The following is a 144,179-nucleotide window of genomic DNA, read 5'->3' on the forward strand; positions in this document are numbered from 1 at the left end:
CTGGTGAACTTTCACCCTTCACCCGCGCTCTTCAAGCCAAAGTACAGATTAAAAAAAATCAATAACCCCAATCGATGGGAAAATATTTTTAGTCTCTAACTGAACGATATGTTTTGACAAGGCCAAAGAGGAGCACAAAAGAATGGCAAAAGATAAAAGACAGAAAATTAGGAATTTGCTTTATTGGGGGAGGTGAAATCACCAATCACTTTCTTTTTGCCGTGCTGACATTCGTCTAAATTATCTCACAGCAAGGAAATAAAGTGTAAGGAGATGAATTTATAAAATGGCATGATTCACCGCCGAGCACCTTAAAACCTATTATTGCTACAATTTTCCGTTGCCATTTCCAAGAAAGCAATCTAGAGAAATGTCCGTGTGCAGAACAGACTTGGAGGAAGGAGCATTTCCCCAAAGTGGATGAGCGAACAATGGAACAGAGCCTTCCCCCACCACCCCAACCCGGAGATCTCATCCAATACTAAACACATAGGAAAGTGTTTAAAATCCTCCCAGTTTGGCTCCATTGTCTCTCAAAATAACCATTGTTTTTTCATAAACCAATATCCTGGAGGTCCTTTCATAACTGAGCAAATTAAACACATAATATCACCTTGTCTTCTGGCCCCTTAAGCAGTAATTTAGTTTTGTACATAGACTTGAGCCTGCTATATTTCCAAAAATTATTTCACATTTTTTCTGTACTGAATAAAGGTGACAAAGCACCATGAGACCCTGAATAAAATAAACGGAAATTATCCAGCACTTGTTCGTTTTTTCATCCAAGAAAATCTTGAACGTAGAAAATTATCTTACCAGTCGGTTAACATTTTTAATTGTTTACAGCAGTAACAATTGGTGAACAGTAGATTTATAAGATTCAAAAATCTACATAAATCCAATAGACTGAGAGCTGGAATAGTAGCACCTATTTACTTATTAATGCATTTCTTTCCCTTTTATTACCCCCAGTATCAATGCCCTGTCTGCTATTTGATAAGCCTTTGGCATGAATTTAATAACTATCGCTTTTGCTACAATTCCTTATTTGTCCCTCTACCATAAGTTTAAATACACATTTCTTTTCTTTTTTTTTTTTAATTGTTTTCATTGGGCAATACTGGGGAACAGTGTGTTTCTCCAAGGCCTATCAGTTCGAAGTCATTGTCCTTCATTCTAGTTGTGGAGGGCGCAGCTCAGCTCCAAGTCCAGTTGCCATTTTCAATCTTAGTTGCAGGGGGCGCAGCCCACCATCGCATGCGGGAATTGAACCGGCAACCTTGTTGTTGAGAGCTCATGCTCTAACCAACTGAGCCATCCAGCCACCCCGTAAATACACATTTCTTATATAAATATATACCCCGGCTGATGGCTACATCTATATAAGAGTCGATTCAACCCACAACAATCCATCAATTTAGTAAAAAAAGGTTGCCAAACCAACAATGTATTTTGGCAGTCAAAGCATCCATTCAATAGCTATTTGACTAGGCAATTTTTTACACTGTTAGTAAGTTACTTTGTTGTTGAAATCGACATAGACTCTATACTGGCAATCATTCTGGCAGGATGAAAAGATGTGGAGAGTCCAATTCCCTGGCACCTTTCCATAAGATCCGGTGGCCAGTTCTGAGTACTTAGGTTCTCTTCATGTAAGTGGTAAAAAAAACTTCGCACTGTTGCTACCCTCACGTCACAGACTCCCCCGTACACTTTGGTCTATTCACACTTTTCTAATGTGAATGATGTACTTCTCGGTCTCTAGTAATAAAAACCATATAATATTTGCCTCTCTTTTCTGAGCATTTACTATATGCCACGCTTCCTGAGATTAGCAGCTTTTACAAACCTGATGGCATTTATCCTCACAACAAACTACAGCATAGGTAATATTATCCCCACATTCCAGAAGAGAAAAAAGTCTTAGAAAGATAATTGCTCAGGGCCATAACAGCTACACAGTAGAGCCAAGGTATAAACCCATTTCTGTCTGACTCCGATGTCTATACCACCAGCTCACTCAGTTGGTGGTACCACCACCTGGATGCAAAGGAGCTGATCAGCTTCACTGTTAGCAGTAGTTGGAATGACCAGAAAATTACACTTGATCACGTCTTTCGTTCTTCAGTTCACAAATCATTCTGTCATATTCAAATGGGCATGAAAGGCACTTTTAATTTATTAAGTCCTGAGTTGTAATACATTTATTAAGTATCTTTAATTCTGGGACATTTATATAGATACAGCCCGTTAATAAATGCCCAATAAGTCCCCGCGTTAAGGAATACTGCACAGTGAAAGATCAATACATGATAAGCCTGTTATAAATATCTTATAAGTACATCCTGTGTGTATTTCATAAGTAGATGGTATGTAAAAACCAAGAGTGTAATCATATATGCTACCCATGAAGACTCATTTCCTTCGAAACTTCAAAGACACTTTTGCAATATCAAATTGCCATATTTCATACATTTCCCCAGTGGCTATCAATAAAATGCCAAGCTTCAGGTTGCCCATTTGTTTACTAAGTTTTTTCACAAAACGCCCAGAGGATTTAGGACAATGTGCTCCCTCTTTTTAAAATTCCCTGGAAGTAGTTACCATGATGGTGGATTGTTGAAGCACTAGCAACTGAAATGAGTAGGTAATTATGATGTTGAAAGCTTTCAGCATGCCCAGAGAAGCGTGATGACTACCTGAATTAGCTCACAAAAAACATGTCAAATTGCTGCCAAAATATCTGTCACAAAAATCCATTATTTGCAGTTGGGAAGTTACCAACGGTGTGAAAAACCAGAATGACCCTTTATAACTCTAACTAGATAATCTGTGACTCATCGTTTGCAATTAAAACTGGGTGTATGCATGAGTCCCAAAATGTTTTCAGAAAGGGGCTACATTCAGTGGTCTCCACAATGTTCAAAATATTCTATGTCAAAGGGGACTAAGCTTTTGTCAGCAAGACTGACTTAGCTAGCTCTTTTACTCTTTTCCATAAACCTCAAAGCTTGCTCCAGATTAATAAAATAACATTAATAGTAATAAAGCTGCTAGCATCGATGAAGCCCACTGTGTACAAGGCACTTTGCTAAGGGCTTTACATTTATTAACTCATTTAATTCTCACCAAAAAGCCTATCAGTTAGCTATCGTGTTTCCCCAAAAATAAGACCTAGCCAGACAATCAGCTCTAATGCATCTTTTGGAACAAAAATTAATATAAGACCCGGTCTTATTGTAATATAATATAAGACCAGGTCTTTAATATAATATAATATAATATAATATAATATAATATAATATAATATAATATAATACCGGGTCCTATATTAATTTTTGCTCCAAAAGACGCATTAGAGCTGATTATCCAGCTAGATCTTATTTTCAGGGAAACACGGTACTATTATTCAGCCCATTTTAAAGATGAAGACTGAGATTAAGTAATTTGTCAGGAAGCCGATCCTGTTTGGCCCCCGCCCCAGGTTGAGCTATTCACAAGCGCCACCCCAGGCTGCCTCTCTACCTCGGATATACTTTTATCACTGCACACATTTGATGTTGTGAGCTCTTATAACAATGAACTCCTTGTGGTCAGAGACCATGCTTTTATATTCCTTTGTGTCCTAGATAAACAAAGTGGGCATTCGAACCTATGTGTGTTGATTGAGTAATTCCCCAACAGCATGAAGCTAGAAGGGATGGAGCCAGAGTTCATTTACTTACACATCACCAACCACATACCAGGCACTGGAGCAGGTCACCTTGGAGGCATGAGGATCAAGACAGACACCGCTCCTATTCTTGTGAAGCTTACAAATTAGACTCAGTCCCAAGTCTGACTTCAAAATGCTCTTACCCACTACACCAAGCCATCCACAGATGTGTGCTGATGGTTCACTTTGTTGGGAAAGGCAGCCTCGTGCATGCAGCCTTTCTTGGGCCTGGAGCACTTTCTTACCAAGACATAAGGAGCCCTCACAGCCTGTGCTGGACTTAGCACCTTGAGTGGGAATATCTTTCTCTGTTCAGGCTTGAAGTGTGCTCCTTTGTTCTGCTTAAGGGTGCGTCTCATATGGCGCCTGCAGGGAGGGGAGGGGGTCCTTCTGCTGCAACACAAGAGGGGTGCATGCAGGCCAATGGCCCTGTATCAGCTACCAGGAAGGATCCTCTGGCCGTGGGGGACCGAGGCCCACTACTGAAGCTGATCTTGGTCTGTCTCTTCTCTATGTGAGTGAAGTGTTTTTCCATCCATTGCTTAACTGTGTTGTGTTTTCCTTGGCAAATCCGACACCAAGATGCAGTGAACAGAAGTATTCAGACTTCTCCTCCTGGTGATAGGCAATAGATGCCACTTGTTCAACACACTTCATTCAGATACTTTACCTATATTATTCCTCTCAACCCTCAAAACAGCCCAATGAGTGGCAGAACCAGGATCTAACTCCGCAGATAAATCGTACCAACCTCTTCAGTGGCAGTTAAGGCTCCCTTTCGTCATGGGCACCCGCCCAATGCCCTGGCACCTTTCTGTGCTTTCCCATCCATTGCCACCACCACCAAGAATTTATTATCTGAAGCCCAAAAAACTCCTTCCTGGCTTCTCTTACACATACTGGCTTCTCTCTTTTGTTCCTGAGGTCTTTAAGGGTCAGCTCAAGTTTCCTAAAACACCAGCTTCCTCATGTGATGGCCCCAACTCAGAAATCCCCATTGGCTCCCCTCATTGTCTACCCAATAAATTCTCATTCCAGAGCTTGGCATTCATAATCCTCTACCACGTGGGCCCAGCTCACCTCTCTAGCCATGTCTCTCCTGCTCCTGGGCATGAGCTGTCTCCTTGGGCACACTGCCCCTTACCTGCCCTCCTCACACACACCGTGCTCAGTAGGTACAGAAGCCAAGAAGTGCCTCTGCTCACCGGGGCCTCCTGTCTGGAGTGTTCCCTCCTCATCTCCAGAGGAAAACCCAAGTCCTTTTGTCCTTGAGGCTCTCCTCCACTTCTCCAGTCCATGTCCATCTTGCCTCCCTTTTACAAGTCAGTTCCATACAGGTGACATTCACTCAATCAACACACATAGGTTCGAATGCCCACTTTGTTTATCTAGGACACAAAGGAATATAAAAGCATGGTCTCTGACCACAAGGAGTTCATTGTTATAAGAGCTCACAACATCAAATGTGTGCAGTGATAAAAGTATATCCGAGGTAGAGAGGCAGCCTGGGGTGGCGCTTGTGAATAGCTCAACCTGGGGCGGGGGCCAAACAGGATCGGCTTCCTGACAAATCAATAGGAGTACTCAAAGCAGTCATGTAGGCAGAAGAATCAGCCCAGAGTCAAGGACGGACTTGTATAAATAATTTTCATTTCCTTCTCTGTCCTGCTCAGTTCATATGGTTGTTTTGAAAAAGAGTTCATCAAAAACTCTACGGCAAACCTAGTTTTGCATAAGTTTTGCCTCTCCAGGTAAATCCTAAATTCTTGAGAAACACAGACTGATACAGAAAGTTGATGTTCCAAGTCCGTTTTTCTTAAACCTTCCAGTGCTTCTCACAGGACTGGAATACAATCTAGATTTCTGTCCATAGCCTGAGGGCCTTCATACCTGTGTGGCCACTGCTGTGGTCTCATGGTCACCAGGGTGTGGTCTCACGGTCTCCGTAGATACCCCAAACATGGCAACAAAGCAGAGCCACCTGATATCAAGGCTTGCCCACTGAGGGTCTCAGTGGCAGTGAGACTGGGCTGGACATAAAAGACCCTGGACCTGTTTTCCACACACCATATAGCCTTGTGGGTAACTTAGAGCAGGTAGAAGTCCAAGTAATGATTAAGTCTGAAGTTCCCAGCAGCTTATCAAGATGGAGGTTCTAAGTCTGATTTCATTTGAGTCCAGGAAAATTAAGAAGTGGGTATCTCCTCTCACACCTGAAAGTATGAACTGAGACTCTGCTTTGACCTGCTACAAAGGCCTCCATTGATCAGTGTGGCCTGAGCCAGGAATGCCTCCAGCTTTTCTTTAATCTTTGCAAGGGAGAAACTGGCTGGGATAAGGTTCTTCAACTTGCTTTTTTTCTTATGGAAAAGGAGAGTTCATAGATACACATAGGGTACCACAAGCCTAGAATTCAGAAAACCTGAGTTTGAATCCTGGAGTTATGTGGCCTTCGGCAACTCACTAAATCTCTCTGAGACCCAAATCGATAAAATACTATCCCCTCACAGGGCTGTGGAGAAGATGAAAGTCATGTGTATAAAAATGCTATGTGAAATGAAAAGTCCTAATATTAACACTTTCTTCCTATGAAGGGGAGATAAGAATCAAAAGTAATTTCAACTTTATTTTCTAGCTCTGGCTAGAAAACCAGTTCAGATGAGTCATCAAGGTTTCTGTTTATCAGTATATATGCTCATTATCATGCAGAAGATGGAAGGTCCTTTTCCTCATCTCTGCAGTTCTTACAGTAATGAATGCAACATGATGCAAAGCAACGAAGGCAAACCAGCTCCAAACTACATCCCCCATGCTCCCACACCCATTACTTCTTTATATGTATTATGTGAGGTAGGCCAACGTCTAGGACATACAAATCCCAAAGCGTCAGTGGACTAATAGTGTAGAAGCTAATTTCTTGATCATGTAATCATCCAATGCAGGCCCACGTGGGAGGAAGGTTGAGTGGATGGGTTCTGTGCTCCACGCAGTCATTTGGGGACTCGGGCTGCCAGTGGCTCTGCCATCTTCACATGAGCTTCCAACATACTCAGCATTGAAATGCAGTTGGCAGACAGCAAGAGATAGAGACTGACCAAAACACATACTTGATTCTTAAACATCTCAATCTGGAGAAAGAAAATAAAGCTGGAGACCTTACACTTCCTGATTTAAAATATATTATAAAGCTACAATAGCCAAAATAAATGGTGTTGGGAAAACTGGATAGCCACATACAAAAGTATGAAGTTGGTCCCTTACTTTACATAAGATACAAAAAATAACTCAAAATGGGTTAAAGACCAAAATATAAGACCTAAAACTATAAAACTCCTATACGAAAACAGGAAAAAAATCTTTATGACACTAGATTTGACAATTAGTTCTTGGCTATGATACTAAAAGCACAGGCAATAAAACCAAGAACAAACAGGACTACATCAAACTTACAAACTTCTCTGCAGAGAGGAAACCATCAACAGAAATAAAACGCAACCTACAGAGCAGGACAAAATATTTGCAAACCACGTATCTGATAAAGGGTTAATAGCAAGAATATATCAAGAACTCCTACAACTGAACAACAACAGCAAAAATAATACTTGAATAAACATTTCTCCAAGAAGATATACAAAGCGCCAACAAGCATATGAAAAGATGCACAACATCATTAATCCTCAGGAAAATGTAAATTAAAACCACAATGAGACATCCCCTCACACATATTTAGGATGGCCACTATCAAAAAATACATAAGTAAATAAAACAAAACAAAAAACAGAAAATAACAAGTGTTGGCAAGAATGCAGAGAAATTGGAAACCTCGTGCACTGTTAACAGGAATGTTAAATGATGTGGCTGCTATGGAAAACAGTATGGAGGTTCTTCAGAAGATTAAAAACAGAATTACAATAAAATCTAGCAATCCCACTTCTTGCATATACTGAAGAGAACGGAGGACAGGATCTCCAGGAGATATCTGCACACCCATGTATGTTCCAGCACTATTCACAATACCCAAGAGGTGGAAGTAATCCAAACTGACAGATGAACGGATAAAGAAAATGTGGTATCTACATACAATGGAACATTATTCAGCCTTTAAAAAAGGAGGAAATCCTGTCATATGCCACAATACAGATGAATTTTGAGGTCATTATGCTAAGTGAAATAAACCAGTCACAAAAAGATATTCTTAGATGAGGTACCTAAAATAGTCAAACTCTTAGAAACAGAAAATAGAATGGTGGTTGCCAGGGGCTGGGGTTTTGTGTTTGTTTTTGTTTTTTGAGGGGTAGGCAATTTTTGTTTTCCAATCTTTTGAAGGGAGTATTGCAGGGATCTGAAGGCAGAAAATAATCAGATAATGGGGAGAGGAAAACTGAAGATGAAAAAGGGGTGGGAAGCCTTAGATGGACCTCCCAGGAAGGAGGGGAGAAGGGGGTCCAGAGTAAGACAGAAGAAAGGGAAGACGCCCCCCACCCCCATCTCTGAGATTGAAAGAAAGATGAGAAGGTGAGATGTTCTGAAAGAGAGAGAAGTGGGAACTGTGTGCTCACACACCTTCAGATAATCTCTAGGTTTGCTGTAAAGGAGTTACGGAGGTTGCCCACCTTACAAGGAGGGAGCAAGAATTGAGCAGAAAAGGATATATCTGAAACACCAGTATGGAAAGGGTCTCAGAGAAACAGAAGATAAATAATGGATCAGGCAGCTAGATTTGGCTGTGGATGAGACTCACAGAACTCATTAACTCTTTCTGCTAATGGCGGGTGCCCCAGGTCCCTTAGCAAGGAGAGACCAAGGCTGGGAAATACTTGACAAGCCAGTAGAAAGTCATGATGGTAGGTTCAGGACACAGAGTGGACTGTTGAAGCTGAGATGTTGAAGCAGAAGGAGACAAGGCTCAGATGAGGTGGGAGAGGCTGCCAGATAGGAAGTCAGGTCTGCTTTCAAACTCCAACCATAACCATAACCTTTGGTGATTCGGCATGCCATGTCTCATGCACAAGTCCTTGAGCAGGACTACTGGGGGAAATAGGTCTTTGAGGAAATGGTAAAGCCACCCACGAGGACCGCTACTGGACGTACTGAGGAGAACAGTAATCTCGTCAGAAATGGAGATGCTTCCAGGAGCTTCAAGAAGAACCAGTATGCGTACATGACAATGGGACCCCAGAAGGATGAAAAATGCAGGGGCAAGGTACATGTTTAGGCAAAGCTAATGTAAAGTGAAAAGTAAAAGAAGGCACTGGAGTGATTTCCTAGCAGAGAGCTAAGGAAGGGTCAAGCTAGAGAGCTGGGCGTGCAGAGGGACAAAAGGCTCAGGACAAGAGAAAACCCATACATTTCACCCACTGTTCAAGAGTGGTCTTGGGAGGGACAGATTCATTAGATCTCAGATCTAGTGATAGCTAAGGTTACCCTAGATGTTCTGTTAAACTCAACTGGTGTTGATATTATCATTATTAATAACAAAAGTTACCATCTCTTGAGGGTTTTCTGTTTGCCATCATCATATTAAATTCTTACAAAAATCCATTTTCTGAGTAAGGAAATTGAGAATTAGGGAAAGCAAAATGAACTTTTACAAGGTCACAGAGATCATAACTAAAAAGTCAGAATTTGAGCCCAAGTCTCTGTAAAGCCAGAGCCTGAACTCTGAAGCAGTAGCCTTTTCTGGGCTGATTGCAAGAAGGAAGCACGAGAGGGCAAGAGGCAAGGGCATCCCAAATAATTACGTGATAATTCAGGAGCCTCCTGGCTGGGACAACTACAACACTCAGGTTACCCAGATTCAGACCTAAAAGCAGTTTCTGAATCAGCTACAACTAAAAATAGAAATCAATCAAAAAGCCTGTGCTTGGTAGAATAACTCTAGCAACATACCTAGCATCAAAGACAGGCCAGATTCAAAGGAGGCAATGTTTAAAGGGCTTCCCAGACGTACCAGCAGTCCTCACCAAGCCAGTCAGGACACGCTTCAAGGTGACTCTATTTATCACCCATCTCAAGAGATCCTGGTGTAGGCCTCCTAATAGCATCATATCCTAGGGATCGTAGGTTCCCAGGTCACCACCTTTAATATTGGTTGTGACTGGGAATTATTTGGAGTGTGTGACACCTTGTATCATCTGGGACTGGAGGAAAGCAGAAGGAACAGATACGTGTTCAAATGGCATTTTGCCAGCAGCTCCAACCATGTTTCCCCGAAAATAAGACCTGGCCAGATCATCAGCTCTAATGCATCATTTGGAGCAAAAACTAATATAAGACTCGGTCTTATTTTACTACATATACAATATAATACAATATAAGACCAGGTCTTATATTAGTATTTTACTATGAATATAATATAATATATAACAATATAATATAATACCAGGTCTTATATTAATTTTTGCTCCAAAAGACGCATTAGAGCTGATGGTCCGGCTAGGTCTTATTTTCGGGGAAACACGGTATGTGTACTCCCCATCTGTGTGCTCCCAGCTTTCTGCTCCTCTGACCAAAGTACAGTAGAGGTCCCAATCCAGAGATCTCTTTTTAGGATCAGGATTTTAGGTACAGAAGCAAGCTGACATTTAATGCCAGCGAACAGATGAAGAATACTGCATGGCACCATCTGAATTTGAGCCAGTGTGTCTCCACCTATATTGGTAAGAAGGTTAGTAGAGCTAGAAAACCATAATGGGATGAAACAAGGCAACAGGCTCTGACATCTTTATGTAAATCTTTAAATGGATCAGCTCTGTATTTACTGTACATGGATCAAATACCTACAATTATTTAAATTTTTAAATACAATTCTTTTTTCTAAATTCAGTTAAATAGCTTCATGAGGGCAGAATTCTAGTCTGATTCATCTTTCCCTCCCTCAACTTCCAAGCTCAATGCCTGGCACACAGGTACTGATAAATGACATTAGATTTGACAATTAGACATTAGACAATTTAACATTAGAAATGACATTAGATTTGACAGATTTGACAATAATAGGTTTTTTAGCGTTTCTAAATTCAGCCTATTGCCTACTTTTTCTTTTTCTTTTCAACCAGAAATTGAAGTGTGGTAATCAAACCTCACGTCTGAATCACACACAATCTAATCTACCTCTAGTCTACCACAGTCTTTCTCCATGGCCCCATGAGTTGTTTGGACCAAGACTCAAGCCGTCACGGTTAGGGCCATAGTAAGGAACCACGGTAAGTAGCACTACCTGTTTTCCATATGACTGGCTCCACTGAGGTTGTATAGCAACAACCAGCAACGCTGTATTCTTTTGGAAAAATCTGAATCACTCCTGAGATTTAGCCTTCAGGTAAATTGATTTCTTTAAGAAATCATACTTCTGAGAGCATTTGAGATCTTGCTCCCCAGCAGATGGCATCAGGTTAGGCGCAAATAAATTTTTATAAAAATTCAAAAAAAAAAAAAAAAGAAAGAAAGAAATCATACTACTTCAGAGCCAAAAGCATTCATATCAATTATCTGGCCCCACCCCCTTATTTGACAGACGGGGAAGCATAGACCCAGGAAGATAGGCGTCTAGCCTGGGGTCACACATCCGGTTGATGACATGACCAGGATGAGAGGTCCAGCCCATCTCCCCACTTTTCTCCCCTTGAATTCCTTCTCCTCAGCTCTCAGCTTAAATCCACTGCTGATCTCCACCCCATTGAAATTCGCTCCTCTTCCTACTTACCCTCATAGAACTTAATACCTTTGTGCATTTGTTTGTAGGACTCCGTGTTGAATGACTGCTCTCCACCAAGACTATCCAACATCGGTAGCTTGCCCGGCACAGGATAGTCCATAAACGTTTATAGAATAACTGAGAATGAATTAACGAGGGAATGAATCTTCTCCAATGCATTTCCCATCATACCATACGGCCTTCATTTAATCATATGCCTAATATATCTTTTTACTTTTTCTCACTATTCCTAAAGCTTGCCTTTTCTGTCTACTCAGAAACATTGATAAGAAAAACTCACAGATAAAAAGAAACAACAAAAAAAAGTCTTTTCAAAAAAATAAATTAGAGCCTCTAGACATATTAGAAATATAAGCCTTATAAATCATTTTCAGGGACCCCTCACTCCTCAAGGGTTAGAAGTGCACTTTCTTGATCTTTTTTGCCCACTGTCTAGCATGTAGTAGGAATGGCAAGTAGTAGGAACTAAAAAAGCATTTGCTGAATAAAAGAATGCAGAAATAAATAAGATACACACAATGTACACATGGCCAGATGTTGGTAAATTGTCTGAATGATAAGCTGAAATATTACCCAGAATTTTTTTTCTTACGTTTTTCTCCAGGATGAGCCATTGTGTCTTCGGGACAGAGCCACATTCTGAGAACTAAGCCACAGGTTGATGGCAACTATGTGAACCCAAACTGAGTACTTGGTCCTCATTACCAGAGGTGAGGAGCCCTCTGTCCTCAAAATTGAGAATAAGTTGGGGTCACAGAGAGGACAGAGCATACACCATCCCCTGCCTGCCACCGAAGCGGGGACTCTGGAGCAAGGCTGTCCCCTACTCTGAGTGGGAATCTAGTCATGCTACAGCCTGATGGCCCAGCCACAGCTGAAGAAAAGCCACCGACTGCTCCAACAGAGTCCCCACACTGCCACGAGGGCAGCAGTGGCCGTCCCCACACAGCCAGCATGGACTGACCTAAATGCCCTTCAAACAGAAAGCGCTCTTCTGAATTTCAGAGAGACTGACTGCAGCCATCCCTGTGGTAACCTTAGGTTAAGTCCACGAAAGCAAGGGTTAACATACAGTGCTGTGCAGAGAAAGCACTGCCTGTGTTATGTTAAACCCCCTTCATATAAAAGGAAAAATCCAACTGTTGTATAGAAAATCCCTACCCTTTCCGATCGATGCTTCCTACCACTAGGGCATCTAGTAATTTCTGATTCAGTCTCCTGTAGCCTTTACTTCAATGACAGGGCACAGCAGGCCAGGGGCAGACAGCAGCCAGGCTCCGCATGGCAAACCATCAGCCCCGCCAAGAGGTGTGAGTGCTGGGGGGTGATGCACAAAGCATTGGGGATGTCACCATGGGTCACACAGGGACTGTTTTCAGCCTTGCCCCACTGCTCAATCATAGACTCAGAGTTCAAAGGGCTGTTAGGCTGTTGGTCACTGACCTCATCTCAAGGTGATAGTCACCTCTGGCCTTTCGGCAGACAGCAAGCCTCTGTCCATCCATCTTGGAGCATCTTGACACTGGATTCTCTACCCATTTTACAGCCAGTGACCATTCCCTATTGATTTATTGATCTGTGTCTGCCTGTGGAGGGAGCTCAGAACAGACTTTGTGTGTACTCACAGGCTCCCGCATGGATTTTTTTCCCCTGCTTTTCTTTCCTCTTTTTATCAAGGCACATTAGCAGTACGGGATGCAGCAGGAATTAGAGCATGCAGGAGCCCAATTTACCAGTTGTGAATGTGCCCGGCTCCCGTTGGTTGGTTGACTTCGCTTGTCTTTTCTTTCCTTTTCTGTCCTTTCTTCATTTTGTCCCAAACTCTCTGAAATACTTGTCCCTCATTCCTGTTTTGTCCTGTGAGTATCTTCTTTTCTTTACCTTTGAGATAGTTCTTGAATCCAACATGGAACACGCAGGAAGAAGGATATTAAGAAAACTAACATGCTCTTTTCCCCTGTTGTCTGTTTGCTGTCACATCCCATTACAGGTAACACCTTATTTCCAAAAACAAAGGACTTCCTCCTCACCATGGCTTCTAAATAAACAATATTCGATTGCTTTGAATCATTTATAATTCAATTTGGAATCATTCTGATTGTACTGGTTTCTCTTCTAGAAAAACAATTTCTTTCAGCACACTCATCCTTCCTGGAATTTCATGAATGAGCACTCAGAAGCTATGAAATCGGTGTGGTCCTTAAGCTTTTTAATCAGCGGAGCAAGGATAAGAAAGTGCCTGTGAAGCAAATCCCTTGCTTCAAGGAAAAGACAGAAAGTGCAAAATCCTTATAAACACCACACATCCACCAGGTAAAGGTGCAACAATAGAAATCATTGGAACAACAGCTAGTGTCTTATAAGCAGGCCACGCGGCTATGCTTAGCAGTAATTACTTCTAAGCCATCTCAGACAGCATCTACAAATCACACTTCCGGATTCCACATTCTTTCCTGCCTTTGGAGTTTTCAGTGAAGGGAATCATTTATCTCCTGATAGTAATTAGATGAAAAGATGACTGTGGTGTCTTATGAGTAAAATATTGCATTGATCTGGACACTGGATACCCAGGTCACATTTTATTCACAAATATATTTTCTTAAAAAATAATTTGTTAGAGAAAGACTCTTGTCACTGGCTTTGACAGTGCTGCAATGTTCTGAGGTGGTCACATGGCAATGGACTGTGGTGGCCTCTAGGTGCTGAAAGTGGTCTCTGACTGACAGCTAAAAAGAAACTAGAAACCACAGTCTTATGGTCCCAAGGAGATAAATTCTGCCAAGAACCTGAGGGAGTGTGGAAATGGATCTTTCCCCATTCAAGCCTCTGATGAAACCATACCCCCGGCAAGGAGACTGCAGCCTGGAGAGACACTAAGCCAAGGACCCACCTAAGCCGTGCTCAGACTCTTAACCTATAGAAGCTGTGAGATAAGAAGGGTGTTATAAGCTGCTGAGTTTGTAGTAATTTGCTATGCATGATAGAAAACTAACACAACCAATAAATCCATCTAACTGTGCTATAAAAAAATAATAATAATTTGTTTTGCTTGAAAATGTTCTTATAAGAGCAAAATTTCTCAAATAGGGTAAAGCTGCTTCAAATGCCTGTTATCTAGTGTCAGTATTTAAAAAAATCTCTGAAAGTGTATGCAGTGGGTTCCCAGCAGCCCCATTTTAATCTTCCTCCCCACAAAAAACATTTCTCATTCCACTTGAAACTATCAGTCCAAGAGACTTAACCAATATAAGCAAGTTTGGTATGCTTCCATCTGCTTATTTAATCATGTAAGTGTGTCGCAGATTTTTTAGTGTTTTTTAATTACCTGCATTTAATCTTTTTTAAATTTAATTGAACTCAAGTTTCCAGTGATAAACAGTTAAAGTAAGGAAAGACAATTAAAAACAAAATAAAATAAAAAATTTAAACAGGTTACCATTTTTCCCTATCAATTAGCAAAAAAATTAATGATACTTCATAAGACTGGTGAAATAGGGTGAAATAAATATATTGTAAGCAGTGTAAGTTGGTAAACCATTTTTAAAATAGTTGAACAGCATATATCAATAGTCTAGAATGAATATATCTTTCTGATCTAATCTAAAGAAATAATTTTAAATAATGAAAAAAAATATTTATACTTAAAGAGATTCATAGCAGTGGTCCATGAAAATGGCCACAAAAAAAGGGGAAACAATCTAAATTTCAAAAAATATAAAATGATTAAGTTGTGGTATAGTCATTCAATGTAATAAGCCATTATAAAGCATGGGTGGCTATGAAGAATATGGAACACGGAAAAATTCCTCCACTATAATATTAAATGGAAGGGACTACCAAATATTATCAACAACATTATTATGACTAGATGGAGAGAAACGGGCACAGAGAAAATATACTGGAAAGAACGTTTCTAAAGGCCAGTAATAATGGCAGGTAGGAATTATGAGATTAAAACCATATTTTCCCTTACCCGAATGTTCTTTTAACTTGCATATATAATGTTTCCAGGAAAAAATAAACATTAAAAACAGGAAAATGGAATAAAAGCTTACCTTTGAAATCATTTGGGATGGCTTTCAACATGTAATGAAATTTTTACATTTTGATTTTCCTAACTGAGGAGTCACCTATGGAACAGAGGTAGGGAACTGGGCTATTTGCTTTGGTAAAAACAGTTTTGAAAGTAGCTGGACTGTTTTCCCATAAGTGGTAGAAAGCTTCTTCGCAGTGGACAGCCAGCAAACCAACAATAAGACAAGAATGACTAGATAGCTTGAAATTGTGTGGTACAGTAGGAAAAAAGGCTTTGGTTCAAATGCCTTTTTGAACCAGCATTTGGGTTCTAGACCCAATACAACTATTAACCAATTGGAAAAGTAAAGATCACTAAACTTCATACTTTAGTATTTTTTTCATTCAAACACATAAAATCACTTTTAATCTATAAAACTAAAAAGTAATGATGGACTATTGGATAAACAGGCAAAATACCTGACATCACTTAGTTCCAGTTGTCACTTCTTCTTCTAGAATAATAATTATTTGATTTTTTTTTCACCTTTCTTCTGGTTGGACTAGCCTTTTTATAAAGTAGGCCTTCAGTTTTGTCATCTAGAACACTGTCAGTGTAGATGTCACTCACCCCTGTGGCAGGATGATTGTCCCTATTTCCACTGTACACATCCGGGCTGATGGTGAGCCAGCCTCCTTTGGAGGGGACTGCTGACCAATGGCACAGGTCCCCAGGGGGGTGTGGCAGGAGGCCAGGCTGATCCAGTCCATTGACCTGCATATATCTGGGAACTGGTCTGAAAGAACAAACAAAAGTGAACGGTAAGTCCAGATGTCCCAGAAAGAGAACAAAGGTTGAAGTTAGGTATACCTTTAACAAGATTAAGTTAACAGTTGGACAGAATTTTGTACCTGGATTTTCTGATGATGGAAAGTCACTGTCACCAGATCCAAGCATCACATGGACCACACTGTCCACAAAAAATGGTCAGAAGTCTAACTAACCAATCTCTTTGCCAAAGACAAACACCAATGCTTTTCCATGAGCTACTCTAACAGTCCAGAGGGGCAAGTCACTTGTAACAACTGCACAGGCAGGTCTTGAACTGATTTCTTTATTGAACGAGAATCCATCAAGCTCCACAATGTGCTAAGCAACGAAGATGCAAAAAAGAGTAGGTACCATCCTGGTACCTCCACAACCAGAATGAAACAACTACTTGACTTGGAGCGGATGGGTCCTGGAAAAATACACTTAAATAAATAAAAGTTTGACAAAAAAAAAAAGAATTAGAGTAGATGAATCAAAGCATGCCAGTCTCTTGTGAAAGAAGCACATTTGCATGGTCCCCAGTACAGTGTGCTTTGAGAGTCCCGGATGGGAGTGCTAAGGAGAAGCAAAATCCCTGGGACCCTCAGTTCAGAAGGGAGAGTGCCTGTAATTCCTACGAGTACTTGCCCAGTTCCTCTGGCTGCAGTGTTCCAGCAGTATCCATCCCTGTCCTGAGGTCCAGAGAACCTGGAATTGGTAAAAGGAAGCTCCAGGGATGAGCCCTCGAGGTGACCCTTCCAGCTGCAAATTTGGTGCTTATTTTTCTAATCAAGTAGTCCAGAGTTGACACACCAGGAAACTATTTTCACAGAAGGCACACAGCTCTCAGCCATTTCCATTCTGCTCAGACCAACCCCCTATCCTGCTGCCTCAATCTTTCTGCCCTGAGTAAAACCTATGGAAAAACATAAACAGAAAAGTAGGAGCCCACATCTTGCCTAAAAGATCCCATCTTGCCTAAGGCTACTCAACCAACTTCCAAACTCTTTGTGACATAGGCCAAAGTATATCTATCTACTCACATACATCCATGCATTCATGCATGATTCAATCCTAGAGTATATGAGTTGCATACTAAGAAATCACTTGCCTATACTGTATATTTGTCATTCTAAGTACCACCTGTATTAGGTATAACTACTGTTTGTACCGCAGAGGAAATACAATTGGGTGGGTACTTCTCTCCCATCTCTGTATTGTGAGTATGAACTTGCAGACAAAGCAAACACAAATGTAAACACTAATGTTATCTTAAAATGATTTCACTAATGTTGGTATTTCTCATTGATTAGACCTGCTTTTGACTTATTCATGACTCAGTATTGCTTGTTAAAGAAAATAAAACGGACTCCTAACCATTCAACACCCCTAAGTTGTGATACTTGCAGCTTTCAGTATGTGCTGATTAGACAAGCTGACCATGACACAAAGTCATTCACTCTTGCTGCTTTTCTGCCAACCGGTTCCTGCACACACACCCATACCTCTGCCCTCTCTGTCCTGCCACTTGCTGATGCTTTTGCAAGGAGTGAAAGTGTCTGTGAGCTCTGAAAATTGGATCACAGGGACAGCTCCACGCTGGCCCCAGTCATGCTGACGGCAAGACCGATCAATCAATACCCTGTGTGACACTTTCAGAATTCACTGGAAATGATGCTCTTTTCAAATGACACCGACCTTTTATTGAGGGCAGCTCCAGTAGGGGGAAAAAACACCACACCAATATGTTTTTCTTCGATATATTTGGTTCCAGTAAATTTTGTTGGTTAGAACCAATGATTCTGTATTTGCCACCTTCCCCCTCCCATTGCAGAGCCTTTGAACAAGGAGATACATTTAGACAACATTGCAAGCTGACGTTTTCCTGAGCCAGAGAAGACGGCCATGCTTCTTTCAATGCAATGGGTCTCTGAAAATTCTAGGTTCGTGGTGGACTGCCAGCGCACCAGGCTCGCAGAGCAAACCAATAGAAATTTCCTTCCAGGATGAAATCTTACAGTTGCCAGGCTGCTGTTCTAAATACTTGGAGGGGGTAGACCCTTGGCTTTCCCATATGATGCTGGCAGGGGGACACAGACGCAATAGTCGCTTTCTTTGCAGTAAGTGTGCAGCTCCCTAGGCCAGCCTAGCGGGTTAGCAGAGCTGCTTCACCAAACCAGATGGGAAACTCTGGTTTCACCGCTAAGCTCTAATGAGGTGACAGATAGTGTTGCCAGCACATCTTAACATCAGACAGTCTACCCACGCCTCAGGAGTCGAGGTTTCAAAGAGTCTTGAGGGACTGAGGAACCAGAGAAGTGACTCTCCTTGTTTCCTCTTGGAGGAAACAAGAGGAAAGGGTGAGAGAAGAGAGCAGAATGAATTAGGATCCCAGCTGCCACAATTTGAATAAAACCCCACATACTAGCAGTTTAGAGAAGAGATTCTCAACTTGGAATGCATCAGGACTACATGGAGGGCTTGTTCAAACACAGGTTGTTGTCCCTCCCCCGTCCTTCCCCCCAAAGTGTTTGACTCAGTAGGTCTGGAGTGGGGACCCAGACCTTGCTTTTCTAACACGTTTCCATGTGATGCTAATGCCACTACCCTTGGGACCATATTTTGAGGGCTACCGGTTTACGGTACCTTTAAATTACCTACAAACTAAATAAACCTAGCTGTGTAAATACCTAGCACTAGAATTTTTTTTTTTTTTTAGTGTGCTTATCAGGGTAGATGTGATAAAGCATCTCTTTAATAGACCCAATTTCCCAAAATGTTGTGTGTAGGGGCGGGGGGGTTGTTTTTCATTTTTCTTTTTTTGTTTTTTTCTGCCTAGCAATATGAAAGAACAAAGGTAGACTGTGAATTTTGTTGTCTGACAATGACAATGCTGCAAACAAAACAGGCATGTGACAACGTCCTTGGCAGTTGAAGCTCCCTGAAAGTTCAGGGAGCAGTCACTGGGGCTTTGGGTATCCACGTCAAGTGAGTTAACCAGATGCTGGTCACTCACGGGGCTTCGGGCTGTCACAATGAGTGGGCAATCAATGGGCCAGCCCATTCAGCTGTTGAAACACAGAATCGAATGGCCAACCATTGCAGGATATGGTTCTCGGGGAATCCGAGTGAGCTACCTTTGAATGGACAAGTTCTCAAATATGAAGCTATGTGATTGGTTTCTCAGCAATTTTCTCCCTCCGCCAATCAAGTTCACTATCAAGAACTGCCAAAAGTTCCTAAAATAAAAGAATTAAGATAAATAATCCCTACCTTTGTAACAGGAATTCAAGAAGATTTTATGAGAAACCATTATCTTCTTTTTTTTTTTTTTTAGGACAGCAAATGGAAACGAATCTATGAGCACACGAATATGAGACAGTGTCCCTCTCCAGCCACGAGCATCACTTTGAATCCCAGTACCTGCGGATTTGCTTCTGTGCTGCTTTGCAGCAACTAAGAGAATTTCGATTTCAGTTACAGTGTATGAGATTTATGAGTTCCTCTGACTGGGGATAATTAGAAAAAAATAAAGTGGTGTAAGGAATAAGAAAAGGAGCCAAAAAAGTCAGCAGAACATAGGCAGGAGTTTTTGCATTCCCCCCACCCCTCAAACCACACTCTGCATTTCTGAATAAGAATGAGTAGGTCATGAGGTGAGAAGCAACAACTCTAAGCCATTCGTTGGAAAAGACACTAAATATTTGAATAGTGAAACGACACAATAGGGAAGATAAACCAGACACAGGATGGAGGTGAGCAAGGAGCAGCAGAGCTTACGGGGCGCTGCATGTGACCATGACAAACTTCCAGAAGTAATGACCGCTGCTTCTCTCCTACATCCCAAAGGTCATTCTAGTTCTTTTGAACAACTCTAACCAGGAACCACACAGAGAGAGTTCTAGAAAAATACAATTCCTACTTAACCAAACTGGTGTAGCCTAATCCCAAAACACAGTTGTAATAAGGAAAACTGGAAAGAGTACTTTAACGCCATGAAATTTGTCATCTGTTCTGAAGAAACTGAGCACTCACTAAAAGTTTTAATAGCAGATTGTATATCCAATTTATCTTTACAAAGAATAACTTGAGTGGCTGTATGCCATATATCACAGATGGGGAATAGAAAGGAGATTCTTTCACATCTCCCTAAGTTTATTCAAGTTATTTCTTCTACCTGAATTGCAATTCTTCTTACCCATGCAGTGAAAAATTCTCCCTCCTCACAGATTCCACTCAAACATCACCTCCTCTGGGAAGCATTCCCTGACTTCCCGCCCAGAATTTTTCATTTCCCGCTCTGGGTTCCCATAACATCTTGTAAGTTCTTTTATTGAAGCTCTTTTCATATTACACTATTCTTTTTTGCTTTCATGTTTCTTTTTCTGCAGTTAACCATACGATTCTTGAGAAGAGGAACCATGTTTTATTAATTATTTTATACCCAAGATCTGATTCATAGTAAATGCTCCATAAATATGGAGTGAAAAAAATGAATGAATGATAAATGAATGAATGAAACTCAGTTAGGACATTAATGCAATAGGCCAAGCTAAAGAGCCAGAAGGCTTGGATTAAAAGAGTAGCAATGGGGAGTGAGAGAAGGGCGAATATCCAAATAACATTTTTGAAGCAGAATGGCTAAAATTTGGTAGCAACTGGTGGAAGATGTAGAAAAGAAGGCAGACTGACAAATGCTATAAACAAAATAAACAAAGGATAAGGTTGTAGAGGGGATCATGGTTAAGTTTTATCAAAGACATGGAATTGTTATAACATTAAGAAAATTGTATGTCCATATAATAAAATATGCTCAAAGTACATCCAACAAATGGGCCAATTTAACTAAGAGAGATTAACAGTTATATATATAATTTTCCACAGGAAAACTTAATTTCTAAATTTCCACCTCTTTTTTTCATTTTGTTTCACATAGCAATTACTACAGGCAACTTTAATGGAATCAAAAGAACTATAAAACACATAATAACTTTTAATGCAATTTTAGCGTGAAGCATGTGGCATTGTTGGTTTATTACAGATTTCCAAAATGGCCCCCCACTGAGCAAAGCAAAGCAGGAAGATCCTATTTTTTTTTTCCAATTTATTTATTTTTAGTAGGCTGAATCTTCTTTCACACAGGCTTGGGATTGAATTCCAGCTCTACTCCATTTTAGCTGAGTGATATCAAACAAGTCTTATAACCTAAGGCTATTTTTATATCTGTAAAAGTCTCTGTCCCATGGAGTGATTCTTGTTTGTTTTTCCTATATTTTTATTTTATTTTAAAAAGTTTGAGACTTAAGTAACACACATACATAGTACAAAATTCAAAAAGTGTATAAAAGAGTGCCCCTTGAAAAGAAATTTTTCTTCCTTCCCTGTCTTTAAGCCATACAGTTATCTCACCAAAGGAAATCACTATTATTAGTTTTAGAAATATACTATGCATTTTTCCTACACACAAATGTTGCATACTCTATATACCGTCTGAACCCAGTTTTTTCCATTACCTAACTTGGAAGAACTTTCTAGATAAGTGTATACTGCACTGCATCATTCTCTTTTTTTTAACAAATGTTTTGTACTTTATTGTATGAATTTTTCTGGCTTCTATTAAAGGGCATTTCAGTTGATTCTAATCCTTTTGATATTACAAACAATGTTGCAAAGAATATCCTAGTACAAATCTATATACATGGGTTTTTTCTTTCATTTATTTGCATCTTCTTTTTAACTTTTATCAGTTATTGTAGTTTTTATCAGTTATTGTAGCTTTATCAGTTTTGTAGTTTTCAGCACAATGTCTTAAACATCATTTCTGAGATTTGTTTCTAGATAATTGATATTTTATGTCATTATAAATGACATGTTTATTTATTTTCTAGCTGTTTATTACAGATATATAGACAATTGATTTTTCAATATTTACCTGATATCCAGTAGCCTTGCTAAAGTTATTATTAATTATAATGTTATTTATTAATTATAACTATGTAGATCTGGATTTTTTACATACAATCATCTCATCTTTTAATTAACACCTTTATTTCTCCCTTTCCAATCTGTATACCTTTTTTTCCTGACTTTTTGCACTGGATAGTATTTCCAGGACAATACTGAAGAGAAATAGTGGTATTTGGGATTTTTATATTATTTCTAATCTCAAAGGGAGAGCTTCTAAACATAGTTTTTTTATAGCTATCTTTGATAATATTAAGGAAGTCTTCCTCTATTTCCAATTTGCTTAAAGTTTTAATAAACCAATATTGAATTTTATCAGATGTAATTTCTGAGTCTATTGAAATGACCACATTTTTATCACTTATTCTAAGTGTACTACATTGATTTCAAATGCTAACCCAACCTTTCACTTCTTTTTATATATTTCTAGGCTTGGTTTGCTAATATTTTAATTAGTTTTTTTTAATTCTATATATGATTGAAATATGCCTTATGCTCAACTTTAAAAATGTGTCAGGAGACTATTCTCTCTTTTTTGTCCCTAAATGTTTGATATAATTTATTGACTGGCCATCTCATCTGGAATTTTCTATGTGGGAAAAATTTTAATTATGGACTCAATTTCCTCAATATTAAGACTATCCGGATTTTCTCTTTCTTGTGTCTTTTTTAATGAATTATATTTCTTTAAGAATGTGTCCATTTCATCTAAATTTTAAAGTGCATTGTTATAATGTTATTCATAATAGCTTCTTATCATTTTAATGTCTATGGGATCTGAGATAATCATTTTTTTATTCTCCACATTGATTCTCTCTATCTATCTATCTCTCCCACCTCCACCCCCTCTCTGCCTCACCAGTGACTTCTCAGTTTTATTAGCTTCTTCTAAAACCAAATTTGGCTATCCTGATCCTCTCCATTGTATGTTTGTGTTTTGTTTTCCTCCTCATCACTTTCTACTCTGATTTTCATTACGTCATTCATTCTTCTTTCTTTGATTTAATTTGCTATTTTCCAACGTTTTAAGATGGATGCTTAGCTCATTAATTTCAGTCTCCCATGTTTCCTAACATGCACTTAAGGCTACCAATTTCCCAATAAGCAAAACTTTGGCTGTATCATACAAGGTTTGATATGTAAAATTTTCAAAGTAATTCAGTTCAAGGTAATTTTAAATTTCCATCATGATTTCTTCTTTAACCCATAGGTTATTATTTAGAAGTATATGTCTTAACTTTCCAAATATTTGGGAATTTTCTAGTTTTTTGTTATTGATTTCTAGTTGTAATATTTTTAATTTCATTGAATGAGTTGGTTCCAAACCAGAAAGTTATTGTACTTCCTGGTTCACTGTCCAAATAGTTCATGGCTGGAGCCAAGTCACAGGTGAAATTCAACTTTTGAGTCATATTTCAAAGCTGTCTCTGAAGCCAGCCTATCTCCCTAGCTTGGAGTTACCCAATAAATGATGACCCCCATTTTGTGCAGGGTTCTCTTGTTCAAAGCAGAAACTATTTCTCCTACTCTAACAAATGATTTCCTGGAACGAGGTCAAAATCCCCAACAGGTAGGTGCTAGAATTGAGTCCTACTACAGGTCCCTAGTACAGAGCTTCTCTGTGTCACAACTCCACAGGCAACCACCATATCTTCATCTGTGGAGATGGTGCCCCCTGGAGTTGTGCAGGCACTGTATGCAACCATGCATAGCAGCCCTGCTCCTTTATCATGCTGACCCTCAGCCAGAGGAACCATGGTCCTCAGCAAGAATGCCAGCTGTGCTAGGCCAGAAACCATCTATATTCACCTTTGCATTGGCTGTGACATTTAGCTCAATGCCTAGCACATGTGTTCATAAAGTCTATTGATGGATGAAGTAAAGAATGAATATGTGAACAGAGAGACAGATGATATAAGAAACTAGGCAATTTTATTTTCTCCTACAAAGTTTGGGGTAGAAGTTCGGTGGAACTTAAAGACCAATATAATTTTTAAAATACAGGTGGAATAAATATAAATTTAAATCACGTTTCAAGTAAGCCAACATAGAAAGCCAACATCTACAAAAAGGAGAAATAACAGGACCATCATTACCTGAAATCATGGGGCTTAAATCTATAAAAGCAAACATAACATATAAGGTGAAACTATTAAAAACTAAACTTTGGTTGAAAAGACAATTGGATTCAAATAAATTTAAAATGGTAACATTTGGGACTACAACCCTGATTACACAAACAATTGTTCAGGCAATTCAGTGGTACATATCAGACAGCCTTGGTGGTGTTTAAATTTAATTTTTCCCTAACCTCTTTGGACATGTTCTTTCACAGTGTGGGGTTTGAACGGATTTTTTTTTAATTAAACAAAAAGAAAAACTTACAGGTAGAGGTGAATTCAAACTCAAGAAAATTGAGTTTGATAACTTTGGGTAAGCATCCTCACTTCCCTGAGCTTTTATCTTATCCTTGAAATATGAGGTAATTTAGTCAATATTTCCTCCAGTATGTTCTGTAGAACCTCAGTCCAATAAAATGTTAACATGACAAAAAAGGGTTTGATGGTCCAATAAGTTTTTAAAAATGCTGGTAAATTAAGTTCATTTACTGCAACATTTCTCAGAGTTTTTAATACACTGAACCTTCAAAAATGGTGTATACTATGCAGTATTTCTTAAGCTTGTTAGACCACACACCCTTTTTGTGCTAAAGCATCCCATAAGGTTACTGTATTGTGAAACTAGGTTTACTTTAGTTTAGTTTCATTGTATTCTACTACTAAGTTTCCATGATTCTAAGTAGAGTCTCATAAAAAGGAAACGCAACAATAGCTATCGATTCCCACCTAGAAGATGAAACAGGTAATTTCAAGTTTATCCATACTGGAAATTTCTTTCTCAGCTCTACCAACTGAGTGGCCACAGTTGTTGACAAACTAGAAAATGACAAATATGTCTACAAATGAATTAAACTGCTCAAATCAAGGAAATGAGAATTCTTAGCATGTCAGAACCTCAGAAATTTTCAGAAAAAAATGAGGGAGCTTTTTGAGAACATCTGAGGAGTTTTTGAGTAGGTTTTCAATGTTAATATTCTTTCCACAGTTTCTCAAAGTGTGTATGAGTACACATACATGCATGAGTATATGCACATTCATGGGTGTGTTTTAAGAGATATTAATAGGGTTAAAAAGTGATTCCCAAATACATTTGAGAAACACTGGGATTAAACACAGCTAAACAAGTTTCTCTGTTGTTCTAAAGTGCATTGTCACTCTACAAGAGGCAGATATAATATGTAGCATTTATGTGACCATTGGACTCTATATAATATGTTGTAGGATTAGTGTTCCATAGAACACACATTGGGAAATGGTATCCTAATCCATAGAATTTAGGGTTTCTGTTAAGTGTAAGACCTGAGAATGGAAGGGGAAAATGTTTCTGAATCTTAGGTTAAACAAATTAAAGATCCTAGAATAATGGCTCACATAAACCAACGTAGAAATATTTAAAAGCAGATGTAAATTGCCATATATTACTGAAGGGAATATTCCATAAAGGGTAATTTATGCTACATCTGTATATGTACTTGTAGTAAATCATGTTTACATATGGTTCTTCATTTCAGTATTGTTTGAAATAGCTAAAGATTAAAAACAACCTGACTATCTATAGCATACTTGTTAAACTATAGTATACACTTAAATGGATTCTATGGAGCTGATAAGATCAGCTAAAATACAGGTTAAGTCAGTAAAAATGAACCCCTCAAAGACGGAACATGTCTTGCTAATTTCTTTTAACTCAAGGATCTGGCACAGGCCCTGAAACATTATAGGTGTTCCGTAAGTGTGTGATGAATAAAAGAGTAAATAAAATGATTAAATGGATGACTGCTCTAAAACCAGAGTCCTCCATATCAAAGACTTAATTTCCAAATTTTCTTTTCTTGGGACTCACTCAAGTAATTGATCATTCAAAAGTTTACTAAGGACCTATTATATATCATACATTATCCTGGATATACAAAGATAAATCAGATAAACAGAGCCTACCTTTTGAGAACTAAAGTCTCTTGTAAAAGAAGACAATAGAAAATAAACCACGGTGGGAATTTGATAAAAGAAGTCATTACTTGATCTGTTAAATAATTACCAAATTTCTACATTTGGTGAAAATTAGGGAAGTCTCTAAAGAAGCACTACCTCCTTGAACTACTTTTGTGTACTTCTTAGTGACTAACGACGGCCCCCACTATTCTGCACAGGAAGCAGTGCCCAATTATCAGCATGCCACCCAAGGACCTAGTAGGGGAAAAGGAAACCGAGCTTCCAGTCGTATCCTGTCGTGGTGTGGTTGCTTTTATATTAGCCAGGAGCTAATATATTAAAGGAGCAGCTTGCTTTCCTCATCTCCTGATCTTTGTCCATTTAGTCCTCCCTCTTCCCATCACCCGCTCCATAGAAACAGACAACTAAACTGTTCTGTGCCTATTGTGTCAGGGTAAATTTTGTAAGTTTTCCTAGCTCTAAACTCCAAAAACCTAAACTTTTAGAGAACTGGACAGGATACTTTGCATGAGAAAAAAAAAATGTTGGAGAGAAGTAGGATCTAAGGAGTGTGGGGGCTTCGGAGAGAGACCATACAGGATTTCCCCAAAGGGAGAGAAAGGGTAAAATTTAATGTTGGCTCTTCCTGGAAGCCAGAGCCCTAGCAGAGCTCAGGAAGCAGAGAGGGGAGGAAGCACAGTGAGTCCACGCAGCCAGCGCCCTAGGAGCCTTAAAGAAATCTCCGTGGTCCGGGACAGCAGGACGGGGGTAGAATAGTGACTGCACAAGAGGAGCAGAGAGGCTTGAAGGAGCCATGAAAGCAAAGCTGGAAATCTCACAGGCACCACGTGGGGAACATCACAGGACCAGAGGGAAAACGAGATATCTGATAGACAAACATGTTGACTCCTGCTATGCCTGGGTACCACTTAACCATGCCCCCAAAAATCTTAAACTGCCTTACAAGAAGGGTCTTGGGGGGGGGGGCTATGTTTTGCCAACCCAGCAAAATGGAGGCTCAAAATGCAAATTAAATGGAGTTATAGGAGGGAATAATTGAAGAAAGCTACGTTTTCTGCCCACCTGAGCTGTGGATTGTCGTAGAAGCTGGGTACGGCTACCTCCACATGCCTTAGGGTTCCTGTGACGGCTGTGCCTCACCGTCACCCGAGACTTAAAATCTCTGGTTTCAAACCAGTCACAGAGTCCATCTGTGAATGGTCCCAAACATCACCTGGACCTCAATACGGTGGCCTTGCTAAAGTTGATCTGCTTCCACGGGGCGGAAGGGAGGGGTCTTCTCCTTCAGAACAACTGAAATACAATGAGTAGAGCCCAAAGCCACTCACGCTCCATGAATGTGGTCATTTAGAGCTATATCATCCGTCACCTTTGGGTGGTAATTAGAAAAGGGAAGTGAATAACAATAGTACATAACACTACTTTACCAAGATTTAAACAAGTTGTACTATTGTTGAACATCTATTGATGAGTCCAAATGTGCCACAGGCTATTGAGCACAAGGAGGGTTTTGATGGGAGGCTTTTCATTATTAATTTGATGCGGTGCGGTTTATAGACATCACGGCATACATTTGTTACATGAGACCTTGCCTCCCACAGCCATCAAATCTAATTAGCATCCTGTGGGGTGACACCCAATGTGGGGGAAGATGTCTCAGGGGTCTGTGTCTGGGACTTGCAAGTCCATGAAAGGAAAAGAGCCAACTCCTGTTGACTTTGCAAGTCTCTTTCCCAAGTAGGAAATACTCTAGGGACACAAAAGAAACGGAACCTGTGATCCTTAGTAAAAAGAATCTCTGAGCGGGGAATCAAAAAGGCTGGGTTTTAGTTAAGCTCTGCTAGTAACTAGTTCTGCGCCCTTAAGTGTAGGCCTAATGTCACTCACTGTAGCTCTCTGGGCTGGAGTTTCTTGGTCTATAAAATGATAATCTCTTAAGGTGACTTTCAGGCCCAGTGTTCTATGATTTTTCTATCTTAGGCTATCTCCTCCACTCTTAGTTTAATATCATTATGCTGGCACTGCCTACTTTTATCTCCATCTTCAACCTCTCTCCTGAACTCCAGACTTATATATTCAACTGCCCCCTTGACAAATCCACTTGGATGACATCGCAAACTTGCCATATACAAAAACCAAACTCTTGACTTCTCCTTAAAGCCTGCTTCACCTCACCCCACCCTAACCCTACCCCAGTCTTCTCATCACAGTAAATGGCAACTGCATTCTGGAGCTTTCCTTTGAATCCTCTTCCCCTCACACTCCAAATCCAATCCTTTAGCAAATTGTGTTAGTTCTGCCTTTGAAATATGTCCATATCTGATGCCTTCCACCGCAATATCCCAGCCCAAGTGCCCATCTTTTCCAGCCTAACTCGTGCCACCTCCTCCACAAGTGCCCATCCGTGGGTTATTCTCCACACACCAGCAAGAATGGTCACTCTGCTACTCTTCCCCCAGATACCGTTATAGTTTACTCCTCTCTTCCTTCATGTCGCCATTCAAATTCACCTTATCAAAGAGGGCTTTCCTAACCATCCCACTAAAAATAGTATTTGTATTCATTTTTTTATGCTGTGTAACAAATCACCAGAAACTTAGTAGCTTAAAAGAGCATGCATTTATTTTCTCATAGTTTCTATGGGTCAGGAGTGCAGGCACAGCTTACTCTCTCAAGGATGCAATCAAGGTTGGTTAGGGTACATTCTCACCAGAAGGCTTAACTGGGGAAGAACCCTTTCCAAACTCATTCATGTTTTTGGTAGAACTCATTTCCTTGTGGCTCTGTGACTAAGATCCCTATTTTGTTACTATTGAAAGCTGGAGGGTGCTCTCAGCTCTGAGAGATTGCCTGCAGGTCTTTGCCATGTGGTCCTGTCCATAGGCAGTTTACAACATAGCTGCTTTCTTCTTCAGGGCCAGAAGGAGAATTTCTCTCTAACTCAGGTAGGGCCCAGTTCCTCTTTTAAGGGCTTTTACCTAATTAAGTCAGGGGCACCCATGAAACTCTTCCATCTGATTAATTTAGAATCAACTGATTTGGGACCTTAGTTACATCTTCAGAAATCTCTCCACCTTTGCCATATAACATAATCTAATTATAGAAAGTGGTATTCTATCATGTTCATGGGTCCCATTAACACTTAAGTTGGGAGTGTGGACGAGGGGTAATTATACACAGAATGTAACCAGAGCTAGGAATCTTGGGAAACATCTTATAATTCTGCCTATCACAGCATGCATTCCACCATAACCTTACCCCATCTCTTTTCATATCCTTTGCACCCAACATGTGATTTGTTTGGTTTTTATTCTATTTCCCCTGAGTAAAATGAATGATTCCTGAGAGCAGGGACTTTATGTTTATCCCCTTCTCATCCAGGAAGTCCAATGGTTTATTATTCCTCTAACAGACTCTGATCACATGCAAGTCAGCTCTGGTGAATATGTATTGAGCCCTTACTCTTTACCAGCCAGTTGAACACACTGCAGTTAATCGTCGCAATGGTCCTCCCTAAATCACACAATCCCTTCTGAGCCTGGCTGGTGGGATTTCAGGCATGCTTTTGGGAGTCCTATATTCCTGTGGCAGTACTAAGTATTCATCTATTCTCTCCTTCTCTTCTGTTTAGTGATAAAACTCTTCAGTCTTAGCTGGGTGCATGGCCGCCTGATTTCAGACCCCGTAACCCAGTTTCTCTTGAAGGTAAGTGTGGCCATAAACTAGGTTCAAGCCAATGGAGTGTGAGCAGTGATGAGCACTTCCTCTCCACAAAGACAAGATCGCTTGCCCGGGACTTCTCTTTTTCTCTTTTATTAGTGCTGGAGCGTAGACACAGAAGTGAGTAGCTTCAGCACTCCAGGACAGGGGTTTTAACCTGGGGTTGATAGCTCTTCAAAGGGCCCATGGATAGAATTCACGGGATCCAGAAATTTGGATGGAAAGTTACATCTTTAGTTTCAATAACCTCTATTTGAAATTCAGCATTTATGAATGTAGGCAATAAACCACAATAGTAGTCACAGTATCTGTGACCTTGTCACCATCAGAAACCACAGGTATCTTCATGTCACACTACATTTATTCAGATATTACAAAATAGCAGTTTGTTCTCATCATATTTTGAAACTAAAGTACTTATTGGACACACCACAGGATCTTGTTAATAATTAATAAAGAAGCATATGCATTAGTATAGCACAAATTTGTCTTTTCAATATTGTGATAATTATATTTTATTATAATTTACTTCCTTTACAATCCTCACGTGTATTTTTTATGCATTTTTTTTTTGAGACAGAGTCCACACACATGACCAGATTGTCCAAAAGTGCCATGGCATAAGATTTTAAAGTCCTGTTCTAGGAGATGGTGATGTACCAAGATGAAAGGAACAGGGAATCCTCCATGTCCTTGTGGTACCGAGCTGCTTACGACATCTGGGCAGCTCACTTACTTCCAGACTGTTGCAAAAGAGAGGGGAGAAAAAAAAAATCTTCCAACTTGTTTGAGCCTCCTATTTTGAGGTCTATATGTTACAGCAGCTGAGCCTACACCTTAGCTAACATTTCCTCTCCAAAGTCAAGCCAGAATCCTGGGGTTCCCTATGCTGTACAAAGTGCTTAGGAAAGGATTCTCCAGTCTTTAGACCTCCCTGTTACAACTGATGAGCTCACTCTCCAAGCCCTGCACTGTTCCTAGAAGAGAGCAACAGCGGGTGCTGCGACCTGTAATGCCTGCTGGTCCTACGGCAACAGCTCTTAAAGTTTGGCCCATCCATTGCCCCAGCCTTACCCATCAGAGGTCCCAGTAACTCCACTGAAAGGGAGCAAAGTGGTTTTCCTGACTCAGCGGCACTCACCAAACCCCACAGTCTTCCTTGCTTCAAAAGGAATTCTCTTAAAAAGCCTCCCTTCTCTTTAGCTTGGCCCACTTCTACCTCCCAAATTCACCTCTATCTTCCCTCTCCTCTAGAATGGTCCAAAGCTTAACATTTTTGCAAACAAAATCCTGATTGGGTGTTGCCTGGAAACTTCTCTTTTGGCCACATCCACTCCCCTTCACAAAATTCCCACAGACAAAGAACACAAAAGTGAGGTTGCCATCTCAAAATGGGGGAAAGAAAAATTCCTTTAGCAGGGAGGAAGAGGCTATTTTCTCAGTACGTTATATGACAGCTACCGCAACAATCCAAATAGAGGTCTTAAGAACTGATTTTGAGAGGTGATGAGAGTGGAAAGTGAAAGAAAGGTGAAGATTGCAGAGAATTTATCGAGGTAGAACAAAAACAAACAGCAACTGGTTCAATACGGAAGGATCACGGAAAAAGAGAAACCAAAGTTGGCTGCAACATTGAAGTTTAAATGAGCAAAAGAAGGATAAATGAAAGAGAAACATAGAAAGGAAAATCATTTTGGAGGGGGAAAAAAAGGCAGCTTTTAGGTAAGTTGAGTTTGAAAATTCCCCAGAAGTGTGGGATGAGAAGCCTGAGATCAGTATCTCGATGAAGATGCTGAAAGCAGGCAAGAGAATGAAGGAGCTCAACTGAGGATGAGAATTAAGACAGGAAAAAGCAGAAGGCCGCCTCTGATTCTTGACGAATGCTCACATTTAGTGAACAGAAGAAACCATCAAAGGAGATAGAGAAGAAACAACTAGAAAAGGGGGAATACGGTTAGGACAGTGCACTGTCACAGACAGCTGGGGCTTCCAGCAAAATGTACAGAGAAACTACGGATAAGAACTGAGCAAGGGCCAGTGGCTTTTTTAATGAAAAGATGGTTGATTAGTAGACAGCTTACTAACAATAGGAATCCTTATAAATAAAACACCCTGCGATACAGGTATTACCAGTGACAGAGGCTGTCAAAATTGTTTTCGAGGCTGTACTGGAGCACAGTTTTCCCTTAACCGCTTTTTTGAAATTTCTGGAAAACTCACGACACAATATATGTCTACTTGCCATTTACAATCATAAAATGTCCCTGGTTTGAAACATATCTACATTCCAGAAGGCATAATCCCCGACTTGGGATTATGAAATGTATTCCATTGGCTCAATATCATGGAGAATACTTTTCATTTCACTTATCATAAAACTACAGGTATTGTATACAACAGCTCTGAATATATTAAACATTTTCCCCTAAGCTGTTCAAATGAAGATGTTTCCCTCCATTTTCATCCTGCGTTGAAGGAATATGTAAGTCCTATTTAGGGCACTAGCTAGTGCTTGCCTAAACCCTGCAAATGTTCCCCCACGATAGAATCAATAGATGGAATACAGAATTCATCTCACAGATGAATGACACCTAATGGACCTAGATTTTAATTCTGAGACATGAGCCCAAACTGAAAAGCTTAAAAAGAAAGAAAGGAAGGAAGGAAGGAAGGAAGGAAGGAAGGAAGGAAGGAAGGAAGGAAGGAAGGAAGGAAGGAAGACAGGAAGAAGGAAGGAAAGAAAGAAAGAAAGGAAGGAAGGAAGGAAGGAAGGAAGGAAGGAAGGAAGGAAGGAAGGAAGGAAGGAAGAAGAAAAGGAAAGAAAGAATAAGCTCTTCAAATCAGAAATAAACAGAAGTACACATATTCAGACAAAGGAAAAATTATGCAATTAACAGTGCCCTCATAACCTCTCTAGCGGGCATGAATAAAACATTAACAGGAATTACACAGATTAAATATTGAGGTACTGGATGTTGCCATTCACCACAAAGAATGAAAGCTTTTACACTGATCAGTTATTTCCTTATTAAAAGATTTGTGAAAGTCAGAAAGAACCGTAATCAAAGAGAAATTAAAGAGGCCGCTTTGCCCTACCATTAGGCCTGAAAGAAAAAGAAAATCACAATTTTACATTAGGCTCAACTTGCCCAACATCTGATAATTTAAAGCATTCTCCTGGGTGCATGAATTTTTCAATTTCCCTCCAGATATCTGGCAGCATTTGGATGCAGGGTTGTGTTTGGTCTCCATGTTCTGTTTTCATTAAAATCAATTGTGTTGTAGCTGGCTATGGGGTCAGACCCTCCCTGAGCAGTTTCCAATCTGATACAAGTTTCAGGAAGCTGAAATGAGGGGTTCTTAGGGATGTCCTTTATCACAGGGCCCACTTTCTCCCATTCCCAGTCTCAATTCTCCTCCACGCTCTCAGTCACTGATCTCCGTTGCTGAGATTGGAATTACCGGGCACACACTTCCTCGCCAACCCTTGCTGTCCACCTGTCTTTGCACACATCCTTCCCTCCAGTCTCGTGACAAAATGAGCCTCGCTTTCCCCCATGGCAAATCCTCCTACCACTCAGCTTCTACTTTTTCTTTGCCTGTTCCTAAGAGATGGTGGTCATGGAATCATCAATCCTTTCAAGCATCTCCACTGGCTCCTTATCCTCTACTGAAAACATCAATTGGCTTGTCTCATCTTGATTTGGGGGAAGGAAAGATCCATCTCAATTTGCAGGGAGGCCTCATTTATCAATGCGTATTTCCATAAATCTCCCTTTCTTCCCTGTCAACTTTTTCTAATAAGTAATCGACAGTGGAAGTAACAGAATACGCAGCAATTAACAGAAAATAAAAACAAAAACTCTCGCTCGCAAAATCAAGAAAAATATTGAATATAAGGAAAAATTTAACAGGAAAATGTGCCTATGGGGAGAACATCATAATACAACATAATTTTTTAATAAATATACATGTTTTGACGGAAAAACTAATTATTCAACAAGTCCCAAAAAATAATGGAATGTAAATTGGAGAAGTTGTCCCAGAGTACATTTTATTTAGGCCAATCAAGAACCTTAAAAAATTGACCATATCTTTTTGACTCAGTAATACCATTTCTAGGAATTTAATGACAGGACAGATAAAAATGTATGCACATTTTATATGTTCGTGTGTATGTTCATTTCAGTTTTATTTACGAAGGTGAAAAAAACTGGACACACCTGAAAATTTCAATAAAAGATGAATGATTAAGAAAATTTATGGCACAGCTAAGCAATAAAATGTTTGCTGCTATTAAAACTCAGGTTGACTAAATATAGGGAATTGCTTATTTTATACTATTAAGAAAAACACCGATATGAACCAGTATAAATTCAATGACATGAAACACTGTACAAGATATTAGAGGAATGTATAGCCAACATTTAAATAGGAATGGCCTCTGGGTGCTAGATTCATGATAATGAATTGTTTCTGTTCCTTTATACTTTCATACACTTTCCAGGTTGTCTAAAATTAGCATGTGTTATTTTCAAAATATAAAGTTAAGAAATCAGAAGAAAAACTAAAAGGAGGGAGTAAGAAGCTCCTTAAACAGTAGAACTTTGCGTTAGCCACCTGGTTTTGGTATCAAGCAAATCTAGTTTCCAGTCCTAGTTCTGCTCTTTCTAGTTCTGCGACTTTGAGTAAAACACTTCACCCTCCGGATCTCAGTTGCCTCTAGGTAAAGTGAGAACAGTACTAACCCGCACGGTTATTGAAATAATTAAATTACATCGTTCCCACCCTGGCTATGCATAGTAAATCCTCACATCAGGCTGTGAGTACTACTAATCACCTAATTCCCCTGCTGCAGGCACAGTCTCTTCCCTGCAAGATTTGTTCCCCTTTCCCCCTTGCCAAACTGCCACCATTTCCTCTTCCTGGAAAAATTCTCATCAAGGGCAGAAGAACCGTTTCCATATTACCTTTACAGAGGGAAAAAGACAGATGTACTTCCCATGCTAACAGGAGGTAGGCTTCTGAGAGTTGAGCAGCAGGTAGCAGAGGACTAAGACGGACCAGCAAAGAGGCCTGAACTGTGAGCGTCACCACCATTTCACACGGCTGCGTGGACCTGACCCTTCAAGGGAGAATGTACACGCAGAATCTATAGTCGGCCTGGACAGGGATTCAGATTGACAGTGGCTGAAACAGCCATGGGCCCACACTCTCATTTTCCAAAGGGAGAAAGTGGTTCTCCTTCATATGACTTCCCATACCCCTTCCATCCTTTGAGTGTTTATTCACACACCTCCTCCTGCTAGGAGGCACTCCCCATGTCCTCATTCTCTCTACCTGATGCCATCATCCTCTAGGGACCAGCTCCAGAAGCTCCTTCCCCAGGAGATCCTTCCCTGTCACCCACTTCACTGAAGTCCCACTTGCTTCCCCTCCTGCTGTGGAGGCTGTGGCCCCACCCTCAGGCCCTGGCTCATTCGCTGTTCTTGCCTGCTAATGCGCTGGTCCTTACAGCCTTGTTTCATCTCCCTGCTGGATCACAAGAAGTGGTCTTCACTGTCCTGTTACAACTGTGTGACCCACAAAACAGGTGTTCAAAAGACTCTGCATGATAATTTGCTGTTTGGACTAGGATTAATAAAACCTGTTCTGTGGGTAAATTCCCTTTTCTTCAATTTCCCAGTTGCAAGAGAATGCAGAAGTAAGCCACTCCTCCTCCATTTTTCATTCCAACAAAGAATCAGGACACTGGTGCTGGTAGAATGCTTCTTCTTTTTGTCACCTACAGCCCTGCAGTGGCTGCCTTGAATCGTAGCCGACTGTATGGATTTTTAGTTTTGAATCTGCAGAACGTAGTCTCATCTCTCAGAAACTAGATATTGATCCCTGTCTCACTGGGTCTACACAAACCGGATTGCCTGAATTCAGGGATTGTTTTTTAAAGAATAAATTCAGTAAATTAAATGGAGTGGGGGTTTTTTTCCATACACTATGCCAAATAGCCAGTTTGACTGCCTTGCTTTTTACCAGCTTCTGTGGTGACACAGAAATCTACAATGCAGAATAGTAGTGGAGAAGCCATTTTTCACACATCAAAAAAAATGAGCCAGAGGTATGATTTTGCCCACTTCACCACAGCTGTAATTGTATCCCAAGTAAGCCCCAGAATCAGGGGATACATATCCCAAGGGATAAGGTAAAGAGGACAAAGACCAATCCAGTGCCGGTCACAGATCAGAAACAAAACATCACAGGTGTTGCCTCCATGGTGAGACAGTTGGAGAGTCTGCAAGTATTTACTGAGCACTTCATGATGTGCCAGATGCAAGAACAAGACAGATGTGGTACCTGTCCTCAAAGGCTTGCAGTCTAGTGGAAAGATGATCTTTAAACTAGTCACTATGGCTATGATGGTGGGAGCCTAGGGGAAGTAAAAAGTCCTGGAGACACCCAGCCAGGCCTAGCCTAGCCTGGGGAGTACTGCTTAAGGACTTATCATTTAAACAGCTAGGTTAATTGGGGCCAGAAGGTAGGTGGAGTTTCAAAGGTAGAAAGATCATTCCAGACAGAAAAAGCAGCATGCACCTGCATCCCGGAATAAATGAGAGCATGGCCTCTTTGAGAAATTGAGAAATATCCTCAATTTCAATGGCCAAATGGTACAAAAACAAGGGGGAGTCCATGAGAGTAGAGACTGGCAAGGTAATTAACTCAGAGCCTAGAAAGCCAGGTAGAGATTCTGAACTTCTTCTGACATGTAGTGAGAAGGCATTTATGAGCTTTAAATTTGGTTGCTTTGGCTGCAATAAAGGGAACGATTTGAAAAGGGAAGGGTTGAATAAGGAAAATGACTTCGGAGGTTGAGGGTGTAGCCCAAACAAGAGATGGTGGTGGCCTGGGTAGCAAAGTGGGAGTTAGCATGGAGAAGAGAGGACAGATGTGAGAAAGCTCCAAAACTGAGTGAATCCTCCGAATCATACTGCTGTCTCCTTTTATTGTGTCAACCTCCCAACTCTTCCCTGCAACCTCCTACATCCCACCATCCACTCCTATCCTGAGAATGTGTAAGTGGGGAGATCAGGTGCCCTACCCTTGGGCATGAAGCAGTTTTGAAAACGTATCTGTCACATTTCTATTATCGATTAGAAAGAGGACCTCTGCTATTAAATGTGCATACCACTACTTCCACCTCAAATTAACCACTGGAGAGACACTCGATTTTTTTAAAGGAGAGAGGCCAGTCCCAGCACAGCCACTAGCAACACAGAAGTGAGCCTGCAAATTGAGGCCTCCATGTCCTCCCAGTCCAGGGTCCTGTCCACTTGACCATCAAAGAGAAGATGGCGGTCAGTGTCGGCTGTTTTGGGGAGGTGGGAGATGGCCCTTCCCTTCTGCTTCCATGAGGCTTCAACCACTTCAGGATGAAAATGGATGCGGATCACAGATTCTTAAGAGGATTTTTAAAAGAAAACAAGTAGTATGTTCCCTCCTCTATTGTGTATTTTCCCTAGAAACATGCTATGAAAGGTTTTTATTATCCAAGGTAGCTTTTTAGATGTTGCTCGTGCCCTAAGTGTATTTGCATTAAGACGCAGCTTATGTCTTGCGTCTCACAGAACCTTGCCCTCTCTCTATTAGTACATTCACAACCCCTCACACTCACAACAGAACAAGAGAAGTCAAAGTAGATGAAAGGGACCAGATCCATTTGCTCCTAACCAGGCCCCTTAAGAGCCTCTTAGAGGATCCCGGGTTACAAATATGTTCATCTTTTCCATTCACGAATACCTTTTTGAAGGCAAAGATGGGTCTATAAAATGGGACAAGAATAAAGTCTGTTTTTCCCTTCTAGAATCCTTTCTTCAAAACGTTTTTATCTGCTAGCCATGAGACTGGCTTTAAATGTACATCATTTGTTCCCAAATGTGTTTTAAACATATACCTGTTTCTCGGGGATTATGGGTTTCTGTGGCCACCAACCTGCTGAAAGGCGTGAACAGGGAAAGAACTTGATGCTCTTGTTTTGAGGGACAGAGAGAGAAACCAGGGCTTTGTGATCCCATCTCTACCAGCAGAATTGCATGTATTTTAACAAAAACTTTGTATTGACTTCAAAACCTTTGTAGGGACAACTGCTGGTTTCCATGCCAACAACATCTATGGCATCTAGCTTCCTTCCCTGCCTTCCACGCCCCCCCCGCACACTCCTGACACAAGAGAGAGGAAGGCCACGTGCGTCACTTATGCATCAGTTGCAGCCATAGAAATTCAAGAAACACCCCAACTTATCCCATACCTTGAGAGTTTAAGATGTTATGCAGCTGACACAATGCTGTGGCCAAAGCATGAGGGCATGTAAAAATACAGATCTGCTATAACCTTGGCTCTGAGCCTTGAATGTCGCTGGATTTGTTTCTCACATCGGACTGCAATTCAGAGAGTTCTGATGCCTGGACGCAAACTACATGAGGAGTGTTTAATTTCCCCTGATTTTTTTTTCCTTTCTTTTTCTCAAAGGCCTGATTTTCATTTTTAGAATGGAGCAATGATGAAAACTACATTAAACATGAAGATGAGACTTCTAATCTGAACTAGCCTCCCAGTCACCTTAATGGAAATACTTACTGTATGAATGAGAGGATTCCTCATCAAAAACATCTTTATGAGAAACATAGAGTCTGGGAAAATGATTCTCTCTGAGAGATTTGACTTTTGTCCTGGTCGTACAGGAAGTGTTGCTCGGTGGTTAAGCCATAGACACTCTTGAGTCAGGCCAATCTGGGTTCCATCCCTGCTCTGTCATTTATGACTGTGAGGCCTTTGCAAGTTGCTTAACATTTCAGTTCCAGGTTTGCTTTTTTTCTGTAAACTGGGAATAATAACTACTTTACAGGATTTCTAGGCTTAAGATGATGTGCAAAAGAGTTGAGCATTGTACCTGACAGATGTATTATCCATATTCATATTATCTACACAGGGTGCCAAAAAAATATATGCACATTTTAAGAAAGGAAAAAACTATTAAAATTGTAGTAATATATACCGATAACAAAAGATGAATACAAGCCACGTTTGACTTCTGCAATGACAAGAGGTGCTCAGAGTGGTTACCATCAGTGTCCAGACACTTCTGATTATGGCGAACTACTGGTTAAGCAATGCTGACCAAAGTGTCCACTTGTATACAAAATGGCACTCCCGGTATTATTGTATGTATTAGACTTCAGTACAAGAAATCATCTTTATACTCCTTTAGGCTAGTAGGATGAAATGCCAGGTTATAACTATCATATTCATAATCCAGTTGTAAAGGACCTAAATTTTTATTATTATTTAGTAAGTGAATGAATTTTTTTTAATTCAATCCAAAAATATTATTTTAATTAAATTTTCAGGATAGTTCCTCAAAATCTTATTTTATTTAAATTACCCAAATAATGGCTTCGGTTATCCACATTCCATTGCAAGAAACTTTAGATGTGTCAATGGCATCTTAAACTGTTGCTTTAAGTTATTATTTTTTTTAATTGGTCTATTTGGACAATTTTGGCAGAGCCATACCGAGACTCCTACTAGTCCTGAGGATATTTTGGCTATCCAGTCCCTGAAGTCCCTTTAGACTTCCTTTGTAAATTTAAAAACGTTTTAACGCCATGAAAGTAAAATAAGAATACGATTCAACAATTTCTTTAATTAAAACATAAACTTATTGAAAGAAAATCCCACTGTCCGTCCCAAACACTATGAACTGTCATGTGCTAAACTCAATTACTGCAGAGGTTTCACTAGCCTAAATCTGAACGCAAACTAGACAGCATTAACCATGACACGTTTCCTCTGGGTGGAGTGGAGACCAAACAGCCAGACAGTCAAACCAGATTTATTATTAGATCTCCACCTTTGTTTAGCAGTACCCACCACCAAACCAGCTGTTAGTTTTTTGTTTGTTTGTTTGTTTGTTTATAATGATCTGGGCTTTAACTGACTTGCTCTGACCACTGAAACTGTCTTTCAATGCCTGCTGGATGCCCTGTGCTTGCCAAATTTCAGCTGACAGACAGCACACAAGCTTTACCTTAACTCTGCCTTTTTGTTGCTCTGGAACATCCTCAAGTCCCTTCTGCCCTGTGTCTGGAGTACGTGGGTGCGCTGTCCTTGCTGAGTTACCACTTCTTTCTCTATCAGTCAAAACGAGGAAACTGAAAGAGTTTAATGAAGAGACGATTTATGAAAGTGTGGACAATTTAAGGGAAATCATCAGGGATTGGTAAAGCCCCCAAGGGATAGACCATTAATAGGCCAAAGCCTGACGGAGCAAGGAGAGAGGCCATTTCCAGAACAGATGTTGGAGCTGTAGCTTTGGAATGCCTCCCTGATAGGAGATATGAACTTCAATGAACTGAAGTTCATATGGGAAAAAGGACTGTCAACCCATGGCCCCAAAAGAGGGAGCACAGTACTACTAACACCCCAACCTTTCTCTTTTCCCTCTGAGTCTCTCCTCTCCTGCTAGTGTCTTCATTGGCCAAATCCAACCAGAAGCCATAGAGCAAAAGAACCAGGCGGATACAGCCCATGGAGGTCAGCTTTATAAAGCCCAAGGTGAAGAAAGATAAAAGTTGATCTGGAAGGGCAAACAGAAACTATCCATCACAAACCTTTTAGGATCTCTCTGGCTGTCCACCTTTCCATGAGAACATCAATTGCAAGTAAGTTCGTTTTTCAGAATACAAACCAATTTTGCAATCATTCTTAAGGCAGATGTAATAGGGCACAGTCGCCTTGCCTCCACATTTGTGAGGATGACCTTCTGTAATTTAGTGCTTGAAACAAGGTACAGTATCTCCTTCATGCCTCACCCAATTATTCAAATAGGAGAGATGAAATTCAAGCAGGTGGAAGGGGCAGAGGCAGTGATGAAGCTGAGGAAACGTCCAGGTAGGATGTATGTAATCTGCCAAGTCTCCAGGAAACCTGGGTGAATCTAGGAGTAGAGGACATCTGGGACAGGGATAGGTCACAAGGCCAGGGCTCCAGGACAAAGACCTGGGTAGGTGAGCTGGCTCAGTGAGCAATAACCAAATAGTTTCAGGGGGAAATTATCCTTGAACTGGCCAGGACTTTCAATGAAAAATAGATCAGGTGATGGATATAATCACGCTTTTTAAGTATGCCATGGGAAATAACATTTACTATCAATTTTTAAGTGCCTACTATGTGTCATGTGTTACATTGGGCACATTAAATAAATTATCTCATTTAGTCTTCACAAATCTCACACAAGATTATCCTAAATTTAGAGATGATAACGCAAGGTCAGAATGATTAGGTGACACATCCAAGGGTATGCAGCTACTAAGCAGTCGTGCTTGGATTCCGTCTTAGGTCTGTTGACTCCAAGCCTTCTGCCCTTTCTCCCATGCTTTCAACAATCTTCGTGAAATGTATTACTCTATATTACCTTCTTGTATTCGTTGTGTGACAAGTTTCTTACTTTTAAATTGGATATGAAAGCAGAATACCTTTTATAATTAAAATATCATGATCATTAGTATCTAGTTCTTTAGATGTCCACAGCAAAAGGAAGTCATGATCAATTTACTAACCATGCTTTTGCTTGTATAATTACACTCAAAGTTAATTATTTTTTTAATTAACCTACTTTTGCACTCTCTACATTAATTAGACATATTAGCACATGAAAAATGCATCAATGCAGGAGAAATTGTCTCATCTGGTTATAAGAGTTTAAGCAACTTTCTGCAGAGATCTCTCTAATTTTTGCCCCCTAAGTGTGTAAAAATATTCATGTCTTCCAAGAAATTTCTGAGTCAGTAGCCTAAAGCTTTAGCCCACTTCATATATATATAGATATAGATTCTATATAATCTATATCTAGTATATATAATTATATACATATTATATATATAGATTTTATATAGATAGATATAGATATAGATATAGATATAGATATAGATAGATATAGATATAGATATAGATATAGATATAGATATAGATAGATATAGATATAGATATAGATATAGATATAGATATAAGCTGGACTGATCATACAGCAAACCAACCTGGCCATTAAGATGGCTGTGATAATCAGATCAGCTGGAGACATTCAGTTACTTTGTTCATCTAAAGATGGCAGGAATTTCCCACGTCAAAAAATTTTGCAATCCTGAGATAGACTTTATTTTTTAAGCCAACATTTCTTTTAAGCCAATATATGTGTGTGTGTATTCTTTTTATGAATAATATTTCATTTTATGTATATAGACCTTGAGGGCATTATGCTAAGTGAAATAAGTCAGAGAAAGACAACTACTGTATGATCTCATATGTGGAATCTTAAAAAAGAAAAAAAGAAAAACTCCTAGATAGGACTGGTGGCTATATTTACATTCCTGTCCTATTCTATACGTTATGTGCATCCAAGAGAATTCTCTCTGAATTCCAATCTACAAACATATGGAAGTTAATATTTCACTGACATTTAACCTAACTGCCCATATGGAACAGCAACGATTTTAGTATTTTGTCCCTGACATTCATGTTGCCTGAACACTGTATGGCTTCAATTGGCCCACAAGCTGTAACTGTCTTCAACTGCGATCTGTCTTCAGTTCTCCTGAGTTGAGAACAAAAGTCAGCCCTAGTACACACTCTTTCACATGCAAACAAACCCACACACACAATCACATGTGCACACACAAAGGAGGCATCCGGGTGCCATAACCGAATCCACTTCTGCCCAGTCGATCTGCTATTACTTTTTGTCATTTCAAACGCTTGTGCAGCAGTCAGCTGGACTGATCATGCAGCAAACCAAGCTGGTCATTAAGACGGCTGGGATAATCAGATCAGCTGGAGACATTCAGGTACTTTGTTCATCTAAAGATGGCAGGAATTTCCCACGTCAAAAAATTTTGCAAACCTGAGATAGACTTTATTTTTTTAAGCCAACATTTCTTTCTCAGGCCATTCACATAATTGGGATCTAATTATCAAGTTCACTTAAAGCATCCCTTTTTGTAACAAACACACAGGATGTGTGATCAAAACTTTGATGTACGTGCTACATCTAGAGACTCTCCTACTAAATAATGCAGTTGGAAAGAGGCGCCACTGAGACAACAAGGCTTTTTGGCTCCTGTATAAAGGGCCGAATTCTTATGGTGCTTTATTTACCAATTCATAAATCCAAAGCCTATGCAATGGCGATGTCTAGTTAGCTATGTCTTCATGTCCTGCAGCATAGTGGGTGCAGCTGGACAGAAGCAGGCTGCTGGTTCAGTTTGATTGTGTGGCCCGGCCTGAAGAGCCTCTTGGGACCGGCTGTGTTCTGCAAATTAAAGTCGGCCTGGCCTGAAGGTCAGCAGCTATCCCCCAGCAGTCACTGGCCGTCCCAGCCCACTGCCCTTGAGAAATTGGTGTGCTGCAAAACATATTTGCTCAGATACAAAGAGAAAGCGATTCTTCACCTAATTACATCCATTTGGCTCTGAACAGATAGATCAGGTCTCTTTGTGGGGGGAACAAAACAAGAAGGAAAGGGGTGTTTACATTTATTTGTTTGTTAAATCTCTCCAAAATTTTGGTAGGGAAGCCTGTGTAGCTAAAATTAGATAATGAATGTTTATGATTTGAGAACTGTACACACTATATAAATGATGGAAAGGGAGTGTAAGAGAATGATGGAAAGAGAAGGGGTGAGAGTATGCACCCCACTGTAGAACAGCCTTACGGAAATGGCCACAGTGAATCCCCATCTACAAATAGCTCCCAACCACAAATGCCTTTTCTCTAGCCTGCCAAAATAACAGTCCTTCTCTATCATTCAAGGGCCTGAGTGTTGCTATCCAATTTTTCTCAGCTCTTTGCAATGTCTTGACTCATTTGCAAAAAGCTGAGTGTTAACCAGGCATTGCGTATGGCAACTATTAATACTTTGCTAACTTAGGGTTAATTTAAATCAGGGGGCAGAGAAGACCAGGGGAACGTTCTTAAAGTACCCATGTAGCAGCTTGGGAACCGCATAGCACTGGTGTGCCAGCCTTTTGACCTCAAATCTATTGGGGCAAAATTGCAAAGTAGGTAACATTTTCTTTGGCCAAAGAGGCTTCCAGAGCCTTTTCCTACTATCTTCTTTCTCATTCGGTATCCAGAATGAGTTCCCTCATTCTTTGTCTATTTCTTCTCCATCTCCATCCTCACTATCCTCACTCCCCCAGTTTTGTCCTCCTAGACCATTCATTCACACTAAAATATATAGAAGTTCTCTTGGGTTTAGTTGTATTTTAAGTGGGGTCATCGTCAAAGAGATGAAACTCTGGGTGGAATTTCAGGCCTTCTTTGGGGTCACGTGAGCCACTCTGACATCCCTAAATGTCTTACCCTGCTGGAGGGGGCCACTTTCTCTGTTCTATACTGCGCCCCGGGGATCATCCCTCATGGCTGAAACTTCATCTGCAAAGCCCTGCAGGGGGCTGACTTGGAAGTTACCTTGAGTATAACATTTGGTCCAGGAGCCCTGTGAAAACATGGCCCTACAGAAATAAGGCTGGTAAAGGAGCTAGGAGTGAGAGCCCATCTCCAACACCAACCCCACCAAACCCATCTGGAAAACGAGAATGAGCATTACCATCTCTTCACCACCCAGTGACTTGCAGAAGGCTGTGGCAGCCTGTCTCACAAGGGCTTTGAAAGCCTCGGATTAAAGGGGTTGCACAGTTTAAGAACAGAGGGATACAAAGCCCTACTGTACAGTTTAAAACATTATTACTGTCCTGGCTTCTGGTCTTTAAGAGAGAGCCAAAGCTTTTCTAGTTATTTAATCTTAATTTGCAAGCAGTCCTAGCTGAATTGTTCATTTATTTCCAAGATCATGCCATTAGTTACAAGGTTAAGATTCAAATGGGCAGGGGCAAAGAAAAAGAAGCAAGCTGGTGGGAAGAAAAATGGACCCCTTGATCTTTAGCAAGTATTTTATTTGCGAAGCACACGTTTCATTCCAGCTAATGGTGAAAACAAACAGATAATGGGGAATGGTCTCTTCTCGTCCAGTTCCATAGCACCCTGAGATTTAGGATCTGTCCAACTCTCCTATACTGGCTTATGCTGGGTTCTGTTCTGGACGTACTACCTCTGTTAGACTGACCATTTAGAATGCCCTATTCTTGGTGAGTCCACAGTAAACCCCAAAAATGGAGGTTTATCTTGGAGAGTCATGAATTTGGCCTTGGCGGGAAAAAATTTGATTCAAAGAAAAAATCATAGTTATATTCATGCTAAGAAAGGAAGAAAGAAGGCAAGAAGTAAGAAGGACAAACAATGTGAAAGTGTGTTATATACATCAACACTTAATATACTCGGTTGCAGCATACTAACCAAACATCTCCACCATGTTCTATGGATGGATCCATTCTTAGCCCAATCCAAAATTGTATTCAATTTTTTAAAGAAAAAACGATAGACAAGAGTAAGACTGACTTTTTTGATTCTGTCATTAACTGTGGTAAAGGGATGGTTTTTCAGCCCCTAGATAGCTAAGGGCACTTCATAATAGAATCCAGCGCCTTTCACCCCTAAATCACTGATTTGAATCCAACCCAGGTCACTATTGACAGAATGTTATTACCTCTAGGTGCTGTCTGGTGGTCCATGTGGAATGAGTTGATGGTCTCTGTTCTGTTCCATGTGGACAGTTGCCCATGTCACCTTGTCAGTTTCAAACGAGAAGCCAAGGAGTTAATGGATGTGGAGCCCAAGCCCCCCTCGCCCTGCGAGGGGGTGCCCTCCAGGTCGGAGTGGAAGACACTGTCTGTGATGTGTGAAGCCAGGCCTCTCATCACTTTCCAGGACATCAATCCATCTCGTTGTTCCACAGTCACCTTTGCTAGGGACAAAGAATAAAAAGCATCGCTGGGGTTTTAGTCAGGATTTATTTCCAGTTTTCCTGGCATGAGAGGCTCCCCGTGATGAATGTCGCTTATATATAACAACTTACAGTTCACCATCCTAATTAGAAAAACAGGAATTTGTAGCACCCTAGTGAAGCCATATGAATATTCAGTTAGCAAATCAAATGTTATTCAATTATGTTTTCTACTTGCTTTGATGTAATAGATTTTGTTGCAGAATAAATAATCTGAATTCAACCAGAGCCACAGACACAGTACTGGAATTTCTATTCAAGAGGACGAAAACCCCCATGTTTGAAAAAGAATGGCCACGTAGACTCCGTACTCTATGACTATATATATTCCTACCAGGATGAAACTTTAGAGATCATGTCATTCAACCACCTTTTTTTTTTTTTCAATGAGAAAACTGACACCCACATAGGCAAAGTGTCTTGTTCAAGGTCACGCATTGAGAAAATAACACGACTATGATTGATGAGGAAGTCCGGGACCTGTGCTGCAGTGCTCTTTCACAGAGGCGTTTCATTTCATTTCGTTTAGCAGGTATTTATTGAGCACTTCCTGGGAGCCAAGCACTCTGCTACATCCTGTGGTGGTGGTAGTCGGGGAGTGGGGACAAGAAGCAGAAAGAGAAACTCTCCCAGAACAGCCACTAGCAGAGCCTGGCAGAGTGAGATGTCAATAAACAAGAATGGATGTGTGAATACAAGTTTACATATAAGGGTTATTACATTAGGTTTTTTCCGGAGACATCCTGAGACAAAGATGTGAGTGAAAATAGTTTAGTTTTGGATGCCAGGCAACAGTGGTCGGGAGAGGGGAAGTGAGAGAAAGAAGGGAAAGAATGGCATACAGGGTGCACTAGTGAACAGAATGCTGCTGAGAGCACCTGGAACTCGATCCTACCGAGGACTTGTGGAAGATGCTGAGAACAAGCCTCAGAGTTGTCCCTAAGAAGTGAGGAAACGGGGTATCCACCCACCAACTCCCATCCATCATTGGTTGAGGGCCACACAAGCAGGGCATTCACTCCCCAGCACTTCTGCCCTGCCAGTGTGGCAACCAAGTACACTCCTACAGCCACAGATGGCCCTCAGATAGAGGGTCATAGGTGCTGGCAGCAGGAAACTATCAGCCTTTCCAGAAACTGTGAGTGTTGAAGGGGTGTGAGTGGGGCAGTGACAGCTTCTGCTATAAGGGTTTGCAATCTTGTTAAGAATATATCTAACATGTAGGAGACAGTCAATAATACGAAACAAAGATGGTGGGTTCATAGAAGAAACCCATCATGGGAATTGACGGCTGTGTGTGCTCGATACCGGGCCAGGGATGGGTGCTGCGCCCTGTGACATGCAGCCCGCCTCTCAGCTCTGTCTGTCCCCTGCTTCCCACTCACAGCCAGCAATTCCCATGCTCCACCCGCTCCATCTTGTCACCTTTCTGCTCTGCTGCCTCCTTGGGCTGCAGGGTCCATAATGGCTCCTCTACAGAATTGCTTCCTTCAAAAGCCTTTGCCTGGCCCCTAACACCCCTCTTTTAGTCCCCACCAAAGCAGCTCCCTCCATCTCATTTTCACGCTCAGAGCCTCCAGAACTGGAGTTTCTCCCTCACATTTCATCCTCCAAATATCTTTCTATTTTCCAATCTCTTCCCCACCATCCATGGTAATAAATTGGAATTTATTCCTGAATAACAACAGATAGCAGCTGCTCAAGAGATTCAGTGAATAAATGAATCACCACATTACTGAGCCAAGCTGCCAGAAGTGCTCATGGGAGAACAGGCCAGACACTGAACTGAGAATTTCATAGCAACTTTCAGTCCAATTCCTGAAGAAAATTAGGCCCCATGGCCCTCAGGAATCAGCTGAGTTCCAATGATGTTTGCCTTTAAAACTAGAGAAAAGCCCCTTGGAATTCTCGTGCCCAAGCACTGTGCAATTCCCAGAACCTTCCCCCACCTCCAATTTCCCTCAAAGAAACGATCTCAGTAATGTACACAGTGTAGCAAGATTGCTTAAGTGCACAATTGCACTGACATTGAAATAAGATACACGAAAGGATATCTGTCTCAGAAGATGTCAAGGGAAATGAGGAATCCTCTCCCATTTACCTACTGGGCAAACTATAAATATTTTGGAGGGGAAAGGTCATGGAGAAATTGTTATAAGAATTTTTTTAATTTTCCTTTCTTTTGAGGTTGCTGCCTACTAGTTACGTGCCTATGTATGCAAGGAGCGATGCCAGGTGCTTTATACATTGTCTCACTTAATCCTAATGAAAATGTATGAATAATAATAATAAATGGCAATATTTATTGAGGCAATATTCTGGGCACTATGCTAATAACATTAATATATTATCTTGCTCAATCCTCACATCTTATGAGATAGGTACAATTATCACTCTCATTTTACTCATGCATAAACAGAGGCTTTGCAAAGTTCCATAATCTATGCAAAGTCACACAGCTCATTTGGAACCGCTGGATCTGGAATCCACACACCCCTTGTCTGACTGCATAAGCCATTCTGTCTCTACTCTACCACACTGTCATGGGGACAGCCCCATGGACTTTCACCCAGGAGCTTCCAGATATGGCAGCTCCAAGGGAAGAATGTCAACCTCATGAGGAAAGAATGTCAACTTCAAAAAGTTTGGGACACATATCCCAAAGACCTTGCTCCTGTGTTAATCCACGGATCTGGCATCCATGAATATCCAAGGCTTTGAGACTGTACACAGAGGAAGGTCACTTCTGGTTTTTACTGTCACTTTTGCAATCTCACTAGGCTAAGCATCAGTGAAAGGAAATCACTGCCTCCACTTCGCAAACCACAACCTCCTGTTGGAGGCAGGCTGAGGTCTGCAGAACCGGGAGTGGCCCTGTGCCCAGCTCCCAACACTGGGCCCCACCCAGCAGAGACTGGGAAATGAGGGCAGTACAATACGGGCCAAGATGCAGCAAACCCACCTGGGAGAGACATACCCATCTGAGGGACAAAAGGCAAAGGCTACTTCGTGTTGGCCCCTGAGAAAGCCCTGGTTAATGGGGAGAGTCCACAAATGCCAGAAGGTATGAAGGTAGCAAACAGCTTAAGAAAGAATGATCCAAAGGGCATTCTTAGATCAAAAATTCAAAAACAAAGCTCCTGGCTCCTTACTAGTCTCAGAGCCTCAACCATGGTGGTCTTCACCAACCCACAACCCTAGTCATTTGAACCATTCTCTGGTTTATTATTTAATGCAGACCCCAAGTTAAAAATCTAGCTGGATTCACAACAGCCTCAGGAAGTGATTTAAAACTTGCATTTTTCTGGGGACACAAAATTGTTAAGAGTAAGGGCTCCCCAGGCAGCCTGTGAAAGCCACCTTTGTCCATCTTGTATTGTGCTTCCATTTGGGATGACGACAAGCTGCCTTCCGCCAACTACTCCGCTAGAGCAGAGATGCACTGAACAGATGCAGGGATGATGAAGTGGGGTGGGACTTGGGCTCTGTGGTTAGGAGCCCCGAGAGATACCACCCCAGGGAGATCTGACCCCGGATGTGGGTTCACCAGCAGGTCTCTCAATAGCACCTCCTGGAGAGCAAATGCTGGAAGCAGAGTGGGGTAAAGGGAACAACTGCCCCTGGCACATGGCACCTGAGGCGGCACAGAAAGAGTTCTGAATTGGGAAACACATGATGGGAGCTTGGTGACTTCAACTCTCACCCATAAAATGTGAGCAATCAGTAACATCTCATCTATGGACCGTGGAAGAAAGTAGAGCTGAAAGTCTCATGGCACCTGGTCTACACCAAAACACGTGTTTGTTAAGAGCATATCTGCACTGTAAAAGAAAACCTTTATATTACAATCTTAATACTTTAGATTTATATATGTTTCCTCATTTCGTAAAGCAGTTTTGAATACCTGAATTCTGCTGCTTGCAACAGTCTTAAGGGTGGCCATTCATATCGGTCCCGTTTTGCAAATGAGGAAATGGAGGCTCAAGACAATTGGATGGCTTACCCACCGTCACACACAGAGACAGTGGCAGAAGGAGGCCTTGGCCCCGGGGCCTCTGACTCCAGAGCGGAGTCAGTCACAGACTTCTTGGCTCACTATTCTTAACATCTGGAAACAGTGACATGTAACCTCTCAGGTCAAAGTGAAGGTGGGGTGGGCAGTCACCAACCTCCCAAGTTCCACAAATTTGCCTCGTAGGAAAAATAGAAGTAAGAACAATGATGAAGTGAATAAAGACATCTGCTAGAACCTGGCCCTCGGACTTCCAGTTTTCATCAAGCCCAATTCCCCGCATAGGGGTAAAGACAACGGGCTCCCTGGCCTTCTGTTTGTTCCCTGGGGCCCCCCAGCTCATTCTCTCAGTCCCCATTGCCGTTCCTTCCGTTTCCCAGCAAGCTGAAGCTTCAGAAAAGGGGCTGTTGGCTAGTCCAATCCTTCCCCGCTTTCTGAAAGTCAGCAAACCTGCCGAATTTCTCTAAGAGAAAATTCCCATCTTTACTTTGTCCAGTGGTCATGTCACAGGGCAGACGTGGTTGGGGAGGGGGGTGAGTGGTGAGCAGAGCCGGCGGTCAGCATTCCACTCCACACTACACAGCTCAGCCGCTGCCTCTAGTCATGCACACACTTTAAAGCCGAGACTCTTTCTTATCCATTTGACCTTTCTTCTCCCGTCAGCCTCTGAGCATTACTATGCCTAGCCACTCGTTTACACAGGAGGGGAGCAGGAACCCCTTTTGTCTGTTTGCTTTATCAAACCACAGCCACAAAAAGTCCACTCAGAAAAAAGATATTCTCCATACTCTTCACCTGGTACATGGCCCTGGCAAGAAAAAGTACATTTCAGGGTGAGAAAGAAGAAACAGCTGAAAGGTATGAGCCCACGTGAACGCCACGCCATGTCCCCTTCCAGCTGCTTACCACAGCTGTCCTGTGATGACTACAACATATACAAAGGGGAAAAAAATTATTCCTGAGACTCAACATTAAAACCAAAGCAGCCCAGAGCTAGTTAATTCTTTGAATGAGACAAACATAAATGGCGCAGGGATGTGCAATAAGGTGTAAAAGAGGAAGTGAGACACATTAGAATCAAGAGTGCATAATGTATTATCACCAGCGCTGCGGCTTTGATGGGCAAAGGCTTTTATACAGACGCCGTATTGATAGGTTTTTTACCAGCAGTGAAAAACCGTTTTTGACATTCATCTATAGGGAAAAATATCCATGTACTCTTGGCTGTAGGACCAATTAGTCCGTGAAAGCAGCAGGGACGGGGGACAGAATATAAATGCAGGATGCATCCGCACTTGATTACTCTAATGAAATGTCCATTGATTCCTATAGATTAATGTGAGAAGAACAGCAGCTGCAGAGTGGCTAACACCTCTAGGTCAGCAGCTGTGTGTGGCGTGTGTGCACATGTGTGAACACCCTCACTAGTCTGTGTCACGGAGAAGAAGAGAGGGTGTGTGTGAGTGCGTGAGTGTGTGTGTGTGTGTGAGTGTGTGTGTATGTCAGAGTGAGATGGATGATGCCGACAGAACGGAGGAAAGGAAGGGTCTGGCTCCCGGAGATCGAGGTGTGGCTGTGTGGGCCTGTGCACGACAGGGATTCAATTCAGCCACTTGCCGGGACGGGACTGAGCGCTCCATTTCCTTTCTCCCTCCCCTCGCCACATCCACATCTGACTTTGCCGTGAGGGGAACGGGGAGCTCACAGGTCACCAGTTCAGTTCAATTCATTTCACACCGCCTTTAACCACCCAGAGCAAATGTGGAGTTCACACATGGCTCTCTGCCCACTCACCGGTGCCCACCCTGCCCGCTTCCCATCCCAAAGCTGACATTGGCTTGTCTGAGCCAGTCTTGTGCCTCGGGTCAATGTGCCAAACTAAGGGCTACACTCCCAAGCTTAAAGGACCCACCCTACCCCCGTGTAATTATTGGGGACCTGTCCTATCCCTGCTGGAGCCGGCATCAACTTACATTCTCCATCTTAAGAGAAAGAGTATTTAAAGGGTGCTCCACTCATTGCCAAGTAAACCGCTCCCTTGGCAACAAGGGCTTCCTGTAGAGAATGTTATCTACACAGTCCTACAACAGCTCAGGGTTTTACCTAGTCTCTCCTGGGAGCACGCACAAAACCCATTTACATAAAAATGTCAATTAGCTAGTATATTTTTGCCCCCCTCCCCAGGTTCACAATGTCTACTTGTTGAGAAGGAAGAGAGAAAAGTCTGAGAATGATTTGAACTCCGTGTGTGCAAGCATCCAGTGGCTAGAAAGGGGCCTGAGGAAGCACGAGTCCACTGCGTCTCCCCAGAAGGGAAAACTCCGAGGTTCTTGGGAATCCTCTCAGAGCTTTGTGCAGAAGAGCGACGACAGGAAAGCCCGTGAGAAGAGCAGCCTCCGGAAATCTTTCTCACACCCAGAGAGAGACTTCTGCGCCAGCAGAAGAGTTCAACACCCAACAAACATGAAATACCAACCTCAGTGTTCAAAGCCATGTCTTTCTTACTGGCTCAGAGACCTTTATGGCTAATTAGAGCGTGCTGATCGCTCTGAATTTTGTTTCTCTAAGTCACCGTCTGTTAAAGACCAGCAGGAAAGCGACCCGTCACTGGAGAGTTGAGAAAATGGACGACAAGGACAGAACACATTAGTCATGCTGCTAGTTAGATATTGAGCATAGAGAGAGAGAACCCTGCACACTTTACCACAAAATACTGACGCTCAGCATCCATGCATTTGCTCAGATCATTAACATTAACTTGGTTTTAGATATAGTTAGAGACAGAATCCTAAACTGGAATGTTACGGAATATACAATGAGTATACTGGTGCCAAAATTCTGTGTGCACCAATGATAGATGATAGATAGATAGATAGATAGATAGATAGATAGATAGATAGATAGACAGATGCCTAATTTTAAATGAAAATAGGCCCTATTCTCCTGATTGCTCTCCAGCTAAGGCAAGGCTTCCCAGCTTTCCAAATCTCCTTCACCTATAGACACCACATAACTCTGTGTTTTAAGGAGTATAGGCCCAACGCTCTGTTTTTATTGAGAAGCTGCAGAACTCTAACTGGTGGTTCAATAAATTGTATTACACCCCCCTCGCACTGAATGCCCTACACGCTTTGGCTTTCCATGTGTAATTGCAAGCTGTTATTAGCCCTGAGCTGTGTCCGTTACTGGCCACACTCTTGCTGAGCGGTCAATTTTTTCCCCTGCCATTTCCTTTGCTCACACCATGCTGACCACGTTGGCCAGAGGCGGCCCGAGGTTTATAGTGCAGCATTGATTTTTCTTTTCTCTCAATACTGACAGAATCATAGATCCAAGGCAAATAAAGAAATGCATTCTGGGGTGATGAAATGTCTTTCATTCAAGCTGGATTGAATCAAAGCCCATCACAGAAATGGAGGTGCTCTGTAATGCTAGGGAAGCTCATGCCTCAAATTGTGGAAAAATAAATTTTATGTGTTCTCCACTTTCCTTTGGATTTGTAAATCACTGGGGACCCAGACAATCCAGCCAGTGACCAACTTGGGTAACGGGGCCGTTGTAAACAAAGAGCGACTACTAACCACCTTCAGTAATTGGGGCATTGCTTGTAATTCTGTTTGAAGGATAGTCATTTATTAGCTTAAGTAACACCCAGAGTCTTCCAAAGAACTGTCCTACTGTAAAAATATTGACTGAAATGCAAGATAGCAATTCACACAGTCTGGTGAAATTAAAGCCCATTGTCTATTACTGATAGGTAGAGGTGACTGACTGCAATAAATTGAGGAAATCTTCACTCAAACAAATAACTCAAGTTGACACTTGGTGAAGTGTAAATGTGACCTTCACTAATTAATTTGGCGATATTCATACTTTGTTTATAGACATTAATCCGAGTTTGATCTTTCGCATACACAAGAGTCCGTGTTCACAGAGACAGTAGGTATTCAATGGAAAAACTCCTGGAGTGGGAAGTCAAGGGACCTGATTTTCATCCTCACTCTTTCATTAACAACAAACCATCAGCCCTGAACACATTACTAACACTGCTCTTGGTCTTGTTTTTTCATCTGCAAAATGGAGGTGGTAATATCTACCATGGGTATTTTTGATGGCTCAGTAGGATAATGCATGTGAAGTGTCTGGTACACAACTGGGCACATGTCATTCATTTGTGCAACCTGCTACGTGGAGGCACTGAGGTAGGCACTAAGGATGCAGCAGCAATCAAACAGCTGGTTTCTGCCTTTGAGGAAACTCTAGCCTGACGCACACTGCGTGAGTACCAAGTGCTCAAGATGACTGCTACCGTACGGTTATTACAACTAGCTGTGGGAGTATGTTTTTAAAAGGAAGGGTTTGTCTGCATGAACTCATGTCCTTTCCAGATCTCAGACTCTTTAATCCATGATCAATAATAACTATCTATCTGTGTGTATGTTTGTATATATATCTGATTATGTATATAATTAGTATGCAGTAGAGGTTTGCAGTTAAGCAGATCTGTCGGCCAAATGGCTCATTTTCTGTGTTCCAGTTTGGGACCATTCAAAACTCATAGGTATGCTTAGTTGTTTTCAACTCAGCCTAATTCCAAAATATAATTTGAAATAGTGTATCATTTTAAAGGCAAATTGAAGCCCCCTGGAATGCACAAAAAATAATTCACATTGTTCTTCGCCTGACACATCAAACCTAAGTCCCCCAAATCTGAAAATATTGCAAGTACAGCCAACAAGTTTGATTTATTATAGGTATATGGAGATACCAAGTAGTACAAGGCCATCCTTGATTTCTGCTGATCTTAAAAATGAGACACCTCTCTACTTGTACGACATTTAAGTTTCTGGAGAGGAAAACCTTCTATTATTTTTCATTCATCCCAAGCCCATAATAGGAGCTTAATGAATGCCAGTCAACCAATCAATTAGCACGGCAATCAGTCGGGCAGTCAGCTCTGCCCCAAGTCCTTCCATAAGCAAACTGCAAAAGCATGTTTTCCTTTGTGAATGGCCGTAGGTAAGAGCTAGGTAGTCATGGTACATTTTGCTTTACAGTGTTCATGGATATATATAACTTGAAATTCAAAGTCTCTGATCTGGAACCCAGGGGGAAAATCTCCATAGTTACCTGAGTTTTGGAAGACATGAATGCAGAAACGCATGGGAGAAGAATAACTCCAAAAGTCAGAAACGCCTAGTATCTTCTCCCTATACCAGCTGGGAGTGGAGAAGAAAGCAAAGGTTTCCATCTTTGCTTCTCACTGATACTCCAGCTTTCAAATTATCCTCTAAGAAGGATGGCCTCTTCATTTTGTTTGTTTGATTTTATTTTTAAATCTCAAGAGAATATCTCTTTCAATGTTTAGTGATACTTAAGTTGGTTTTGAATAGCCTTTACCATTTTTCTGCATTTGGGCAGCAACGAATAACTCTTTCGAACATCTGTTTGACTTTCAGCATATGACATAATTCCAGTAGCTGAGCCAGAATTATAAGCTTAAACAGCAATACTTATGAAATGCTAATATATATAAAATGCACTTGTGCTGTTTTTCAGAAAAGGATCTAGTCAATTTGTAAAAGCCATTAGGCACATGAGGAACATATGTCAATTTAGATTGTTCTTAATTCCAGGGTCCACTGGTCTGAGGTAATTTATGTAAAGTGAGTATTGTAATTATTTGGGGGCAGGAAATACCCTACTCGGTTCTATCTTTGTCCCTGAGGAATGTGCCTTCAACAAGCATTTTCTAAACATCCGGGACCTATCAGAGACCGGGGGCTCTGCTTTCTTGGAGACCCTTGGGGGACAGACGCAAGCAAATGGTCAAGATTCAGCCAACAGGGGCCATGATAGAGGATGGCTTGCATCTGGAGTGAGAGGCATGGGCCAGAAAATGCTTCCCAAGAATTTCTGGGCTGAATTTTTGAAGAAAGTATAAGAAGGAAGTTGAAGCCAAGAAAGCAGCATATGCAAAGGCCTCTGGGAGTCAAGGAAATTTGTTCTTAAATTTCCAGAGGGACATTCTCTTGTGTTCACTCCCTAGATCGTCTCTGAACTATTGAGAGGAACATCCAAAAATGTTACAGTGCTGGGAGGGAGACTCTTCCAGGCCTAGGAAGAGGTAAGATGGGAGGTGACACAAAAAGGCCACACACCTTGTGATTTCCCCCCAGCTCCCTGCAGCGCCAATCTGTGAGGGGTTCCCTCCAACATTTGCACCTGGGGAGACCACGTAGCCACAGGTCAGGATCTCCGAGTTCTAAACCCCTATAAGTTTTCCACACAGATGCAGCCTTGCTCAGGGAGCTCTTGGTATTTAGACCATGGCCTAGTGGGGTATCGAGAAGGACAAGGCCCATCAGTGACCATTCAGGGTGAACTAGGCTAGAGGCTGTCACAGCACAGTTGAGACTCTGCCTCAGTGGCTGGAGGTAGAAATGGGTGGGAATGAGGCAGAGGGAGACAAAGTCCATTTCAGTGAGGAGAGAAAGGCAAAGCCAGAGTCAGCCCGAGGCCAGGAGAACAAAGGAAATTCACCCTAAAAACTCACCCAGTTCACTCCCAGGAGGCAGTCTGACAGTGCACGTTTATCATTCACCTTAATTCAAATCAATTCTGATTTGCAGGAACATCAGCTGTTTGAAGAGATAGGTGTCTTTGCCAATACATTCTTGCTTATCTCTCCCACTGACAAAATAGGTAAATTTAACAACAACAACAAAAAGAACTTCAGGGATTTGGTGAAGAAAAATATTTGGATGGAATCATGTAGATCAAAAGAGGTTGTTTGAAATGTTCAGTGTGTGTGTGTGTGTGTGTGTGTGTGTGTGTGTGTGTGACCATCCACACAGATATGACATTTTCTGAATTTACAGGAAACTTCAAGTCATCTAAAGAATGAATCATGCCAGGCATATTAGATACCAAAATGTGATACATTAAAAAGTATAATGGTTTATTATCAATATTACTACAACTTAAATATTATGAAAACAGATGTAAATTTTTCAGTTGTACGGACTCATTCTTGTACCGGTTACTTTTGGGAACATTCAGAGGTAAGAGCTACCCAGTGTCTACAAGGGCAAACACACGCCGGTTCGGGTGGATTTCATATGAATGTTAACAGGTTCCATCCTTTCCCGAGGATCCATGAAGAGCATCTCGTGCCTTCTTCTGGAATGGAGATTTCCACATACAGGTGAAACCAAGCCTTGAGGGACAGCGCAGTGTGGAAATGATGTGTTCACCACTGTAGCCCAACACCGGGAACTGTGCCTGGCACATCAGAACTACTAAGTATATATCTGTTGAATGAGTGAGTGAGTGAATCAATGAATGAATGAACAAAAGCCTTGTTTCTGATAAACTCATACATCACCATCATAGGACACTGAATAGTGCCCTCCAGACCCAAGTAATACTTCCTCTGCCTAGAACACTCTTCAGATTTCCACCTGGCTAGCTCCTCACCATTTAGGTTTCTCCTAAGAGTGGCCCTCCCTGACCACAATATTAGGCGGAAAAAGTACCGTCCCACTAGCAGTTGCTATCTCTTTCTCCTGTATTATCTCCTTCAGAGTAATTATTACTCTCATAAAATACATTAGTATGATGTACCCGTATTATATGGCTGCTGTCACAAATTACAACAGTCTTAGTATCTTAAAACAATACAAATTTATTATCATACAGTTCCATAGTTCAGAAGTCTGACATGGGCTTCAATGGCTAAAATCAATTTGTCAGCAGGCCTATGTTCCTTTCTAGAGACTCTAGAGGAGAATTCAATTCCTCACCTTTTTCAGCTTCTAGAGCTCACCCTCATCCCTTGGAGCACAGCCCCTCCTTCAACTTCAAAGCCAGCAACACTGCATCTCTCTGACCGTTCTTCCGTAGTCACATCCCCCTCTGACCACAGCCAAGACACATTCTTCACTTTCAAGAACCTCTGTGATTAGACCGTGATTAGAATAATCTAGGATAAACTCCCATTTCAAAGTCTTTAATTTAATTACATTGGTAAAATCTCTTTTTGTTATGTAAGGCAACATATCACAGCTTCCAGGAATCAGAATGTGGACATCTTAGGGGTGGAGGCAGGGGGCATTATTCTGCTTCATGTATTTGATATTAATTTATTTTTTTCTTGTTTATTGTCTAATTCCCACAGTCTATAAGCTCCATGGCAGCCAAAACTTTGTCTCATTTCCTACTATATCTGCAGTACCTAGAACAGTACCCAACACATGTTGGGCATTTAGTATGTATGTATGTGTGTGTGTGTGTATATATATATATATATATATATATATATAGAGAGAGAGAGAGAGAGAGAGAGAGAGAGAGAGAGAGAGAATAAACAAATAAATGAATGTCCCCTATGTATGGAATAAGTTGTTTGGCCTGATCTTTTCCTGTCCCAGTTTTCATCCCCATGGAAAGTCCCCCAAGTATAAATCATCTTCTATATACTTGTAATAATGCCATAATTACTCAGAATTCTCCAAGAGCTAAAAAAAAGGGCAAAAGCCTTTTTGTTAATGTTTAATGTCTCACATCTATTTATTCACTCTCAATGAAAAAGCAGTTGTAAAGTTTATTGGAATCAAGCTCTACTAGTATCTCCCTTCCTTTAGCAAGTTCTTGCTATATAGAGTAAGACTGGCTTAAGCAAGATTGCGTATACATTGTGAGTGATGGAAAGATTTACATCAATCACCCTTTCTTTCCTATTAAGGACTTTAGGTGATTTGGTTCAAAGGAAAACAGAGTAGTAAATTGCAGAGCTTCCAGCTCACTGAAGGCAGTGTGGTATCATATAGAGGATGTCAGAGTCAAAGGGACCTTGGTTTGAGTCCTGGTCCCATCATTTTCTAATTGTGTACTTCTGGGTAATCTCCTTAATTACCAGCCTCAGTATTCTTGTCCACAAAAATGGGGGAAGGAGCACCTCTCAGAGGGCTGCCATCAGTCCTCTGATGGCAGATAGAGAAGATATTAATACATGTCAAGCATGTGAGTGGCACACATAGGCACTCAGTAAGCATCAGTTTCTTTTCCGACCTCCTCACTGATCTCATGCCCTGAAAGGTTGGAGGGTGGGAGAAGGGAAGCTGAGAACAATCAGAAAAGGGAACACAGACAGTTGGGAAGAACTGAGGAATGAGAGCCTGCTGGCAGCAAACATTGCTGTTTCTGATGGAAAGGAAAAAAGTCACCTGGGTATCACCCAAGGAAAACGTGTGGGGTTTTTTCTCAATGTGGGAGGGAGGGAAACTTCAGCCTGGCATTCAAGTCTTCCATCAGCTAACCTTCCCTAATTTCACTGAAAATGATGCGCTTGTGTTCCTTCTGCAAGGAGGATTCAGTGCAGTCGTCTGTCAGCAAAAATGAGGCACTGAAATAATTCAATGTTTGTTGAAAGAGTCATTGACCAAGACTGCATATGGATTGTTATTTCAGTTTGTCCAACTAGAAAATAAATATTTGGCAATAGGGAGTTTCAGTGTCCGCCCTCCAAGTACTTTTAAAAAGAGAAGTCATTTTTCAGACAAAAAAAAAAAATCCGATGAACTATGATTTTGGTGTCACTCCTCCCCCACCAGTTGGGACAGCTCCCCCATCTGGAATATCCTATTTACTCCTCCTTATCCATCTTTCAAGGCCCTTCTATTTCCTGATCACCCCCAGCCTTTGACAATCTTTTCAATCCCCAACTCTTTACAACTTATTACCTCTACTACTGATTCCAAAACCAGAATCCCCTAGTCAAGGGTAGGCGAGATTATCCTGCAGTAACAAACTCCAACATCTCAACGGCCTAACACAACAAAGGTCTATTTATTGCTGATGCAAAGCCCACTACAGGTCTGGACAACGTTCTCGCGCCATTCTGTTCTATACAGTGACTCAGAGATCCGGACTAATGAAGACTCCACCATCCTGTACCTGAACTGTCTGTACTATATGACCTCCTTGATTGGCACAACACTACAAGAGAATGCTGGAGGTTTTAATGCTGGCAATTAAATGCTTGAACCAAGAAGTGATATATTTAACTTCTACCCTCAACCCACTCACCATAATTAGTCACATTGGACATCCAATGGGAAGGGGTTAAGAAGTGTAATCTTCCCAAATGGCAAGAAGGAGAAGAAAACAGGATATGGATGAGTATCATCCATACTTAAAGTCCTTTTTAAAGATACAGAGTCCCAAGGAAATATCACAGATTAGTCAAATCCAAACTTCTAGTAGTAGATCCCAAAAATCTCACTTTGAGAGCCAACTTTGGGAAAACTTCATTTCCACCACTCATGCTGACCTACCATTTATTTCACAGTATTTTATCTTTTCATGTTCATATATGCAAAGTCCTTAAAGACAAGTAAATCTTCATTTAATTCAGGAAATGTTTATTAACCACGATGATAGAATCTGAACATTTGCCTGGCATTTAAAAGACATGAGTACTTGTCACATTTCTGCCATTGGGTAAGTCACTAGCAAAAACATTTTTATCTTTAATTGAGATATAATTACATACCATACAATTCACTTTTAAGTACAGAATTCAATGGATTTTAGTATATTCACAAGGTTATGCCACCATCACCACTGTCTAATTCCAGGACATTTCACCACCCCAAAAAGAAATTCCCTATCTGTCAGCAGTCATTCCCAATTCCCTACTCCTAACCTGTGGCAATCACTGATCTATCTACTTTCTCTTTCTGTGGATTTGCTTCTTCTGGATATTTCATGTAAATGGAATCATATAATGTGTGACCTTTTGTGTCTGATTTCTTTCACTTAGAAAAATGTTTTCAAAGTTTATCCATGTTGAAGCATGTATCAGTAATTCATTCCTTTTTATTGCTAAATATTTTTCCATTGTATGGATATACCACATTTTGTTTATCCATTCACCCATTGATGGTCATTTGGGTTGTTTCCACTTTTAGGCTATTACGTATAATGCTGCTATGAACATGCACATACCAGTTTTTGTGTAAGCATATATTTTCAATTCTCTTGGGTATATCCCTAGGAGTGGAATTACTGGGTCACATGACAACTCTATGCTTCATAGAACTTTGTTAAGTTCATTTATCTGTAAAACGTAGTGAGTATTTCCCTGGCCTATGAATTCCAAGGGGATATTATAAGGATTAAATATAAAGGTATTTTGTAAACACTAAAACACTAATAAGCTCTAGGTATTATCATTATACTTCAAAAGCACTATGCACGTCGTTTACTCGTAGATCCTCCATTAAGATTGTGTGCCGAATGATTTCTGTAATTAACAAACAAGGAGAAAAAAATAGATCATTAAGTGGTATTAAATCCTGAGTATTGTTCGCAACAAGCAGAAGCAAGTTACTCAGTGAATACCATGAGTCTGCATTTGATTTGTTTTCCTGAATCAGAACAATGAATGTGTTCTTGACATAAAATAAAATTGACCTGCTTTCTTTAACAGGTTTCTGTACTGGCAATATATTTCTTTAGACAGGATCTGGAGTGAACTGTTTGTGCATACAACAGTGGTGACCACCAGGGACATGCAATATTTGGGGAAACTGTTCCACCCCAGCTCCTTTGAAGAAGAGCTCTGCCAAGTCTCATACTTTTTTTTCCCCCAGGAGTTAAATGTGGAGGCACACCCCCTCCCCAACAACTCTAAGGAGGAAGCAGCATTTTTTTCAATAAACTGCAAATTGGCATCCATTCATAGCAGACATGTCACTACCATTCTGGCAGCGTGTTCATTCAGGTGTTCTGTCTGAATTGAGACTTTTAGGCACTAATAATAATTAACTACTTTCTTAGCAATGAAAAAAGTCTTAAATGCCTATTTACTTAATGGTCCCCTAGGGTGTCTTTGTTTTGAATGGGATAAAAAAAAAAAATCTTAGCTGCAAAATAAGCAGGTGATTCTAATCAATAAAGCCAGAGGACTATATTGATTACAAGAACTCCATTCTTTAGTCATTAACCCTGTGAATTCTCTACCAAAGCTGGATAGAACTGTTTCTACCCAATAAAACATAGGAAGGCTCATTCAGAAACTGGAATCTCATTTCACTCTCATGCTTTCTACTTAGCCTACAGGGCCCATTTTAGGGAGTCCATTCCACAGGCTGCACACGTAGACAGATGACTCTCGTGACGCTCTCTCAGTAGGGTGTGTGCTTGGAGGTATTTAAAGTTTTTTCCCATTGGTGGTAATGAATTTGATGACAATGTAGTAACCTAGCCTGGGAATTTCTACTGCAGGAGCCAGAAGTTTCTTCTCTTTGGAGACTGCCAGCATTTATGCATTTCAAAAAGAGTGTGAGGATGAGACATGGAATGGATTTTATTAGTGAGAAACAGTAGTTGACGTACAATAGGCTAAATCCACCAATCTGACTTGAGTTGCAAAGTTTACATTCATTCATATACATTATAATTAAACCGAACATAGTTTACAATCATTGCCGTTCTCTGAAGTCCCACAGCACCACATAACAAAGGGTGAAACACTGTAGACATGCCCCACCAAGAATCAGGGGTTGTGGATTTAAGTGCTGACTTTCCTACTACACCAGCCAAGTTACTTCATCATTCAAGGCCTATTTATTCAGCTGTAAAATAATGGATTTGGACCAGCTCTGGTTAAAAATGCAGACTCTGGTTCAGTGGACGTAAAGGAGGGCTTGAGGTTCTACCCAGATGAATCTGAAGCTGCTGGCCCACGGACATACTTTAAGAAGCAGGGACCAGATGATATCTGAGTTTACCTTATTCTAACATTGTGGCTCTATGATCTGTGTGTTTCTCACGGCATCAATGCATTTCTACCTCATGATACGGATATTTATGTAATTAATTAAATTTCAAGCTTTGTGATGGCAAAATAATTGTTTCGTGACCTCTGTGTCTTCACTGTATCCCATAGACTACACAATGTTTGGCATAGGAGCACAACAAATATTTGCTGATGAATGAATCCATAAGGAGAGCTGGTATCTTTGCTTATTCTTTTTAAGAACATTCCACTTCGATTCAGAGATCTGGAAAGATGGTATGAGACAATCCAATCTAACACTCTCATTTTACCTAGAAGTCTAAGACCCAAATTACTCAGGATCACATAGATAGTTAATCCAGAGAATATGAAAAGAATTTAACTCCAATTGAATTATAATATGTAAAACTAACCTGCTTGTAACCAAAAGAAGGTAACAAAGAGGTTTAGGGAGGAAGCTGAGATCAAGAAATGAGATTGGTAGGGAATTACTTATGTTTTCAGTTCCTTTCTGGTTAGACAACAGACTTTGAAGGAAAGGCCTAGGGAGTATTTAGGTTGACAAATGTGCAGTGCAGTACATTAGCTTCTGGGTATGACTAATTGCCAGACTGGTACCATGTAGCCTCGTCAGACGGACAAACTTCTCTGACAATCTTCAATCCCTTGTGTACTCTGTTTCTCACTAATCTCAGGGAGGTAGACGTAGTACTTATCTACTTTTTGATAAGGAAATTTGCTAAATTCGCATGCTACTGGATACAAAAACTACTGCTGCAGTGAAAATTATAATTACATTGTTACTCATTCAAAAAAATGTATGTACAGAAGTGTGGCGTGTATAAAAGGGAGCTTATATTAAGACAAGAGCCTTAAGTAAGGGCAGATCATAGGTAGCTTGGTCTGCCCCCAAAGAGAGGGGAGCCCCAACAGAGTTTTCAGCATGGAAGCATTGTGCTTACTCATGAGCTCCCAGGAGAACATTCCAGCAGAATGAACAGCACAGAGACAAGGCAGGAGGCTCTGAGCTCAAATGGGAGACTGCTGCAGAAACTCTCCTGGGAGATATGAGAACCTGAGCCCAGCCAATGCTGGTTTGGACAGAAAGACAGGAATTTCACAAAGGCTTTGAGGCTATCCCCTATGAAAACATAGCAACAAGTTATGGGGGACTTGGGGGGATTGGGGGTAAAGAAAATCCAGATCGAAATTCAAATACAATTAAGAGTAGGAAAAGACCAAGGATGGGGAATAGATATCAACATGCAAGTCATAAAGATCTACACAGTTGTTATAGATTGAATATCAAATTTGGCTTCTGAGCATCATGAAAACCAAGGGGAAATAGAGACAATGTTAGTTCTTATTGTCCAAATAGACTAAAATCACAAAATACCTGAAAACAGCTATTTAAAAGAAATAAAGCCTTTCTAAGCACTCAGCAAGAAGAAAAGCTTTTTTTCATGTGAGATTTCATATAGTGGGCACTGCAAGATACAGTCCCAAGGTCCTTAGCAGCATCCTTAGGGTAAGTGGAGGAACAACTCTAATCAGGGCATTTCCGGTAGAGGGACTCACTGAAATAGATGCATAATAACCATAAAGAGACCTTGGAAGGACAACGGTACATCACGGAAAGACAAGATGCAATTGACTTACCTCAGAGATCCGAACTAAGTGGTTTGCCATTTCTCGATTATAGCTCGCACTCAAATTCCTGACTCTGAGTCTGAGTCACTTTGTGTTGTTTGTGTTGTCATTCTCTAACGACTTGACAATGGGTCATTAAGACAGGGATTGGCCTGGTTTAAAGCAACACAGGAGTATTTATCAGCTCTTTTTCAAGGCATCTGTGGTCTTTTTGTATTTAGCAAAGCAAATGTGATGCCAGGTCCCTTGTGTCAAGACTGTCTTAGCTTTGTTTTCTTGGGGGAATCTTTGGAAAAGTTATCTTTTAAATCCCTAGTGGGGACATTAATTTATCATACATCCTTGTAATCATTTTCTACTTAATTGAAGTAGGAAGAGGAGGAGGAAGAGAAGGAGGAAGTGGAGGGAAAGAAGGAGGAGGGGAAGGTGGAGATGGAAAAAGGGAAAGAGAAAAAAGAAAAAAGAGAGAGGAGAAAGAAGGAAGAAAAAGAGAGAGTAGAACAGAAGGGGAGGAAGAAGAAGATGGACTAGAAAGAGTCACCATCCCCAAAGTATTTCAAAGGCAAACTCCCCAAGGAAAATCAGGTCACCTTACAGTCATAAATGTAACGACTGATTTCTCCGTGATCAGACTAGATTCAGCTTCCACATTTGGCTACCTACATGACCTTTTATCCCAGCCTGACTCACCCATCTGCCGCTACATGGCTCCATGTGAAAATACTGCCCAGCCTCGAAAATGCTAGCTTCTGAGGGTTTGCTAGTCCCTCAGAACTAGCAACTAGTCCCTCAGAACTAGCACCGAAAATGCTAGTCCATCGGTGAATGGCAGCAGCTTATAAACACCTCCCAAAGAGCAAACCAATTCACAAAGCTGGTGTCTCAGACCTCCCAATCAACCTACCTCACCCACCAGCCCAAATAAATTCATGCTGACCTTTTAAAATACTTCCTTTTAATTCCGTATGTCACTGAGAATGCCTTCTCTCCCTAATACTTATGTGGCTCCCCTATGGAAGATCTAAGTTTATTTATTCAGGTAGCAGCAAGTAGTAAATGTGCAGGAAAGCTTATCTCTGATGTAACCACAAGAATGTGAGCTCAATGAGGGCAAGCATTTTGTCTGTTTCGCTAACTGCTCAACCCTTGGTGCCTAAATAAATGTCTGGTACTCTGCTGTCCTTCACGAATTACAAGTTGAATGAATGGACAAGTGTTGGCAATCAGAACGCCATGCCTGACTTTGAAGGATGCTGCTTCTATGAAAACACACATGCAGGTGTATAGGAATGTTTCTAGAACCACAAAATGTTCAAATTGGAAAAGAACTTACCAGTCTTCTAGTCTAGCTTGAGGCTTAAAAAAATGCTGATAAAAGAAGTAATAGCAGTAATAATAATAATAATAATAATAATAAATATTTTGCTGAGTCCAGCTAAGTTAGATGCCTTCCTTCAGTTCACACAGTGAAACTGCAGCAAAGCCAAAGCCCACCACAACCTCCCCACTTCCAAATCACTGTCCTCTCCACTGCCCCACACAATCCCCAGGCAGTTAACAAACCCATGTCCAGCTTCCTAGCTTGACCAGGAGACTCACAAAGCTGACTGATCTCAGAACGAAATGGGAAGAAAGATCAAATTTAATTCCAGACTGTGCATTGTGAAGGGGAGGGCTAGAAAAATCTGTGGGAAAAGGGATGATGATGAAAAACGGTTGTCGCTAAGGAATAGAAGCACCACCCCCCACACTGCAAAAGTCCTAGAATAATCACCTCCGCTTGTTCAGCATTTTAACATTTTTACAGTACTTTTGCAGCCATTCTTGCATTAAATGTCACAAACTAGCGTTCTGCTGGCCAAATCTAGTCCAGACAGACAAGCTTTGTGTTGTCTGACAGATTGATACGCCAATCCCTATTAGGGACGTTTGTTCAGTCCTGAAAAAAAATGACTGCAAAGTGAGAAGCCATTACATTTTTTTTAAATTCCACTCATTAGAATGGGGAAAATCTTGATGTATTCCATCCCAAATCAAGATACCCAAACTATTTTTTCAGGTTACAAAAAGGGTGGAGTGGGGTAGGGTATAGCAATTGAACAATGAAAACAAGTATATAGGTAATAAACAACAATTTGAAAGTAAATAAATACAGTTTGCACAGAAAATACAATGTGGATGTGATGAAGGTTTATCGTACTCATTTTCTTTTCCTTCTTTCTGCATCATTTTCTTCATCAATTTTTCAACCTTTGGGTGGCTCATGGTTATCTTGCACTCAAATTGCACTTGAAAATAAAGTTATAACATAGAAAAACACCCTCCAGGCAAAATAAAAGCTAAATGAGAGAGCACTTCAAAATGTGGAAATAGCGCACACACGCAATTGTTGGAGAGTCGTGACAAGGTGCTGCCTCATCCCTGGCACTCGGCATTCACACACAAAGCAAAACATTTGGGGTTCATCCAAACATGGTATGAATTTCAAATTCACTCCATCAGATACTCTCTGACTAGAAATTGCTGCGTCAAATACATTGGTAAGTATGTTTTGCCTAAAAACAATGTAAAAATATCACTTCTTATAATGCACTTATGTAGTGTGCATATAGGTGAAAAAGTCCTTATAAACACACCCAAAAAAGAGGTCAAAAGATGGTATAATTTTTCAAAAGCTATTAGAATGAAAAGCTTTTAGGTGAGCAATGGCTGAGCAATATGTCTGTATTTTAAAATTAGAGTTAGTTGAAGCATTTAAAAATAAAGACTACCACAAAGAAATAGTGACTTCGGGCTTCTCATGAGAAAGCAGACCATCTTAGCACACTGGTCTCTGTCTTCTTGCACAGCAACGAGCTAGAGTAGTGGCTGCCCGTTCAGAGAGCCACACATACTCCAGTACAAGACAGTTCCCACCTGGCCCACTTCACTCACGTCTTCTCCTTGTCTGGTCCCTGCACACATCTTTAGTCTGAGGATCCTATTTCATTTGACCATTTATTGCAATACTCTTATATGTGCAGGCTACTTGCCCACGTAACCTACTTTCCACAGAAAGACCCAGGTGCCAGTAACAGTGAGCTCCTCCACAATAGATGCCTAGCAGGCACCATGTCTAAGGAAGAGAAAACTGGGCAGTCTGAGGGCAGCCGTGATGGCAGGCTACTGCCTGGGCCAGGTGAATATGGAAGATTTGGAGTCTGAAAGTTCTAAATGTCCTCTGTTCCTGTCCTCACTCTATACCTTGTACTGTGAATATTCTTGTGCATGCCTTTTCTGCCCTGTTAAACTCTAGGTTCCCTTTTTATCTACACACACACACACACACACACACACACACACGCACGCACGCACGGAGCTCCTCCTTATAGTACAGTATTGTAGGTTCAAGATGGGAATAGGGTAATCCTATCATTAACCTCTCCTTCCTCAGTGTTCCCTCCAGGAGAAGCTGTAACACAGGAACAGTAGCTACATGCGAAACAAAATACTCCAAAGTTGCCGTACACTATGCTGAGAACTTGCTTAAATTACTGCCTATCAATTAGGAATGGTCAGGACAGGAGAGGGGTTCCACATCTCTGCTGAACAGCCTCTCTGCAAGTGCTTCCCACACGAGAACAGGTAAAATTTAGCTTTCCGCTCCTATAGCACTCCCCTCCCCCAGGGAAAACTTGGCCCAGTGGAAACCCTAGACTCTGATCAATTGTCTTCTTAGTTCCTTCTCCTTTGGGCAGAATCTAGGAAGCGGATAACAGAAGGGTGGGAGTGTCCCCTTCCCAATGACAGGTACTCAAGAAACTTGACTAATTATTTGTTTAGGCAGCCCAGGCGTCATTATTCCCACCATGCTGGAGAAACTGAGGCTCCAAGATGGCATGTGATATGTTCAAGCTTGGAAATGTAGAACTGGACTAAACTCTAGGTATTTTTATCCAAATTCTCTATCCAGAGCATAGCATTACTAAGTGGAGCCACTGCTCTAAGATCTGTCCAAGAGATTCAGTCTATCTCACCAGAAATGCCAGGAGGGTACATGCACAGTGCCAGGAAAATGGTATTTTCTTTATCAGCCTCTCTGACCCCTGCACTTCCCATGTATGTAATGTTCTTTGTACATGAAGGACAACCATTTTCAGTCATCAAAAATGATTCTCAGCTTTGACTTCACCTGGGGAGCTTTAAGGTCTCCTGATGCCATGGTCCCACCCCTAGAGATTCTGATTTGCAGAATCTGAGGTGCAGCCAGGCATCAGGAGTGTGCAAAGCTCCTCAGGTAATTCTCCCGTGGAACCAGCATTGAGCACCACAGCTGCCAAGTCCCCTTGGCCTGAGCCTGGGCCTTTTGCTGAGAAAATCCCGGCTTTGCCAGGAGTGGGGAGAGCTAATGCCTGTTTCCGACCACCCACAAGGGCCACACAGGGAACTTAGAGCTGAATCCTGCTCTGGATGTTAAAGCTTCACTTGCCAAATGCAAGGGCTCTGTTAGTAATAACAGTAATCATTACCACTTAGAGAACACTTGCTTTGTGCCAGCCACTTTTGCTAAATGCTCTGTGTACATTATCTCATTTAAACCTCAGTACCACCCTGTGAGGCAGGCACTATTATTTTATTCCCCATTTCCCAGATGAAGTCTCAGACAGCTTACATAATCAGCCACGTTCATGCAGCTCCTAAGAAGCGGAACCAGATTCCACCGTGGCCTGACCCCAAAGCCTGAGTTCTTGAATAGTCATACCCTACCGTCCAGCCTTGAACTTGCCAGCAGCCTACATATGGCTCTATTTCTGTAAAACAAATAATATAATTTCAATTCTGCCAGTAAAAATAGAGTTGTGGTGACCAGTGCTTAAGAGCAAGGGCTCTGAAGCCAGACAGAATTCCAATATCAACTCCATCACTCGTAGGCCGGCCTGGGTGACTCTGGGCAAGGCATTTGACCTGCATCAGTCTCATTTTACTTTCTCTTCAAGGGGGCTAATAATAGTACCTAGACCAGAGAGATGTGGTGAGGAGCAAACGGCATTAGCGGATTGAAAGCACAGAGCACAGTGCTAGACTCACAGTGTTTAAGAAATAGCATGTCACATTTTAAATAACAATTATTGTTACTGTGTAACAACTTGGAAGACAAGGCCATGGCCCTTAGACCTGTTTGCACAGGTGAGTACCGTGTTTCCTCGAAAATAAGACTTAGCCAGGCAATCAGCTCTAATGCATCCTTTGGAGCAAAAATTAATATAAGACCGGTCTTATTTTCCTATAAGACCAGATCTAATATAATATAACATAGCATAGCATAGCATAGCATAACATAACACGGGTCTTATATTAATTTTTGCTCCAAAGGACGCATTAAAGCTATTGTCTGTCTAGGCTTTATTTTCGGGGAAACATGGTATGTACTTAGTTCCTACTTTTGTATGTGACACTTAACAACCCATTCAGTTCCGTAATATATCTAAAACATGTTATTAAATACAGGGCTCCAATTCAATGTATGTATAGAGAATTAGGACAAGTATCAAGAGAAAGAAGCTAGAAGATGGATCCTAAGGAAACTTTTCTTATAGCTCAGTATTCTGCCATCAAATTTTCACATACTCTAGGGAGCTAATCAAACCAAGGGAGCTAATTGTATACTCTTACTAAAGCAGAGAGTTGAGGTCCTGGAGTAAACTTACTTTGGAGGAATTTATAATCCAGATCAGACAACTATCCAAGACACACAAACCACCAAACAAGGCTCACTTGTTTCAATACCCATGAGAATAAATGAAGATGGTATTACAACCGGGGTAAATGTATTCTCTGAAAGAAGAAAGGAAGGTAATGGCCTATTTGAAAATCCAAGGGTGAGGATAATCTTTCTAGAAGAAAATGTTGCATACAACATTTAGCACATTGATATGGGCAAGTGGGCACTTCATAAGTGTTTATTATCATAGTAATTAGAATTCAGAGCAACTTACTAGTAGTTTAAACTTCTGAATTACTGTTTCGAGGGCCTTTCTCTAAAGGTATTCTTATTAAAATTTCCCCCTCTGGGTATAACTTCAGCTATAAAAAGAGAGCTGGGAAGGATAAGATGATGTTCTGAATATTTAAAACATTCAGAGCCCACATATTCTACCTACATTGGTGGTTCCTAATTGGCTATTGGAACAAGCTGTGTTTCCTATGGTCTGTCCATTGTACTCCCAGTTAGCTGCTTAACCAATACACACATGTAGATATGTGTCTGAGTGTTAGGGTACTTTGTATTTTAGGGGGAAAAAAGACAAAGGGTCTCAGCAATGTGTCTGATCCAATTATAGGAGCCCACAGAAAAACACAGAAAAGTTCGAAGGAGCCCACCATGGGAGAAGAGTCCACAATAATTTTATTGGTGGTCTTGAAGAGCTGGGCTAATACACCTCAATGAGCCATTAAAGGAGGAAGGGGAAAGAAAGAAGGTGATAAAGATGTCTCTTTGTAGCAAACGCACTCATCACAGAAAGCCTGCATTTTCCATATGGACAATACCCAATTGTTTTTCATTTTTAAATAGTGGTAAGAGCTATTGAAACAGACAGGAGCCTTACCTGGAACACCATTAACAAAAACTCTTAACCAGAGGTGGGCAACAGCTTCTGACCACACATTTATCTTTTCTGCTAAATGCATATGCTCAGGAAACAACTCTGTCCAAGGGTTATCTTCAAAAAAGAAATATAATATAAATATTCTGCTCTTAAGCCAAATACATGGCACAAGATGTTCATGCATACGGCAAAGCCCACACACAAAATATAGCCCTTTTTCAAAGAAGCTGGACTTTTTGAAAATCTGGGTAAGGCCCACCCAAGCCTTACTTCATTCAGAAATTCTTTATTCAGGATGCAAGTAAAAACAAGGTAATATTATTTCAATGCAACTTTACTGCATTGAGAAAGCCACAAGTTCTTTTAATGAAGTGAATTCTTATTTGTAAAGTATTCAATAGCTGATTTTTAATTAAATAAACCAGATTTTTACAAAGTTAGATTTCAACTTTGCAGTCATTTTCCTCTCTTTTTTAGGCATTTGTGAGTGTCATGGAAGAGAGACACTGTTTCTCCTCTGTGGCTTCTCTTCCAATGCAGTTTACCCAAAGCCACAAGACAAAGAACTATGCGTGGCTGACGTAAAGCCCTAAGGCCTGGAGAATCCACAGACAATGAGGGCATCCAAGGAGTCCACCTGAGAAGATGTCTTAGTCTTTTGGGGCTAACAAATGAAACAAAGTATAACAAAACACCATAGGCTGGATGGCTTACAAACAACAGAAATGTTTGTGTCACTGCTCTGCAGGCTGGGAAGTCCAAGACCAAGATGGCAGCTGATTCGGTGTCTGGTGAGGGCCTGCTTCCTGGTTCACAGACAGGTCTTCTTGCTGTGCTCTTACATGGGGGAGAGGTGAGGGAGCTCTCTGGGGTCTATTTTATAAGAACACTCCTCTCCTGCATGAGGTTTCTACCTCACGACCTAATCACCTCCCAAACGTCCCACCCCCACATACCATCACATTGCGGATTGGTTTCAACATACGCATTTGGGGCGACACAAAAATTCAGTCTATAACAGAAGAAAATGAAAAGAAAACTGAAATCAGGATTAAGATGTCTGAGTTCTGATCCCGTATGCTTCCTGACTTGAAACGAGTCATCTCTTCCCAAAAATCATTCAGTTGAACTGAGGGCTCTTCCAGGACTTTATAAAGTAGGACAATTACAGGCCCTACAACCAACGTGGAGGTGGGGGGAGGGCACACGGAGTCAGCGGCGGTTTGTAGCAGAGCTGCAAACGGGAAGGGAGAGAAGAAGAGGTAGTGACTAATTCTGCCTTGAGAATAGCAGGAGCCTGGGAAGATCTGAGCTTCGGTGACAGGGTGTCCAGGGTCATCAAAGAAATGGGGCAGCATGTTCTATCTATTACGGAAGGTCTCTTTAAATATGTCCAAGAGATTAGGACTACTTCATTAAAAGTGCCTGGAGGTTATATTTGGAACTAGTCTTCATTTCATGGTCCTGAGTCTATTCTAAGGCTTGATTAGATTATTGATTTTTTTTCACTCTTGACAGAGCCCCAGTTCCTGTTCAGAACTTCATCTCAAACTCAAAGATACCACTTCAGAAGCTGAGCTTCTAAAAATGAAGACATAACCATTCCTTATAAGCCAGCCTCACCACTACACTGAGCATCAACACGGCAACAGGTCTGGATAGAGCCCAGGACAGAAGATGTGCTCAGCCTCCAACAGGGGCGACCAACGGCTCTCAGCAGACTCTTGGATCATGACTGTCTTTTTTTACATTCCTTCTGACAAACACTGAGTGCCCACTATGTATAAAACACTATGAAGAAGAAAAGCATTAAGAATTTGTCCCTTTTCTGAAGGAAAAATTTATAACCCACTGGGAAAAGAGATTAAATTGAAGCTGAGATGTATTATGATTGAAGCACAAAATGCTAGGACACCACAGGAATTGTGGTCTCCTGTAGGACTGGGAGGACCCTCCAAAGGGACTGCATTCTCACTAGTCTCTCCTCCCCTTAGCCTGCGTTGAGCCCTGTGGGCCTTACCTGAGGGACCAAGCTACTGCTTGACCTTAGACAATCCTTAGACCTAGCAGGTAACACCTGTCCTGCTCATTGCCCAAGACAGTGTTGGGTATTCTGACCTACTGGACAACCTTGTCACATTGTCAAATTGCCTGCTGTCTTTAGGGAAGTGTATAGGGGCTGGAGGGATCCTAGCATCTCATCAGATTACCAACTTGGAGAAGGGGTGGATTTTGAGCTAGCTCTTGGAAAAATAAATACAATTTTAATGACCTTTTGTATAATTGTTAGAGGCCAGAAGAAAGGAGAAAGATAGGACATTCCAGGCAAAAAGAGATAGTAAGAATAAAGGTACAGAGGTGGGTACTTGTATTCTCTCAGGTATACATCAGGGACATAGGTTAACTCGATGCCCGTAGGGAAACAGAGATGCATACACCAAGTTTCAGGTGGCTTTTGAGCCCCTTTGCTAAATGGAGCTATTCACATATAATAGGTATTTAAATACATATTATGGATAAATTTTAAAGAAAAACTCATGAATTAATTTTATTACCTCAGCAATTGGGATATATCACACAAATTCTATAGTCTTAAATACTCATAGCTTGTTAACATAAATCTAGATGATAGAACTTTTGACTACTTATGTATATAGTGAAAAGCTATTGATTAAACTATCTTTAAATAATATCCTCCGATTATCATATATGAAGACCAAATGTAACTAACTGACGAGTGACAGAATGAGCCCAACAAAGCACTAGAAACTAGACTTGTGTGAACCTCAAGAACAAACCCTTGTCAGATTTATGGATGAGGCACAGGGAGAATAAGAATGCCAGCACCTACTCACCACGAAGCCTAAGGAGGCTGGGAAAGCTTCCCTGTGTCTGAGGCCCCCAGTCCCACTTCAGTCTGTCAGGGTGGGCTGGTGAGGCTGGGTACACTGCAGCTTCTCACCCACACAGGCTTCCGCAACAGCTTTACAGCCACTTCGTCCGCCATGTGGCCTGGCAGCTGTGGAAGCCACCAGCTAAAACCTGGGGTGAGAGGCATGGGGGTGATGTACCAGAACCACGCAGTGAATGGAAATGGAGGACAGAACTGGGGCAAGTCCTTCTCCTCGGTAGCTCGGTCGGGTACGAACGGCAGAGAGATGGAGTCACTTTCTCTTCACACACCTGTTTTCCATCCTGCTTTTATTTGTTTCCATTCCCTCCACACTTTCCCTGGGGCTTCAATTACTCTCCATCAACCACCCACTTTGGTGTGTGTGGCATAAGGAAAATTGTCAGGAGTGGTATTTGCTATTTGACATTTTCTACCAGAATGATTTTTTTTTAAGGCACATAAGAACATTTACAATAAAAAAGGTAAATCATTCATCTTCTGTAGATGCTGCTGGTGTACAAGTAGGAAGACTAAGGCTAATCTGACATTTAACTTTACTTTCGGTGACCTCCACCCCTAAAATTAACTTTGCAGAGGGCTTAACCCAACAATAATTCTGCAACAGTCTGCTCAATGCCACTTACTCACATTCAGAGGGGAACCCAGGCCAAAAGCCGGGCAGAGAGCACTTGGATTCAAACTTTCTAGTGCCAAATCCTATGCAACAGATGTTAGAATAGTTTAACCTTCTATTGATGTTAAACTTAGGCTCTACTGAATTATTTTGTATTCCTTGAACCCATATAGTCAAAGTCATTCAATTAATTCAACAAATACTTAGTAAGTACTGCTGGGTGACAGGCACTGTTCTAGATGCTTGGGATATGACAGCTCACAAGAAAGACAAAACCCTGTTCTTATAAAACATGACTCTAGCGGAGAAGGCTACACAATAAAGGAAAGAAGGGAGGGAAGGAAGGATGGAGGGTGGGAGGTGATAAATTAAATAAAGAAAAATAAAACAGGATAGAAAGTAACAGGGTAACGGGAAATGAGGAGTTGCTATTTTAAATAAGGTGATCAAGGAAGACTCTGAGAAGGAAATATTTGATCGAGCCCTAAATGAAGTGAGGGGGCAAGCTATGAAGATACCTAGGGGAACAGCACAACAGAAAGAGAAGACTTGCAGTGCAAAGGCAGTAAGAGGTTGCTTGGGATGTGCCATAAACAGGTAGGGACCATTGTGTTGAAACACAGCACGCAAGGGAGGAGTGGTAAGAGACAAAGCTGCAGTAGTAGGATGTGAGGGAGGGTTGCCCCTACCTCACGGTACCGTGTTTCCCCGAAAATAAGACCTAGCCGGACAATCAGCTCTAATGCGTCTTTTGGAGTAAAAATTAATATAAGAGCTGGTATTATATTATACTATATTATATTATATTATACCCGGTCTTATATTATATAAGACCCACTATTATATTATATTATATTATGTTATATTATATTATATTATACCTGGTATTATATTATACCTGGTATTATATTATATTATACCGGTATTATATATTATATTATATTTACTATGTTATGTTACATTATATTACACCCGGTATTATATTATATTATATTATATTATATTATATTATATTATATTATATATTATATAAGACCCTGTCTTATATTATAGTAAAATAAAACCAGGTCTTACATTAATTGTTGCTCCAAAAGATGCATTAGAGCTGATTGTCCGGCTCTGTTTTCGGGGAAACATGATAGGGCCTTGTGGACCACTGTCAAATCCCAGCTTTTATTCTGAGGAAGCTATTGCAGGGTTTTGAGCAGAAATGCAGCCTCACTGGACATGTGTTTTGAAAGGCTCATTCTGGCTGCTGTGTAAAAAGCAGCATGTAAAGGGGACAACCAGCTTCAGCAGTGATTTCACAGTCTCCCAGTGGAGCAGACAAAAGCCAGGGGCCTCCTGACTCTCTCAGTCTCACCCCAGTAGGATTGTTCTCTTTAGTCTATAAAATAGTTCTAAAATATTCACTATACAGCTTTAGAGAAGCATTTGTTCTCTTAATGCACTTATCCCTTGAAGTTATTATTCAAGGATGAGTGAGAAAAGCCACAATTCAGATACTTAGACAAGGCTAGTGCTGCCAACAGACAATTCCCCCCACCTTTCTATCTTTCTCCGTTACCTAGGCAATAAGTGGCCCCACCTTTTTTGATATAGCCTAAATTACACTAGGTGCTACTCTGTGCATGTGCAGGGCATAAACCCCACTCTAAGTAAATTTCTTGAAAGAGGAATGTAAGAAAGAACCCTTAAATCAGAAAAGGTACTTCTGGTCCTAATTCTGCCACCAGCTCCCTCTGTGTCTTCAGGAAAGTCTTAGTGTCCTCATGTAAAAATAAGGAGATCAGGCTCATCCGTCTGCATCCGTCCATTTATTCATGCCACCCACGATTAAGAGTACGATTCATCGTCCAAGCCCCTGTCCAAAGTGCTGAAAATAAAAAGATAACTAAGATTCGGTCCCTGCTCTCAAGGAGCTTGCAATAAATTGGGAGAGATGGTTCTGATAATTTAATATAATACAATGTGATGGTTACAACAGTAGAGATGGGAACAAAAGCTCTAGAGAGAGCAAAAGAGAAAGCCATGCCTAAATATCTGTGTAGCTCTAGCACTCTATGACCTCTGAATCTACTCTGGAAAGTCTACCACTCAATGCCCTTAGGAAAGCCTGCCCCTATATGTGTAGTAAGATTCCAACTTTAGCTCACTGAAGTCAGTTCTTCAATAAAATTATCTCTTCGCTCTTAGCAGTCAAAAGAAAAGAGTCATCGAGAAAATCAGGCATTTCTGCTACATTTAGAAAAAATAGCATTCATCCCAATTTAAAAATACACATCTGAAAAATGATCATCCAAAAGTCAGTAAAGTGCTTCCAGGCAGATGCCCTGAGGGGCAGGTGAATGTTGGCTTAGCATCACCCAAGGAGAGGGCAGCTCCTTGGGATACTGGTTGGCACCAGTGGTCCCTTCATCTTGTCACCAATCCCTGGAACCACACGTTGACAATTTCATTCACTAGCTCCCTGACTGATGACGGGCCTTTAGCGAAGCACAGAGGTACTACGGCCCACGTACATTTTTCATTCACCCAAATATCCACTCGCAAAGAATGCCTGTAGCAGTCAGTATGAGCTCATCTCTTCATCACATATGTAAAAATCCCCGTTTCTCAGAAAGCTGGCTGAATTTGACCCAACCTCAGTCCCTGCCCTCCTGGCATCCTAAGTAAGCTCTCCCTGTGGCTTCAGGGAGCAACCAGGACTTTCTCCCCAAGCATCACTGTCTCTGTGCACCAGCAACAGCACATGCTGCCTCAGTTCCCACTTTGAGTTGATTTTAATGCAACTCTCAGCCCACAAATAACTTTTCACAAAGCCAGTTTATACACACACACACACACACACACACACACACACACACACACAATAGTCTCTCAAACCCAAGCATTTGGTGAATTAGTCTTACTGAAGCTTTTGGAGTAGAGTCAGAGAAAGAGTTGACATCAGAGAATTTACAGCCTTCAGCCAGCCTCTCATGGCTTCTATGCTGCTTTCCTCTTTCTCTTCCTACATTATTTCCCCCGAGCAACAGACAGGATATCCCTCTTTTCTCATGCAGAACAGATATGCCTACCTTCAGGGCCCCTCTCAGAGGTCTCTATATTACCCCATGCTTCCATCAGCATTTCCTTCAAACAAATACGGCACCTTCCCTAAGAATGCTGGTTAAGAAAATGGTGTTTTTGTTACATAAAGAATTATGCAAATAAAGAAATTCCAGAAGAACAGGCAGATGTCACCCAAATCAATGTTATTTAAAAACTACGATAGAAAAGAATGTATGAAAATTCTTAAAGGTTAACTAATATCTAGGTACAATCTGGTCTCAAGTATTTGAAGTCATTTAACATATCCTTATTCTTTTAACAAATGTATACTGAACGTCAATTATGTGCCAGGCATCATTCTAAGTTACAATACTTTTAAAAAGAATGCTTAACTACCAGTCCCTGCTTTACCGAACTCCATATTTACTAAAGGAAGATTAATAGGTGGAGAATAATATAATGTCAGAGAGTGATAAGTGCTGTAAAATAAATGAATAAATAAATCTTAACGGAACTTTGCTAAAGAGCTTGTATAACCCACTTAATATAGGCTTGCAAAGGTTAAACAGGAATCCACCAGCAAGAAATTCCTAAATAACTGAGAAACTACGACTATGCCATGCAACACTTCTTTCCCCTCTTAAAGTCAAGAAAATCCACAAAACCCATCATCCCTAGTCCTTGAAGAGATTCAACAACAACGCTTGTTAAGGTTGAAGGAAAGTCACACCTCTCATATTTACATTTAGCATATTACATATTACATACATTACAGGTTATAATTACAGTTAGCAATTAAGCACACAAATAGCTTGGAGACAAAGAATGCAGTTATAAGCTTTTGTAGCAGAAGCCAACAGTCTGTCCCTTAGAAACTACACTTGGAGTAATTAGCAGTGTAGGCACTGAGTGTTCGCCACCATCGGTATGCTAGTTCTGATACAGGAAGTGACCAGTCCGACAAGAACCAGGGTGTGGCCAAGGTCATCTGGATGAGGACAACACCAGGATCAGCCTGAGACATTAAGATACACACACAGAAAAACAAAAACTAAACAGCAGTTCCCCGGATACTCCTGTCTAAAAATCCCACCAGTACCCTGGGGAGGTGGTGGAACAATGAACACCAAAAACCGCGGAGGAGGTTCCATCTGTATTTGGTATTTAGTGTTCCATGTGTGTGCACATAGAGTAGAAGTCTTCTCACCATTACAATGACCCGATAGTTGATTAGCTAATTGAAAGGATTGGTTAGGATGGAAGTAAAAATAGTGATGAATTCATACCTGAAACTTTGTTATTTCATCTTAAAACATAAGTACGCATATATATTCATTTGTTAATCTTTTGAAGTAGGGCGAAGGCTTGAGTGGGGGTCCTCTGATTGGGGTTCTATAAAGTTTTGTTTATACACTCTATAGCCATCATGCCTCGACTACAACTTCCAGTTGCCACTTCTTTACAATAGAATGATAACCTAAAGGCACTTACAAAGCACCAGATTTGTAGGCTTTTTAATTTATTACAATTATTTACAGTCACCTCATCCACATATTATATAACAGAAAAATTTCAGAGACATGATTTTTATCAAGCTTTTCCAAAGTGGTCAGATTAGTTTTAATATAAACAATTCTCGTTCATTCTTATATTCACATTTCATCAATTATGTAAGATTTATGTAATATTTACTTAATTATGTAATTGCAATACTACGTAGAAATGGCCTAAACAGGCTTGGGGCAAACACAACGGGTCAGCATTACCTCACCCGGTAGGAGAGTCTTGAGCGCAAACCTACTGGCTGCGGGAGTTCTATGTGCCTTGGGCACAGTACATTTCCCAGAGGGATTAGGGAAGCTGATTAAGTGGAGGTTGGATAAAAGAGATTCTAAGGTACATGCATGTGCATATATGCATATAATAGAAGTCAAAATAATGTCTCCTGTTTGAGTATTCCACCTCTTATCGCTTCAACTCAGAAGGAATGCCTTCTCTGCTGAACTTCATGCATACAGAGGGAAAGGCCATAGGACATTCCAGTGTCCCCTTGCTATACTGCCTAAATATTTGGCTAAATAAAATAGCAAGGTAAGAAATCCATTGATAATAGCTTATTGAAGGAACAGTGACAGTGCCAGCTTTCAGCTCAGGGGAATGGGACAGCCCACAGTGCTCTCCTACCTCGAAACATCACCTCTGCAAGTACTGAAATCACTTACATCCACATGTATTGACTGAGGCTTAATGCAAGACAAGGACAGGGCTAATTTGTTCTACCTAATAAAGCAACCAAGTTTTTTTTTTCTAATTTCCTAGAGCATCCTAAGAGACAGGAGGGCTGGCGGCCCTGGACCTGGGAAAAAGGAAAGGAGATAAGTGGCCTGAAGGGAAAAGTTATCTAGCAGCCGTCAGGGAATGAAAAAAAAAGATGACCAAGGAGAGGTTCCCGGTATGAAGAAGACTGGAAAACATCAGGTCACTTATGTGGACCGTGTTATTTAACGTATTCACTTGTCTGAGTAGTGATGTACCTCTCCTCAGATTCCCCAAAGTCTTATGTCAAAGTCTATGCCTTGTAAAAACTTTCATCGGCAGGGCTCTGGGCACAGTGATTCCGTTCCCTGATCACAGCAATGTGGACTTGACAGAAAACAGAAGCTTCAAGATGCAAAACACTGGATGCAGGTGGAGTCAAGCAGAAACAGGAATTTGAAGCAAAGCTAAACAGAAATCCCTCGAGATAGGCAGAGGAATCATTGAGCACTGATCCAGTCACTGTAAGCAGCCTGGGCCATCAAGAAGCGAACTGTCGTATCAAGGAAACTGTATGTATCCACATGAAATATTAACATAAGAAGAGAAGATATCATGTACTAATGTGAACGGCAAGTCACTTGTGTGGTGGAAGTTACACATGAAGCCAACGGCAGTATTGACTGAAAAGTATTTAAAAGATTAGAAAAGAGTAGTTACGCTTTGATCTCATGTTAGCGTTGTAAGAAATTACTGTTTACAAGAAAACCACAGCTCTAAAACAGGAGCATACTTTCTCACTGTCCCCACCATTGTGACTTCTCTACAAGTGGCGTGATGTGCAGTGGATAATTTCTACTATCGCAAATTTGGACATATTTTCCACATTGATTTTTTTGCTCTAAAAATTTAGTTTACCAATATTTGAAATGGACTTTCATAAAGAAACTGAACTTTTCTGTCAATGGGCAAGTGCTCCAATGTGTATGGATGAAGAATACGCAACTCCCTGGGCCCAAGAGGCACACGGTCGTCACTGATCCCTCAGATGCTGCGAGGCATGCCCTGACGGGAGACTCAGCTTCCTTTGTTACTGTCCACTCTCTCTGCAGTGGCCCACAGGAGTCCTTTCCATGGTGCTATGACTGCAGTGCCTAGTAGGGCAGAGATACACGTAAAATGGATATATGTAGAGCCTGCCTGGGCCCAAGGCAATGCAACTTTGTGAGTCCCAGAAAGATGCCTGAAAACATCTGTAGAGATGACTAGTTCCCAAGCTTCACAAATTTCTAAAAAGATAACATTTAAGCATTTTATTCTGCTCAAGTGTATTGACAAGGAATAAAATGAGAGCGTCAAAGAGAAGTTTCCAGTATGCGTCCTTGGGTAAGTTTGCCCACTCCATCGTTGTCACATACTGCAAGTAATTATTACTTACTGCAGGAAAGGAAAATGGTTTTCTCAAACCATTTTTCCCCACCCATCTGCTGTCAGAAAGGTCATTATGATGGAAGACGTGTCTACAGAATTGCACAGGACAAAAAAAAGAAAAACAAAAAAACAGCACTACTACCAAAAGGCAATTGTGCATCCACGTAACAATAGATGAGGTCCCTGTTCACCATCTCAGTAGTATGCCTTAGGTGATTATACACACGATTGTATGAAAGAATAACAGATACTGTACAGACACGTGCTGCGTCCTTCACAAACATCCACACATTTGATTTTAAGTGAAAAGGTCATCAAATCATGTTTTAGCCCATATTTCCCTGCACACTTCATAGACCTAGTTTTGAACTCTATCTCCAACATGCTGTGTTTATCATTCTTAAAAGTAGGGAATATGGAGCTGGTAATAACACTAAGTCATTTGGAGCATGCGCTGTAAGTCATAGAGAAACTAGTGGTCCTGGTTTATTAGCTGAAGCTGTAAAGCCACGAATACAAAATATGGCTAGCAGTCACCTTGTTTTATTCTTCTTTTAACAACTTACTAACAGTGTGTAAATAAAAAAAGCAAACTTTGATTTTTCCATCAGAGCTCCCTGAAATGGATACTAGAGTGCATTTAACATTCTGACCAGGAATATTGAAATTTGACAGCTGAGAGGTTAAAGGTCTCACGTTTATACATCGAGGTGTTTGTTCCTGTCATCGTCCCAGCAGCTTGCTCAGAATAACCCCCTTTTGCTTACTGAACCTTTCAGAAACAGAGAACATTAAGTAATACATCTTGGCAGAGGTTCTAGGATTCTACTCCCACCAGGAAGCAAGCCATCCTAAGCTCACTAAAAGAATTCTGGTCATATAAAAGGATATCTGTGCAATCTTGGTATTTAAGTATGTTGTGTGCAAAAATTGGCTATTGTGTGAGCCCCCACTCTAAATATCTTAGCCAAAAATACTAGACTCTGTGCTTGGTTTTCTACATACATCTCATCTGAGACTTCCTTCTGACAAAATTATATTTCTGAAAACAGAAAATAGACACTTGAACTCTTCCTGAAAAGGTGGGAATACTGTCTCACTCAGGGAAAATTTATCCTCAGCCCAAACACCCCTTCCATTTCACTTCCCATTTCAGTGCCTAACTCATCTTTCAGGCAACATCCATCCTCTGCCCCTACTGCCCAGGTACCCAGACTGCCCTGTCTTCCCCCTGCCCATTCAAACTAACCAATTGATCAGAATCCACATTGAGAAGACCTTGGTCTACCTCAAAATCTGAAATCTTCAAATGTATAAATCCAATTGTCAATCCGCAAAATCTATAGCAGTCATTTCTTCAGATAGAACCGTAGTGAACTCCAAGAAGAGTTAATAATAAAGGAAAAAGGAGACAGTTGTCATAATATCTCACATGTGTTAAGTATTTATCTGGCCTTATTCTAAATGAATTGCATGAATTAACTTATTTAATCTTCATAACAATCCCACTGGACTTATGCCATTTTATCCCTTCTCCTTTACATGTATATATATAGAAAACAACAAAAACTGGCAAAAAAATTTTTAAGCTACCTTAACATAAAGATTCTGGGTAGTCTGCTAGGCTCACCCACCAGAAAAGGATGTAACTGGCTCCCACTGGAAAATGTACAGTTACTCGGTGTCTTAAGTCTTCAAAATTATTTGCAAATCATTGAAGCTTAGAATGGTAAATCCTGGAATACCAGCGTTCTGCCATTAACCTACTTTTAATAGAATATATTTCATTAGCAAGTTAATGTGTTATCACTTTCAGGGATATTTGTCATTTTATAATATGTTAAATCAGATGAATTAATAGCTAAAGATTGAACACGAGGCATCACCTTTCTGCAACAAAAGAGAGAGAGAGAGATGGTTTTGTATTCTTTCAAATCATGCTAAACCAAATAACCATTTCTCCATCTATATACAAGGCCTTATCTGGCTGAAGTAACACAAAACAGGCAGGCCAGTCTCGAGATTGTTCTACCCCTGCTTCCAGGTTTTTCAAGGAAAGGACGTAAAAACTTTAATTGACAGAAAAAGATAAGTACCATATGATCTCACTTATTTGCGGAATCTAAAGAAAAGAATAAGTGAATGAACTAATCAGAAACAGTTTTGGAGACAAAGAGGAAAAACTGAGGGTTGCTAGATGGGCGGGAGGGGTGGGGGGTGGGGGGGAGGGTGAGGGGATTGGAGGGCAGTCGGTGACCACAGAATGGCCACGGGGTTTGAAAATTAATCTGGGGAACGTAATTTAGTGGTTACCAGAGGGTAAGGGGGTTGGGGGGTGGGAGATGAGGGTAAGGGGGATCAAATATATGGTGATGGAAGGAGAACTGACTCTGGGTGGTGAACACACAATGAAATTTATAGATGATGTGATACAGAATTGCACACCTGAAATCTATGTAATTTTACTAACAATTGTCACCCCAATAAATTTTTTAAAAAAAACTTTAATTGAACAGTTAGAAAATGAAACATAATTATTTATTTTTCATGCATAGATGATACTTAGGAATTGCCCCATTAATGCTGTGCTGACAAGAAAAAACTTGAACTACCCCTTTCAAACTTGAGCCTGCATCAGAAAGACCCGGAGGGATTGTTAAAACACAGATTGCTTGGGGGATGAGGGTGAGAGGGATCAAATGTATGGTAATGGAAGGGGAGCTGACTCTGGGTGGTGAACACACAATGTGATTTATGGATGTTGTGATACAGAATTGCACACCTGAAATCTATGTAATTTTACTAACAATTGTCACCCCAATAAATTAAAAATAAATTAAAAAAAAAAAAAAACACAGATTGCTGGGCCCAAAATCAGAGTTTCTGATTCTGTATGTCTAACAAGTTCCCACATCATGCTGATGCTGCTGGCCCAGGGACCACACTTTGAGAAGCAATGCTTCTTGCAGAGGAAGAACGTGCTGGGTTTCCCTAGGTGTGTGGGGATCAATGAGGGAGCTAATAGAGATTTACATCTAGCCGTGATTCCCAGAGTAGCTCCTGGCATCAAACATGTACTGAGCTCTTTTAATATGCCAAACACTACGCTAGACATTGAGGTAAACACAGTGAGAGAAACAGACCAGGGCATCATGCTCAGGGAGGTAAGCAGGTGAGGGTGGAGCTGAGACCTGCAGGATGAATGGGCGTCGCTGTAGCTAAGGGGCCTTGAGGAGAGCTTCCCACCAGGAAAGGGTGACCGACTGACACCGCAGACTCAACTGGGCAAGCTTCACCAGGGAGACTGAGCTGAAGACCCCCAGGGACGCCGACAGGCAGATCAGCATCAGGAAAAGGAAAGAACTCGGAAGCATGGCCTCCTCCAGGGTACTCAAGGCGGGGTGGAAGGAGGGGTCAGTACACACAGGCACGTGTGTGCATGCACACACACACACACACACACACACACACACACACCCCTCAGAGGAGGCAGATGGAAATGAGCCCTTTGGGTAAGCCCAGACCAAAGGTGGTCAGTTTACTTCCCTCCGAAGATACTGATATTGATGTGATCGCCCCCAACCTAAGCAGAAGCATAGAGTGCAAAGGGAAAAAAACGCTACAAATAAATAGGTATTTTATGTGTCTGCCATGAAACACCTGCATAAAAGAGAAAAGGGAGGAAAATCTATTTTACACCTCAAATCTAAAGGTTTTACACTCCATTCAAGTTTTCATATGAAGGCCCGGACTTGGTGTTTTATATGTGTAGCCCATTCTGTATAGCTCTCTGAAAGAATAAAAGCAAGGGGAAAAAACAGGCCAGATGAGTTACCACATTGCCCCTTTCTCGTATTTTGTGAAAATTATCTTTTCTAAGACTCACAAAAGCCTCAAACTCTGCATGATTTATTGGAAAGGCTTTAGAAGCCAAAGCTTTTGTGGACCGTTCAGCCATGGCGTATAGGCTCAGGTTTTTCTCGGCTCATCTACACGTACCAAATTTATCAACCCTCATGGTCAGAAAAACATAGCTGTGCTATGTGAACTTTTCAATGATCTGGATTCATTCTTTTTCCCCCATTATGTCCTCTAAAGTTTGAATAAGTTGGCACAAACTGTTTTATCAGCCATAAAACCTATTTCCTAGTTCCCATCTAAGAACAACAAGCTAATAAGCTAATTGATGACTTAACGTCAGCTGTTCCCAATTCCTGGCATGAAAGTCCATGTGTTAGGTCCCAACATCCCATCCCAAAAAGGCACATTCTCTGTTCTTTTGTTTTTTGGTTTTTGTTTTTTGTTTTTTTAGGTGTTAACATTTTACTTTGACCAAATTATTTTCCGCAACAATCATGAAAGGAAGCAACTATGGAAGTCATGCCAAGAAACAAAAAATAAAAATGGAACAAATATTATAGTACAGAAAAGGTGAAAAGTCATGATTTAAGATTTTCTACTGCCATTAGGATTGGGGTGTGTGTGTGTGTGTGTGTGTGTGTGTGTGTGTGTGTGTGTGTGTGTGTGTGTGTGTGTGTTTCCCATTTGTCTACTAATGCCCACACATCACAGCGTCTCTGGGTAACGCACTTTCCCTCGTGCCTTAATGCTTCTTATTAAGGCACCTACAGCACCATGTAAGCGGCTTGGAAGCAAACCTCTCACTAATGAATATTAAACCTCTTGGGTTAGTGAGGTCCTTCCCCGGCTTCCCTGGCAGACAAAGTAAGAAAAGATGCCATTTATTTCCCCCCCTGGCTACCTAATGCATCTCTAACTGCTGATTTGTTTGTTCTCAGGCTGGCATAAACAAAAAGGCCTGCAGCCCCCTTCCGTGGTCGCCTGAGCTCACCAACCACCATGCAAAGGCAGCCATTTTTCATTATTGATAAAATGTAATGTCATAATGTCGTGGCCTTTCAGGTCATCATCTTGGTAAGTCAGCAGTGACATTATCGTGTTTTATAATGATAACAAATGGCCATAATGTTTGCACGTAATTTTCATTGGCTCCCTCAGAATTCTAATTCGACCCCCTCAACAGAGGAAGCTCAACAGCAACTTTAGATGCCTACTTCCTTAGATCTGCTCAAGACTACTAGTAAAACGTGCAGGAATCAAAGCTCATTAAAGGTACAAGGGCCATTTTCCCCACTTTGACGAAATATGTTACTTTTAGAAAGAAGACTTTTTGCAGCATGTATTTATACTGTTGAATGTGGGCAGGTAAGTGCATTAAATACAGCTACTTGGTATTCATCCATGAACTCTCACTAACCCCTTTCTCTCCTGTCCATGCCTGTGCTTCTCTAATCTGTCTACTGATTTTTGAGTGCTCTGGGCTGCCCGTTTCACAGTAATCATAGAACACTAATTGGTCTAAATGATAAGAATCATTCACGGGGCACTTATGTCCACATATTAGCCTTCTGACTCCCCTCTTCCCTGAGAAAGTGGAAATATCTCATTGTCTAAGCCCAGAACGAAAATGGGCATTCTTTAGAAAGCCTTTATGATTATTATTATTATTATTATTACCATTCCTTGACAACAGAACAGGGCTAGAACAGATTCACACTTCACTCCTAAATACTCTAAATCTACAATGCACTTGGGAGAGCTCAAGAAATATTTTACAACTCACTTAGCACTTCATGAAGAAACAAGGAAATGAGAGGCGGAAAATTATCATTCACTGAGCTCTGCGTTAGGATACGCTTACAGGTATCATGTCATCTTATCTTCACACAACCCCCAAAAGATAAGAATCATTCTCTGCTTTAACAGAAGAGGTAACTGAGGCTCAGGGAGATTACACAGCTAATGATTCACTCAGACTTAGCCGTTCTGACTCCAAAACCCACAAACGTTCCCACACAAAACTCCCAAAGCAGGTATGCCACTATAGGAGGAAGAATCAAATCTTCCAACCAGCCCCAAATAAATAAAATCATCATATATTCAGAGAACCAAAAACTAGGAGTGGATTTCTGATGTAGAGACTCTTCATCTTGCCATTAATACATCTATTTAGACTGTTATTGGTACCACATTCTCACAGCCGGTACATCTTAATTGAGTTAATAGCTTCAGTGCATCTGTGTGATTCCTCATTGGTGTCCTTTCCACATTATTCAGTAGATTTCCGTATTGTCATTGAAAACGGGGCCAAAGTAGGTAGTTTCATCAGATTTGTAGATTAGCAGCCCTTTAGCTGACACAATAAAACCACGCAAAAGAGTATATAATGGTGTTGGTATGAGAGCCTCCCAAGCCTGTTCTAGTCAATCAGAGGAGGCACGCATTACCTCTTCCACTTAAAATAATGAACATTTCTAAAGACTTTACAACTCACAAAGCACCATCATTATTCTATTGTATTTATCTTCTCAGCAACCCCATGTCCAGGTAAGGAAACAGACTATTTGACTTGTCCAAGTTCATAGAGACAAGTGGTAAACATAAGATCCAAACAGAGGTCTTCTGGCTCAATTGTCCATGCTCTTTCCACGCTACCAAGGCAAAGATCAACTCTCCCTCTGAGGGGCAGGCCAGGCAAATGTCAGGACCTCACAGCAGTTGGAACTGGAATGCTGCTATGAGGGACTGTAGAGGTACGACTTCCACAGAGTGAGGCTTAGTGAGCTATTCTGTCTAACAAATTATAAAGGCTTCCTTTCATTCCTCTTCATTCATTCAACAGATGAATGAATGAAGAGGAATGAAAGGAAGCCTGGGGGCTTCCTCATCATCCATTCATTGAGCATACATGACTGAACACCTCCTCGGGCCAACACTACACCAAGCTCTGAGGATACAACAGTGAATGAGATTCACACGGATTTGCCTCATGGAGCTCACATCTGTGCAGATGAGATGGCTGTTAAACAACAAACGTCATGACAGATCATCTCACTACCATTGACACAAGTGAAGACCAGTTGTGAGGAGACAGTGTCACCGGAGGATTTGACCAATCTCAAGGAGTTAAGGAAGACTTCTATGAGGAGGAGACATTTAAACTGAAACTTGAAGCATGAGTTAGTAGCCATCACAAGGCAAAACATTAGGGAGCTAAGGGAATTTTCCATTCTTGCCTCCATCCCTTAAGCTCCTTCCTGTTTGGTTTCCCTTGGTTTATTAGCAAATGTCATGGCAAATATAATGGTTACTAGCTGAACTTTAATTCAGCACTTACCTGATCTAACTCATTGACAATTTGGAGACTTGTATGTAGGTAACTTTGACAGGTCAGAGGGAGCCTGACTGACATGCCTGATGATTTTCTACCAAGTCACATTTTAAATCATAGCCTGTCTGGCAATTGCTACACTGTCCATCCCTCTTTCCCTTTCCTCTCTCTTTGTACAACTCTTCACACTGAGCCAGACACGCCCCTCTGCACACTGAGCCACAAAAAATTCCACCTCCCCTTTTTTCTAGGTCCTCTCTTCCCTTGTCCTTTTACTATTTTTCTGTACTTGGATATTGCTATGGACTGAATTGTGCCCCCCGCCACCAAAATCATATGATAAAACATTTACTCCCAATGTGACTGTATTTGGAGATCGGGCCCTTAGGGAGGTAATTACAGTTAAATGACATCACAAAGTTGGGGCCTTAATCTAATAGGACTGATGTCCTTCTAAAAAAAAGAAGAGACATCAGAAATTTCTCTCTCTCTCTCTCTCTCTCTCTCTCTCTCTCTCTCTCCTCTCTCTCTTTCCACCCACAGAGAAAAGTCCATGCGAGGACACTGAGAAGGCAAGCCAGAAAGAGAGGCCCCTTGATCTGGAATTTCAAGCTTCCAGAACTGTGAGAAAATAAATTTCTGTTCTTTAAGCCACTCAGTCTTGTGTTAGGGCCACCCAAGCCAACTAATACAGATATGAAAATACATATCTGCAGGATTGTATTGCAGAAATCTTATGCAAGTGTAAATGGGGTTGTCTATGAGTATTGCAAAGGTATCAACTGCACAACTGGTGCAGTTAGTTAGCTCTGGTGCCTAGGAAAAGGAAATGACAGTGACTAGACAAAAAAAATCATTGTACGGATTGTCCAGATAGGACGGCTAACTTGCAAAGGCATCACTACATCATTGCAGGTAAATGATAATAATTTTAGATGTCCGTTCTAAAACTGTGTTTTTAAGTTATCTTCACCATATTCTGCAATTATGTGTTCCAAGCAGGAGATACGGACTTTTCCTGAAAGAATTTTTGAATGGTTTTTATCAGAAAGAGCTGGCAGCCATCTAAGTTACTACTAGAAGCAACCTCCTTGCCTAAAGACAAAAAAGGAAAGTCATTGTTTTCCAATAAGGGTTTGATCTGGAGAGGAGGGAAGCTTTAACGCAAAGTAAAGATTTTGATAAGGCTTTTTGAATTTGCTAAACCAAATCTCTGGAACTCTATATTCTTGGTGTCCCTGCAGGTAACAAATCTATTTTCCCTGCTTCCTTCAGTTGTAAGCACATTAGAGAGAAAGGATCCAAACTTCCAAGTTGATCTATAGTTCTAGAAAGGAAATTGGACTCTTTCCTTCGGTTAACTGGCAAGCAGACAAAATGCTTTACATAGGATTAAGTAGCCATGTTACAGGATTTCTGACATTGAGTAACCTAAAGTAAAAACACATTTTATCAGGCCGTTATATCCAATTGTGCTGTGTAACAGACCACCCGAAAGCCCAGGGACAGTCAACAAGAAGTGTTTATTTCTCACTCAGGAATCAGTGGGTCAGCTGCAGTTTGGCTGATCTAAGCTAGACTCTACTGCAGGTTGGGTTCACATTTGCTCCACCTGCCCCTGGTCCTCCCTGGACAAGTAGCTATGCAGATATATTATTGTTACAACAAAAGTCAGAAGCATGAGAAGGCAAGCCCAGCTCCAAAGGACATCTTAAGCCTTTCCTTTAAGGCTTGATCAAAGCAAATCATATAACCAGGTCCAAAATCAAAGGCAGGGAAGTACACACCACCCACACACCATAAGGCCAGAACAAGTTGTTATGGCTAAGCCCAACACCCATGGGCCATGGGGGAGAAAGAGGAAAATGAATGTTTGCTTAATTATAATCTAATTAACCATAGGAATGTTATTCATATTTTGCAGATGAGAAAGCTGAGGTCACATGCCCAAAGTGCAGAGTTAGGATTTAAATCCAAGGCCATATTTTTCCAACTTTCACATTCTTGTCACTCATCTGCTACCCTCCAGGTAACAGAAGGAAAAATATAAAAAACATTGTCATACGGAGTGGACCCTCAAAAATGTATATTCACCCATTCTTCTTATTCTTCCTAATAAAGAACCAAAAAGAAATTGGCAAAATGAGGGTAACGAGGAAGATAAGGGGTGGGAGAGGAGCTGTGAAGAATACTCAATATGTAATATCTTTTCTTTTTCTCACTCTGCCACTGTAGCATTTGTCTGACTAAGTCCCCAAAATCCTCCCACCTGTACAGGCATCTGTCCTCTACCCTCTCCTGGGCCACTCTGTCAACATTCTCAGTTCCCTCATTCACCCACATTCTTCCCAAAGATCTGAATATGTTTTGTCTCACCCACTCAGGAAGAGGTCATCCTTTTGTTACATCTGATACACTAAGTCTACTGTTCCAAGGATTCATCGCCATGCCATGCAGTGTTGTCCGGGGTTATTCTTAAAGGTCTCCCCCTAGAGACAAGGACAGTCCCATAGGAAGAAATCTCATGGTGAGAGATTAGGGATTGTAAGCCAAGATATACACCTGCGACACCATCAGCCATAGTTCCTCTGGTGAAAAGCAGCTCATCTTTTCATAGCCATAGGAGAGGATTTCTTTCTGTCATGGAAACAAGGGCACCCAAATAAACAGTAGGATCACTGATCTCTGTGATGTGACCATGGAGTGTGACACCTAAAGTGCTCTGCCCTCAAAATGTAATGCCATTAGAAGGTTTCTGAGCATAGACATGTCTGGAAATGTGGTTGGGGGATTATCAGTGAATGTATATTTTATCCTTGTTCTTCCTAGCTCCCATTTACCATAGATAATTGGGAATTGACTGAATCAGATGAACAGTAAATAGGCTGGCAATTTATTTCTAATAAAATCAGATCAACTCCTCTCTTTCCCCCACCCATGCCTTTACACTGTTAATTAAAATAATATATGATTTACATAAATATGTAAGTATACCACTTAAACAGCCAGAAGTATAAAATTAAATCATAAAGCAACAAGAAGAAAATATGAGTGAATATGGAAACTTATCTAATCTATGTAAGGGAAGGAATATTTAATCATAAAAAGGAAGGAACGAAGGGAGGAAGGAAGGAAGGAAGGAAGGAAGGAAGGAAGGAAGGAAGGAAGGAAGGAAGGAAAGACAAACAAAGGAAAGATTTTGTTTTATAAAATATAAAACTGTAACTATTATATTATTTGCATCAACGGTTAAAAAAAAAAGGTTTAACATTTCTTATATATAAAGAGTTCCTGCAAATCAATAAGAAAAATATGAACACCCTGTGGAAAACAATAAGTGAAATTATGAACAGTCAATGACCAAAAAAAGAAAAAAAAACATAAATAAACATATGCAAAAAATATCTAACCTCACTGATAATCAAGAAACTACATATAAAAGACAGATGATTTTTTTCTGCCTATTAAATTTGCAAAGTTTTTGTTAATCATTATACTCAATGTTGATGAGGATGCAGAAAAATAAACACATTTATATAACGCTGCTGGGAAACTGGTGTCATCTTTCTGGAAGGCAATTTGGCAATTTATACATAGTCTTATTTTTTTTATATAATAATTTCATCCTTAGTAATTTATCCTAAGGAAATAATCAGGGATTTAGACAAATATTTATTTATAGTGATGTTTGTTCTCTATAGTTTTTTATATCGGAAACACCCCAAATGCTTAACAATAAAGAAAGGTTAAGTAAATCGTGACAGTCATACAGAAAATACTATGCAACCACTGAATTTATTTATGGCAGATTATATTTCCCAAAAATGATTGCAACAATTTTTCTGGTCACATGTGTTTTACCAGAGCCTTGTCATTATTTCCCATTATGGTAAACTGAATAAGAGCCCTCCAAAGATGTCCATGTCCTAATCCCTGGTACTTTTGAACATGTTACCTACAGGATTTCTGACATCGAGTAACCTAAAGGAAAAACACATTTTATCAGGCTGTTATATCCAATTGTGCTGTGTAACAGACCACCCAAAAGCCCAGGGAAAAGGAACTTTGCAATGTAATTAAAAGGAACTTTGCAATGTAATTAAGCTAAAAATCTTGAGATGAGGAGATTATCCTAGATTATAGGAGTAAACCCAGTGTAATCACAAGGGTCCTTATAAGAGGGAGGCAGAAGGATCAGAGTCAGAAGAAAAAAAACGTAATGACAAGAACAGAGTGTCACAGTCAGAGAGAGATTTGAAGATGTTAGGCTGCTGTCCTGAAAGATGAACGAAGTGGCCATAAACCAAGGAGTACAGGCAGTCTCTTAAAGCTGGGGAAAATCGAGGTAATGAGTTCTCCCCTAGAGACTCCTAGGAGGGCAGCGCTGCCAACACCTTGATTTTGGCCCAGTGAAACCCATGTCAGACTGCTGACCTCCAAAACTGTAAGGTCCTAAAGGTGTGTTGTTGTGTTGTTTTGAATATGTGACATCAGTGATAAGAAACATAAACCATTCAATAGGTCTATGTGTCAAGGCTTTGGATGGGCTTTTGTGACTGCCTTGGTGAACAGCATGTGGCAGAAGGAGGGCTGTGTGACTTCCAAGACTAGGTCATACAAAGTGAGTTGTCTTCAGCCTGGCCTATCTGTGGGCACGCACTTGTGGATTCCTGAGCTGCCATGTAAGGAACATGGCTACACTGAAGCCACCAGGCCAGAGAGACCATATTAGAGACTAAAATAAATGATGAAGAAACCCAGTTGTTCCAGCCTGCAACAATTTGAGTCTTTCCAGCCCATACACCAGACATGTGAGTAGGCAAGATTCAGATAATTAGCCCAAGCCCTGCCTGATGACAGCTGCGTGAAGCATCCTAAGCAAGAACTACTTAGCCAAGCCCAATCAAATCCTAGGATCATGAAGAATACAATTATTCTATTGTGTCATGCCATTAGTATTGGGGACAGTTTATTATGCATCAATAAGTAATTAATACATTAATGATCAAGAGAAATGCTCAGAATATAATATTAAGTGACAAAGTAGTCTACAGGCTAAGTGTATGTGTACACATAGAAAAAACTTGGAGTGGCCAAAATATGCTGCATATAATGGTTATCTCTGTGTGCTGGGTGAGAAAATGAACATCTCCTTTATAAGTCTCTATATTTTCAAAGTCTATGCAATAAACATGCATTACTTTTATAATCAGGGGAAAATATTTTTTAAGCGCTTTAGATACTATTACTTCTAAATATATTATGATTGCTGAAAACACATGAGTGTATCCTGTGTGGGAACACATGCACACATGTGCACATTGAAAACAGAACAGGAGGCATGTATGTGCATATAGAAAATAAAGAGAACAGGAGAAGGAGTTAATCTGAGTAAGCACAATGAATCTTTAAATTCTTCTTTTATTCCTGCTTTTCCTAGAGTAGAGATGGCAGCAAGTACCCTAGAATGTGGAATCAAATACCTAATCCTTTTAGCCACTCCCATCTCATCTGTAATTGACTGACGCAACTGGGTTTGGATTCCTTTCTGTGACAGATAAAAGATTATCTATAGCTTCTCCCAGAAAGAGGAAAGTAAGCCATCCCTTTGAAAATCACCCTTTTCTCTGGGCAGAGTGCCTAAAATTCACCATGTGTTTGCTGTTCTCCACCAGTACTTCCACAAGATGGGCACCTGGAGAAGAGTCCGGGGAAAGATGAGAAAGTGGAAAGGAGGTGGCGATCCCAGGATTCCATTGTACCCCATTTAATTCTCATGATAACACTGAGGGTGGAATTAACAACCCCCATTTTACAGATGAGAACACTTAAGCTCAGAAAGATTGATTCACCCAAGTCAAAGAACTAATAAATGGCACAGCTGTCTTCTAACACAAATTTTCTTATCATGGTCAAGACTGTACTTATCCTCCCTTTGCCTCAGTTTCCCAGTTCCTAATTCCAGAGACGTAGTTTGAATTTAATTTTTGAATATACACACCGTATTGTATTACATGTTACAATGCCCGCCACTAGAGAACACCTTTTTATCAGTGTTAGCTGCCAATTATATGAATCCAAGTCACATCAGAAGGCACAAGCAGGCAGTGGAGACCTACAATCATCCTCCTTTCAGAAATCCTGCACTTTGCATCTCACCATTTTTAGGATGGGGCAACCATCTACCCAGCAGTGTTTGTTTTCCCATGGACACTAAAGCCCCCAAAGTAGCAACCTAGTCACTGCGTCAGGCACACATTTTCCTTGCTCTTTTACAAATTACACAGTGCTCTCCACAGTCCGAGGGCTATCACTAAAACGCAGCCACTCTTCGAACGTGTCGATTCTGGGGGCACTGACAAGTGAGGACGGAAGGCGGGGCGCTCCTCCCACACACGCTGGTTACTTCCATGAAATAAATGAGGATGGAAATAGTGCTGGGGTGGGATCTGCCTTCTAAATGCACTGGAAACTGAGGCTGCTGTCTTTTGGCATTTCCTAAAAGGCCTCTTGAGCTTTCTTGGGAAGCCTTGAGATAGAGGGTACTTTTAGCTGTTTAAGCCTTCCTCTTCTAACAGGGGTCAAAGGGCTGGAAAGATCTTCTCCAAAGGATAGAAAAGGAATCATTAAAAGGGAGGAGAAGGAAAGTGACAGAAGGTCAGCCTTTTCTTCCTAATGGGTACGTCCCCGAGGGTCGGGCTCAGTGGCCGTGTGCTGCACACAGGCACCTCGCTTCTAGAAACCTGAAGCAATTCGATTCACACTTGCCTGAGCAGGGAACCCAACGGAAGCTCAAAGGAGCAGCCTGGGGAGAGTGTGGAGATGAAAACAGACACAACAGAAATCTGATTGCGATAAGTAAATTTCATTGATTGCATTCAGTTAAAACAAAGATAGTGTTTCAATAAGCCAGAGAGTACAAATGCTTGAAATCTTTATGTGTGGTGAGTCTGCCATAAAGCTTATTTGCTTCCAATATAAATTTACTGTAAAAATATCGCTTATTGCATCACACGAAGCTTTTCTCAAAGGACTGGTTTGGGATTAAAATTCACCTTTACATGCAACATAAGCACACAAATGGTGAAGGTTTTCACTGATTTTTAGTCAACAAGCAATAAACTGCATTTGCACCCACACACCTATTCCTAACACCCTATCTGGTAACATTTCCACGTTTCAAGGAAAGAAATCAATAGCAATAATCCGTGAGGGACTCATAGGGTGTATATTTTTTTATCACACTGCCATTTAGAGGAAAAAAAATTTCCCTATCTAGTTAGAGCAAAAGAATCTGCTTTTCGTGTGTTCACACGGAAATCCTGACATTATTATTAGGGATGGAGGGGTAGGAGGGAAAGGGAGATGAGTCAATGAAAACCAATGTGAGAAAATCTAAACACACGTTTTTGACAATACCAGTTCTATTCGAACAACCCAAACGATAATCAGTGCACACGCTGAAAAATCCCCAATCAACCTGCAAAATTGAATATTACACTAAGGAAAGGAACTAAAATGCATGCTCATGTAACTTAGGAAAGCCATCCTGCTTTCAACTTGCAGTGCAGGGAGAAGACACTATGCTTGAACCCTGAAATTCGGAACTATGTCATTGCTGGTTTTCTGTGTGAGAAGGAAATAGGATTCTTTGTTACTGCTCTTATTTATTACAGACCTTGTCTGGAATCTGGTATTGAAGCCGTGCTTGATGAGTTGCCGCCTTGAACTTTCCCACTGATCAATGCCGGACTGCTGCTGCATGAAAGAATAGCTTTCCCAAGGAGCCACTGTCACATGGGAAACCTAGCCAGCTTCTCAAAAAAAATGGGCCCGAGTCTTGTATGCTTCAGCTTCAGAACATACACCCCCACCTCCCAAAAATGGCAAATGGTGACTGGTCATTTGAAAATTGGAATGTTACAGCAGCAAGAGGTAAGGTCAAAAGCAGAAATCCTCCTTTCTATAAAATGATCAGACAGCACGGGATGAAACCATGCAGGAAAAAGGAAGGCTAACACGAAGAAAGGGGACAGGAATCGCATTTCTTCTCAGAGAGGTGACAAATAAAAAGTTGCCTTTATTTTTCTGTGCAAATAAACTTTAGGAATTGTGGCAGCAGGTGGGTTTCCCATAAAATAGGTTTTATCTGCTGTGGTGACAACCTAAGGCGGGGAGGGGTTAGAGCAGCGTAATTGCCATCTTTTCCATTATTTTTGTCAATATTTTTGGTATTTTGTGGCAAGATTGCAGGAAAAGTCTAGACAAATGCTATTAAGAATGAGGGCCAAGAGGGAGGGTTTAATCCAATTCTCTGGCAGTTTGTGTGGAAAGCATGTGTCACTAGGTAGGCCAGGACGGAATCTTCAAACACATGCGGGTCCGTCTCCGTGTAAACACCACAGCCTGTCCCCAAGTTCTACATTTTAGGGGCTTCCCTGAATGGGATATCCATGGTAAAAGCATCCACTGGGAAGAAAGTAACCTTTGAAAAAGAAGTACAAGCCATCACCAACTGTTGGAAGCCAACGCCTTCTGGAAGGTCCCAAACAGCAGCCAAGGCCATGAGAAATCGGGACCAACCATGAACCTCCACTTAGTTTAAGAAGACGTGAAACAAGAATGAGATCTGAGCTTCAGTAAGTTTAACGAAGCTACCTTCACCCCCTGTCCAGCGTCCTGGGCTTTTAATGGGCATTCAGTATTTTAAGTAATTCCTAATCCCATTGTGAGTTACACACATGCTTCTTTTAATACCTTCTCCCTCCTCCAAATGCTCCTAACACTCTATTTCCTGTGGTCATTATTTGTGAGGATGCCACACCTTCCACTCTAGACTTCCAGTTACTCGGTCTAGGTCTATCCTTCCTTGCAGCCTCTCTGGTTTCTGGCTCCGTACTTCACATACAGTAAACACCCGATGTTTGTTGAATGACTAATTGATGAAATGAGGGCCTGACTAAATGACTAATTGACTAAGTGAGGGCCTTGTTCCTAAGTACGGCCATCAAAAAGTCACAGTAGAAAATCTCCCCCAGTTCCTGTTCCTATTCCAGTCTACCTGTCCCATCTCTAAGCCTCTAGACCAATTGTCACACCTACACCCAGGCACCTCGCCCCAGGCAGGAGGGCGCCTTGGGCTTCTGTCCCAATTCACTAAAATCGTCCAGGAGTTTATTGCTCCTACACCTTTCCTGCCTCTTCCTCAAGCCCTGTTTTCCTGGCTCGGACATTAGAATAATATTGCAAGAGCTGCCCCGACCCCCTATCCCAAGAAAGAATGGTCTGTTTGATGTTACAGCTCCAGGATTACCCTGAGCAATTTTGTACTTATCTTCCAGTTCCCTCCGCACGTAGGTGCCACCCGGCTCCCTGGAATTACATTTCCCCTAGATGTAATTCAGGCAGCCTCCTTGACTCATGCTTCTCAGGTCAAATCTGGTTCTCCACAGCGGGGAGTGCCTGCCACAAGCAGACCTCCAGCTTATACCCTCAGGCTCCATCCTAACTGGCATTCCCATTCCCTGGACCACTGTGAGTGCCAGCCAGTCAGAGAGAACCTCGACACCCCAGTCTTTACTCCAAGGCGGGGAAGGCAGGTTCTCTGGCTGTTCGAAGAAGACGGGCTGCCTCCGGATGCTTTGAGAGTATAGGTAGGGAGGCTTGTAGCTTACAGGACGCCCATGGTCCTGTTTTTCTTACAAAGACCCATAAGCAGCAGTTGGTGGAAATGGTCAGACTTGGCACCAACCCTGACCACGTGGTGCTAGTACAGAAGAGAAAGCATCCATGATCCGAGCCCTGATGTGAGTGGGTAAGACCTTTGTGTGGGTTCTTCTTTTATTTACAAAGTTCCCTCAGGAATATTTCCACATTGGATCCAAACCTCTACAGGGCGGGTAGGACAGCTCTAGTTGTGGTCCTTTGTTACCCCTTAGAACGTGAGATACTTCCCAGAGAGTGCCATGCATTCCACACACACACACACACACACACACACACACACACACACACGCTCGCATATGCACATGCTTAGACTGAGACCCACTTCCACGTGCAGAAAGCAGAATATGCAGATGAATACTATTATATGAATGAACTTACTGGGTGCGTTCTCAGATTCAGACTGAAGAAGTCAGCCCATTTCACGCTAAACCATTGTAACCTCAGAGAAAGTAATCAAGGACTGTTGCTCCCTCTCTGCCATTTGGTAATGTCTGGAGATGTTTTTGGTTGTCACAACCGTAGGAGATGCTACTGGCATCTAGTGGGTAGAGGCCAGAGCTGCTGCTAAATATCCTACCTTCGTAAGACACCCTGCCCTCCCCAACAACCAAGAATCATCCTACCCAAAATGGCAATAATCCGAGGCTGAGAAGCCCTGCTCTACACCCGACATTCGAGCAGCCACCTCTAAGGGACCTTAGGATTCCTCACCAATGCACAAAAAGAAGGCCCCAGGCCATCCTTAGGAAATATCCTGAAATCTATGACTAGTGTCCTTTTTACCTTCAGATTCTATTCTCTTTGTCCTCTGCCCCATCTCCAGGGACATGAAAGGTGGCACACATCAGTCTCTTTCATTTCTAAAAACGTAGCCAGAGGACTAAGCAGAGTTTTCAATCGTCCACAGTTTCATATAAATAAATTTCCAAGGCCAACTGGAACTGCGGGGGGCCAATCCCAGAAGCTGTCGTCTTCTGCCTGCCAGGGTGCAACTTTAACATTAGCCAGCGTGTATTGGACGTGTCCATTTTCTAGGTTCTTGGCACTTCACACCCGCTCTCTCAGTCAAATCTCTTTATTACCTTAAGAGGTAAAATTACGGTTCTTATCATCCCCATTTTACAAACAAGGAAACTGAAGCACAAATTGTGTAAGTAACTTTCCCAGCTAGTAAGCAGTTTAGACAAGAGTTCGATCCAGGCAATCTGGCTCCCAAGTCTGAGCTCTTAACCGCTCTGCTATTTGGCTTTAAGCTGTTCCTCACCCAGGAGTACTGAGGCAAGGCTGCTTTAACCAGGGATCAGTGTAGCCAAAGGGGTATGTATAGGCTCTAAGCCTTCTTTTTCTCATCTTTAAAATGGGGATAATAGAAGTGCCCACCTCATAAAGTCGTGAGGAACAAATTAAATAACATGTGAAACATCCAGTGCCTGGCACATAGTAGGCCCTCTAAAAATGTTAGCCATTAGTATTATCACATACCTAGTGAGTGGTGGAGTCAGGAAACAAACTCAGTTTTCTTCAGTTTTCTAAAGAACAAAGGGAAAAAATACTTCAAAAATTAGTTTGTTTAGAAGTTAACCTAGTTTTCCCAATTAAAGATAACTGCCTGACGCACAAATCATTTAATACATCACAAAAATTGGTGGTCTTACTTTTATTTAAATATTAAATTGCGTTCCTATTAGCTTCATGGCTTTACAGCTTGTAGCTCTGATAGCAAGATGGTTCTCACTTTAAGGATTCGAGGAAGGGATGGTAATGCCTCCCTAAGTCTGGGCTAAATTTAAAACTCATGTCGGAGGCTTATGGTCTGAACATTATGTGAATTTGGTCCTGAGCCAAAGAATCATTAAACCACAGAGCTTAACCAAAGGGACTTCCAGAGGTCACACAGCCATCCCTTTGCATCCAGAGGGACAGAAGCCCACTTTACTTCACTTAGCAACTTGGCATCTTCTTGAAAAAAAAGCATTACACTGCAGCTAAATATCTTCTTTAACACATGTTGAAAAGATAAACAGAATTGTGCTCTTTAAGAAATTAGTTATCATTTGTATAAATTAAGCTTTTTCACATGCAATTCTTATATTTCAATACAATTATTTTATTTTTCTGATCATTCTTCTATTATGGTTTTCCAAATCCATGAAGCAATCAAATTTGTGACAGATTTAGTAGAGTATCACCTCAGTGAGAAATCTAAGAGGGCTGAACACAGTATTTGGCACGTAGCAAATGATGACTAAATAAGTAACAAAGGCCATAATACCTGGTATCCCATTCAAGGTCACCCTTTAAGGGTAATTTCCCATCTTCCTTATTGGAGTTAATAAGGAATACCCACATCAAGTTGATTGTGGGTCCTTGAAACCTCTCTATATGGCAATTACAAGCTTTTAAGCAGTTATCACGATCTGAACTTTGTTTTACAGTTACACTCAGTAGCCTGGCCCTAAGAAGCTTACCCTCCATTTGAATCTCCATTCCATACCTTTTGCAAGTCCATCATGTTGCATATCTCCAGGGCAACCATAACCGCCATGGTCTAGGTAGTTAGACCATGGAGCTGCTCAACCCTCTTGGATATGTTCAATGTGCAACCTGCTCAGCTGTACACAATAGCTTCTTATAGTTCAGACATTGAGCAAAAGAGGTCAACAGTTTTGTGCAAGGGGCCCAATTGCATTCGGGCAGGAAGAAGGAGAGAAGTTATTTTGGATAAAATTCCTAACAGACATGGAAAAGTGAAAGGTAAGTCTTGCTCCCTGCAAAGAACCCCAGCAAATCTCCGAGCGGTGATGTAGTGGAAACTACAAATTTGGAGCCTTACTAGTTTGAGCCCCAAGATCTCGTCATGTCTCTAATATTCTGGCTAGGGAGCCCTCTCCTGAGACCTTCATCCTGGCAGCAGCACTTCTGATCCTGAAAAATACAAAATGATGCTTCTTCAATGCCCAGAGAGCATACCCAGTTTTGGGGAAACACTGCAAGCAAACAGCTTTCACTTTTCCTTTTAGCTCCGCTCTATCACTTAGCCAAATGCAAATTCTACCTATTTCCTTATGACCACTTCTACCATCAACACTAAATCTGTGAATAGTGTCTTTTTTACCTTCAGACTGCTGCACTTTCGAAAGAGATGTGAACATTTTTTGCTTAAGTAGAAAGATTGCAGTGAGATGATTCAAAACAGTAACCACATCTCTGTGGTTTCTAAAACCCTTGAACCAGAACAAAACCAGAACTTCAGAATACTTTCTGTCACTGTCCTGAAATTGCTCCCTTGAAAGTCACTATTCACTTATTTCTTGTCAAACCCAAGTCTTTTTATCTTGATCCCTTGGCAAGATATGTCACTTTTAAATTCAACTCCACAAGCATTACTCAAAATCTATATGAGTCAATGGTGAGAGGCGGTGAATAAGACACAGCCTAAGACTCCAAGTCATTTACAAAACAAAAGACCAACACACACACACACACACACACACACACACACACACACACACACCACTAACTATAATGTAATGTAGTAAGTCCTACACAGAGTATTAACGAAGGGTTTGGGGAAGCAAGGGGAGAACAACTAAGTCTGCCCAAAGATCAGGAAAGCCACACAGGAGGGATTCTCCTGAGCCTTGAGGTTTGAATCGGAGTCTGAAATATCAGCTGTTGTGAAGCCCTCACAGTGCTGTCTCCTTCACCAGCAACTCTTCTTCTGTCTTGCTGAGGGTAGCTCTCCCCACTCTGCCCCAACCCAAAGTCTGTCCTCAGTTCTTCATTCTTTTCCATATATACTCCGTATGTTCTTGCTCCCTCCATCAATTCATCTTCTCTCATTGTTTTCAATTGTCGACTTTCTGATGATGACGATGATGATGCCATCCCAGCCTCTCTTCCATCTACACAGGATATTTCCATCTACACAGTCCATCTTCCATATTTCCATCTTCCATCTACACAGTCTTTCCCTCTACACAGGATATTTCTACTTGTAAAATGCTCCATCACCCAGAATTCAATAGTCTCAGAACTGACCTCACTCCCTTGCCCATGGTCCTTTTCCTGGGTGGGCATCCCTTCTAAGATCACTGAAGCCCACATAATCCATTCCCTTTCCCCAAATCTATCTTCTTCCTAACCCTGTACAGTTCAAACTTTTACTATACTGTCTGCATCTGTTTCACCAGTTCACATAATTCCTCTCCAACTATACCACAAGTTCCTTTAGCTAAAAACTATATCCACTGTTTCTCTAGAGAAATTTCTCTCTCCCCTCATCCCTACTCTCCCATTTCCTTAGGGCCTGATCAAGGAAAGCAGATATATGCCATCAGAGCTCCTCCTTAGCCATCCTGTGCTCATAGCAGACTTCATCCATTAAACACAAAATTAAAATTTGTCTCACAATCCTTTCAACACAACATTCAGGCAACTACTACCAGTCCAATGGAAATGGCTCTCAGGTTAAAATCTACTACCTAATATCTTAATAGAAAGAGACTTGCTCTTACTTCATATCTGGTGACTGGTTTTGAATCTGGGCCTTCTTAACAAAGTGGCCACAAAATTCTTAAAAACAATTTTGTAATAAATGTAAGTAACCAGCATTAGGTGGGAGCCATATAGAAGAGAGTTTGAAGTTAATACATGCTAAATTCCAGTTTTCATTTAAGATGTAGAAAGCTGGAAAGAACATTGTCCCTACTCTTACAATGAGGGAAAATCCAGATAATATTCAAAATCGTAAAGTTTTTGAACCCACACAAGAGCTGAGGTTGCAGAGAAAATAAGTAGCCTTAAATCTAAGGAAAAATAAATGTCTCCCAAAAGAAGAGGGCACAGGTGCTCATTTACTTGGAATAGACAATGACTACCACACAAGGAGTTAAGAAAAACGTAGTGAAAATTTTTAACCAATTGCTAAAGGCTGAGAGTGGGCCGGCATGAGATCACAGAATCTCTGGACACCACAGACACAGAGAAATCCACACCAATTCACAGATCTCACTGGACACTCACAAGAAAGACCAGAGACAGAGTGGGAGACCACAGAAAAGCACCCTCAATGCTCCTGGCCCAGAAAAGGGAAGCAGTTGCCACCACAAAAAGGCACAAAATCCCACTCCCAATCTTGCCCCCCAAAAATAAAAACTTGAAGCTGTTGAGGAAAGAGCCACAAGCTCAGTCACCCTCAGAGCACAGATGAAGACCCATTGCAGCTGGGAGAACACAAGAGGGAAAGAAACCTCTATCTCTAAGGGAGAGACAAGAAACATGACAGGCCCAAACCATGACAGATTCCTAACATTGGGAAGGGATTCTAAAATTCAAATACAAAGGCAAAGGAACTAGAATGAACAAAATAATTTGGGGAAGAAAAACATCATGTTGGAAGACATACACTACCTGATAAACTATCAAGCTATAGGAATCCTGAGAGTGTGGTATTGGCCGAAGGACAAACATATAGATCCATGGAATAGAAGAGAGAATCCATATAGGTATATATATGGTCAATTGATCATGAACAAAGTTGCAAAGGCAATTCAATGAAAAACATATAGGCTTTTGGACAAATGGTGCTGGACCATTTGGATATCCATAAGCAAAAATATAAACTTCAATTCCCACTCTTACAAATAAAAATTAACTCAACATGAATCAGACATAAATGTGAAACCTAAAACTACAGAACTTCCATAAGGAAACAAAGGAGCGAAATCTTTGTAATGTGGGATTAGGCAAAGATCTCTTAGATACAATAACAAAAGCATGATCCATAAAAGAAACAGGTTGATAAGTTGAACATCTTAAACATCAACAATTTTGGCTCTTCAAAAGAAACTGACAGTATGAAAAGATAAGCCACAATTAGAAAAAAGGTACTTGTTAATCTCATATCTGTTATAGGATTTGTGTCCAGAAAATATTGAAAGGTCTCAAAACTTAATGATAAGAATAAGAAAACAAACAACCTAATTAAGAAATGAGCAAAAGATTTAAACAGCACGTTACCAAAGGTGGCAAACAATGGGTGGCAAACAAGCATATTAAAAAATGTTCAACATTGTTAGTCATTAACAAATTAGTAAATTAAAATCACAATGAAATTCCATTATCTGCCTACCAGAATAGAAAATGGAACTAGACTGCTATCTGTCACAACATACCAAAATTAACTCAAAATGAATCAAAGAGCTATACGTAAGACTTAAAACAATAAATTGCATTTAAAAAAATTGGTATTAAACTTATGAACCTTGGGTTCAGAGAAGAATTTATGAATTTGACCTCAAAAGCAAGGGAAGTAACAGCAAAAATAAATGAATGGAACTGTATCAAACTAAAACACTTCTGCAAAGCAAAAGAAACCAACATTCAAACAAAGGACAACCAGTGAAATGGGAGAAGATATTTGCAAACGACATCTGCAGTAAGGGGCTAGTATCCAAAATATATAAAAAACTCATACACCTCAACAACAAAAAACCTAACAAAAAATCCAATTAAAAAATGGGCAGAGGACCTGAACTGACACTTCTCCCAAGAAGACATACAAATAGATATATTAAAAAATGCTCAACTTCACTAGCTATTAGGGGAATGCAAACCAAAACCACAATGAGATACCACCTCACACCTGTTAGAATGGCTATCATCAACAAGACAAGTAATAACAAGTGTTGGAGAGGTTGTGGAGAAAAAGGGACACTCATACCCTGCTGGTGGGAAAGTAAACTGGTACAGCCACTATGGAAAATAGGATGGAGGTTCCTCAAAAAATTAAGAATAGAATTATCATATGACCTACCAGTTCCTCTTCTGGGTATCTACCCAAAAGACCTGAAAACATTTATCCTTAAAGATATAGGTACTCCTATGTTCACTGCAGCATTATTCACAGTGGCCCAGACATAGAAACAACCAAAGTGTCCTCCAATAGATGATTGGATAAGGAAGATGTAGTACATATATACTCTTACAATGGACTATTACTCGGCCACAAGAAAAAATATTACCATTTGCAACAACATAGATGGATCTTGAAATTATTATGCTAAGCGAAATAAGTCAGACAGAAAAAGTCGAGAGCCATATGACTCCACTCATATGTGGCATAAAAAACTAAAAGCAACAAACGAACAAGATAAACAAGGAACAAAAATTCATGGACACAAACAACAGTTTAGTGGTTACCAGCGAGTAAGGGGGTTAGGGGCCTGGTAGAAGAAAGAAAAGAGGGTCAAATATGATGATGGAAAGACAATTAATTCTGGGTGGTGAACACACAATACAATATATAGATGATGCATTATAGAAATGTACTCTTGAAATCTATATAATTTTACTAACCAATGTCACCCCAATAAATTTAAAAGAAAATATTTTAATTGATAATGTCAAATGCAGGTAAAGATTCAGAATAACTGCAATGCTTATACATTGCTGATGCAAATGCAAAATGGTACAACCACTTTGGAAAACAGTTTTGTAGTTTCTTATAAAGTTAAATATACTTTACCATACAATACAGCAATCCCACTCCATTTCATTTACTCATGAAAACCTATGTTCACACAAAAACCTGTACCTGAATAGTTATAGCAGCTTTATTCATAATCTCCACAAACTGGAAGTTCAACCTCTGAATGGAGAGACAAACTGTTATATCATACAACGGAATACTACACAGCGACAAAAAGGAAATAACCACTGATACACTCAGCAACATGAGTGAATTTCAAATGTAATATGCTAAATGAAAGAAGGCTGCATATTGTTTGATTCCATTTATTTGACAGTCACAAAAAAGGCACACAAGAGCCTGGGGGTTTGACTATAAAAAAGTGTAAAGGGATTTTTTTTGGAATGTCAGGACAGAATGTTTTCTATCTTGATTGTGGTAGTGGTAACGTAACATACGCATTAGTCAAAACTTGTAGAACTATACACTTTTTTAAAAAGGGTGAATTTTATTGTTTGTAAATTATACCTTAATAAAAAAAAAAAGCAAGCTGGGAGAATGTACACTTGTGATCATAGATTTGAAATTCCTGCAATATTCTCTGTTGGCATATATTAGATGGAATAGAACTACATGCATAGACAGTTCCCAAATCTACCCATAATGTATTTATAATCAAAGTCTTTATACCCACACCATGCTTCTTCTTAAAGACACACTAAGCCAGGCAGCCCCTTACAATTTGTGTGAATAGAAGGAGGAGTAAAGGCATCCAACTCTGCCTCCCTGCCTAGTAGTAACAGAAAGAGGGAGTGAGAGAAGGAGGGAAGGTGGGAGGGAAGGATTTGTAGGTGCATAAATAGTATAATGTGCGTGTAGACCAACTTTTTGGCCATTAATGCATCTAAGAAATTCACACTACCCTTAAAGTTTCTCCAACGTCTTACCTGGTAAAAATCCATTTAGTTTTAGTAATACTTAAATTCACTAATCCAAACGAACAATCGTGTCAATAAAGGATTTATTCTAGCAGCCAAGTCACCATGTGTTAAGGTCAATAAACATGAAAATGTACATAATGCATTCTTTGTAACCTAAGTGATTCTAAATGGGGAATCCTGAAAGCTTAGCAAATTTTAAAAGCAACCAAAGTCACATTTACTTGCTTCATCAGTTGGAGATGAGGACAACAAATAGCTCTTATACCAAGGAGACTTTATAGTCATAATTTCCACTGTAAAAACATTTGTCCCAGAGTTTGCTGTTTCACAGAATTCACTGAGAGTAATAAAGTTTTGCTGGCCTACAAATGTCACATACAACACATCATCCCATGACTTGGGACTGTTTCTTAAGGCCCCACAAGCAAAAGGCGCTGTAAAGCAAGTCAGGCACTATTTTTGCACTAGAGAGATTACAATCTCAACAGATTGCATTTACGTGGGCAAACACCACACAATGCTACAATGGACAATTGCAAATAATAAATTACTAATTCAATATCTTCTGTATGGAGAGGTATAATGACACATACTGGAGGATAGTTTAGCCACCTCAATGGATTCAGAAGGTTTTGTCAACACTGTGCAAGTATCCATCTGTTGAGTGGACCAGATTATTGGGTGTTAGATAAAGGATGCTACAAGGTAGCTGAGAGGGGAATGAACTGAGGGATCAAGGGAAGGACAAATTACATAGACAAGCCTGTTGAGTAGAGGTAATCATTCAAAAGAAATTTTATTTTGAACATGAGAAATTGTTAATAGTTTTTGGATCAAGTTAATAGTCTTGATCACCATCATGTAAGATGGTGCCAGAGGAAAATTACTTTGCAAGAGTGTTTGACAGACAATAAAGGGCAAAGGCCAGAGGCAAGGAGCTCAGTCTGCAGATGAGACAGAATAGATGTAGACAGAGCTCTAGAGAAAGAGCAGATGGAGTAGAGGATGGCAAGAAGTGGAGGTGTAGAAATCTGCTGTACAACAAAGTACCTATTTAACAATAGGGTATTCTGCACTTCAAAGCATTTTAAGAGAATAGATCTCATGCTAAGTATTCTTACCAACATACACACACACACACACACACACACACACACACAAACACACAGAAATTTTTGGAGGTGATGAATATGTTTAGTAACTTGGTTGTGGGAATAGTATCACAGGTGTATACATATGTCCAAAACCTCATCAGGGTGTACACAGTAAATGTGCGCAGTTTTTTATATACCAACTATATTTCAATAAACCAAAAAAAAGTGCAACTTATACATTAAGAATAAACTATTACTCTTTAAAGAAAAGTAGAGGGTGATCCCAGGAAATTTGCATGTTTTGCTATAAAAGAAAACAAGATAAATCCGGGTCACAGACTAAAGAAACCCCACAATTATGAAAATCACAGAAGCACCGAAGATGCTCATGAGATGAGATCTCAGAAACCAAAGGACATGCAGAGAAAGCAAAGCTGGGAAAAGATCAGAAAGGAAGACAGAGAGACGACCGTCCCCTTTAGTGAAGCTTACCCATGGCAAACTTGGTGGAGTAAAAAGTAAAGTAAAAAGAAGAAAGATGAAAACAACCACCCCAATTAGACTTATCGGGTGATCACTTCATAAGTTATATAAATGTCTAATTACTATGTTGTACACCTGAAACTAATACAATATTGTATGTCAACTGTAATTGAAAACTAATTTAAATAAATAAATAATGGAAATAAATTGTTAAACACCTATATGTACCAGAAAAAAAAAGAGAGAGAGAGAGAGAGAGAACAACCACCCCAGGCAAGAGACTGCCCGAGTCATGTGGTCAGGTGTTTCCAAACTTTTTTTTTTTTTTTTTTTTTAGGCTCAGAACCTTTGTTCAAAGGGTATCTTACATGAGTATGCAAACAAATACAGTAAATGTAAGGGAGTCTCCTCTGGCTGAGGAGGAGTGGGAGCCTGAGCCCTACCTGGTAAAAGCCCTCCTCCCACCCTAGCAGTAGCCCAGGGAGAGACAGTGGGGGACCTCAAGGGGTTATTAAAGTTTAAAACCACTAGAAGTCGGCAGTTTGAATCGCGCTGTGACAAAGGAGCAGGTGGTGGGATCTCGCTTGCTGTCTAACTAGTCCTTTCTCCGCCTTGCTTGTTTGAGCTTCTGCAGAACTTGAAATGGCTGGTGGAATGGCAGAAAGCCGGCTTGCAGTTTCCAGTGGGCAGGCTGTATTTGACACCTGAAATCTAGGACGCCCAGCCATGGGCACATGTGGGCAAGACTGCTGCTGTGTACAGCGCAGCCATCCTGGAATTCCTCGCTACAGAGAAATGAATTGGCAGGAAATGCATCAAAAGACTTACAGGTAAAGCGTATTACCCCTCATCATTTGCAAGTTGCTATTCGTGAAGATGAAGAATTGGACTCCCTCATCAAGGCTACAATTGCTGCTGCTGGTGTCGTTCCACACATCCACAAATCTCTGAGTGGGAAGAAAGAACAACAGAAGACTGTCTAAAGAATGCCTGGATTTATCATCTTAGGACTCTAAGTCCTCTAATAGCTGTATAGTGGTGGTGATTACAGTGGACTGTATCTCTGTGAAAAACACATTTTGCCTTTTTGTAATTCTACGTGAGCAAGTTGGAAGTTTAATTAGCTTTCCAACCAACCAAATTTCTGCATTCAAGTCTTAACCATATTTATGTGTTACTGTGGCTTCAAAGAAGCTATTGATCTGAAGTAGTGGGTTTTGATTGAGTTGACAGCTTTTAAAAAACTGTTTGGATTTTTACTGTGATGCACAAGTTATAGTAACAAACATTTGGTTTTGTACAGACATTATTTCCACTCCTGTGGATACACTCAATAAAGGTCACATCCCAAACTAAAACAAACAAACAAAAAACACTAGAAGTCATCCCAAAAAGATGTTTCCTCTCTTCCTTTGGTAAAACATTTCCAAGAGTGTGGCCCAGATTAACCCAGAATGGCAAATATCCTTAAAATAACTGCCTCCTCAAAGAAACACACAGGGCCCCAGCTTATCCATCAATAGAAACCCTATTCATTCTTCTTTAAATCTTCAAATATACGAAGAATAACAAAGTGAACACCAATGTACCCACCACTTATATGTAATGGATGTGAATATTTTGCCCTAATTGATAACATCATTTGTAAAGAAATGAAACATTACAGAAGCAGTTGAAACCCCCTTTTTCCTCTTCCCCAATCCCACTCTCCTTCTGCCTCACCCAGCCCACATAACCACGCTCCTGAGGCTGCTGTTTATTCTTCCTATCAACTACCTTCTTTTTCTCTACATGCATATATCCCTAAACCCACGGCTTTATTGTCTATGTTTTTATAATGATATATACTGTTTTCATCCTTTCACCCTTCTGTAGCTTGCTTTTTTCACTCAACATGATGTTTTCAAGATCTATTCATAATGATACTTATACCGTGTTTCCCCGAAAATAAGACCTAGCCGGACAATCAGCTCTAATATGCCTTTTGGAGCAAAAATTAATATAAGACCCACTCTTATTTTACTATAATATAAGGCCCGGTATAATATAATATAATATAATATAATATAATATAATATAATATAATATAATATAATATAATATAATATAATATAATATAATATCGGGCCTTATATTAATTTATGCTCCAAAAGACGCATTAGAGCTGATTGTCCAGCTAGGTCTTATTTTCGGGGAAACACGGTATATCTGGTTCACTTTTTTTAAGAGCTAAATATTGCCTCATTACCTGACTATACCACATTTATTCATTTCCCTATTGTGGACATTTAGTTTGCTTCCAATTTTTCACTCTTACAAATAATGCTATAATGAACAGCCCGTGCTTGTCTTATTATGTGCATGTTCAAGACTTTCTTTAGAATATAACTAAAGTCGAATCACTGAGTATAAGCAAATGTTGATCTTTTAAGCCTCGGTTCAGCTATCACCTCCTTCGAGAGGCCGCTCTGGCATAGGGGAGCAGAGTTAAGTGCTTTCCCTTCTCTAGTCCCAGAAGACATTGCAAACAGCTCTATCTTGAACTGCACTCACCACAGGGTTGTAACTATCTGTTTGCATGCCTGTCTCCCCAGATGAGCCATAATCCCCAGAGGATGTGGATCCTGTACCTACACACAGTAGGTTCTTAATCAGCACTTGCTGAATAAAAATTGAAATTAACTGACAAAAGAAGGCCGTTGGCTGTATTGGAATTTATGAAAATGGCCATGTAAACTCCAGGAGATGACACAGACCCCATCCAGGGAGCTGTACATAGCCCAGGAGAGGGCCCAAATCAAGAAGTTAGGCGATCTTACCATTTCTGACAACATGGATGGACCTAGAGGGTATGATGCTAAGTGAAGTAAGTCAGACTGAGAAAGACACATACCATATGATCTCACTTATATGTGGAATCTAAAGAACAAAATAAACAAACAAAACAGAAACAGACCCATACGTAGCTACAGAGAACAAACTGATGGTTGACAGAGAAGAGGGATGTGGCAGAGCTGGGTGAAAAAGATGAAGAGATTAAGAAGTACAAACTGGTAGTTACAAAATAGTCAGAGGGATGTAAAGTATAGCATAGGGAATATAGTCAATAATGTTGCAACAACTATGTGCAGTGCCAGGTGGGTACTAAACTAATCGGGGGTCACTGCATGAATTACATAAATGTTTAACCACTATGCTGTACACCTGAAACTAATATAAAATAATATTGAAGGTCAATTGTAACCGACAAATAAATAATTTTTAAAAAAAAAGAAGTTAGGAGAAAAGAGATTGCGTAAAATCTGGGGAGAACGTGAAAATGAATCCAAGCCACTTCTGGATCATTTGAGAAGGAAAACTAGCTGAGCCCAACACCTTGGAGGACCCCATTATTGGTAAAATACGAAAACAGTCCTAAAAGTATAATGTCCTAATCACATTCCTATTTTTCCAATTGTGTGGTTTTGTTGGTACACATACACTCTCAGTTCTTCCAAGCAGGCATGTGAACTGATGTAACCTTACTTGACAACTCCTAGCACAATGGTAATTGTGAGCATCTTTCAACCCAGCCAATAACACTACTAAAATTTGTCTTGTAAATAAATATCTTTATAAAATCATAAAAACAACTCCGGTGGTAAAAGTTGTAAGCAACTTAAATTCTCCCTGATAAAGGACTATTATTAATTATCAAGTATTCATTGAATGGAATATTAGATGGCCATCAAAAAAGCATAAGTTAGAGTTACTCCTAGAAAAGAGCTTACACAATGTGTTAAGTGGGGAAAATACGCTTCTGAAAAAAAGGAATAAGACAGTATGAGTAAATATTATTGCATTTCTGTAAAATGGATACATGCTGAAAAAGACACTAGAAAATCAAGTGTCATCTTTGAGTGTCGAAAGGTGTGGGGGGAGATTAGCTTTTACTGTTCATTTATGCCTTTTGGTATAATTTGAATTTATGTGTGTGCTGTATTACTTTTATTTTTCTATATTTGTAAATGTCAAAAAAAATGACTTATTTGAGGTTGGTTGTGATGTTTGGCAATTGTAACAGTTATGATTGCTTTTACATTTTGAGAAGAGGATGAGGTGAAAAATCATATAACCAACAAATCATGTAGTCAATAACGCAGGCTGCAGCCTAGGCTGTTCATCCACAGTCCAGGTCATTTCCTAGGCTCCACAGTGACTCAAAACATCACATCCCAACAAGGAGTAATAAGAGGAAAGTGAGCAGCCTCTTTCCAGAGGAAACTTAGCTGCTGTGCATTTGAATAAGCCCTGAGAATTCCTTGCAGCTTTTCCAGGCTAACCAGAACTCTCGCCAACCTATCTATCACTTGAACTCATTTTTTTTAAATCAACACTAATGGACAAAATACAAGGCAATATAGGTCAGAGATACATTTTCTTAATATTTAGGTAAATGGCCTATTGCAAACAATAGTTACTGACATTGACTACTCAAATTCATATCCATTCAAGTTGGGGTGGTACACTTAGATTTTACCTCGTATACATACAGAACAGAGTCTATTCAACTCCAAACAAATGTCTTCCTGAGAGCTCCTTCTTCCTCTTCCCTTGTGTACAAGCCTCTCCTAGCAGGAGCTGATGCATCCCTATGGGATTTGGTGCAATATTTTGTCCTTCTGATTGAAATGTGTGCTGTCTGGTCCCTGTAGTTTAATTTAGAACAATTAAGGTTCAGGGTACATGAGCTGGCAAAGAACATTACAAACAATAGCTGCAGAATAAACTGCAAATCAATCCACACTAAATCACCCTGAAAATCCCTGCCAGCACTGCAAAGCCATCCCGTCTCCAGCCCTTCCTCCTCTCCCCCTCCATTTTCGCCGCAATAAGGAAGTCTCCATTGTTCAGTTTTGTAAAGATTTTACAGAAGCATTCATCCTTCAGACACAAAACTTCACAACTTGGGCTGGGGTTAGGGGCAGATAGGAAAAGGATGCCGAGGAGGGTGTAATTTAGTTCATAACTATTTACCCCACATATGGGGAATACTTTTCTCATTTCCCAACTCTGATATTGACACATTATGGAAACGAGTCACCCCACCAGGCTGACTTACCTTATGGAATATATCTGCTCTTTTGTTCATCATCTTGTTTATTTATTTTGACTCCTTAGTGGGCAACTCCTTCCTTCCTAACGCCTCCACGTGCATCTGCCCCATAAAGCTACTTGGTCAGAGAGGATGAGCTGTCCCATTAAAAGAATCTTCCTCAGCTACAACCTACAATTATCCTATGAAGCCACCTTCAGCATCCTTTATTATTGTATAAAAGGAAGAGCATTCGAATAAGCACCTCATCCTGTTGTTCCAGGTAGGGAAAATGCAAAGCTGGCACAGACCATATTTCCCAATTCAAAGGAAGTTATAAAAGCACATTACATGGCATCAAAATTTCAAATGTACACATCCTTCCATCTAGCAACTCCACTACTAGGGTTTTTTCCAATAGAACCTTTTTTCCAATAAGGCACAGATATGTAGGTGAACCTGTCCTAAAATATTGTATAGTAGAGTGAAAAATTATAATCAATCAATTTCCATCAAGAGAGGAATGGATAAATAATGCATGATGCAACATGTAATAGAAATTGTGCAACCCTTAAAAAATAAATGTATACCTACATGAACTGATTCAGAAAAATTTTTCCTAAGATACAGCTAAATTTAAAATAAATTGTGGAACAGATGGAATAATATGAACCCAATTTTAGAAAAAGTACATGTTAATATATCAATTTTTTAATTTTTATTTTTCAACTACAGTTGACATTCAATATTATATTAGTTTCAGGTATACAGCATAATGGTTAGACATTATGTAATTTATGAAGTGACCCCAGATTAGTCTAGTACCCACCTGGCACCATACAGTTATTACAATAGTATTGACTATATTCCCTATGCTGTACTTTACACCCCCATGACTATTTTATAACTACCAATTTGTACTTCTTAATCCCTTCAACTTCTTTGCCCTGCCCCCCAAATCTCCTCCCACCTGGCAACCATCAGTTTGTTCTCTGTATCTACTATGTTTCCCTGAAAATAAGACCTAGCCAGACAATCAGCTCTAATGCATCTTTCGGAGCAATAATTAATATAAGACCTGGTCTTATTTTACTATAATATAAGACCGGGTCTCATATAATATAAGACAGAGTTTTATATTAATTTTTGCTCCAAAAGACGCATTAGAGCTCACTGTCGGGCTAGATCTTATTTTCAGGGAAACAGGGTATGAGTCTTTTTCTGTTTTGTTTGTTCATTTATTTTGTTCTTTGGATTCCACATATAAGTGGAATTTGCCTTTGTATTTGCCTTTGTCTGTCTCATTTATTTCACTTAGCATAATACCCTCTAGGTAAATCCATGTTGTTGCAAATGGTAAGCTTTCATTCTTTTTTATGGCCTAATAACTTTCCATCATATACATGTACCACTTCTTTATTCAATGCATCTACCTATTGGTTGCTTCCATATCTTGGCTAGTGTAAATAATGCTGCAATGAACATAGGGGTCCATATATATTTTCAACTTGGTGTTTTGTATTTCCTTCAATAAATACCCAGAAGTGGAATTGCTGGGTCATAAAGTAGTTCTATTTTTAATTTTCTGAGGAAACGTCATACTGATGTCCATAGTGGCTGCACGAATTTGCAATCCCACCAATAGTGCACAAGCGTTCCCTTTTCTCCACATCCTCACCAACACTTGTTGTTTGTGATGTACTGATTATGGCTATTCTGACAGGTGCGAGGTGATATTTCATTGTGGATTTAATTTGCATTTCTCTGATGATTAATGACGGTGAGCATCTTTTCAAGTATATGCATTTTTTTAACCAGAGAAAATAGATACCAAATCCTTAACAATAGTTATCTCTGGGTGGTAGAACTTCAGGACTCTTTTTCTTTACATATTTTGGTATTGTTTAATTTTTTTACAAGAAGTATATATTACTTTTTGAATCAGCAAATATATACATACATAAATATAAATAAATAGAAATATAGAAATAGAAAGCGAGATAGAAATAGAAATATATGTAGTAAAGTGTGATGTAAACAATGGAGTTATCTCCCATTTTGCCTCATTTTTCTATCCATTCAACAGACAGTTTTTAAAAGCCTGTTGATCTGTTGAGTGCCACTGTAGTAGGTTCTGAGAATACAAAAACAAGCCTTCAAAGAGGTCATAATCTAGTGGAAGAAAGCATCACTCCTCTGCACACCTTCTCTAAAACCCATAATCTTGACTTGGCTTCCCAACTAACCAAGATAAAAAATTCAAATAATGACCTAGATCAATTCAAGTTCTTTGTCTTCCCCCAAACTCATCTACTATGGATAGACATAGGGTGATAGCTGTCACTCTACAACTCAGGGGCTGGCCACCTGAGATCTCGCCAGCCTCTGGATGCTCAAGTCTTCTTGGTGTTTACTAATAGCAGAACTCCAATCACTAGGATTTATGCAGCACTTACTGAGTGTCTGACACTGCACCAAATTCTTTTCCCATGTTATCTCTTATCATCCTTATAACAGCCTTATGAAATAGTTACCATCATATATATTATCTTTTATTTATAGCTATGACAGCAGAGATCTGCCAAAGTCATGCAGCTATTACATGGCAGAGCCAAGACTGCATACAGCCCAAGTCGTCAGACCTTTGGGCATATAGTAGGTGCTCACATCAGAAGTGGTCACTGCAGTAACTGGTAGTTCTAGTAACATTTGCTAAGCTGTCAGCCTGTGAAAGGAAACTGATGAAGCAAGGGAAAAACAAAACACAATTATGAGATTTGGAAAGTCCATGCCAGTAACCTGTCAAACTCATGATTTATGAAAAGCATTAATGAAGTATAAACAATTCCAGGTGGGTCATTCAATCAAGCTCTTGATGGTGAGCTTTCACTGTTAGGAATATGGGTGGCTACTGAATAGAATACTAATTCCTTATGGGAGTAAACTTCAGATTGAATTATGTTGTAATTATGAACTCAGGAAGGGGGCTGGCATATAAGTATATCTGTATGCTGAGCATGTATGTTGGCTATAAGACCAGGTCCTCTCACATCAAGCCCTCATGGGATGCAGGATGCACTGGATTCACGTTCTGGCTTCAACTACATGATTTAAGATGTCAACCCATCTCACCTTCAGTTTACTCCCCAACCAATGAGGATACTAAAGCTGCCCACCTCACAAGACCATGTGTGGAAGCCAGTGCACCAGGAAATTCTCACTGCACTTCCACCTCTTAACCCTTTAGGCTCAACTTCCACCCCAATTTCATCTAATTAATAATCTCCTAGTATCTAGCATATTCTGGAAACTGGTTCAACACCAAGTAGTAAAAGCACACCTCTACCCTCAAAGTAGTTCAAAATCTGCCCAGGGAGCCCAATTCTGGTAGACAGTCTACAGATAATTTCCCAGAAAGTACCCTTTTGGCATGCCACTCCCTTCTAAAGAATAGTTCAAGACTGTGAAATAGTGCCATTTCTGACAACAGGGATGGAGATTATCATGCTAAGTGAAATAAGTCAAACAGAAAAAGTCAAGTACCATATGATTTCACTCTTGCATGGGTTATAAAACTGAAAGCAACAAAAGACAAACAAACAAAAACTCATGGACATAGACAACAGTTTAGAGGTTACCAGAGGGTGAAGGGGGAGGGGTATGCTCTAGAAGAGGGTTAAGGGGTTCCAATATATGGTGATGGAAGGAGAAGTGGCTTTGGGTGGTGAACACACAATGCAATATATATTGATGCATTATAGAATTGTACACTTGAAACCTATATAATTTTACTAACCAAGGTCACCCCAATACATGTAATAAAAATTAAAAAACAAAGAAGAATAAAAGGCTGCCTACTTATTCTCAGATCAAATATAAACCTCCCTACCTTCTATCCCAAGGCATGACTTTCCTTCCTCTTTATAGAACTCTCCAGTTCTCAGCTATCATTCCTTAACTCTGAATGACTTCAGCACCAGTACTTAAAATGTGTTTTAAGTCTCAGAGTTTTCCTCAGCTCCATGTTTGACACACAACTGGACTCTAAAGACATTTTGATCAAAATAATAAAATACAAACAGGGAAAGGGGGGAATTATTATTATTAAAATATCCTTCCTATTCCCATAATGAAGATAGGCTCTTTTTACTTACTATCAAATTGCTAGTTTCTCATATACTCCTGGTGTGTTTAGAAGTGAACAGTTCCTCAGAAGTCATCTAATCCAACCCCTATATTCCAGATGAGCAAACTGCCATCCAGAGAGAGAAAATGATCTATGGATTGCAAACCCACTCACTTATTTATTTGATAAATATTTGTTGAACATCTATTGCATGCCAGCACTATTCTAGGCAGTGGGGAAATTGACAAAGTTTCCACCCTCGTGGATTCACACTGCAATGGGAGAGAAAGACAATAATCAAATAAACAAATGAATATATGCTATAATTTCAAGTAAAGATGAGTGTCACGAAGAAAAAAGGGAGTAAAGAGATGGTAGAATTGGCATTTTACTTTAAATAATGTCAGGAAAAGGGAGTGACAAGTGCAAAGTTCCTAAGGCAAGAATGAACTTAGTGTGCTTAAGGGAATGAAAGAAGACTGTGTTATTTAAGCATTGTAAATGAGGAGTAAGAGAATTTAAAGAAATAGAAAAGGGCCATATTTTTAGGATAAGCTATGATACACTTGGGTTTCACTCTACAAGTAAGTATGATAAGAAGCCATTTTCAGAATTAAGTACAGAAGTGACATGATTTTCTTACATTTTAAAAAAATCATTCTATGTGGAGCAATAGGATTACTCATTCATGGCTGGTGGAGATGCAAAATGGTACAGCCACTTTGGAAGACAGTTTGGTAGTTTTTTATAAAACTTAACCTAGTCTTATCATACGATCCAGTAACCATGATCCTTTGTATTTACCCAAAGAAAGTTAAAACTTATGTCCACACAAAAACCTACACACTGATGTTTATAGCAGCCTCATTCATAATGGCCAGACTTAGAAGCAACGAAGATGTCCTTCATGGGTGAATGGATAAATAAAATGTGGTACACCCAGACAATAGAACATAATTCAACATTAAAAAGAAAAAGAAAAAGAAAAAAGGACTTACTGTAGGCGCTAGTTGGCTTAAGGTAAGATAATTTGCACATCAAAATGCAACCAACTGAAAAACACATCATAAAAATTCATTAGTTCATGACACTTGGGAAAAAGTCTTATTTTTAAGATATATATATATATATATATATATATATATATATATATATATATATATATTATATATACATGATGGCACCAATTAATTGATTAGCAAATTGATAAACAAAGGGCGGAAAAAAATCAAAAAACAAAAAAACAAAAAAAAAGAAATGAGCTACCGAACCATGAAAAGACATGAGGGAACCTTAAAGGCATATTACCAAGGAAAAGAAGCCAATCTGAAAGGCTGCAAACTGTATGATTCCAACTGTATGACATTCTGGAAAAGGCAAAACTATGCAGGCAGTAAAAAAGGCAGGAGTTGGGAAGAAAGAGGGATAAATAGGCAGAGCACAGAGGATTTTTAGGGCAGTGAAACTACTCTGTATGATATTACAGTGGTGGATACATGTCATTATACATTTGTCCAAACCTACAGCATGTACACCACCATAAGTGAACAGTAATGTAAACTATAAACTTTGGGTGATTACAATGTGTCAGTGTAGGTTCATCAGATGTAACAAATGTACCCCTCTGGTGAAGGATGTTGATAATGGGGAAGGCTGTGCATATGTGAGGGCAGGGCACAAGGGAAATCTCTGTATTTTCCCCTCAATTTTGCTGTGAACCTAAAACTGCTCTAGAAAACAGTCTATTTTTTAAAGAAGAGTTCTGGCAACTGTTAAGGGAAATAAAATAGAGACCAATGATGGTAGAAGTAGGGAAATCAGTGAGGAAGCTACTGCCAGTATAGACAAGAGATGAAGGAAGCAAGTACTAAGCTGGCTGTGGGAGAGGTAGTGAGACAGGGTCAGAATCTGAGTTTACTTTGAAGGTAGAACTGACAGGCTTGTTGATGGACTGGATATAAAATGTGAAGGAAAAATAGATCTTTGACGCAATGATGCTGAAAACAGAAGACTGAGGAAGAAACACATTTGAAGTGAAGTAAAAGTCTCTGCTCTGGACATTTTAAGTTTTAAATGCTGTGTTGAACACCTGGGTGGAAATGTTGAACATCAATTGAAACTAAATATATAAGATTCAGAGTTACTCTTGGGACTAAAGATATAAAATTGGGAATCGCCACCTTATAAAGGCATTGAAAGCCATGGGAGTGATGTCATCAAAATGGAGGCGTGAGGTGACCTCTGGAAATCTCCCCTGGAATTTACAACAAATCGAACAACTATAACTCCACAAAGGACTCCCTGCACAGCAGAAGAGGCTCACTAGTGAATTCACCTAAAGGTGGGCAAATTGCGTGAGCAGGGGAGGAGGGAATGGAGAAGTGCGGAGACGGAGCCGCACGGGTGCAAGACACAGACCTAGCTCAGTGCTCCGAGCTCACGGCATCCTGGAACTACCGCAGCTGCGGGAGAGGGAAGAACTCAGACTGCTAGGGCTCCGTTTATGGCCCACAGGGCTAAGGGGACAGCATATAACACGGCTGAACCCAACGCTCATGGCAGAGACCTCGAAGCAAAGACTGAGGGAAGAAGGCTGAAAACAGTGCTTTAAGCCCTCACTGCTGAGCTGGCAATGGAAGCCTTAGGCACTGAGACTAGCTGTCCCCTCCCTACCCTCCCAGAGCTCGCTCCACCCCCACCTGCCTGGTGCTAGAAGTGGAAAAGTAGCAGGGTCAGATCAAAAGAACAGAATATTTGCAGTTCTGAGAACTGTGGTCCGCAGACATGGATTCACAGCCCAGCTTTCTGGCAAAAGGGAGGGAGCTATGGAAGCAAGACTGGCTGTGGTGGTGGTCACCGCCATTGCTCTGGGCCACCTCTCACAACTCACCCCGCCCCTGTCCCCACCTATCTGGGCAGATCCCTGCAGGAGTAAACAGAACTGCTGAAACACACGGGCTCTGAATCTGTTGCAGGAAGAGCTTTGGAACTTCAAAAGCTCTCTGCATCCACACAGGGATGCGGCGCCCTATGACCTAGGCGAACTGTTAACAGAGGAGAAGCCTACCTTCCAGGGAATACCCCCACTGTGTGAGAAGCTGGAATAGTGCAGAGAAAACATAACTCTACAGTGTGAGAGAGAAAAAAAGGTTGCAGCTGGAAAGAAAAAAAACACTCTACCAACACATACTGGAAAACAAAAGAAACACCTCTTCCTATCAACCTGTTGCAGAAGCCACTCCTGTAGATGTCTAGGAAGAGAAATAATAAATCATTAACTGCCATGAATAACCAATGCAACAAGACAGCTCAGAAAGAAAATGAAAAGTCTCCAGAAAAATAACTTAAAGATATGGAAATATGTGACTTAAATGACAGAGAATTCAAGATTGCAGTTCTGAAAAAACTCAGTAAGATGCAACAAAACACAGAAAAGCAGTTTAATGAACTCAGAAACACAATCAAAGAACAACATGAACATTTTATCAAAGAGATTGAAATTTTAAAAAAGAACCAAGTGGAATTTCTGGAGATTAAGAACTCAATAGAAGATATGAAAAATGAAATAGCCAGCTTAGGTAGTAGAGTTGGCCAGATGGAGGAAAGAATCAGTGACATCGAAGATAGAAACCTGGAAATGACCCAGATGGAAGAAAGAGACTTGAGATTTAAAAGAAATGAAAGAACTCTGCAAGAACTTTCTGACTCCATCAGAAAGAGCAATATAAGAATAATGGGTGTACCAGAAGGGGAAGAAAGGGAGAAGGGAACAAAGAGTATATTCAAACAAATAGTCCATGAGAACTTCCCAAACTTGTGGAAAGAACTGGATCCTAGAATCCAAGAAGCAAATAGAACGTCTAATTACCTCAACCCCAACAGGCCTTCTCCAAGGCACATTGTATTGAAGCTGTCAAAAAATCAACAACAAAGAAAGAATCCTCAAGGCAGCCAGGGAAAAGAAGATGGTAACCTACAAAGGAAAGCCCATTAGATTATCATCAGATTTTTCAGCAGAAACTCTACAAGCCAAGAGGGAGTGGAACCAAATATTCAAACTATTGAAAGAGAGACATTATGAGCCAAGAATAATATACCCAGCAAAGATATCCTTTAGATATGAAGGCGGAATAAAGACCTTTTCAGACATACAAAAGCTGAAGGAATTTTCTAATACACGACCTGCACTACAAGAAATATCAAAGGAGGCTATTAGACCACCATAAACAGGGACAATTTGTGGCAACCAAAACATAAAAAGGGGGAGAGTAAAAGCCGGAACCGGAACATGGGAATGGAGAAAGTAAGTGTGCTGAAGAAAATGGAATACTCTAAATATCAAACTTCCTATTACATAAATTTAATGGTAACCACTCAAAATAAATCCAGAACTGAAATATATACTGTAATTAAAGAAGAAACAGAGGGAAAAATCATAGAATACCACTACACAGAAATAATAGACAACAACAAAAAGGCAAAGAAACAATGGAGACACAGTCTTACAAGAAAACTAAAAACAGAATGATAGGAAATTCTCACATATTAATAATCACCCTAAATGTAAATGGACTGAACTCACCAATAAAAAGGCACAGAGTAGCAGATTGAATCAAAAAACTAAACCCAACCATATGATGTCTCCAAGAGACCATTCTCAGCTACAAGGACAAGCATAGACTCAAAGTGAAAGGGTGGAAATTGACACTCCAAGGAAATGGTATCCAGAGAAAATCAGGTGTAGCCATAATGATATCAGATGAAAGAGACTTCAGGGTGACAAAGGTAACAAGAGACAAAGATGGATATTTCATAATGGTAAAGGGGACTATACAAGACATAACAGTCATCAATATTTATGCCCCCAATCAGGGAGCACCAAAATATACCACGCAACTACTAACAGAACTAAAGGGAGAAATTGACCAAAATTATACTAGGAGAACTAAATACATCATTGACAGCTGTGAATAGATCATCCAAACAGGAAATAAATAACGAAATGGCAGCCCTAAATGACACATTAGGTGAAATGGACATAACTGACATTTATAGAGCACTTCATCCTAAAATATCAGACTATACATTTTTTTCTAGTGTACATGGAACATTCTCAAGGATAGACCATATATTGGGACATAAAACTAGCCTCAGCAAATTTAAGAAGATTGAAATCATACCAAGCGTATTCTCTGATCACAAGGCTTTAAAATTGGATATCAACTACAAAAAAGAAAGCAGGAAAAACCACAAATACTTGGAGATTAAACAACATACTCTTAAAGAACGACCGGGTCAAAGAAGAAATTAGAGGAGAAATCAAAAGATACATAGAAACAAACGACAATGAAAATATATCCTACCAAAATTTTTGGGATGCAGCTAAAGCAGTTTTAAGAGGGAGATTTATATCATTACAGTCCTATCTCAAGAAACAAGAAAAATCCCAAATAAATAACCTCACTTTATACCTTAAGCAGAGAACCATATGATTTCACTGATATGTTGCATACGAACCAAAAACAACAAAAGAACAAGACAAACAAATGAGAAACAAAAACTCATAGACACAGACAATAGTTTAGTGGTTACCAGAGGGTAAGTGGGGAGGGAGTTGGTAGATGAGGGTAAAGGGGATCAAATATATGGTGATGGAAGGAGAACTGACTCTGGGTGGTAAACACAAAATGTGATTTTTAGATGATGCAATACAGAATTGTACACCTGAAATCTATGTAACTTTACTAACAATTGTCACCCCAATAAACTTTAATTTAAAAAAAAGAGAAAGAAAGAAAGCCATGGGACTAGATAAGGTGACCAGAGAGAGTATATAGTAAAACAAAGAGAAGCGAACTGAATACAGTTCCCAGGAGCACACCAAAATTTAGAGTCCAATAACAAAATATTAACTACAAAATATTTCCAACACGGAAACAGAAGGGATTTAAAGAGATAGAAAAGAACTCAGATCCTCACCAGCCAGAATCCTGAACTAAAATACTGAAATGTTACAGCCTCTATTTCTTTGTTGTGGGTATCAGGAGAGGGAACAGATCCACTTGCATATGCCTTCTCAGGGCTGAGGTAAGCTGTGTGCTTGAACGCCCTTAGTGCAGTCTCCTGCCCAAGATGAAAGAAAGCTCTTAACTACAACAGCAAGAAAGTCGCCTAAACCTCAAGCTGATGGTTGCCAGAAGGGAAGGGAGTTGTGAGGTGGGGTGAAAAAGGGGAAGGGGTTAAGAAGTACAAATTGGAAGTTTTGAAATAGTCATAAGCATGTAAAGTAAAGCATTGGGAATATAGTTGATCATGTGGTAATGCCTATGGTGCCAGGTGGGTACCAGACTATTCAGGGGGATCACATCCTAAACCACTACGCTGTACACCTGAAACTAATATAAAACAATATTGAATGTCAATTGTATAATGATTGAAAAATTTTAAAGGGGGGCGGAGGAGAAGAGGAATAAGAGGTTTAAATTTCCAGGTATAAAACAAATAAATAACGGGGACATAATGTACAGTATAGGGAATGTAGTCAATAGCATTGTGATAGCATTGTACGGTATCAGGTGGTTGCTAGACTTATCATGGTGATCACTTCTTTAGGTATATACATGTTGAATAACTATGGTGTACACCTGAAACTAACATAATATTGTATGTTGGCTAAATTTTAATAAAAATCTTTAAAAAAAAAAAAAAAAGAAAAGAAATAAAGTTGCCTAAACCTTGTCCCAGACCATAGGTAGCAGATAAGGGCAAGGCAAAGAACTCAATAGGTAGAGAATAAGGCAATGCCTTTTGCTTGGGATCTTCCACAAGTAAAATAGATCTAATGATCATGAAATGCTGTGCGTCAAGCCCTGTGTTGGGCACTATAGGGCAGCTGCATAAATACATAAGACAAAAACCCACATCTTCAATAACACACCAGTCAACTGGGCTTGAGGACAAAGTGGCTAAAGCTTGACACCTAATCCTGAAATATGGAAGAAGCCTCACCCCACATCACCCTCCACCCTCACCTTCCTGGAATCCCACTATGAAAAGAAAGTTGGTTTTCCATTGTGTTGTGTTAAAAGGTATCCTGGAGGTGTGTGCCTTAGAAAGTCCTGGAGCAAGCCCTGATCTCTACCACCTGTTTCTGGTAATCTTGGCCTCCTGCTATGATTAGAGTATGCAGAGTAGCATGCCAATCAAAGCTGTCTTGACAGCAGACAGGATAAAGAAGTTTGTAAAGAGACAACCTCAGTAAGAAATAGGAGTGATTTTTTACAACTGCTTGATTGTCACCCTTCAAGAGCCCAGTGGTCTGAGTCCTCTACCTTTTCTTAAGGGAACTTGGATTCTGCTCCTGACTCTTCTGACATAAAGGAGGTTCTGTTGTTGACTTTTTAAAATAAAATTAGTAGTATTATATTATGCTTTATTGCATTTGCATGGGTCAAATACTTGTCCTATGTACCTGCCCTCTCCAATCTTTCCAGTCCATCACTAATCAATCATGATACACTTCAATGCATCAGGACGCAACCTCAGAAAACTTTTCATCACAGTACTGCAGGCAGCATTATTAATCAAAGCTATTACTTGAGGTGAAACCTATTTCCCATCTCTGGCATAGTAGTTAGCTGCAGAGAGTTTAGAATTGAACACAGTTCTGAGTCCCAGTTCTATTATTGGCCTTGGGACACTGGATCCCAGTTTAACTTTGACACATTAGCTGTTTAACTTTGGACACATTGACTAAATCTCTCTAAGCCTCTGTTCTACAGAGGAAAAGCCCATCTTCCTACGAAGCTTAGGATGAGGGTACATATTTTGATTGAGAGGAGACAAGCAAGGCTTCCATAAAGGGGGAGCACTTGGACTACGATATGAGGGATGGGAGCATTCTCACCACAGGGGAGGAGCATACTGCCTGATAGAAGGTCCATGAAGACAGAGGACAAAGATCAACAATCATCAAGCACAGGCCAAACTACATAAGGCTTTTAGAACATACTAAGAATTTTGGTCATTATCCAAAATGTCACGGTTGACCATACAAAGGATTAAGCCGGGTGGTGATCAATTTCCAATCTGGAAAACATTTCCATTGTCTCTGCTATAATGAAAACATATCAGAGGGAGACAAGGCTTGAAATGAGAATACCACAGCTAACACCATTCACCCCACCCTGGTGATTCCCTGAGACTCCACCCCACAACTTACAGGCCCACCCATGCTGTTTCCAGTGGCTTTTTCATACGAATGACCTGTGCCTGTCTGGGCTCATGCTGCAGACTTTCCCAAAACCTCTCAAAGTTCACAAATCCCAAACAAGCAGCATCTGACCTCATCATGCCCCATACCTCTTGCTAAGCAGCCCCAAGCCTGGCACTAGCAAGAGCCAACCTCAGTTTACAGATCAGCCTCTCTCAGACACCTCCAAGCCCCACACAAGTAGCAACCATCTACAGATCCCTTTGTCACCCATATCAAGTTGTGCCTTTGGAAGGGCACAACTAGCAGCTAGCCTTGGCCTTTAAGAAAGCCCACCCAAGAGACCCCAAAACCAACACATTTGGTGGCTAGCTTCAGACCACACCAAAGTACCACCCAACCACCTCCACAAAAGACACACCCAAAGGGCAAACTGGGCAGAAACCAGAGGCCCACTAAAGTGAATCCTGCTCCATCAGGTCAGCTTCTGCACAACAGCTCCTTCACTGTAGTCATGACCAGTTCTCACAAACAATCAGCCTAAGGGCCAATCCCTCCCTCCCACTGATGTCCCAACAGCAATCAAGGCTCAACTACACCAGGAGGACATACACAACTCGCACAAGGGACATACCTGAAGCCCCAGATCAGGTGACCAGTGAGACTGTGCCACTGGGCCCCACAGGCCACATATTACATAAGGCCACACCATTAAGATCAGGAGACACAGAAGCTCTATCTAATATATAGGAATAAACACAGGGGGGCAGCCAAAATGGGTAGACAAAGAAACATGTCCCAAATAAAAGAACAGAACAAAGCTCCAGAAAAAGAACTAAACAAAATGGAGACCAGCAATCTATCAGATGCAGAATTCAAAACACTGGTTAAAAGGATGCTCATTGATCTCAGTGAGGACTTCAACAGGGAGAAAGGAAAAATAAAAATGGAGACAGAAAATATTAAAAAGAACCAGTCAGAAATGAAGAATACAATAAGAGAAATAAATAACATATTTAAGGGAGTCAACAGTAGATTAGATGAAGCAGAGGATCAAATCCGTGATTTAGAAGACAATGTAGCAGAAAACACCCAATCAATACAGCAAAAAAAAAAAAAAAAAATTTAATGACGATAGTTTGAGGAGCCTCTGGGACAACATCAGTCTTACTAACATTCACATAATAGAGGTAACACAAGGAGAAGGCAGCAAAGAATTGAAAACTTATTTGAAGAAATAATGATGGAAAACTTCCCTAACCTACTAAAGGAAATAGATGTACAAGCCCAAGAAGCACAGAGTCCCAAACAAGATGAACCCAAAGAGCCCCACACCAAGCCACATCATAATTAAAATGCCAGAGGTTAAAGACAATGAGAAAATGTTAAAAGCATCAAGAGAAAAGAAGTTAGTTACCTACCTAACTAAGGAGCTCCCACAAGACTGTCAGCTGATTTCTCAACAGAAACTTTGCAGGCCAGAAGGGACTGGCACAAAATATTCAATGTGATGAAAAGCAAGCACGTATAACCAAAATTACTCCACCCAGCAAAGCTATTATTTAGAATCGGAAGATAGATAAAGACCTTCCCAGACAAAGAAAAGGTAAAGGAGTTCATCACCACCAAACCAGTATTAAAAAAAAAAAAAAAAAAGTTAAAGGGACTTCTTTAAGAAGAAGGAAGAAAAAGATCTAAAATATGAATAATAATATGGTAATAACTACATATCTATCAACAATTACTTTACATGTAAATGGATTAAATGCTCCAATCAAAAGACATAGGGTGGCTAAATGGATAAGAAAATAAAACCCTTACATATGCTGCCTAGAAGAGACACTTCAGATCGAAAGACACACACAAACTGAAAGTAAAGGGATAGAACAAGATATTTCATAAAAATGGAAATGGAAAGAAAAAAAAAAAAGCTGTGGTAGCAATACTTATACCAGACCAAATGGACTTTAAAATAAAGGTGATAACGAGAGACAAAGAAGGACCCAGTAATCCCACTTCTGGGTATGTATCCAAAGAAACCCAAAACACTACTTTAAAGGGACGTGTGCATGCCTATATTCATTGCAGTATTATTTACAACAGCCAAGATGTGGAGGCAACCTGGGTGTCCATCAATGGATGAATGGATAAAGAAGAGGTGGTACATACAAGTATATACAATGGAATATTAGCCATAAAAAAGAATGGAATCTTGCCATATGCAACAACATGGATGAACCTAGAGAGTATTGTGCTGAGCGGAATAAGACACACAGAGAAAGACAAATGTCATATGATTTCACTTATATGTAGAATCTAGAGAACAGGATAAGTGAACAAACAAAACAGAAACAAGATCATAGATAGAGCATTGGGATGGTTGCCAGATGTGGGGTGGGTAGGGAAATGAGTGAAGGGGGAAGGGATTAAGAGGTACAAATTGGTAGTTACAAACCAGTCATGGGGATGTAGAGTATAGCGTGGGAAATATAGTCAGTATTGTAATAACTATGTATGGTGTCAGATGGGTACTGGATTTATCGGGGTGATAACTTTGTAAGTTAAAGAAGTGCCTAATCACTGTGCGGTACACTTGAAACTAATATAATATTGTATGTCAACTGTAATTGAAAAATAAAATAAAAAATTCTTTTAAAGAAAGTTGTGGTTACTCAAACCAAAGAGGCAGCTTTGAAGACTAGGAGAATGAAGGAAACTCAGAGATCTATAAAAAGTTAAATTGAGGAGGACTTGGTGATAAATTTAGGGAGAGATCAAGGATAACACCAGGGATTTTGGCCTAACCTTCCAGATGGATGGTGATGGCATTTAGTAAGACAGTGAACATCAAAGAAGACCAGATGTTTTTTGGGTTTTATTCTGTATTTTTGTGGGAAACATTTGCAGATCCAAGTGAAAACATTAAAGAGGCAGATGCTGACATATTCATTCAATGCATGGCCTCTCACATAGTACCAAAATTCCCCTCCAGAAGATCACCAGTTGAAGAGAGAACCAGCTGATTCTCCATCCCAGCCTGGACACACAACATCCTCAGCAGTGCCATCTACTCCAATGCCTACCTACTCTGAGAATATTTGTCCTTGCTGCTTCTTCCCAGAGTCTGGATGCTGAGTAACTGGATCCTGGAATGGTAGAAGGCTAGCTCTAGAAGGAGATGTATAGATCACCCAATGACACAAAATGGCCATGGGAAAATGTACTGGCATGAGCCAGCTGAATGGAGAGGGTACTGGCCTCAGAGAAAGGACACCTGAACAGTTGCCCTGACCATTAACACCCTGCTGACCACATTTTCCAGACTTGAAAACTGAGGCCCATCAAAGTGAAACACCTTGTCCAAGGTTATAAAGGGAGTTAGTGGCAGGGCAGGAACCTAAATCTACATACTTCCCAAACGTATCAGTGTTTCCTATTTTTCAAAAGTTTTTAAATCCACAATTACGGTAATAGTAATTAGTATACAGAGGAGGTATTAGCAAATCCATGAATTTAACCCCTATCCAGGCTTCTAGTTTCACTTATTCGTTCAACAAATATGCACTGAGAACCTACTAAGTGTCAGGCACAGGGCCAAAGAGAAAGGGTTGGTTTAAACTTAGATCTTAATTAATCCAAGGGCTGGATAAAGGGCCTGACTATACAGGTGAAATACAAAGTTTTGAAAATTCAATCATATTTGTGGAAATTCAAAACCATTTTCCAGCTTTCTAAAGGTAGTCCAAAGCTCCACGTAGGTATTCACCTTCATCAAATGATTTGCCATCATGAGGTCAGAGTAATAGAGTAGCCACAGGGATTTGATTTTTACACAGAGCGAGAGCACACAAAAGGTGTGACGCCTTACTTGCTTTTTGTAAGCAACATGATTCCTCATGTGGAATCAGAAAGATTGTGTTCCACAAGTAACAAGGGCCCTGTCTCATGAGGGTCATAGATTTAGTTCAGTGATGCCTCTGCAAGTTCAGATCTCTATCAGAAACAGCCTGACGAATTTGAGCCCCTTTGATACCTGGTTATCGGTATGAAACCAGGACGTCTGGCACGAGATACTGCTGATGAACCACAGTAGGCAAGGAGTCTTTATTGCAATTCCACCTGGAGTCAGCTAAGAAAAGATGACTAAAAGAGAAAAGCAAAGGAAAACATTAATTGGAACTTTCCAAACCTTAAACTTGCCATTATAGTTTGTGTTTTGCACAAACTTCAGACTCCTTGTTCCTTTTACCCTCTACATGGGCTATTGGATTATTTATTTACCATGATTCAGTCACAACTTAGAAGTGTTTTTAACCTTCTTATGATACATGGATTGCCTACACAAATTTGGTAACTAAATGGATCAGTTTGATAATATAAAATAGATGGGACATACCATGTTTCCCCGAAAATAAAACCTCGTCGGACAAACAGCAGTAATGCGTCTTTTGGAGCAAAAATTAATGTAAGACCCAGTATTATATTATATATTATATCATATTATATTGTATTATATTATATTATATTATATTATATTATATTATATTATACCAGGTCTTATAGTATAGTAAAATAAGACTTAGTCTTAAATTAATTTTTGCTCCAAAAGACGAATTAGAACTGATTGTCCAGCTAGGTCTTATTTTCGAGGAAACACAGTATTGCAATGATGAAAATTAAAATTATAAGGAGTTACACAGCGACCTGAAAATGATTATAATATTAATAAAAGAATGCAAACTGTTACATATGCTTTTATTGTGATTTATAAAAACAGGTGCATTCAATAAGACTAGATATATAAATGACATGTTGCTGTTTGTAAACAATAAAGTGTTGTATTAAGATGAAAGAATTAAGGATTAGTAGGGCAAAAGGAATATTTTCTCAGTTTTATATAGTGTGGTTTGTTTGAGGGTTTTTTTAATTATTTTTTGACAGGGTGTGAACCCAATATGATATAGTGAAATAGTCCCCACAGGAAGCAGATGATAAAACAGAATGCTCTCACTTTTTCCCTTTGTCTGTGTGCTTACTGTGTTTCCCCGAAAATAAGACCTAGCTGGACCATCAGCTCTAATGCATCTTTTGGAGGAAAAATTAATGTAAGACCCGGTCTTATTTTACTATAAGACCGGGCATAAAATAATATAATATGATATAATATGAAATAATACCAGGTCTTATATTAATTTTTGCTCCAAAAGACGCATTAGAGCTGATGGTCCGACTAGGTCTTATTTTCAGGGAAACACGGTATAATCATTATTTGTATAACTTCAACCAGTAACAAAGCAGAAGACACTTATTTTAAACTCAGGTCTTGATGAAAATTTCGCATGGAGTAGCTAATATCCTCTGGGTTCACATACACAAAGCAATCTATGGAGAGGAGATTCAAGGTGGCAGAGTAGATAAACACTGCCTGCTTCCTTCTGTGAACACATTAAAATTGCAACTAAATTATAGAAGTATCAACCTGGAGAACCATCTGAAGTCTGGCTGAACAGAAGTTTCATAACTAAGGATATAAAGAAGAAGCCATGTCGAGACTGGTAGAAGAGACAGAGACACAAAACAGGCTTGTCCCAAACCTCCCTGTGGTGGATGAAAATTGGGACCTTAGCCTCAGAGGTTCCCCCCAGAGGAACAAAGGACTCCAGCTCTACTTCAGGCTCCCCAACCCAGAGTACTGGTGCTGGGAAGAGGAGCTGCCACATCTGACTGTGAAAAATCATAGGGATTCCAACCATCCCAGTGGGATGGAAGGCAGTGGGAAACTCAAACATCCTCTTAAAGGGCCCACACACAGACTCATTTGTTCACAGGCACTCATGTTGGGCTCCAGTGAAGGGACAGTGATTCATGTGGTGTCAGTGGCATATGGGGAGCAGACTGAGGTGTGTGGCTTCAAAGCCAGGGCTGGAGGACAATCCCATTTTCCCTGTGAGGGGTCCTTCTCCCATGCAGCTGGCAGGCAGCTGCCATCTTTAATGTGTTGAGCCCTCCTACTATGCTTACAGCCAAATCTGAATCTGATTGGTCTAGTGAGCTCTGGAGCTACATCCTGCTGACTCACTGAGATCCTGTCCCATCCAAGTCCCCTAATGCCAGAGGCACTTTCTACATGAGCAGCCAACCTGCCCACATTGCACTCTTTCTTGGAAAACTATCAGAGTCTGTGGGCCCCAGGTGGGCAGCGAATTGCCTGGGTGTGCTCTGAGACTTTTGCTGAGTAGCTCCAGGCCCAACACTGGCACCAAACTAGAGTCTGCCTTAACCTGGTAACCACAATTCTGCCTGAGACCCTGCCTCATCTGACTTGCATACCCCATATGGCTTTATCAGTGGCTGAACTTTAAAGGAACCAGCAAGTTGCAGCAGGACTCAGAGCTACTTCAAGCCCAGTACTTGTGGCAGCCATCCTCAGTTCACAGTGTGGCCTCTCCCACATGCCTCCAGGTTTAGCACAAGCAGTGAAAAACCACAGATCATTTTGGAGCTCCTACCAGGTAGTCCCTGGCTGGTCACAGGCAGTGAGTGACCTGGGCCTGCAACAGAGCCTCTCCCAAGAGGCCGCAGAATCAACATACCTGGAGGTTGGCTTCAGACCACAGCAGAGCACCACCAATTAGCCCCACAAGTGGCACACACAAAGGCCAGTCTCAATAGGCACCAGAGCCTGCTAGGGCAAACCCACCCAGTGGGGTAAGACTCCCCCACAGCAGCCCATAAGCTGTGGACATGTCCAAACCCCACAGCCAGTTAGCCTGAGGGTCAGTCCCACCCATTGACCTGCCAATAGCAATCCAGGCTCAACTGTAACAGGAGGGCACACACAACCCACACAAGGGACACTCTGGAGCACCCAGCACAGGTGACCAGGGAGACCATGACAGGGCCCCACAGGGCACCTACTACATATGGCCACGTGGCCAAGACTGGGAGATATAGCAGATCTACCTAATATATAGAAACAAACACAGGAAGGCAGCCAAAATAAGGAAACAAAGAAGTATGTCCCAAATTTTTTTAAAAAGGAGAAAATTCCAGAAAAATACCCAAATGAAAGGGAAGCTAGCAACCTACCAGAAACAGAATTCAATACAATGGTTATAAGGAGGCTCAAGGAACTTAACGAGAACTTCAACAAAGAGGTAGCAAGCATAAAACAGGACACAGGAGCCATAAAAAAGAACAAGTCATAAGTGAAGAATATAATAACTGAAATGAAGAATGCACTAGAAGGAATTACCAGCAGACTAGATGTAGCGGAGGATCAAATCAGCAGTTTGGAAGACAAGGTAGTATATACCACCCAAGTGGAACAGCAAGAAGAAAAAAGAATCCAAAATAATGAGGAGAGTTTAAGAGACCTCTGGGACAACATCAAGCATAACAACATTCATGTTATAGGGGTACCAGAAGAAGAGAAAAAGCAAAGGATTGAGAACCGATTTGAAGAAATAATGACTAAAAACTTTCCTAACCTGGCGAAGGAAATAGATATACAAGCCCAGGAAGCACAGAGAATCCCAAACAAGATGAACCCAAACAGGCCAACACCAAGATACATTACAATTAAAATGGCAAAGGTTAAAGACAAACAGAGAATCCTAAAAGCAGCAAGAGAAAGGCAACTAGTAACTTATAAGAGAGCTCCCATAAGATTGTCAGCTGATTTCTCAACAGAAACTTTGCAGGCCAGAATGGACTGGCATAAAATATTCAATGTGATGAAGGGTAAGGTCCTACAACCAAGGGTACTCTACCCAGCAAGGCTATCATTTAAAATTGAAGGACAGGTAAAGTGCTTCCCAGACAAGAAAAAGCTAAAGGAGTTCATCACCACCAAACCAGTATTACAATAAATTTTAGAGGGACTTCTTTAAGACATGAAAAAAAACAAGCAATCAAAAATATGAATCATAAAATGGCAATAGCTACATATCTATCAACAATTACTTTACATGTAAATGGATTAAATGCTCCAATCAAAAGACATAGGAAGGCGGAATGGATAAGAAAACAAAATCCTTACAAATGCTGCCTACAAGAGAATCATTTCACATTGAAAGACACACACATACACAAAGAGAGAGAGAGAGGGAAAGGAAAGAGATGGAAAAAGATATTTCATGAAAATGGAAACAAACAAACAAAAAGCTCAAGTAGCCATACTTATACCAGACAAAATAAACTTTAAAACAAACGCTGAACAAAAGACAAAGAAGGACCCAGTAACCCCACTTCTGGGTATTTATCCAAAGAAACCCAAAATGCTACTTTGAGGGGACATGTGCATCCCTATGTTCATTACACCATTGTTTACAAGGGCCAAGATGTGGAGGCAGCCTGGGAGTCTGTCAATGGAACAATGGATGAAGAGGAGGTGGTACATAAATACAATGGAATATTGCTCAGCCATGAAAGGGAATGAGTTCTTGCCATCTGTGGCAACATGAATGGACCTGGACTGTGTTGAGTGGAGTGTAAGAAAAAGACAGATGTAATGTGATTTTGCTTATATGTGGAATCTAAAGAACAAAATAAACAAACAAACAAATCAGAAACAAACTCATAGATATGAAGAACATTTTCATGGTTCCCAGATGAAAGGGGGATTGGCAGTGTGGGTGAAAAAAGGGGAAGGATTAAGAAGTACAAATTGGGGGGGCAGGCAGTTGGCTCAGTTGGTTAGAGCGTGGTACTATTAACAACAAGGTTCCCGGTTCGATCCCCTCAAGGGCCACTGTGAGCTGCGCCTTCCACAACTAGATTGAAACAACTAGTTGACTTGGAGCTGATAGGTCCTGGAAAAACATACTTAAATAAATTTTTTAAAGTTTAAAAAAAAAAAAAAGAAGTACAAATTGGTTGTTATAAAGTAATCATGGGATGTAAAGGTAAGCATACGGAATATAGTCAATAATATGGTAATAACTATGTATAGTGCCAGGTGGATACTAGATTAGTGAGGGATCACATCTTAAATTATACAAATGTCTAACCACTGTGCTGTACCCGAAATTAATATAAAATAATAGTGAAAGTCAACTGTAATTGAAAAATGTAAAAAGGGGGGAAAAGGTGAAGGGGAATAAGAGGTGCAAATTTCTAGCTGTAAAACAAATAAGTCATGGGGATGTAACATATAGCATGGGGAATATTGTCAATAATACTGTAATAGCACAGTATGGTGTCAGATGGTTGCTGAATTTATCATGGTGATCACTTCTTTAGATATATAAATGTTGAACAACCACGGTGTACCCCTGAAACTCACATAATATTGGTTGTTAGCTATATTTTTAATAAAAATCTAAAAAAAAAATTACATCATAAATAAATAAATCTGTGGAATTAAAAAATAATCTGGATTCAAATCCCAATCTGGCTATTGCCTTTATTTCCTCACCTGTTAAGTGGGAAAAAGAAGGAAGTAATGTTTGTTGAGTACTTACTATGTACCAAGCTCTGGGTTTGGCAATTTTTCATACATCATTTCATTTAATCTTCACATCAGCCCCATGAGACAAGTATTAGCCTTCAGTTTACTGGTGCCATATTGAGACTTCGAGACATTAAATAATGTGTTCACAGTCACACAGCTAGTAAGTGGCCGAGCCAGGATCCAAACTGAGAATTGCCTGCCCCCAGAATCTTCTCCGTTCCTTCTCTGCATGCAACCTCTCAGGGTTGCTCTGGGACTGAATTCGCTAATGGGGTAGGCTCACAGCGGGACCTATAAATATTTGTTGAATCAGAACCTCTGTATCACCATCAAAACCCTCCAAGTCCCTGCTCTAGTGTCTTCAGCTCCCTTGACTAACCCAGGGGAGAGAGGTTTCCCCTTGCCACTAAGTGAAACTCTGCCCACCCACGCCATGAAGAACAGGTATCCACACGCCTCCATTGGGTGAGAGGCAGACCTCTCCCTACTGGGGCAGGACAGCAGCCAGAAGGAGTCCTGACAGTGGAGGTGTCTGAGTCAGGGCAGCACCCCGACACCCTCAGCTTTCCCAGGATGCAGGTCTTGAGTATTCTCAAGCCAAACAGTAAGTTGGTGCTCAGCCTTAGGTAAGTTTTGCACACTCAGTTAGAGCAGCAGGAGGACTCAGGGAGGAGCAGGAAGAGGGAGCACTGGGGGGAGTAGGGAGATGTCTTTCTCCCCACCCTTGCCTCTTCAGCCACAGGCTTCAACACAGTCCGAAGGGACAGTGCAGCCAGTTTCTGGTCCCTTTTTCAAACAGCCAGTTTCTGGACTCCTTATTCCAATGCAGCATTGCTCCACAGAAAGCACATAAAGGTATTTATTTTCTTAGATCCTCCATCATTGCATAAACAGAACTGGCCTTTCCTTTTCTCCTTTTGTTCACCCCGTGAGGTGGGAATAATTTCCCCTTTTTAATATGACTGAGACTATTTTTTTTCCTTGAAATGCAAGAAAAGAGTAGGGACATTATTGCCAACCCCAAACTGTTCCAGAATATAGTCTTTTCACTGGCCGTTTCGCATTACAATACACATAAAGGCTCAGATAGAGAGTAAAATTAAAGACAAATACTTCCCTAGTATTTTGAAATCATTATGGGCTACAAACCTTTTGAAGCAAAGGGCTTCTTTTTTTAACCACGATATCTTTTATGTGGATAGCAAAAAAAAAAAAAAATGTCCATGGTAACAAATGCACCGGGAGAAAAAAAAAAAAAAGGTTAGAAAGAAATGGAAATCCTGTTTGTGTCCATAGGTGAATTGCTGCTGTGAGGCGGCTGCAATTTGACTTTGTACAAAAAGGGTCACTGAACAGAAGGTCAGGCAGCTGGCCATTTCCATCTCAAAGATGCTATCAAAAGGCCAAGAGGCAGTTCACCCAGCAGCCCGTTAGCAAACAAGATTTTCTCCTCTCTCATTTATGATATTTTTTTTATGCCAAAAGAGTTTAGCAAGAAAGGTCCTTGATTCATTTCCCCCAGAACACAAGTGGCTGGTGTGAGGTTTGGGGAAGACTTTAATGTAAGGAACTTTTGAGTAAGGAGGAGCCATTTGGTGGTCACTTATCAAAGGTTTTTCAGCGAGGTAATAAGTCACAGCAGAGCCCCTTCTCTCCAGGCCGAGACAAGCGGGGAAAGGTAAGTCCGTTGTTAGGAATTATGGCGTGTCACATCTGCAATGGGAGAAACTGCCTTTTACAAAGAACCCCTTGCAAAAACTGTAGGAGAAAGGCACAAAATTTGGGGCGATTATGACTTTGGTTGAGTTTGAGGTCTTAGTAGTTAGATCTGACCTGGTAGCTATGTGCCAGGCAAAATGATGCTGGGAGAGCCAGACATCACAAACCCCGAAATTTCATGAGTTTATATGATATAAACACAGCAGGAGGAGAAGGCAACCTGGAAAATGGCAGAGCAGTCACCCAGCCCAATATTGCTCACTGTTGAAATCTCTTGTGGGTATTACGAAGAGCAGGTCTCCAGTCAATACAGGGGAAAAAAAAAAAAAAGCAAATGGTCAACACTGAAAGCACCACCCTTTGGTCTGCCCACCAGGGAGACCCAGGGCAGACTAACCCCATGCTAAGAAAATCTGGGGCCCCGTTGTGATCAGAACAACAGGCCTGAAGCCAACCCAGAGGACAAGCCAGTCCTAGTAGTGCCAAAGGTCAAAGCCGGGGGCGGGGGGGGGCCATCTATTGACAGATCCTAGAAATGCAGAAGAAAGCTAAGAAAAGGTCAGGAGCTGCATAAATGAAGGAATAGGGTGACACAAAGAGCAAGGGTGGATGAAAAATACAAGGTCCACGATAATTACTTTAAAAGGGTTGTTTCACCGAACAGGAGAGATGGTATCTAGTGAGGTCTCCAAGCATAACCAGCTCAGGTACGTCCTGGCCAGAATGTTCCCTGAGCTGTCTTCAAGCAGCCCTCATGCTTTGCCATCTTTAACCCTTTTCTCTGTAAAGTGATACAAACGGTTTCCTGGCTGGTTCTTTTACCTCCACAACGGCATACGGCTTGATTGACCCCTCCCTGGATGACCAGTCAATCAGGGCACAGAGCAGCCCTGGACATCTCACAGAGGTCAAGGTGGTCTGACAACAACCTCCTAGGAAAGGATGCCAGTGATTTCTTTGCTGCTTTGGCCATGCTAGTGAGCTCTGTGCCCAGTGATAAAAATAATTCTAACTCTTTTGAAGAATAAATGTAAAAAGTAAGACTAATAAACTGTTCTATTTTGAAGATGTACTTAATACTACGAAGGAAAAGTGTGATTGCCTCCAAATATTCTAGTACTTTTAATTGAGTGCTGTCTACAATCTAATATAATGAATGACCTTGCCTTTTCTTATCATTTCATCGTTCAAAGAGACCCTTATTTAAGTCAATTTATGCTTACCGAGGGAAAAGGATATCCCCTCTTGCTCTTTACAGTTTGCCAGAAATTTTCTGTCTCTAATGTTTAGGAGAAATGTCGGCTGGCAGGAAAAAAGGGTGGGTAAAAAAAGGAAAGAAGGGAGGGAGAGAAAAATCCAACGCTGCACTGGCTGCTGCATCAAGCAGCCGTCACAGGCATCTATCAGAACTCTCACTAAATGAGGGTCTGTCTTATCAGGTGTTTGCTCGGCTCCTAGACACCTAATTGTGTGGCCTTGACTAAGATGGACTTTGTTCCTTAAGGAAATGGGGAAACTTGAGCCTTGGTGCTTTGATAGCAAGGTATCTTCCGAAGTAATAAATGACCCAGAGGTGGGATTTGGCAGCAGGGGAGGCTACTTCCTAGGATCTCCCCAGAGGTGTCATAAGCAGCGACGATCATTAAAGAGAGAGAAGGGCGTTTGGGAGGAAGATGACATGAGCAGAAAGCACAGGAAGGAAAGTGTGAGGTGATGTCATGGAAGAAAAAAAAGAGATCTCGCTGAATTCTCTGCCCATAACAGCTAGGCTTTTACCTGTTCAGAACAATACATTTTGAACAGTGTGACCTGCAGTTCTTTAGTCACTGAGCAAATTTATTAAGAAGAACCTTTAAGAGTCCTACCTGGTAATTCCCCAGTGGTGGCTGAGGGCTTCTCGAATAAGAGAGACTGAATCCGCACTCACAGTGATGTTGTCACTGCCCTAATGTCTCTCTAAACTCACTGTGCACGTCGTCTCCCCTGAACTTCCAGCCACACATCCTACAGCTCCCACTATAGAATCCCTGCAAGCCCAAGAGAATGCCATGTTCAAATCCCATGGCAGGCTCCTGGGCCGGCCCCCGCATGAGCCTCAGCTCAGAGAGCAACCAGCAGAGGTGAGGTGTACACGTGTGTTTGTGGTCAGATGTTCACGTTCCTACTACATCCAGTAGGTAGGTGGTCCTATGATTCCCCTCAGAACTCCCGTAGGGAGTAATGGATGTGGGCATCCAAGACAGTGTGGGCCAGAAGGCGTCTGACTGAAATACACCCCCTTGGCATGAGAACAATGGACGGAACTGACAGTAGCCCATTATATTATCGCCTTTCTTCCATTTCATTTACCAGCTTTCTTTATTCACACAGAATAAAAATCCTGTCGGGTTGTTATTATCCCTTATGTTTTACATATAAGGAAAACTGCAACTCAGACAGGCTGAATGGCTGCTCCAAGCTAGTGAATGGCAGAGCCAGGAAAGACGCTTTGACCCCCTGACTCCAAGTCTAACTGTCCCAGAGCCAGGACTGGTCTGCTTGAGGGGTGTGGAAACAATAAATCCCTAATTGACCTCAGATGGTCCTAGGGATTATCACTCTTTGACACACTTTGGGTTAAAGAATAGAATTTCCAGTGTCTTCTCTGAACTTAGCAAACCAGACAGCGTCTCGCAGCCCTGAGTGAGGCAACAAGACAAGAGAAACACACAACCAGCATCTCAGGCCCGCATGTCCTGGTGGGCAGAGGGCTGCCAGGGGAAAGTCAGAACCCTCGGAAAGCAGTTGGACAGGCCCTGGCACCAGGTAATTAGCAGGGAGGATGGAGGTGAAGAGGTGAAAGAAAAGGGAAGGAAAAGAGAGACTGTCCACTCAGAGAGAGGAGCCACCAGCAATCATCAGGTGGCTACAGGAGACAACCAATTGCTTCTCCTCGGGGTAAGCCTACTACAGGCACTGGCTGGGCGGAGAAAGGTAGGCAGACTGTCCAGGGGTACAACGGGAGGGTGTGCCCTGGCCCGGCCCGTATGCCCTCCCAAACCCTCTGGACATCAATCTAAAAAATCTCACACAATACCCTTTACTCTGGGTTACTTGCAAACTGAGCAGATTTCCAGCTGAAAGGGGCTCATCCTGCCACACTTGGGCTTGTAGGAAAACAATTTATATAACAGCCCCTCAAAACTCAGTGTGGTTGTCAAGACAAGGATAGTGAAAAGAGCACTGGCCCTAGTCTAGGACACGGGGTGGAAAGAAACAGCATCTATTGAGCTCCCACTACGTACCGGGTGCTGTGCCGGTCGTGGAAGATAGGCATGACTATCCCCATTTTACATTTGAGGAAACTGAGGCTCAGAGATTAAGCACCTAGTCCAAGGTCACATACCTAGTTAAGCGGCAAAGACAGAATTCGAACAATCTGGCACAGATCATGCTTTTTCCATTACGCTAAGCGGCTCCAGTAAATTTCACAGAATTATTTCAAGAATTAAATTAAACAACGGCAATAAAACTGTAGATAAACACAAAGCACTGTGCAAATATTAGCTCTATGTGTGCGTGTGTGTACAAACAATATCTGTGTACAGGCAAGTATTCAGATCTGCACTTCCTTGCAGAGAACAGCCATGTGAATTAGTATCGGTGGCATGCTTCTCTCCAGAAAGCACATATCTGTACCTTACACAATTCCCCTGTGCGCCCCCTCACCAGCGTGGCCATTAAATGTGGTCCCCAGATGAAGTATGAGCATGCTGGTCAAAAATGGATATTCACAGGCTGAAAGCACTTTATGATTATCAAGGGACAAAAAAATGAATTAAGATCACACCCTGCTAAGTGCCACAGAAGTATTTTCAAATTAGCATTGTTGCTGCTATCTCCCCAGTCCCTGGCATGTGGGTTGTACCTGCTGACATGTCCCTCTGGAAAACAAATACGTTCAAATCGGACCCGAGACAGATGATTACAGTTTATTTTCTATTCCAGTGACAACAGAAACAGGCCCACTTTGTCAAAGGGGTAACATGCTGTAGGCTCTCTCCCTGTCCTAATGAAATGTGTGCCTTTTCTGAGGGTCATTTCTGTGATTTACAAATTCCCAGCAAGGCTGGGACTAGAAAGAGGCAAGCAAGCCATCTAGAGCTCAAAATTTAAGGAAGGAAGAAATTCTCTGGGCCATGCAAGTGCTAACCCTGTACTTGCATGTTGCTGCCTTAAAATCTGCACCTCCAGGCACCACTCGAATGGCCTAGCACCAGCACCAAACGTAACAGGAGATAATTTCTCCTATATTGTCATTTTTAAATTCTAGAAAAGGTGAAACTACAGTGACAGGAACACATCAGTGGGTGCATGGGACGGGGTTAAGGGGAAAGGATTGACTGCAAAGTGACAGGAGGAAACTTCTTAGCGTAATGGAGTTGTGGTGGAGATTCTGTGCCTTGATGTGGTGGAGATTCATCAAACCGTACACATAGAATTATCAAATTTTATTCTATGTAAATTATACCTGAATAGAGCTGAAAATGCCATTTTTCCCCACAATAGAACAACATAACTTAAGAATATCAGTGAGAATGTTTCTGCTATACAGAGATGGAAATATTAGGTCTGCCAAAGTGTCTCAATAACAGGGTACTTCATCAGAATGTCAATATTTCGTGGCATAAATCACCATCTGACAACTGCCTGAGGTGGAGACGTGTAACACTAAACGTGCCCAGAGTGTACGTTCCTCTATCACACCCTCCAGGAGCATTAGTTAACCCATTAGAGGTTAAAGGCAATAGCACTCCTTGTGTGGACAATCGGTAGGGGGCCTGGTACACCAGAAAAAGAAGGCAAGAGTTTTGAGTCAATATGGAATTCTTGTTCCCTAGTCCAAACATGTGATATAGCCATTTCCATATTTACTTGGGAAATCAAAAATGTGAGGCCCAAATGTTGGTGCCTTACCCATTTGATTTACCAAGGGACAGCCTGGTGGCTCCCCCGAAATCCTCTGGGAATCCATAAGGTTGTTGACTACAAAGGCTGGTGACAATAGAAGAAATTTCTCTTACCCTGTTTGTTATCCCCAGGGGGGAGGTGTCTAGAGCTGTGTGGATAAAAGTATTGCTCCGCCCCTTTTAAAGATCTGCTTGGGTGACCCCTCTTAGACCCATCCAGAAGTACCTGGAGAGAGGAGGTCCATGAAGATACCTGACTACCCCTTTATAATCCCATACAGCCAGCCCTGAGAGGAAGGGAGAGGTAAGGTCTCAAACCTCTGGTTAAAACCTCAGCCTGGGAGTAGAAAAAAGGAACCAACAGTCTAATGATGTCTCTTACTCAACAAACCTCCAAGTCACAAATTCAAGAACAATCATTGTCATTTTCGGTCCATTAACTCTTGGTTGATGAGCTCTGATGGGAAACTGGCTCTAGGACCTAGTATGAGCACCTTATTAATATAAGCAAGTCAACATTTTCTGATGATGTCTAAAAGTCTTCAGCTCAGCTACCTCCCCTGAGCTACAGCAATGGATTTCCACCTGTCCACTGACCATCGCTCCCTGGACGTTTGTCAAGAAACCCTAATTCAATGAGAGCAAGTCCAAATGAGAGCAAGTCCAAACTCAGCATCATTACATACAATTCTACCCCTCACCTGGACCCCTAAATCAGAGATTAGCACCCAGCCACGCAAGCCCCAAACTGAGAGGGCACCTGGAATCCTCTCCTCCTCAATCACCATCATACCCAATTGGTCACCAAATTCCATCAATTTTATCTCACAGATATCTCTTAAAGCCACCTCCTCTCTCTCTCTACTGGCACGTACCACACTTTTCTTGACAACTCCTAGCTGTTCCTACTCTTCCAGTAGGATGATCTCTGATTCATCCTCTACATTTTATGCTGTTGGAGCCCCACCCAGGTCCCCTTTGACAACTGAGGCACTCATCCCCCAGATGCCGCAGGTTTGGGCTGCTTAAAGCGCACACTTACACCCTTTTCTGAAATATTGTCCACAGCTGATGGAGCCATCTTACCTAGAGGTGCTAGGATGCTGTCCCCTTGGAGGCAGAGGGACAACCTCCGAGGTGGAGTCCATGCTCCAGAGCTCCTCCTAAATTCAAGCTGAGGCTAGATTCTTCCTGGAACCACATCTTTGCCCAGCTTCTTCCCTTGCCCTGTTCCACTTCCCTCACTCTCTCAAAATAGTTTTTTCCTCTGAGAACACCCCTTCAATAAGTCACTTACATAGGAATCCCCATCTCAGACTCTGCTTCTAGGGAATCTGACCTAAGACATCCTTCACATTGGCACAGAATAATTCATTTTTAAAGGCATAGTTGGTTATGTGACTCTAGATATTTTAAAAATTTATACACCATTATGTAATAATCCACAGACCTTAGTGTATCATATAAGCTCTTACCTATTTCTCCAGACACTTCTCCTACCTGTCACCTGTCCAAGTTGCCCACATCAACCAGGCCTTCTACCCTTCCCCTCTACTAAACTACTCCACTTCCCCCAAAAGCCATCTCTATATAAGCTCATGTTCATCCTGAAATTCATTTCACCATCTTGTCTAAGCTCCTGTTCATCCTTTAAGACTCAGCTTAAACATCACCTCCTCCTTGAACTTCTCCTGAGCCTTCCCACCCTCTTAGGCAGAGTCATAGTTAAATGGTGTTGTGTATACACCTCTATTACTACATTTGCCCTGTTATGTTTTATTTCCAAGTTACCATCAAGATAATTCAGTGCACATTACTGTGAGTTTTACCAGATAGGGACTCTGTGGTAGACATCTTGTATCCTGTGCCTAACACGGTGCCAGCACAGAGTAGGTGAACAGAACAAGTATTTATTGAAGACACGTACAACCAAGGAGTTTTCTATTCTCTAGCCCTGGGAACGCCCTTTCCTCTTGTTTCCCTTGTTTCCAAAACAATGGTGTGGGCTCGTTGTTTCACCTTATTTTGCTTCCTGCGAAGTCCAGTCTTTATTCTGGCTTCGTTCCCCAGGTATTTCTGCAGTGTGTAATGATACATTTGTATCTCAGGGGTCATCTTGGCTGCCACATGCCACAGAGCTGGAAGGCTACTCCGAACTTATCTGTGGTTCACTGCTTGGCATAGCCAGCTTCTCCAGGTCCCCTGAGAACTCTCAGGACCAATTCTTCCCCAGTGAAGACACTGATTCGGCCTTACTTTTCCAACACACAGTCTTAGGCAGGCTGTGGTATTCAGCACACCTTTACCGAAGGCTTCGGGGTACTAGAGGAGAGTTATAACACAGGGAAGGCCCATAAAGCTTGGTGTGAGTGATTATTGCTCCCAGAGTCCATGGAGTCATGCCTCTGACGGCATCTCTCCTTAGTCCCCCAGTATACATGCCACCATGTTTCCAA

General features: G+C 40.8%; 1 pseudogene; it reads left to right on the forward strand.

Moving 5' to 3' along the window:
- Positions 1 to 8,768: 8,768 nt before the first annotated feature.
- Positions 8,769 to 109,172, forward strand: LOC117023132 (histone H2A.Z-like; annotated as a pseudogene).
- Positions 109,173 to 144,179: the final 35,007 nt, after the last annotated feature.

The sequence above is a fragment of the Rhinolophus ferrumequinum genome, chromosome 6 (genome assembly GCF_004115265.2).
Source record: "Rhinolophus ferrumequinum isolate MPI-CBG mRhiFer1 chromosome 6, mRhiFer1_v1.p, whole genome shotgun sequence".
In the NCBI taxonomy this organism is placed as follows: Eukaryota; Metazoa; Chordata; class Mammalia; order Chiroptera; family Rhinolophidae; genus Rhinolophus; species Rhinolophus ferrumequinum.